The sequence below is a fragment of the Nicotiana tabacum genome, chromosome 23 (genome assembly GCF_000715075.1).
Source record: "Nicotiana tabacum cultivar K326 chromosome 23, ASM71507v2, whole genome shotgun sequence".
Lineage (NCBI taxonomy): Eukaryota > Viridiplantae > Streptophyta > Magnoliopsida > Solanales > Solanaceae > Nicotiana > Nicotiana tabacum.
In genome coordinates this window covers 65130711-65274889 of record NC_134102.1, presented here as the reverse complement: position 1 = coordinate 65274889, position 144179 = coordinate 65130711, and the positions used below count along the sequence as shown (strand labels likewise).

Sequence of the window (144179 nt, the reverse complement as noted above, 5' to 3'; positions counted from 1 at the left end):
ATGAGAGGTTGAGCCCATGTGTGTGCACCTAGTTATTATGCATGCACGGGTGTCACGACCCAAAATCTCACCTTCAGGATCATGATAGAAATTACTCTCTAAGACTAGGTAAACCGAACACATAATGATATCAACAAAATAAAACAACTTAATTATTAATTAAGAACTGAAAAATGTCATAACATAATTGAAAAATGAATCAAACAGTCATACATACCAAAACCCAGTAATACAGAGTCATAAACTCTACAAGAGGTACATTATGAGTCTCAAAATACAGCACTGTTTGGGATACAATAAACAGTAATAGGAGAACAAGAGAAGGTGACTCGAGACCTGCGAGCGAAATGGCAGGTATACCTTGAAGTCTCCACAGCAACCCGAAATCGGCTCACTAACAATGGCACGCTCTAAGGTACCTTGATCTGCACAAAACTGTGCAGAAGCATAGTATGAGTCCACCATAATCGGTACTCAGTAAGTATCAAGACTAACCTCGATAGAGTAGTGATGAAGTTCAAGTCAAGATACTCACTAGACAATAACTTGTGCAGAATATCAATATAAAACTAACAACGGAAAGTATAACCAATTAAAACACGACAAAATTAACCAGAATATGTAAAACACAAAGTGAAATCATTTAAGGAAAACAATGACATGTTCAAATCGTCAATACGTTCCAACACAAGAATAACAACAAGAATCACCACGAAGTACCACACAACACAATCATAAATCACCCTTATGATGCCGCGTGAGCTTCAAATTTAAAACATTTTCCCTATATAGCTTCACGCACATAAGCCCCCTTATCTCGCCGAGTGTGCATCACAATGAAGTATTTTCTCTTACTTGCAACACGCGCATAAGCCCCCTTATCTTTCCGCATACGCATCAATTTACGACATCCTTATGTCGCCGCATGCGTATCTCATTCACAACACAACAGTCAAATCCCACCTCACGCGCACATATGCCACAACATCGCCCAAACAACAATTCCAAAGTCCCAACAATACATAGCCCACAGCTCAACAATAATGTGTACAAGAATTACAACAATAACATAAGGTACGGAGAGTGAATCAACAATAACACGTGCCTAACAAACAACTCTAAATCAAGGCATATTAATAGCCTAAGGTCTAATCCGGTCAATTACCATACATACGCCCGTGTACACACTCGTCACCTCATGTACCCGTAGTTCTACATAGTACAAATAATGAAATTAGACCAAATCCTAAGGGGTAATTCCCCCACACAAAGTTAGGCACGATACTTATCTCAATTAGGCATTTTCAATACTCTAAAAATGCTTTTCCTTTAAAATTCACCTCCACTGGGCTCAAATCTAGCAAAAAATAACTTAATAATATCAAACAATATAAGAAAAATTAATTTTAATTAATAAAGTTATGGTTATTAAACAATTCCCCAAATGTCGACAAAAGTCAACCCCCGGGCCTGCCCGATCAAAACATGAGTCAAAGGGTAGATCTCGACTACCTATAACCCCATGAGTCCATATATGTGTTGGGTTTTCAAATTCGAGTCCAATTCGACTCTCAAATCTCAAATTTTCATTTTTTTCAAAACATAATCAAAATCCCCCAAAGATCTCTTCAAACCTCATGATTTAAATGTAAAAATCCATAAACAATCATTCTATATAATCAAAATTGAGTCAAAATCACTTACCCAATAGTTTTGTATGAAATTCTTCTCCTAAAATCGCCTCCCACCGAGTTTAGGGCTCCAAAATATTACAAAATGAAACTAAGCCTCGAAATATCAATCTTTTGTTCAACTGCGTATGTCGCAAATGCATCCTGGTGTTCGCAAATGCGAACCCTGCAAATGAGACAAGTGCATCGCAAACGCGATGCCTGCAGAACATAGGGGATGTCGCAAATGCAACCCAGACTTCGCATCTGCGAAGTCAATACCCTCCGCAAAAGCGATCCCATGATCGCAATTACAATTACCCCTTCCTAGATGACCCATCGCGAATGCGATCAAACAGTTCGCAAAAGCGAACATTTTAGCCCCCAGCCCACCTCGCAAATGCGATGCCCTCCTCGCAAATGCGAACAGTGTCTCGCATTTGTGTGACCTGCAGCATCAACTCAGCGCCATCAAAACTGAAACTCTTTCAAACCACTCAAAAACGCGCCTGAAACTCACCTGAGCCCCTGGGGCTCCACCCCAAACATCCACACAAGTCTTAAAACATCATATAAACTCGCTCGCAGGCTCAAAATACTAAAATTACATTCGGAACCACGAATCGGACACCAAAACACATAGAATTCACAATGAAACTCAAGAATCGCTAAAATCACAACTAAAGTGTCCAATTCCTAACAAACCAACTCAGAATGATACCAAACTTTGCGGAAAATTTTCAAATGGAAAAACGGACCTATTCTAAGTCCCAAAATAAAAATCCGAACCCGATTGCCATAAAGTCAAACCATGGTCACATTCAAATTGATAACTTTTGGCCAAATGAGTCAATTCAACCTAGGAACCTCCAAATTCAATTCCGAGCACACGCCTAAGACCAAAATCACTATACGAACCTATTGGAGCCATCCAAATACCATTTCAGAGTCATTTTCAGAAAAGTCAAACCTCAGTCAACTTTTCCAATTTAAGCTTCCAACTAAGAACCAATTGTTCCAAATCAATCCAAAACCTCCCCAAAACGAAACTAACCGTCCCCGCAAGTCATAAGACCACAAACACATACGGCAAGCTTCAAAAGGGGAAACGGGGTGCAAACACACAAAACAACTGGTTAGGTCATTAAATTCTCCCCCTCTTAACAAACGTTCATCCTCGAACAAGTATAGAGACATACCTGAAGTGCCAAAAAGGTGAGGATAACGTCTATGCATGTCATGCTCGGTCTCCCAGGTCGCCTCCTTGACTGGTTGACCTCTCCATTGGACCTTCAATGATGCAATATTCTTTGACTTCAACTTTCGAACCTTCCTGTCCAATTAGCCATTGGCTCCTCAACATAGGTCAAATCCTTGTCTAATTACACTGAGCTAAAATCTAACACATGAGACAGATCACCATGATACTTCAGGAGCATGGAAACATGGAACACTAGGTGAACTCCAGATAAGCTAGGTGGCTATGCAAGTCTGTAGGCCACCTCACCTACTATCTCAAGAATCTGAAAAGGGCCAATATACCAAGGGCTCAATTTTCCCTTCTTCCTGCACCTCATCACATCCTTTATGGACGAAACTCTGAGTAAAACCCTCTCACCCACCATGAATGCCACATCACAATCTCGCCGATTAGCATAACTATTTTTCTTGGACTGCGCTGTACGAAGCCGATCCTGAATCAACTTCACCTTTTCCAAGGCATCCCGAAACAAATCAGTGCCCAACAACCTAGCTTCCCCCGGCTCAGACCAACCAACTAGAGAATGATATCGCCTCCCATATAAGGCCTCGTATGGAGCCATCTCGATGCTCGACAGGTAGTTGTTGTTATAGGCGAACACTACTAGTGGTACGAACTGATCCCATGAACCCTCGAAATCAATAACACAGGCATGTAACATGTCCTCTAATATCTGAATAGTGCGCTCGGACTGCCTATTCGTCTATGGATGAAATGATGTACTGATCTTGACCTGTGTGCCCAACTCATGCTGCACAACTCTCCAAAAATGCGATGTGAAATGCAAGCCTCGATCTGAGATAATATACACTGGCACACCATGAAGGCGAATAATCTCACGAAGGTAAATTCGAGCCAGCTACTCTGAAAAGTAGGTAGTCATGACTGGAATGAAGTGTGCAAACTTGGTCAGTCTATCCACACTGCATCGAAGTTCCTCAAGGTCTGTGGAAGTCTTACTACAAAATCCATAGTGATGTGCTCCCACTTTCACTCCGTAATATCAAGCCTCTTAAGTAAACCACCCAGTCTCTGATGCTCGTACTTAACCTACTTACAGCTCAAACACCGAGCCACATACTCCATAATATCTTTCTTCATTCTTCTCCACCAGTAGTGCTGCTTCAAATCATGGTACATCATCCTGGCACCCGGATGAATTACGTACTGCAAAGTATGGGCTTCCCCAAGAGTCAGCTCCTGTAACCCATGAACATAGGACACACAAATCCGGACCTAAAGTCTCAATACCCCATCATCATCAATAGTCACCTCCTTGGCATCATTGTGTCCTTAAGGACAAGTAAGTGGGGATCATCATACTGACGTTCCTTGATGCGCTCAAACAAGGAAGATCGTGAAACCACGCAAGCAAGAACCTAGCTAAGCTCTGAAATATCCAACCTTACGAACTTGTTGGCCAAAGCCTGAACATCCAAAGCTAACGGTCTCTTCCCAACTAGAATAAAAGCAAGACTCCCCATGCACTCAGCCTTCCTACTGAAAGCATCAGCCACCACATTGGCCTTCCTCGGATGATAAAGAATGTTAATATCATTTTCCTTTAGTAGCTCTAACCACCTCCATTTCCTCAACTTCAGATCCTTTTGCTTAATAGGTGTTGTAGGCTCTTGTGATCCATGAACACCTCACAAGACACTCCGTAGAGATAGTGCCTCCAAATCTTAAGCGCATGAACAATGGATGCCAACTCCAAATCATGCGCTAGGTAATTCTTTTCATGGGGCTTCAACTAACGTGAAGCATAAGAAATCACTCTACCCACCTGTATCAACACACATTAAATGCCAATCTGTGAAGCATCATAATAAACTGTATAAGAACCCATTGCTGAAGGCAAAACCATAACTGGAGTTGTAGTTAAGGCAATCTTGAGCTTCTGAAAGCTCTCCTCACACTCGTCAAACCACGTGATTGGGGCACCATTCTGACTCAATATAGTCAAAGGAGCTACGATTGATAAAAAACCCTCCATGAAACGACGATAATACCCAGTCAGACCAAGAAAACTCTGGATCTCAGTAGTGGAAGAAGGCCTGGGCCAACTCTAAGCTGCCTCAACCTTCTTCGGATCCACGTTAATCCCCTCATTGGATACCATGTGTCCCAAGAATGCCACTGAATCAAGCCAAAACTCACACTTGGAGAATTTAGCATATAGCCTCTTCTCCCCCAAAATCTGGAGCACGATCCTCAAGTGTTGCTCATGGTCCTCCCGGCTGCGAGAATAAACCAATATATCATCAATGAACATGATGACGAAGGAATCAAGATATGGCTGGAACATGTTGTTCATCAAGTGCATAAAGGCTGTTGGGGTAGAGGTCAGCCTGAAAGACATCACCAAAAACTCATAGTGACCATAGCGAGTCCGAAAAGCTGTCTTCGGAATATCTGAAGCCTGAATCTTCAACTAATGTTACCCCGACCTCAAATCAATCTTCGAGAATACCCTAACACCCTAAAGTTGATCGAACAAATCATCAATATGCGGTAGTGGGTACTTGTTCTTGACAGTAACCTTGTTCAACTACCTTATAGTCAATAAACATCCTCATAGAGCCGTCTTGTTTCTTCACAAATAGAACTGGGGCATCCTAAGGTGACACACTAGGCCTGATGAAGCCCTTATCAAGCAACTCTTGAAGTTATTCCTTTAATTCCTTCAACTCCACTAGTGCCATGCGATATGGTGGACTATAGATGGGCTGAGTTCCCGGCACCAAATCAATACCAAAATAAATATCTCTATCGGGTGGCATGCCCGGTAGGTCTGTTGGAAACTCTCTCACTACCGGAACTGACTCAACGGTAGGAGTATCAGCACTAACATTCCTCAGAAAGGCTAAGTATGCCAAGCACCCCTTCTCAACCATTCATTATGCCTTCAGAAAAAACACCACTCTACTAGGAACATAACCCAATGTACCTCTCCGCTCCAACATTGGCAACCCCGGCATAGCCAATGTCACCATCTTAGCGTGACAATCAAGAATAGCATGATATGGTGACAACCGATCCATGCCCAGAATCACATCAAAATCCACCATATTGAATAACAAAAGGTCGACCCTAGTCTCATAACCCCTGATAGTGACCAAACATAAAAAATAAACACGGTTTACCACAATAGAATCCCCAACAGGCGTAGACACATAAACAGGAGTATTCAAAGAATCACGAGGCATATCCAAATATGAAGCAAAATAGGATGACACATACAAATATGTGGAACCCGGATCAAATAAAATTGATACATCTCTATGACAGACCAGAACAATACCTGTGATGACAGTGTCTGATGCAACAGCCTCAGTCATACCAGGGAAAGCATAACAACGGGCCTGACCTCCCCTTCTAGGACATCCTCTACCCGCCTATCCTCTACCCCTAGATGGCTGTGTTGGTGGAGTAGCAACTGGAGCAAGAAACATAGCCTGAGTACCTTGCGGAGGTCCATCCCTCCGAAGCCTGGAACAAACCCTCACCATGTGCTTGGTATCACCACACTCAAAATAACCTCTCTGAGAGCATGACTGTTGGTACTGAGTCTGACCCAGACGGCTAGAATAACTATTGTAGAAACCCCATGTAGGAGGTGCACTGGAAGATGGTTGTCCAAAATAAGAATGCTGAGGTCCCAGAATAACTAGAGCACTGCGAGTAATCTGAAGTGTAGATTGAACTAGTAGACTGATACAACCTCTGCCATTACAAGCTGAAACTACAGAGCGGGAACCACTAAATCCTCCAAAATCTTGAGGCCTCTTAGCCTCCCTATCCTCTCTCTTCTGGTCGCGGATACGCTCCCATCTCCAAGCGATCTCCATAACTTGATAGAACAGAGTATCAGTCTCCAACTCCCATGCCATCCAAATCTGAGATCATAACCGATCCACTCAATAAATCTATGGACCCTCTCTCTAATAGTGAAAACGAAAGCGGGTACATGACGAGATAACTCCCTAAACCTCATGGCATACTCGGACACAGTCATAGTTCCCTAGCATAACTAGTCGAACTTGGTGTGTAGCGCATCCTTGAGGGTCTATGGAATGAAATCCCTCAAAAATATATCAGTGAACTGAGCCTAAGTAAGTAGCGGTGCGCCAGCTGGCCTACTCTCCTAATAAGCCTTCCACCATCTATATACCGGCCACGTCAGCTGGAAAATAGTAAGGTTGACCTCGCTCAACTCCACTATGACTATAGTGCGTAGAATACGGTGACACTGGTCTAGAAAAAACCCTATGCATCCTTAGAAACTATGCATCTGAAAGTAGGAGGATGATACTTCTTGAACCATCTAACCTCTTCTACTCCTCCTCTAATGCCACTGGCATGACCTCAGGCTGAACCGCAATTATGGGTTGCATCGGCATAACATCCAAAACCTGATCAACATGAGCCTGCTACTCTGGAGTACGGGCAGCGGGAGCCTGAGCTCCCCTCCCCCCCCTCCCCAGCCTGAGAAGTAGCTGGTGTAACTAGGACCAATCCTTCCTGAGACTAGATACCAAACATGATCAGAAAATGTGCCAAGGTCTCCTGAAGTCCAGGGGTAGTAAAAGGTGCCTTAGGTTCCTGCTCTCCAATCGGAGCTACTAGTGACTCCTTAGTCGCGGCCCTAGCACGGCCCCTCGCTGCAGCACATGCTCTGCCTCTGTCTTTGCCCTGTCTCTAGCAACACCGGCACCGGGGACCGTATCATCAGTAACTAAAGCTCGTGTCCTCACCATCTATGAGAGAATAGAAAGACAAAGGCTCAAATTCTGAAATCAACAAATCCGCACAATAAGGAATGAAAGAAATGGAATATCCTAATAGTTTTGTAGCCTCTCGAAGATAAGTACAGATGTCTCTGTATCGATCTGCAAGACTCTACTAAATTTAGTTATGACTCGTAGAACCTATGAATCTAGAGCTCTGATACCAACTTATCACGACCCAAAATCTCTAATACATGATGATATCAACAGGAAAAAAAACTTAATTATTAAATAAGAACTGGAAAATGTCATAACATAACTGAAAAGTGAATCCATCAATCATACATCCCAAAACCCGGTAATAAAAAGTCATAAGCTATACAAGAGGTACATAATGAGTCTCAAAATACAACACTGTTTGGGATACAATAAATAGTAATAGCATAAAAAAGAAGATGACTCCGAGGCATGCGAGTGAAATGGCAGGTATACCTTGAGTCTCCACAGCAACTTGAAATCACCTCATGAATGATCGGCACGCGTTGAGGTACCTGGATCTGCACAAAAATATGCAAAAGCGTAGTGTGAGTACACCATAATCGATACCCAGTAAGTATTAAACTAACCTCGGTGGAGTAGTGACGAGGTTCAAGTAAAGATACTCCCTAGACAATAACCTGTGCAGAATATCAATATAAAACTAACGATGGAAAGCATAACCAATTAAATACCAGTAAAGAAAATTCATGGGATAACACGACAAAGTTAACCAAAACACATAAAACACAAAGTGAAATCATTTAAGGAAAATAATGACATGTTCAAATTATCAAGCCATTCCAACACAAGAATAACAACAAGAGCCACCCCGAAGTACCACATAACACAATCACAAATCACCCTTATGACACCACGTGAGCTTCACATTTACAATATTTTTCCCTATATAGCTTCACGTGCATAACCCCCCTTATCTTGACGTGTGTGCATCACAATGAAGTATTTTCCCTTACTTGCAAAATGCGTATAAGCCCCCTTATCTCGCCGCATGCGCATCAATTTACACCACCCTTATGTCACCGCATGCGCATCTCATTCACAACACAGCAATCAAACAGCACCTCACATGCACATATGCCAAAACATCGCCCAAACAACAATACCGAAGTCACAGTAATACATAGCACATGACTCAATAACAATGTGTACAAGAATTACAATAATAACACAAGGTACGGGGAGTGAATCAACAATAACACGTGCCTCATATAACAAACAATTCCAAATCAATGCATATTAACAAACCTAAGGTCAAAAACAGTCAAATTCTCACAAATAAGCCTGAGTACATACTCGTCACCTCGCGTACACGGCCTTCACATAACACAATTAGCACAAATAACTCAAATCCTACGGGGTAGTTCCCCCACACAAAGTTAGGCAAGATACTTACCTCAAAGAAGCTAGACCGAGACTCTAAATTAACCTTGGGCCCGCATCTCACAACGTGGCAAAAATTACAAAATCCGAATACACATTCGATAACGAGTCCAACCATACAAGTTATGATCTTTACACAATTCTCCAAAAGTCAACAAACATCAACCCCGGGCCCGCTCGATCAAAACCCGAGTCAAAGGGTAGATCTCGACTACCCATAATCCCACGAGTCCATATATGTGATAGATTTTCAAATCCGAGTCCAATTCGACTCTCAAATCTCAAATTTTTATTTTTTTCAAAACATAGTCAAAATTCCCAAAAGTTCTCTTTAAATCTCATGATTTAAATGTTAAAATCCATAAACAATCATGTTATATAATTAAAATTGAGTCAAAATCACTTACCCAATAGTTTTGTATGAAATTCTCCTCCTTAAATCGCATCCACCCAGTCTAGGGCTTCCAAAATATGATAAAATGAGACTAAGTCCCGAAATTCCAACCTTTTGTTCAGCTGCGGATGTCGCAATGCGACCTGGGGTTCGCACAAATGAGACAAGTGCATCGCAAATGCGATTCCTGTTAAGCAAAGGGGGTGTCGTAAATGCGACCTAGACTTTGCATTTGCGGAGTCAACCCCCTTCGCAAAAGCGATCCCATGATCCCAATTGCGATTACCCCTGCCTAGAGGACCCATCGCAAATGCGATCAAACAGTTCGCAAAAGTAAACATTTCAGCCCCTAGCCAACCTCGCATTTGCGAGACCTGCAACATCATCCCTGCACCGAAACTCATCTGAGCCCCCAGAGCTCTACACCAAACATCCACACATGTATAAAAATATCATAAGAACTCGCTCGCAAGCTCAAAACTCCAAAATAACATCCGAAACCATGAATCATACACCAAAACATATAGAATTCACAATAAAACTCAAGAACAGCTAAAATCACAACCAAGATTCTGATTCCTATCAAATCAACTCGGAATGAGATCAAACTTTGAATACAAGTTTCAAATGGAAAAACGGACCTATTCTAAGTCTCGAAACTAAAATCTGAACCCGATAGACATAAAGCCAAACCATGGTCAAACTTAGAAAATTTCTAAATCTTAAAATTGCCAACTTTCGGCAAAAAGAGTAGATTCAACCTAGGAACATCCAAATTCAATTTTGGGCATATGCCTAAGTCCAAAGTCACCGTACAAACCTATTGAATCCATCCAAACACCATTTCGGAATCGTTTTCACAAAAGTCAAACCTCGATCTACATTTCTAACTTAAACTTCCAACTAAGAACCAATTGTTCCAAATCAATCCAAAACTTTCCCAAAACGAAACCAACCGTCCCCGCAAGTCATAAAACCACACACATACGAAAAGCTTTAAAACGGGAAACGGGGCTCAAATGCACAAAATAACCAGTCGGATTGTTACATTGGGTAGTGCTTAGACTACGATATACCTTGAATTGAATGCTAAGTCTCATGCTATTATGTTTCTTAAATTTGTACCCCTTTGTGATCTAATTGGATCATATTAGAGGTTACATATAGGTTAATCCCTTGATTGAACATGATAACTGCAATTTTGAGATGAAATTGCTTAATTTGAGCTATGGTAATACACTTCGCACAGGTATACACCTTAGCATGTCACTTGTATCAGTCCATGAGTATGTAATTTGATATCCATTGTTCATGTACATATATTCTTGTATATATTCTTTTTGTGTGATATGGACTGGATTGATAGCATGTGAGTTTTCCGTGCAGTGGTTATTTTTGACATGTGAGTTGTTCATGCGGTTGTTATTATTGGCACGTGAGTTATCTGTGTGGTGGTTATTATTGGCACGTGCGTTGTCCATGCAGTTATAATTATTGGCACATGAGATGTCCGTGCAGAATATGAGTTGTCCGTGCAGCATGTGAATAAGGATCCATCCCCCTAGGGTCACCCTCTCATGTTTCTCTCTTGATGGTGTACACGCAGGTTATGAGAAACTGACGGGTTTCTGGTTGATGTGGATTTTGGTAAAGTTGATCATTGGTTGGACCTTGCATCTCTTCTCTTTTTGCAAACTCCTTAGATGTATACATGATTTTTTTGCATATCTTCCCTATATGCTACCTTACTTGATGAGATGAGACATTGTACATATCTTCTCTATTTGTGAACCTATGTTAGTTGACTTGTTTAATCATGCATATCTTCTCTATATTCACTTGTTGAAGGATTAATTGCTATTTCATGTTTATCTTCTGTATATGTAACTATGGAAGAATTATTCGATACTCTAGCAAATCTTCTCTATATGCAAGTTTGATGATTTAATGATATTTGACGCATATATTCTCTATATGCTAGATTGTTAACTGATTTAGGACTTAGTACATTATCTCTTTGTGCACCGATGTGGTTTTATTTGTGTTATATGATTAGATGGCATCATTGATGTGTACTTGTGGAATTCAGGAATTGAACAGGTTATTAGCAAGTGTCATTAATAATTTTTCCCACTATTACCTTGCCGAGGTTAGTTATGATACTTGTTGAGTACACGGGGTCGGTTGTACTCATACTATCCTTTTGCACCTTGCGTGCAAATATTAGAGCCGAGTTGCAGTGGATGAAGGAAGCTGGCATTGATGATGTACCTGCTTCTCTGGATATAGCTACCACTTGTCCTTGGTAGTTTTGGATTCGTACTCTGTTTATGTATATTCCAAAAAGATGTTGTATTTATTTTCATACCAGCTTTGTAATCTAAATCTTAGTGGTTCATGACTTGTACTATCAATTCTTGGGATATTGTATGGAAATTTAACTATTTCATTTATTGATTACTTATATTTTCATTAGCTTGTGTAACCGTTGTTTGGCTTACCTAGTGGGCTGGGTTAGGTGCCATCACGACTAGGTGAATTTTGAATCGTAACATAGGCCAACATATTAAACGTCATGAGATCTGTAATTTCATAATGAGAATACTAGATATAGAGTTTAGTGTTTTTTCCATATGGAAAGCGTGTAGTTGTTTTTATTTTTATTTTATCCTCCTTGTGGTTTATGTATAGTTTTTTCTTTTTCTTTCTTGAACTATGGAGGAAACGGGACACGCCACACCATGAGGGTAAAGCAGTGGCAGAGTCACATGTATTTAAGGGGTGTCATTGACACTCATTCACTAAATAGGTAAAAGAATACTTTATTATGTATATATAGTCGATATTGACACCCTTCTTCATAAATTTACTTCTTTATATTTTGACCCCTCTTAGTAAAAATTCTTGCTCCGCCAGTAGGGTAAAGGTTATCAATATTTATTCCTCTCATATTACAGGGATCGCCTATATTAAGACTAGTATAAGAGTAGCCGATAATTGATGGAGTATTATTAAGATCACTTGTAGTTCTTCTCTCCTTGGCCTTGCAAGGGATTCTTCCAGGATTAAAAGACAACTCATTTTGTAGGTTATTCTAAGTTTCTCTAACCATATTGGCGATATAACATACAACAACAAACTAAATGGTAAGATCTACGAGATATAAGTTTTGGGAGAACAGAGAATTCTTAAAACTTTATCCACATGTGTTGTAAGAAAGTTATAATCCCCCTCCTGTAATTGTCTATTTATTTGATGTTTTTACATCCATTTACATACTATTTTATTTTCTTTTCATAGTGTTTGGCCTTCTAATATTCTCTATTCTTTTTTGGGGTAAACCTATTTATCAAGCCCAACTCTAATCCTAAAAAGGATAAGTGGTCGCTGCAAATATAATCCAGTTTAAGAATCCGGAGTCAAATCCCACAGAGAACTAAGGTTTAGCTACAACTGTTCACTATCACTAAGAAGACAAGCTCGAACAATTTCTAAGTTATAAATATTAATATTCTTATGTCTAACTAATTAAGTAATAAATTAAAGTAGTAAATTAACAACTAGGGATACCAAGGGTTGGAGACAAGATTAAGGAGACGTAGAGTTATGATTTTCTCAAATGTCGGAATACTTCCCACTACATATCTTATATTTCGCCTAAGTATTCTCTACTGATCGTGAGCACTTCATGTGTCGTAATTCTTCCCCGAGCAACTATAACATTTTACTAGATATATTCTCCCGAACAATTCTAGATGGCTTTATCTTACCGCTCACTATGACCACGTCAAGGCTTTGTTATTCCTAAACTTACCTTTAAACCCGTTGTATTATTTCTGCACCTACGTTAGGAGTGACATTTTTTAACAACCACCTAAATATGTATCTTTTCCCAAGCAATACATAATAAATAGGGACAGCCAATCGATGGTCATTCAATCAACTGAAATAAGCACGTAGTTAAATAAGTAGAGAAATTCAAAAACTAAATTATATTAAAATGCAACAAGAATTCATCCTCCAAAAGGTTCCATCAAAACTCTAGATAATAAATTAACTACTCATAATATTATGTGAAATTACAATACACCAACTATGAAAAACAGGAAGAAGAAAGGAAAAACTCGTGGTTGAATCTTCCTCCTTGCTCCTAGCGTATTCTTTCCTCCTTAGATATTGTCTTACCCTAACGTAGTGTCTCTCCCTTCAAAAGGACATTTATGATGTATTTATATCAATTAGTGTTTGTATGGGGCGGCCTTGAGCACTCCTATCTCGAAAAGGAGAAGTTGAGTCGCGTGCCTAGGGTTCATGCAACGCGTGACCCCTAGGCACCCTCCCAATTTTTTTTCTTCTTACTTTCTTTCGCGTGCTGGGGGTTGGTGTCAACGTGCCATACTTCACTGGTTTAGATTTACTTTTTAGGCCATTTTCGTGCCTACCTTTCATGCAGTGCACCAATTGTGGCACGCTCCCAACTCTTGCCTCTCAACTTCTTTTTGCATTAAATCATCAGATTTTAGCCAACTTCCATCCAAACTCATTCGTACACACAATAAACATGTAATGAGCATATATTATGTTTATAAACATGTGATCTCTTGCAAATCACATAAGAAATAATATGCAAACATACTCAAAAACATGCATTTTTCATCATTTATCACCACCCCTGTCACGACCCAAATCTCATCCGTCATGATGGCGCCTATCTCAATACTAGGCAAGCCGATAATCTCAATAAACCATAATTTCTTTTAAGTTTGAAAATATAATATCTAAATTTAGCGGAAGAAAAACTCACCAATACATATATATATATATATATACTCCCAAAACCTGGTGTCACTAAGTACATGAGCATATAATATGAATACAAGTCTAGAAAATACGGTCTATAATAGTCTAAGACCAAATACAGTAAACAAGGAGATATGGAAGGAGAGACTAGGTCTGCGAAACACGGCAGCTACCTCTGAATCTCCGAAAAATCAACTGTGCGAGAGAATCAACACCCGCTATGTCCGAAAATACCCGGATCTGCACACGAAGTGCAGGGTGTAGTATGAATACAACCAACTCAACAAGTAACAATAATAAATAAGGAACTGAAGATAGTGACGAGCTACACAGTCATAGTTCACTTTCAGTAATTCCAGCAAAGAATAGACATGCTCTCAAATCCAGCAGTTTAAGTCAAATCAGTTTTATACAGTTCAAGTTCATGTAATCCGAATATAAAATCTTTCAGAGTATTTCACAACAATGACAGATAGCAACTAAATGCAACAACAATTGAAAAGCAAGTACAGCCTCTCAGGGCAACAGTTACTCAACTCGTCACAACAGCTCAACCACTCAGCTCTCAGCCCTCAGCACTCACACTCAATGGGTACCCGCGCTCACTAGGGGTGTTCAGACTCATGAGGGGCTCCTACAGCCCAAGCGCTATAATCTGCACGGACAACTCACGTGCCATAGTATAAATATCTGGATCCGCACGGACAACTCACGTGCTATAGTATAATATAAGGATCCGCACGGACAACTCACATGCTGCACGGACAACTCATATGCTAAAGTATAATATCTCACAATCAGGCCCTCGGCCTCGCTCAGTCATAAATCTCTCCAGTCTCTCGGGCTCTAAATAATCATGAAAACAGCCCAAACAACAATGATATGATGCATCAATCATGAACAATAGAGACTAGGATAAAAAAATCAAGTAAGTTGTGACTGAGTACAAAACAACAAAAGCATATAGTTCAACATATACACAACCTATGTGGGTCCCAACAATACCAACATATAGCCTAAACATGGTTTCTAACATGACTTATAGTCAAATTTCCACAACACATAGAGAGCACATAGCTAACAACACGTTATTCAACTTTACAGTTTCCACGGGACAGACCAAGTCATAATCCCCTCGATGCACGCCCACACGCCCGTCACCTAGCATGTGCATCACCTCCAAAGTAATCACATGATACCAAAATTCGGGGTTTCATACCCTCAGGACCAGATTTATAACTGTTACTTGCCTCAAACCGTGAAATTCTTATTCCGCTAAGCCTTTGCCTCGTGAATTGGCCTCCAAACGCCTCGAATCTAGCCACAAGCAGTACAATACCATTAATATATGCTAAAGGAATCAATCCCACAAGAAAACTACTAATTAGACTCAAAACCCGAAATTGACTCAAATCTGACCCCCGGGCCCACATCTCAAAATCCGACAAAAGTCACAAAACCCAAAAGCATATTCACTCACGAGTCTAACCATACAAAATTCATCAAAATCCGACATCATTTGGTCCCTCAAATCCTCAAATTACACTCTCCAAAATCCCAAGCCCTAACCCCTTATTTCTCTTCAAAAATGGAAATCAATGGGAAAATACCATGGCTAATGATAAAATAGCTCTAGCAACTTACCTCAGTGAATATCCTTGAATCCTCTTCAAAACTCCCCCAAAGCTCCAAAGTCCGAGTTAAAAATGGTGAAAATGAGCAAAAATCACGAAGTCCTCCATTTATACATTCTGCCCAGTGAAACCGCATATGCGGTCACCTTATCCGCTTCTATGACGCCGCACCTGCTGAAAATCCCATCGCAGGTGCGGAACTCACTTAAAATCCCAGGTTCCGCATCTGCACTTGCGCACCTGCGCATCTCCCTCCGCTTCTGCGGAGCCAGCCAATTTCCTCCTTTCCACATCTGCGCCCCAGGTCTTGCACCTGCGGGCTCGCATATGCGACAGCCTTCTCGCACCTGTGGTTCCAGTCCAACTCAACACTACCCGCATCTGCGACCTCCCATGCGCTTCTGTGGTCTCGCACCTGCGGCTCCCTCTCCACAGGTGCGAAAAACACCAACGCAGCAGTTCTGCTGCATTTTCCAAGTTCCAAACCTTCCGTTAACCACCCGGAACCACCCCGAGGCCCTTGGGACCTCAACCAAACATACCAACACATCCCATGACATCATACAAACTTAGTCGAGCCTTTGAATCACTCAAAACAACATCAAAACACCATATTACCCTCGGATTCAATCCTAAGAACTTCTAAATTTCCAAATTCCACCAACGATGCCGAAACCTACCAAACCACGTCCGAATGACCTCAAATTTTACACACACGTCTTAAATGACACCACGAACCTACTCCAATTTCCGGAAATCCATTCTAACTCTGATATCAAATTTTCCACTGCCGACCAAAAATTGCCAAATTTCCAACTTCCGCTAATTCAAGCCTAATTCCACTACGGACCTCCAAATAACATTCTGGGCGTACTACTAAGTACAAAATCACCTAACGGAGACAACTGACCAACAAAGTTCAAATCCGAGATCGTTTACACATAAGTCAATATCCGGTTGACTTTTCCAACTTAAGCTTCTACTTTAGAGACTACGTGTCTCAATTCACTTCGAAACCACTCCGAACCCGAACCAACTAACCCGGTATAACACAATATAGCTAAAGGACACAAAAAGAAGCAGAAATGGGAGAAAAAGGGGCTATAACTCTCGAAACGACCGGTCGGGTCGTTACATCCTCCCCCACTTAAACATACGTTCGTTCTCAAACGTGCCAGGAGTTGTTTCCAGGCCATCAAATCACTATTCCATCTTACCATGCACGTACCCGGGGTGATCTCACGTCACTCTACTCTATATAGGCCTCACCACACAACATAACTGAAAATCATTAATTTAACCTTAGCCCAAAAACCTTGGAGCCAAACTTCTAACATCTAGAATTCTTTTCAAGACCCGAATCTCACATCCACACACTGTATAAGACAAAACGAGTTGCATTGAGCCATAACTATAACCACGGATATAATCAACTAATATTTTACACAACTCGCATGCTCGTGACACCATTCCTGATCACAGTAACTACTCCAAAACCAACCAAGTACTAGTATTAAACCCCATATCGAACCAAACATCACCCCAAAACTTCGTACACTGTCGATAATAAAAGAAACACGCAGAATCTCATAATCTCTTATCAGATCAGCACGTCATTGAGCTCTCTCGCCCCACCCAGAACCATAATCCCTTTCTTGCCGACTTTCAATGTCATCTTCCCAAATATACCGTAATCAAACCCGACAGTACCCATTATGGGTCCAATGACCTGACATTATTAAACACAACTATCCCACAAACATGTCATACCAATATAACTCGGAGCCACAAACCGTGCCATCCGTGCGCCAATACACAACAATTCAAATGTATTCAGTCATGGAAAATGACTCAAATGAGATAACTGCCCCGCCAGATTAACAAGTACCGCCACAAAGAAATTCTGAAAATCCATCACACACCGAAGAACCATCACACGATTCTAACACAAGGTACATACCTTAACATAACTCTGCTGCAATGCGTGCCCCGTCCAAATGCTGGTCCATATTATCTACCTCGAGCCACCCTGCTCCAAATCAATAATGACGGAGAGGCAAATGACAAAAATGCCACACAAAACCTGAAAGAACATAACCAATACGCAATCGATCATGCAATACCCAAATACTCATCTCGCTCAAATTCTGCCATAAGGTCCCCAATAGATCCGCACCATGTGTGCATATAACCAATGAAACACAACTTCTCGTAGCATAGAAGAGTAACTCACAAATCATTTCAGACCACGAATAAGTTCAACATCAACTGAATGGCACATCACTCAATAATAGCAGTAGGGAGCCAACCAGTCAGACTCGGTGTAGAATACACATCCTGATTGGGCCTACCAATGGACCCCAAATCAATTCTGGTCACCCACAAATAGATAAATAATCCCCCGAAAGTCAACACTGACTGAATCATAACACATACTATTATCTGGCTAGCTTCGGCCATGACTTCACAGTCCACAACCATGAAACAATCTGCTCCTGAGGACTCCCAGTCTCCAAATCCATAGAACACACGAATCACCATATCTGATCCCAACTCCACTGCTGAATATCTAACACATCTTTCATACACGATCATCCTACGAGAAATACTTCTATAATTCTCCCGTGCCATATAGCAAAATTTGAATATCAGCAGTCGATCAACCAGGAGAGTGTCGCAATACCAATGAAGTATCGATGAATCAAAACATATTGCCCCTTCTGAAATGTATGCTCTCATCAGGCCATACGATTAATAATATCATTTACCTAGTCATCTGAAACCATCCATGTTGCCTACGAATTTATGTCCTTCCCTTCAAAACTGAACTGTGACCTTGCACCTGCAAATCTCAATCCCACACAATACACTGCGTCTACCATGCCATCCTGTGAAGAATACAAGATTCTCATAATCACTCTAAGTCACAAGCAGAATACATACCCGATCAATCAGAAACCTTCCATTTGATCTCCTCCCAGAGAAAATCCCAATACACAACATATTCCTCATGCCGGCAGGAAATATACTCCTCGAACCGTGGTAAAAACCATTGAAAACTCTTCGAAACCCATTTGCACACAACCAAGCTATTAGAACCGAATCTCTCTAACTCAACCCAGCCACGCAGGTCGCCAAATCTAAGAGTATTTCCACAAAGCACCTGTAGAAAACCCCCACATCATAAGCACCCAAAAGAACCGATCATATCTATTACCATGCTGTCCTATTTCTCCGAGTCCCTTCCGAATTTGTCTTCAGATTGATACTTCTCCTTGCTAAATCACCACGATCTTTAGCCACAACTCACCCCACAAACCTTATCATAGAACCACAATGCCCTACGGCCCTTAAGCAGTTGTATTCTTCCTAAGCACCTTCATAAATACCCCAACTGTAACACTCACTCTGAAAATACCTTATGTGAATTTAAAATTGTTCTCCTTACCTTCCTTATACTAAAGTGTAGAATCCATAGTCATACAGAATTTTCGTAAGTCCAGGCACCATCAAATGCAAATCTCAGATTTTATCCATGCACAAGTCCGGAGAAATTCTCAATTGCTATATATAATTTTTGAACCCATTAGAACCTTCTAGAGAGTCCTCCACTCTGCTCAAATCTAAATTGCACCGCCCGAACGGGCCGAAAAACACGTGCTCCCTTAGCTTGACCACACTTAAAGAAGTAACCCTGCCTTAACGTCACCAATCAAATTCATATTTCGTGCGTACTACATCCAACAATAACAACTCGATCATCCCAAGATTTTCATATACTCATAAAGTGCAATATAACCTGCATTCAGGAATTTCTTTACTCGAGTCATCCTCGATCTCAACCACTACAAGTTATAACTAATCCACAAGTATGCCTCGTACCAAAACTAAATTTTAACACATAACCATGAAATCAAATTGTCAATAGCAAGCTCCCCCACTTAGCTTTAAGCTACAATTATAAAAAATTAGAACCCGCAAGGATTTCTCCTACTCAATTACCAAGATCTCGCACTGTTAACCCACCAGACTTCTCGAAGTCTTTTGTTAAGATTTTCATGAACATTCTGAATCACCAGCCACAGTCACACAAATGACTTCTTACTGGGTAGCAAGCAATATTCCTCGCAAAAGCTTCATCAACATCACGCCACCTCTAACTCGCCACGATCTTCTTACCTTCCTTATACTAAAGTGTAGAATCCATAGTCATACAGAATTTTCGTAAGTCCAGGCACCATCAAATGCAAATCTCAGATTTTATCCATGCACAAGTCCGGAGAAATTCTCAATTGCTATATATAATTTTTGAACCCATTAGAACCTTCTAGAGAGTCCTCCACTCTGCTCAAATCTAAATTGCACCGCCCGAATGGGCCGAAAAACACGTGCTCCCTTAGCTTGACCACACTTAAAGAAGTAACCCTGCCTTAACGTCACCAATCAAATTCATATTTCGTGCGTACTACATCCAACAATAACAACTCGATCATCCCAAGATTTTCATATACTCATAAAGTGCAATATAACCTGCATTCAGGAATTTCTTTACTCGAGTCATCCTCGATCTCAACCTCTGCAAGTTATAACTAATTCACAAGTATGCCTCGTACCAAAACTAAAATTTAACACATAACCATGAAATCAAATTGTCAATAGCAAGCTCCCCCACTTAGCTTTAAGCTGCAATTATATAAAATTAGAACCCGCAAGTATTTCTCCTACTCAATTACCAAGATCTCGCACTGTTAACCCGCCAGACTTCTCGAAGTCTTTTGTTAAGCTTTTCATGAACATTCCGAATCACCAGCCACAGTCACACAAACGACCTCTTACTGGGTAGCAAGCAATATTCCTCGCAAAAGCTTCATCAACATCACGCCACCGCTAACTCGCCACGATCTTCTTACCTTCCTTATACTAAAGTGTAGAATCCATAGTCATACAGAATTTTAGTAAGTACAGGCACCATCAAATGCAAATCTCAGATTTTATCCATGCACAAGTCCGGAGAAATTCTCAATTGCTATATATAATTTTTGAACCCATTAGAACCTTCTAGAGAGTCCTCCACTCTGCTCAAATCTAAATTGCACCGCCCGAACGGGCCGAAAAACACGTGCTCCCTTAGCTTGACCACACTTAAAGAAGTAACCCTGCCTTAACGTCACCAATCAAATTCATATTTCATGCGTACTACATCCAACAATAACAACTCAATCATCCCAAGATTTTCATATACTCATAAAGTGCAATATAACCTGCATTCAGGAATTTCTTTACTCGAGTCATCCTCGATCTCAACCTCTGCAAGTTATAACTAATTCACAAGTATGCCTCGTACCAAAACTAAAATTTAACACATAACCATGAAATCAAATTGTCAATAGCAAGCTCCCCCACTTAGCTTTAAGCTGCAATTATATAAAATTAGAACCCGCAAGTATTTCTCCTACTCAATTACCAAGATCTCGCACTGTTAACCCGCCAGACTTCTCGAAGTCTTTTGTTAAGCTTTTCATGAACATTCCGAATCACCAGCCACAGTCACACAAACGACCTCTTACTGGGTAGCAAGCAATATTCCTCGCAAAAGCTTCATCAACATCACGCCACCGCTAACTCGCCACGATCTTCTTACCTTCCTTATACTAAAGTGTAGAATCCATAGTCATACAGAATTTTAGTAAGTACAGGCACCATCAAATGCAAATCTCAGATTTTATCCATGCACAAGTCCGGAGAAATTCTCAATTGCTATATATAATTTTTGAACCCATTAGAACCTTCTAGAGAGTCCTCCACTCTGTTCAAATCTAAATTGCACTGCCCGAACGGGCCAAAAAACACGTGCTCCCTTAGCTTGACCACACTTAAAGAAGTAACCCTGCCTTAACGTCACCAATCAAATTCATATTTCGTGCGTACTACATCCAACAATAACAACTCGATCATCCCAAGATTTTCATATACTCATAAAGTGCAATATAACCTGCATTCAGGAATTTCTTTACTCGAGTCATCCTCGATCTCAACCTCTGCAAGTTATAACTAATCCACAAGTATGCCTCGTACCAAAACTAAAATTTAACACATAACCATGAAATCAAATTGTCAATAGCAAGCTCCCCCACTTAGCTTTAAGCTGTAATTATATAAAAATTGAACCCGCAAGTATTTCTCCTTCTCAATTACCAAGATCTCGCACTGTTAATTTGCCAGACTTCTCGAAGTCTTTTGTTAAGCTTTTCATGAACATTCCGAATCACCAGCCACAGTCACACAAACGACCTCTTACTGGGTAGCAAGCAATATTCCTCGCAAAAGCTTCATCAACATCACGCCACCGCTAACTCGCCACGATCTTCTTACCTTCCTTATACTAAAGTGTAGAATCCATAGTCATACAGAATTTTAGTAAGTACAGGCACCATCAAATGCAAATCTCAAATTTTATCCATGCACAAGTCCGGAGAAATTCTCAATTGCTATATATAATTTTTGAACCCATTAGAACATTCTAGAGAGTCCTCCACTCTGCTCAAATCTAAATTGCACCGCCCGAACGGGCCAAAAGACACGTGCTCCTTTAGCTTGAACACACTTAAAGAAGTAACCCTGCCTTAACGTCACCAATCAAATTCATACTTCATGCGTACTACATCCAACAATAACAACTCGATCATCCCATGATTTTCATATACTCATAAAGTGCAATATAACCTGCATTCTGGAATTTCTTTACTCGAGTCATCCTCAATCTCAACCTCTGCAAGTTATAACTAATCCACAAGTATGCCTCATACCAAAACTAAAATTTAACACATAACCATGAAATCAAATTGTCAATAGCAAGCTCCCCCACTTAGCTTTAAGCTGTAATTATATAAAAATTGAACCCGCAAGGATTTCTCCTTCTCAATTACCAAGATCTCGCACTGTTAATTCGCCAGACTTCTCGAAGTCTTTTGTTAAGCTTTTCATAAACATTCTGAATCACCAGCCACAGTCACACACTCGACCTCTTACCGGGTAGCAAGTAATATTCCTCGCAAAATCTTCACCAACATCACGCCACCGCTAACTGCTCACAGGAGATAACCTACCTGTGGAATTCCTTACCGACATCTTCTGACGACGCTGCACTGGGTGCAACGACTACGTAATCAGTAAATTCTCCTTAGCTCATGCTCGCCCACCATTTGTATATGTTTGCACTTTCCCTATTGACATCAACTGAAAGTTCAGCAATACCTTCCGAACTCAAGTCATATTGCACCTGAAACGATAATCAGATCTTTACATCTCTCTTCATTTCAAACAAACTTCTTTCTGCCATATTCAATCTTTCTTTGTACAGTAACCATCACTCCAAATAAAGTCTGTAGGCCAAATCACATTCTAATTGTCTTAACACATCCCGCAGTTACGTCACACTCATCACCAAGCCATTCCACCGCTCATCGAGCTACAAATTCCACTCGTAGGGACATTACCGGACATATGAGTCCAAATGTACAAATTACAACTGAAGCTACCGAGCCTAAGTTGTGGTCTAAACCTGGCCTCAAGTCCTCCAGACTGGCCCATCACCAAAACACATAATACACCTCTTGAACCTCGTTCATAGAATCACAAGTTGGCGATGCACAACTGATACCGAGCGCTCATATGCGCATACGAAATGCGTGGAAGGAATTCAAAGAGTTATGTTTCAAGCTGAATCAATTATGCACGATAGAATACAAGAAAGTGAAATTTTCCTAAGGGTTTGGCAGCTCTCAAAGATAAGTACAGACGTCTCCGGACCGATCCACATGACTCTACTAAACCTGTTCATGACTCGTGAGACCTATGTCACCGAGAGCTCTGATACCAACTTGTCACGATCCAAAATCTCAACAATCGTGATGGCGCCTATCTCGATACTAGACAAGCTGATAATATCAATAAACCACAATTTCTTTTAAGTTTGAAAATACAATATCTAAATTTGGCGGAAGAAAAACTCACCAATACATATATATACACTCCCAAAACCTGGTGTCACTAAGTACATGAGCATCTAATATGAATACAAGTCTGGAAAATACGGTCTATAATAGTCTAAGACAAAATATAGTAAACAAGGAGATATGGAAGGAGAGACAAGGTCTGCGAAACACGGCAGCTACCTCTGAATCTCTAGAAAATCAACTGTGCGAGAGAATCAACACCCGCTATGTCCGGAAATACCTGGATCTGCACACGAAGTGCAGGGTGCAGTATGAGTACAACAAACTCAACAAGTAATAATAACAAATAAGGAACTGAACATTGTGATGAGCTACACAATCATAGTTCACTTTCAGTAATTCCAGCAAAGAATAGACATGCTCTCAAGTCCAGCAGTTTAAGTCAAATCAGTTTTATACAGTTCAAGTTCATATAATCCGGATATAAAATCTTTCAGAGTATTTCACAATAATGACAGATAGCAACTAAGTGCAACAACAAATGAAAAGCAAGTACAGCCTCTCAGGGCAATAGTTACTCAACTCGTCACAACAGTTCAACCACTCGGCTCTCAACACTCACACTCAATGGGTACCCGCGCTCACTGGGGGTGTTCATACTCATGAAGAGCTCCTACAATCCAAGCGCTATAATCTGCACGGACAACTCACGTGCCATAGTATAAATATCTGGATCCGCACAGACAACTCACGTGCTATAGTATAATATAAGGATCTGCACGAATAACTCACGTGTTGCATGGACAACTCACGTGCTATAGTATAATATCTCACAATCAGGCCCTCGGCCTCGCTCAGTCATAAATCTCTCCAGTCTCTCGGGCTCTCAACAATCATGAAAATAGCCTAAACAGTTACTCAACTCGTCACAATAGATCAACCATTCGGCTCTCAGCACTCACACTCAATGGGTACCCACACTCACTAGGGGTGTTCATACTCATGAAGAGCTCCTACAACCCAAGCGTTATAATCTGTATGGACAACTCACGTGTTGCGCGGACAACTCACGTGCTATAGTATAAATATCTGGATTCGTACAGACAACTCACGTGCTATAGTATAATATAAGGATCCGCACGGATAATTCACTAAGTACATAAGCATCTAATATGAATACAAGTCTAGAAAACACGGTCTATAATAGTCTAAGACAAAATACAGTAAACAAGGAGATATGGAAGGAGAGACAAGGTCTGCGAAACACGGCAGCTACCTCTGAATCTCTAGAAAATCAACTGTGCGAGATAATTAACACTCGCTATGTCTGGAAACACCTGGATTTGTACACCAAGTGCAGGGTGTAGTATGAGCACAACCAACTCAGGAAGCAACAATAATAAATAAGGAACTGAAGATAGTGACGAGCTACACAGTCATAGTTCACTTTTAGTAATTCCAGCAAAGAATAGACATGCTCTCAAATTCAGCAGTTTAAGTCAAATCAGTTTTATACAGTTCAAGTTCATGTAATCCGGATATAAAATCTTTTAGAGTATTTCACAACAATGACAGATAGCAATTAAGTGCAACAACAAATGGAAAGCAAGTACAGCCTCTCGGTGCACGCCCACACGCATGTTACCTAGCAAGTGCATCACCTCCAAAGTAATCACATGATACCAAAATCCGGGGTTTCATACCCTCAGGACCAGATTTTTAACTGTTACTTACCTCAAACCATGAAATTCTTATTCATCTAAGCCTTTGCCTTGTGAATTGGCTTCCAAACACCTCAAATCTAGCCACAAGCAGTACAATACCATTAATATATGCTAAAGGAATCAATTCCACAAGAAAACTACTAAATTAGACTCAAAACCCGAAATCGACTCAAATCCGACCCCCGGGCCCACGTCTTGAAATCTGACAAAAGTTGCAAAACCCAAAAGCTCATTCACTCACGAGTCTAACCATACAAAATTCATCAAAATCCGACATCATTTGATCCCTCAAATCCTCAAATTACATTCTCCAAAATCCCAAGCCCTAACCCCTTATTTCTCTTCAAAAATCCTACTAATTAGGTGGGAAATCAACGGGAAAATACCATGGCTAATGATAATATAGCTCAAACAACTTAACTAAGTGAATATCCTTGAATCCCCTTCAAAAATCCCCCAAAAGCTCCAAAGTCCGAGTTAAAAAATGGTAAAAATGAGCAAAAATCACGAAGTCCTCCATTTATACATTCTACAAGTGAAATCGCATATGCGATCACCTTATCCGCTTCTGCGCCGCCGCACCTGCGGAAAATCCCATCGCAGGTGCGGAACTCACTTAAAATCCCAGGTTCCGCATCTCCCTCCGCTTCTGCGGAGCCAGCCAATTTCCTCATTTTCGCATTTGCGCCCCAAGTCTCGCACATGCGGGCTCGTAGATGCGACAGCCTTCTCGCACTTGAGGTTCCAGTCCAACTCAACACTGCCCGCATCTGCGACCTCCCATGCGCTTCTGCAGTCTCGCACCTGCGGCTTCCTCTCCGCAGGTGCGAAAAACACCAGCAGCAGCAGTTCTACTGCATTTTCCAAGTTCCAAACCTTCCGTTAACCACCCGGAACCACCCCGAGGCCCTCGGGACCTCAAACAAACATACCAACACATCCCATGACACCATATGAACTTATTCGAGCCTTTGAATCACTCAAAACAACATCAAAATACCAAATTACCCTCGGATTCGAGTCTAAGAACTTCTAAATTTCTAAATTCCACCAACGATGCCGAAACCTACCAAATCATGTCCGAATGAGCTCAAATTTTACACACACGTCACAAATAACACCACGAACCTACTCCAATTTCCGGAAATCCATTCCGACCCCGATATCAAATTTTCCACTACCGATTAAAAATCGCCAAATTTTCAACTTCCGCCAATTCAAGCCTAATTCCACTACGGATCTCCAAATCACATTCCGGACGCACTCCTAAGTCCAAAATTACCTAACGGAGCTAACGGAACCATCAAAGTTCAAATCCGAGATCGTTTATATATAAGTCAACATCCAGTTGACTTTCCCAACTTAAGCTTCTACTTTAGAGACTAAGTGTCTCAATTCACTCCGAAATCACTCCGGACCCGAACCAACTAACCTGGTATAACACAATATAGTTGAAGGATACAAAAAGAAGTAGAAATAGGGGGAACGGGGCTATAACTCTTGAAACGACCGGTCGGGTCGTTACAACCCCACACTTAAACTCTTGCTCGTCCTTGAGCAACTTAAAATTAAGCACATCAAAAAGTAACACAATTCCAATACATACTTAAGTATCATATCAAGGACAATGGTTTATATCAACGCCTAGAACATAACATATGCACCCTTCATACTTTCTCATTTTTAGACCAATACCAAGACTATTTAAAATACCTGTATGACCCTTCTAATATCCTAGCCTCAAAAGTTGACTCCAATACGTTCCAAGACTATGATTTGTTTCTTGTGCCAACTCAAAAACCAAGGAATTTACAAATCCTTTACAAATCATGTGCCCTCACCAACAAACCACATAGAGAAAATAGTCCACATGCTCAAAGTCCATAACATATCACTATGTATGTATGTATAGTGACTAACCTTTCAAAGTACTTCAATACACCACACTTCACTTTTAACCACCTTCTTGTCATGACCAATTTGATGTTTTGCTATGAAATCATACACATTTAAGCCCTTCTTCATTAAGCACATTAACATATACATATAGAGAAATATACATGGCTGAGAACTTTTTAAAAAATATTTAAGAAAATATTAGAAATCTTTATTTATTACATAAACGGAAGATGTTTTTACATTTAGAGCATATCTTAAAGATAAGTAAATAATTAATGACTATGTAAAAAGGCACAAATCATGGGATCTTTGGAATTTCACACTCTCTCTCTCTCTCTTCGTCAAAAGAATTCAGATCTCCTCTCTCTTCGTATTATCTCCTTCTCTCATCTTATTTTCTCCAATCACTCATCTATCACAATATGCAATCAATAAGGCATGTATATTCCTCTCAATCATTGCACAATATTAAAACATATGAATTTTTGAAATTCGCTCAAATATTCAAAAAAATCACGGAGATTTTGCTCAATCATTCCGAAAATTCACAGAGATTTCGCTCCCTTCTTCTTATCCTATTAGTTGCTTCCTATTAGTTGCTTCTCATCTCTTTATATAATAATAGATGGCATATGGAATATATGGAATACGGCAGTTACAAATATGAAGATTGTCGGACACTAAGGACTAATTATCTTAATTAAGGAGAAGTAGGTAACTGAAACTATGAATGATGTGTGATTTAAGGTACAATATTTAAAGGATTTGGCTAGGAATATAAATATTTTCTTGCCTTATGTGTAAAAGACCTAATGCTGCTACATCAGCGAACATTTTCCTATAATTTTGCCTAGTTATTTTTTTTGCTCTACATATACTCACTAGCCCAAACAAAGATATGGGAGGTGTCATTCATTGTTCCTTTTTTTTGTTTATTTTGTGTGTTTTTTCTCTTTTTTTCACTCTCCTTAATTTGGTATTTCTGACTAGTAAGGTTTTTGTCACGACCCAAAATCCATTATAGGTCGTGATGACGCCTAACACCGCTGTCAGGCAAGCCAACAATAATTAATTAACTTAATTACTCATTTTAGTATTTGAAATCATGATTTACTTCAATTTAATAATAAAAGATGGACATTACAGAGTAAATAAAAATATTTTCACAATTTCAATACCAAACAACCCATAATCACCCCAAAATCCGGTGTCACAAGTGCATGAGCATCAACTGGGAAGTAAAATAAAATACAGTATTTATCCGGAATACAAATTGGACAGGGAAAATATAAATACTTTGAAGGAGACTCTGCTGGCTGCGGATCGTAGTATAGAATGCAGCTCACCTAAGTCCCCGCAATAACCGCGCCTCTGCGCCCACAAGGCCACTAGACATATATGTACCTGCACAAAAATGTGCAGCAAGTATAGTATGAGTACGTAAATCAATGCGTACCCAGTAAGTATCCAGTCTAACCTCGAAGAAGTAGTGACGAGAGGTCGACTCCGACACTTACTATGGGCTAACAATAAATACCGATATTATACTTAAGCATGGATTGTATGAAATAGCTGTAAACTCAATAACAAGAAGTGAATGGACAATTCTTTTATTAATAGGGAATTTTTCCAAACTTATTCTCGTCATTTAATAATTTATATCTCAAGCCAAAGAAGCAATATCAATTATAATTGGTTCCAAAAATTTATCATGTGCAAATTATGCTGAGGTTGTACGGCCGATCTAACATAATATTTAAACTGTGTACTGCCGAGGGTCGAACGGCACGAACCATAGATGCATCTATCTGCTACCGAGGCGTTCGGCCCGCTCCACAAAAGAGAAAACATATTAAACAACTAATTCAAGATTTATTATGGGGCAAATATTCCAAGAATTACAAATTCTCATTTAACGGTCAAGTAAATGAAGTTTAACATTTTTACAATTCCTTTATCGAGTTTCTAAATGTTTTAAACAATTAAATTAACAAGTAGGGCGCAAACATCGCAAGTACAATATGATATGGATCCTAGACTACTCTGACATAAGCATAATAATAGCTACGCACGGACTCTCGTCACCTCGTGCGTATATAGCCCCCACAGATATAAGCACATAATAATTTGATTCACCTATGGGATTAACTCCCTCTTACAAGGTTAGAAAGGAGACTTACCTCGCTCCGAAATTCCATAACCGGCTCCAAAGCATTTCTAACAACTCAAACCAATGCCCATCACTCCACCAGGCCTATTTCCAACATACGAACACCGTATCAATCACTACACGATGCACCAATACATGATTGCATACCTTTGCTGAAATCACACCATGCACCGCATAATTCACATGACCATAATAACATCCTCTGACAATAATAGCCACAATTCCACGAATCTGATGCCCACAACACACTCCATGACACATATAAGTCATGTTCCAACTCTTGCAATACTGCCACGATGGAAGAGATGTGTAGAAATTCATAACCAACTTCCGAGTCAACGAATCATTGAGTCTCTCCTCCCGACAAGAACCATTACCTCAATATCAACCAAATAACGATATTTGCTCTTAAATATGCCTCATATAAATCCGATCGCACTGATCTCAGGTCCAAAAATCTAGTCTCACATAGTACAAGTCGTTCCGGCAATAAGCCACCACAAACACTACCAAAGGTCTCATATGATGCCACCATGTGCCAACAATCCACAAACTCGAATGTGGTACATAAGGAAAATGAACTCTGGAAAGAACTACTCAACCCACATAACCAATTAAACAACCGAAAAGGTGTCATGAATCTTTCTCAGAAAATGCGGGACAAAACACACAGGAATAGATATAGGGAATTGTGCTCAACATCACACTGTTGCGGCATGCAACCCGATCCACACATGATATCGTTGCGGTGTGCAACCCGATCCAACCATGATACATGTGGAGGCGTGCCACCCGATCCAAACAACATCTCTGTGGCGGCGTGCCACCCGATCCACACATAATAATAAATAGGGAAATACCCATCAAGCCAGAAATGTTTATACCTACGAAATACCTGAATATCAACCACAAGCACGCGAAGTGCATAATACAAATCCTGGGGAGACGGGTAGCGTCATACGCTATAAAGCTCAAGCACAACTAAGGTACGATATATGATCTGTATCTCGAGAGCCATCCTGCTCACATAACACCACCGCTACGCGGGACCTCAACACATTGTACAAATAATCAAGCCGTCTCACGACCCACATGGCACAATAGAGTATTACATGAAATAGCTGGTGACGAAATTAACATCCCACGCCCAAATACTCCTCCATAAGGAATGCTATGCCGAATGAACACACCCATGCTGGTGTAGAATACACATCTACATCTGGACCCATCAACGGACCTCAAACCGATTCTCATCATACCATGCTTGGGAAAATACCCTCTCAAGGATCCACAATGACCTTTTTCCCATGACACACAAGAACAGCCGTCGAATCCGGAACAAACTTCCACAATTCACAACCAACTTAATAGAGTGCCTTTTCAGGCCTAAACTCTCACATTAGCGATTGTACCAAATCTCCATACTTGGTTTCAATCTTTAATCAATCAAGTGACTACACATCACACTTATACAAGATTCCCGTGGGATACGCTCCCACGACCTTCCGCACCAGGTAATAAGTCTGCACATCCATACCACCGGCCACACTAATGTTGTAAAGCAAATCAAGAAGCCGCAAATAAGTACACAAAGCCTCTTACACAGGACACCGATCTCATGTGACGCTAAAGACAATACCAGCTTACTCTAAACATCAGAATTCTTCCCTGCTCATCCGAGCTCGTGACATTCTTGTCAACACCAAATCGCAACCTTGATCCTCAGCTTCCAATTTCCCATGCCGCTCATTGCACCTAACATGCCAATACGTGAGAGTACTAGAATTCCATAATAAACCCTAATCCACTAATAGAATAAACACTTTATCATATAGAAACCTTTTACTTAGCTCATTTCAGAAGAACCAATGCAACACGCAACTAAATTCCCAAACCACAGAAAATACAACCTCATGTCGTGATCTAAATTCCCATAACTCTTCCGAAAATCCCTTTACACAACAAAGCCATACGAACCGAATACCTCCTAAATAAACCAAGTTGTGGTGGCGCTCAAGCCCAAGTGTACAACCACAAACTACATGTATAACTTCACGCTAAAGAAACTGGTCACTGCCATAACCGTGTTAATTCAACCATTACCAACCGAGCCACTTCTTCTAATTTACTCGGGACTTGCCCTAGAAATAATAATAGATCCATTCAAAACATCATGAACCCAAATCTGCACTCATCCTAAGTGACCTTATTTCACGAGACCACGTTGTCTCCAAAACCCACGAACCATCTCATACCCTCCTTATGTGCATATTCGCATCTTCAACTAGTACACCCATTCTGAAAATCCCTCTATGAATCCGAAGTTATTTTCTCCCATTCCTCCAATGCCACACCGTAGACCGGAGATAACGTAGAACACTCCAAGCCACTTTTCATAATCCACTGCAAAAAAGCTCAATACTTAACCATACTACTGGCTCGAAATCCTTAGGCACCGCACTTTGAATTTTTGAACACACTAGAAACATTATTGAGAGTCACCCACTCTGACTTGTTCCCAATTATGATCAAACTCCAAGGCCCTACTAGCACATGAACACCTTCTCAAAGAAGTACTCGGTTGACTCACTTTCCTTATACATCACATCTACACAAAGCATAAACTTTGAGTCTTCCCAAAGCCTGAACATGAATCGATAAGGCCAATTGTAGCACACATTCCTCAAATACTTGGCTCAAATCACCACTGATGTTCTCTTTCCTTAGTCATAACAACCCATCAATATGCTGATAACCAGAAACCTCACAAGTAGACAACCATGCAATCCAATCGTAGACGGTGGGGCTCCCCCACTTAACTTGAAGCTACCATTACATGACCCTGGAACCTACCAAGATTCCTTCTTCCTTACTGACATGACCTCGCGCAATCGACCCGCCAAATTCCTCGAAATCTTCCTGTTAACCATTTCATGAATGCTCTGAATCACTAGCTACATTTACATATTCGACTTTTATCGGATAGCCAGTAAAATTCTTTGTAGAAGCTTCATCAACACCACGCAACCACTAACCTGCTCACAGGAGATATCCCACCTGTGGAAATTTCATGCCGACCTCTTTCAACGATGCTGCACCGAGTACAATTACTACGAAACCAATAAACCGTCCTGAGCCCGTGCTCGTTCACCAGCTGTACAAGTCCGTTCACTCCCCATTGACATCAACTAAAGGTGCGATGATACATTCCAATCCAAGTCATATTGCCTCCCTCTTTATATTAAGCAACTCCCTCATGTCGTATCCAACTTCCTCAGTAGTAGCCAATATTCCAAATTAGTCTATAGTTCTAGTCGATGTCCACCATGAATCCCAAATCACTCTAAACTTTCCCCAAGGCGTGTAGTTATCCTACCACATAACCTATATGCTACTCTGTCACTCTCCCACTTTGGTCAAACCCTTTCCTTTAAGCAACTACTCGACTTCTGTTTCTCACACTTGGCCTTCTAGAATTTTAACCACCGCAAGACACCTCCCACATGTCCTTCCTCATCCTTTGCTGCCCAGTTGTTGCCTTAAATCAAAATCTATCTCTATATCACTTGAACCAATCGATCGCTACCAACTTTAAACCTTTCCGAAAATCATCTTTCTCAAGCCATAAACACTAGAAACACCGATTCGATTCCGAAATCGCTACACCCCATTATTTCTGACAACCGCTTCTCCGGCAGCATATCACAATATCCCGCCCCGAAGGAGAATTGAAGAATACCACAACACCGGAGAACTTAATGCATCCAATCTAGGACGATGACACCACATCACAGATGAAAATTCCACCGCGCTCGAAATACCCAGTCTCGTTACTCCATCAACCCAAACCTGAACGTTCGTAGTCCGATTGCCTCTCCTCTGCCGAAACTAAATGCCGAACCTCTAAGCCGTGAAATAAGATGTCCTTCTATCAAGTCATTTACTGCCGCGATCCATAGATAAGCACCCTACCATTACACCATGCGATAGCAATGCACGAATTATCATAACAATCAGTGCCAAATCTCAAACCATAGGCAATACTGATACTGAGCTGAAATGACAGAACGGCCTTCCGCAAGGCGATGACAATAGCCCAATCAAATACGCAGGGAGAAACATCTCGCACCACATCTACAGTACCATTAAAATTGCTCGATTCCAAATTTATAACAAGTGCTTCACGTCGCACAAGATTGAATAGGAAGTAAATGAAGGCATATGCCTCAAAGGAATCAAATTGCACGATGAGGAATCAAGAAGGGGAGTGCTTCTAACAGTCTTGTAGCCTCTCGAAGATAAGTACAGACGTCTCCGTACCGATCCGCAAGACTTTACTAGACTCGCTCATGACTCGTGAGACCTAAGTGAACCTAGTGCTCTGATACCATGTTGTCACGACCCAAAATCCATTATAGGTTATGATGGCGCCTAACACCGCTGTCAGGCAAGCCAACAATAATTAATTATCTTAATTACTCATTTTAGTATTTGAAATCACGATTTCCTTCAATTTAATAATAAAAGATGGACTTTATAGAGTAAATAAAAATATTTTCACAATTTCAATACCAAACAACCCATAATCACCCCAAAACCCGGTGTCACAAGTGCATGAGCATCAACTAGAAAGTAAAATAAAATACAGCATCTGTCCGGAATACAAATTAGACAGGAAAAATATAAATACTTTGAAGGAGACTCTGATGGCTGTGGATCATAGTATAGAATGCAGCTCACCTAAATCCCCGCAATAACCGCGCTTCTGCACCCACAAGGCCACTAGACATATATGTGCCTGCATAAAAATATGCAGCAAGTGTAGTATGAGTACGTAAATTAACACGTACCCAGTAAGTATCCCGTCTAACTTCGAAGAAATAGTGACGAGGGGTCGACTCTGACACTTACTATGGGCTAACAATAAATACTGATATTATACTTCAGCATGGATTGTATGAAATAGTTGTAAACTCAATAACAAGAAGTGAGTGGACAATTCTTTTATTAATAGAAAATTTTTCCAAACGTATTCTCGTCATTTAACAATTTATATCTCAAGCCAAAGAAGAACTATCAATTATAATAGGTTCCAAAGATTTATCATGCGCAAATTATGACGAGGTCGTATGGCCCGATCCAACATAATATTTAAACTGTTCACTGCCGAGGGTCGAACGGCACGAACCATAGATACATCTATCTACTACCGAGGTGTTCGGCCCGCTCCACAAAAGAGAAAACACATTAAACAACCAATTCAAGATTTATTAAGGGGCAAATATTCCAAGAATTACAAATTCTCATTTAACAGTCAAGTAAATGAAGTTTAACCTTTTTACAATTCCTTTATCGAGTTTCTAAGTGTTTTAAACAACTAAATTAAGAAGTAGGGCGCAAAAATCGCAAGTACAACATGATTTAGGTCCTAGACTACCCGGACATAAGCATAATAGTAGCTACGCATGGACTCTCATCACCTCGTGCATACGTAGCCCCCACAAATAGAAGCACATAATAATTTGATTCACCTATGGGGTTAATTCCCTCTTACAAAGTTAGAAAGGAGACTTACCTCGCTCCGAAATTCCATAACTGGCTCCAAAGCCTTTCCAACAACTCAAACCAATGCACATCGCTCCAAAACTAGTCAATAAAGGTACAAATCCATAAATATATACTCTAATACTCATTATAATTTAATATATAACAATTTCCAACTCCGCTTGAAAAGTCGATAAAAAACACCATCGGGCCCATATGCCCTGATTCCGAAAATTTTCAAAGATAAACATTACCCATAACCCCACGAACTCAAATATATAATTCATTCCAAATTCCATGTCTAATTTCGTGGTCAAAATTCAAAAATATCAATTTCTAGGTTTTTCTTCAAAATCCCAAATTTCTACAAATTTTCATGCTTGAATCCATATAAATATCATGTATTTAACTCACAATGTGAAGAAATCACTTACCCCATAATAGCTTATGAAGATGGCACTCCAAAAGAGCTCCAAAATCGGCTCCCATGGACGAAATGAAGTGGAATTGATCCAACCCCATCGTTTAAAAAGAACACTTCCCAGCCCGACTACCGCCCCAATGGCCGCTTCACCGCATCAGCGGTCTCGCACATGCGGAGACCTTCCGCTTCTGCGACTCCAGCTGCCAGCTCGCATTCCGCTTCTGCGGAGCTTTCCTCGCATCTGCGAGCTCGCAGATGCGGAAACACCCTCGCATCTGAGGCCATCCCAGCTCCGTCCAAATGTCGCTTCTGCGACCACATCGCCGCACCTGCGGGCTCACACCTGCGGCCTTTTTCACGCAGGTGCGATTGCACCAGATTTCCTTCAATTTAATAATAAAAGATGGACTTTATTGAGTAAATAAAAATATTTTCACAATTTCAATACCAAACAACCCATAATCACCCCAAAACCCGATGTCACAAGTGCATGAGCATCAACTAGGAAGTAAAATAAAATACAGCATCTGTCCGAAATACAAATTGGAAAGAAAAAATATAAATACTCTAAAGGAGACTCTGATGGTTGCAGATCATAGTATAAAATGCAGCTCACCTAAGTCCCCACAATAATTATGCCTCTGCGCCCGCAAGGCCACTAGACATATATGTACCTGCACAAAAATGTGCAGCAAGTGTAGTATGAGTACGTAAATGAACGCGTACCCAGTAAGTATCCCATCTAACCTCGAAGAAGTAGTGACGAGGAGTCGATTCCAACACTTATTATGGGCTAACAATAAATACCGATATTATACTTAAGTATGGATTGTATGAAATAGCTGTAAACTCAATAACAAGAAGTGAGTGGACAATTCTTTTATTAATAGAAAATTTTTCCAAACTTATTCTCGTCATTTAACAATTTATATCTCAAGCCAAAGAAGCAATATAAATTATAATTGGTTCCAAAGATTTATCATGCGCAAATTATGTCGAGGTCGTACAGCCCGATCCAACATAATATTTAAATTATGCACTACCAAGGGTCGAACGGCACAAACCATAGATGCATCTATCTGCTACCGAGGCGTTCGGCCCGCTCCATAAAAGAGAAAACACATTAAACAACCAATTCAAGATTTATTAAGGGAAAATTATTCCAAGAATTATAAATTCTCATTTAACGGTCAAGTAAATGAAGTTTAACTTTTTTACAATTCCTTTATCGAGTTTCTAAGTGTTTTAAACAACTAAATTAAGAAGCAGGTCGCAAAAATTGCAAGTACAACATGATTTAGGTCCTAGACTACCCGGACATAAGCATAATAGTAGCTACGCACGGACTCTCATCACCTCGTGCGTACGTATCCCCCTCAAATAGAAGCACATAATAATTTGATTCACCTATGGGGTTAATTCCCTCTTACAAGGTTAGAAAGGAGACTTACTTCGCTCCGAAATTCCATAACTGGCTCCAAAGCCTTTCCAACAACTCAAACCAATGCACATCGCTCCAAAACTAGTCAATAAAGGTACAAATCCATAAATATATACTCTAATACTCATTATAATTTAATTTATAATAATTTCCAACTCCGCTCGAAAAGTCGATAAAAAATCACCATCGGGCCCACATGCCCGGATTCCGAAAATTTTTGAAGATAAACATTACCCATAACCCCACGAACTCAAATATATAATTCATTCCAAATTCCATGTCATATTTTGTGGTCAAAATTCAAAAATACCAATTTCTAGGTTTTTCTTCAAAATCCCAAATTTTGAAGAATTTTCATGCTTGAATCCATATAAATATCATGTATTTAACTCACAATGTGAAGAAATCACTTGCCCCATAATAGCTTATGAAGATGGCACTCCAAAAGAACTCCAAAATCGGCTCACATGGACGAAATGAAGTGGAATTGATCCAACCCCTTCGTTTAAAAAGAATACTTCCCAGCCCGACTACCGCACATGTGGCCGCTTCACTGCATCTGCGGTCTCGCACATGCAGAGACCTTCCGCTTCTGCGACTCCAGCTGCCAGCTCGCATTCCGCTTCTGCGGAGCTTTCCTCGCATCAGCGAGCTCGCAGATGCGGAAACATCCTCGTATCTGCGGCCATCCCAGCTCCGTCCAAATGTCGCTTCTGCGACCACATCACCGCACCTGCGGGCTCGCACCTGTGGCCTTTTTCACGCAGGTGCGATTGCACCAGATATCAGCTGCCTTAGCACTTCTTCCAAGTCCAAACTCGATCCGTTAACCATCCGAAATCCACCCGAGGCCCTCGGGACCTCAACCAAATATACCAACACGTCCCAAAACACATTACGAACTTAGTCGAGGCCTCAAATCACGCCGAACAACATCGAAACTACGAATCACCCTCTAATTCAAACCTAATGAACTTTGAAGCTTCAAACATCTACAATCGATGCCGAAACCTATCAAATCACGTACGATTGACCTAAAATTTTGCACACAAGTCACATTTGATATTACGGACCTACTCCAACTTTCGGAATCGGAATCCGACCCCGATATCAAAAAGTCCACTCCCGGTTAAACTTCTCAAAAACCTTCAAATTTCCAACTTTCGTCAAATGACCCCGTAATGACCTACGGACCTCCAAATCCACATCCGGACACGCTCCCAATACCAGAATCACCATACGGAGCTATTCCCAGAGTCGAAATCCCAAACGGACATCGATGACATTAAAATAAACTTCAACCCAAATTTATGAAATCCTTCCAACATACCAACTTTCCACAACAAGTGCTGAAACGCTCCCGGTTCATCCAAAACCCGATCCGGATATACGCCCAAGTCCAAAATCATCATACGAACCTGTTGAAACCTTCAAATCCCGATTCCGTGGTTTTTTACTAGAAATCAACCTTTAGTCAATTCTTCTAACTTAAAGCTTCCGAAATGAGAGTTTCTTTCCAAATCAACTCTGAACTTCCTGAAATTCAATTCCGACCACACGCGCAAGTCATAATACCTGAAGTGAAACTACTCAAGGCCTCAAACCTCCGAACGACGCGCTAAAGCTCAAAACGACCGGTCGGGTCATAACAGATTTTACCCGCATATGCACCTTGTCGGACTTTCTATAGTTCCACTCAAAACTACTCAATCTCTTTCTTTACTCTTTCAGGGACTTAAGTGCTTTCGAAGGTAAAGGGTGAACAAGATACGATTTAGAAGAAAATAGGGGTTGGCTCGTAATATGGGTGCCAAAGAAAAAAGTCAATAGGCTCAAAAGAGCTGACTACGGATAATGTTATCACTGGTAGGTAAATAGACTCAAGGGTCAGTCAAAGAAGTGCTTATATTATTTTCTAGACTCGAAAGACTTAATCATTTCACTTCCACTCACATACGGGGCAAGTTCTAGACTAACAGGCGATGATACAAAGTACAACAAAAATCTCACCTCACATAATGCACATGACTCACTCGGGACGGTTCAGACCCAACTCTCAAGTTAAATCAACTAGCACAGTCAACATATAATTCAAACATTAGGAAGAAACAACAGGAGTCAATAGACGTGGCCAAACATCAAAAGAAAGTCATATATATTCTCAAGGCATATAGTCATGAGAATCAAGAAGAAAGTACTCAGCGCAACTGCTCCACCTCTAAGCCCCATTAAAAACATGTCAAAAAGCATAGATACTCAAGTTCTCCCCATTCTATTACCAATTCAAAAATAAAACATAAATTTTTATTTTTCTTTACACTTTAATACCCTCACGAAAACTATCTAGGAAGTCCATCGTCGGAAAAAGTCCAAAACATTTTGAAAATTCTACGTACAAAACAACTACTACCCGATTCAAAGATTCATCCCTTGGAAAAGAACCGCGGCCATAAGAAAAACCAAGAGGGATTATTTTCACCTAATTATTTTTTTATTTTTGATTTTTGTTTCAATACACATAAAATAGCACAACTAAAATAGCATAGAAAATCACAGTCTCTTTACCCCAAATTTAAAATTGTGCATTATCCTTAATGCATACCCATAAATACAAGAGGGTAAAAGAAACTCCCTGGTAGGCCAAAGGTCGAAGCATTAGCAGCTCATGGGGTACTCAGACTTCACCCATATTTGGTTCTTTGTACGGATATCCTACACTTAGTTCTAACCATCTCGCTTGGTATTACTTTCTTCCAATGGTTTTGTTTCCCATGCTCCTACAACAACAATAACAACAAACCCAGTTTGATCCCAACAGGTGGGGTCTGGAGAGGGTAGTTTGTACGCAGATCTTACCCCTACCTAATGTAGGTAGAGAGGCTGTTTCCAATAGACCCTCGGCTCAGGAAGGGCAAGAAGAAGAAGAAGAGGAAAGCAAGGAAGGAAGAAAGATGGAAGAGAAAATAAAAAGGGAGAGATAAAGGATAAGTAGTAACAAACAATAGCAACAGGGAATGCAATACCTGAGGCGAACAAAACCACATAACGTAATAAAAATCTAAGAATATGAAGGGACATGCATGCTACTAAGACTACCGGTGAACAACTATAAACTACCTACTAACTTTCTACCTTAATCTTCGACCTCCACACCCTCCCATGCTCCTAGAAAATAAAAAAAATAGCACTACAAAAATAATACAATAAAGAAAATAATTAAAAAATTAAAAATAAAATAAAGCAGTAAAGTTTGGTTGCCTCCCAATAAGCTCCTGATTTAACGTCGCGGCACGAGATGAATCACTTTTTGCCTCCACCTCGAGCTTATAAATTGGACCCCCAATTTTGCTTCAAGTATTCTACTATGCTCCAGGGGTGGTGGAAAAATCCTTGCGAGCCAAAAACTAAATATTCCCTTATACACCTTTTCGCTTTCAAATGAGGAGTATCGTTTTGCTCAGACGACCTTATAAATTACATAATATAAGGCTCATCTACTTCTTCCTTGGATTCCTTTTTATGCTCGTGAGGATCCATGCCCATTTCACCATCTGACCATAATGTAGAGAAATATTTGGAATGAAGTCCAACACGCTCAAATACATGAACTTTAAGATTTTCGACATCCTCAACATCAATCACGCTAGAGTCAACTAAATTTGTATCCTCAATGTCCTTGGTTGACTCTATTATTACTTCTTCAACATCGGCATCCTCAAATTCTAGTTGGATAGATTGTTGGTGTTCTACTCTGACCTCCTCCATTAGCACCTCATTTTATGCATCTAATTCACACTCTTTTTGGCTACTATCCACAATATTAGCTTGTTGAACACTAAATGCTTCAACTTAAGCCACTTGGGCATCCAAGTTGCCAATAGTTGCCTCTTGTCTTTGGATAGTAGCCTCTTGACTTTGTATTTGCGGTTCTTTCTTATTATTTTGTTCCAAGATGCACATTAACATATCATTGATCCCTTTTAAATCAGCATCCCCATGTTTTATGTTCCTATTAACTTCACAAGAAAACGTAGAACCATCATAATAAGGGGTTAGGGGAAGATAAGAAGTATAAGCACAACCATAAAAGTGACCATCTTTATCACCACACACATCACACATATTCCACATATAAGATTGCATTGGTGTACATAACTCGCTCTCAGGAATATTTTAATAATTTTTTCACGGATGGTTTTCTCCAAAATATGCATAAGGACGATCAATATTACAATTACCAACATCTAAACTATCATAATTCAAATATGCCATGTTTCTCAAATTAAAAATAAAAATAAAATAAAAGTTCAAACTTGAAACCAAGCAATATATAAAGCTACAACTACACCGTTAGTTCTCCAACAATGGTGCCAAAATTGGTTCACGCCCAACTCTAGTCCTAAAAAGAATAAGCGGTCGCTGCAAATATAATCTAGTCTAAGAGTCAGAGTCAAATCCCACAGAGAACTAAGATTTAGCTACAATTGTTCACTATCACTAAGAAGACAGGCTTGAACAATTTCTAAGTTATAAATATTAAGATTCTTATGTCTAACTAACTAACTAGCTAACTAATTAAATTAGCAAATTAATAACTAGGGATACTAAGGGTCGGAGACAAGATTAAGGAAGCCTAGAGTTATGATTTCCCTAAATGTCGGAATCTTTCCCGCTACATCTCCTATACTTTCGCCTAAGTATTCTCTACTGATTGTGAGCACTTCATGTGACGTAATTCTTTTCTTAGCAACTACAACAATTTACTAAATATATTCTCCTGAACTACGCTAGTTGGCTTTTTCTTACCGCTCACTATGACCACATCAAGGCTTTGTTATTCCTAAACCCACCTTTAAACATGTTGTATTGATTCCTCACATATGTTAGGAATGACATTGTTTAATAACCACCTAAATATGTACCCTTTTCCAAGCAATACATAATAAATAGCCACAGTCAATCGATGGTGTCACGACCCAAAATCCCACCAATGTTGTGATGGCACTTAATCCAACCCGCTAGGTAAGACAAACAACATAAGCTATAATTGTAATGAGAAATCATCACTATTATAAATAAAAACTGCAAAAGAATACAGTACAATTATCCCAAGGACTAGTAGTACAAGTCATGAGTCACTATGATCTAGATTTACAAAGCTGGTAAAAGAAATAAATACTATATCTGTTTGAAGGTTACATAAACAGAAATAAGGTCCTAGTCTACCATGAATAAATGGTAGCTTGAACCAGAAACACTGGTGCGTCTTCTATGCAAAGCTCTGTCATCCACAACTACACAACTCCATAATCTGCACGCAAGGTGCAGAAGTGTAGTATGAGTACAACCGACCACATATACTCAATAGTATCTTGACTAACCTCAGAGAAGTAGTGACGAGATTTTTAAGTCGAAAGATACTCACTAGTCAAATAACTTGTGCAATATATCAAAGACTAGCAACAATAAGTACAGTAGAAAACAATAACTATAATCTCATCAGAACAACTGATAACAATTTAATACTAGTAAAGGCTCAGCTTCAACAAGAAGTTATTAAATAGAATCGCATATATATATGGCACCTCGAACCCACATTATAAATCACCCTCGCACGACAAAGACCTCGTACCAAAACATATGTCACACCCGTACGGCAAGGACCTCGTACTACAATATAAATCACACTTGCACGGAAAAAACCTTGTTCCACATTATAAATCACACTTGCACGGCAAAAGCCTTGTGACGGTAATATCCGATTGCGTATCAGTTGCCACATAACACGTTCAAGATAACTTTTCAAGAATCAAATATATTAATACGCGACCTTGCTGCTCGCGCTAAAGCAATTGTAGCAACTAGGTGAAGAATTTCGACCCACTTTTCATTTCATTTGTGAGAATTTGATGATCTATAAACTGTCCCTAACGAGTGATCGGCTCATGTTTGAGCATGACGAATCACTTTGTGCCAACCTGATGCCAATCGTTCCACTGGGCCCCTAACAGGATAGGTGATGAATCACTCTGGATTATATTTTTTTGGGCTACAACTTTGTCGCACCGACTAGCATCCCTTTCCACTGTGTATTTTTTGAACAAAAAAGACAACTATAGGATCGTATTCACTCTTCAAGAAACTGCTCGTCCCATACCTTCTTCCTGTCACATATGTGTGGAACCTGGTCTTTTTTGGTTCCAGCCTCTCCCTCTAATACATAACGTAGGTAGGGCTGGGTGAGAAATGGTTCCCTCTTACCAATAAACTTTCCCCAGCCTTCAATTAACCTTACTCATAAAGGGTCTTACGGTGAGGAGAGCTACCTAACTAAAGAAAAATAATGTTCTTTCTAAGAGTAGGTGTGGAGAGCTTTTTGCAGTTGAAACTTGCAAGTACAGTTTGGGAGATCTAATTAGACGTTAAAAATTTATTACTGCCTGATGGAGGAAGGGTTTCTTGTTCCATGAGTGGATTCTCAATTTTTTTAATGAATCCTAACTATTACAATTTTATATTGACAACTTTCTCACCTCATCAATCTGATATGCTACCAACAAGCCAACAAAATACGAGATAGCAACTCCACATAGGTAAATCCATCATGGCAACCAAATCATCAAGTAATAACAGAGGCATACATTAGCATGTTAGAAACCACACAACAAATCATGAAAAGAAAAACACACATAAAGAAGTCATAAGCACAAACACGAATGTCCCTCTAGTACCACCAAACAAACATAATCAATAACATCACCCCAGGCTATCACATAACATCCCTACAAAGCAACCTTTATTTCACTGCCTGTGCTAAATAAAGTAACTGCCTGCCTTGTCTCTCCACACGCTTATTAATAAATCATCCCACCTTGTCTCGCCACATGTGCAAACCCGATATAGCCCACCTTATCTCGCCACATGTGCAATATCAACAATAATAATAGCACGACAAAAACCTCGTGCCAACACCCAACAATTCGCCAAATATGTCCACATGTTCCACAATCACAAAATACAAATTAACACATCATCAAGAAGCATACCTTCATAACTCATCAATAAAATGCACAAGGATATAATAAATAAAAGTGCGGATGGGGTTCAACATATAAAGCACGATTACAACAAAATCAGATATAGCAACCAAATTCAAGTACTCATACAAAGGATCACATATGTGTCACAGAGTGCACCTATCCCAATCAAAGTTCAACGCAAGAACAAGTACAAATGTGTGTTCGTAACATACGAGTATCCGCCTCTGAGGCAATCTTAACATAACTCTCAAGATTTATTCATCATGTTCAACATAAGGTACCAATAGCCTCAACATTTCTCTACCATGGTTTATTGTGCTCATGTAGTCAATTAATAGAATAATACATAGAATCAAGTAGATTATATAATCAAATAAGGCATAGAGTAAGCTAGAATCTACCCCCAAGCATGAATACCCATGGCACATGTATATATTCTTGTCACCTCATATATACATCACCCTCGCATGTAGCAAACAATCAATTAGTAGGAAAAATTCTCTCAACCAAAATTAGGCAAGACACTTACCTCAAACAAGCCAAACCAATACTCTAAAAATAGTCTTTCCCTTAGAAATCACCTCTTCCCAGCTCAAATCTAGCCAAAAATGATTCAATAACATCAAACAATACAAAAGGATCAATTTCAATTAATAAAGTTATAATCTTTATCCAAATTTCCAAAAGTCAGCCCCAGGCCCTCCCGATCACAGCCCGTATCGAGGGGTAAATCTCGACTACCCATAACCCCACGAGTCCAAACATATGATTAGTTTTCAAAATCGAGTCCTAATCGACTCTCAAATCTCAAATTTTTATTTTTCAAAACATAGTCAAAATCCCCAAAACTTCCTTTCCATTTCTATGATTTTGATGTAAAAAGTCATAAAAAATCAAAATAAAATATAAAAATTAGGTGAAAATCACTTAGCCAATAGCTAAGTGTGGAAGTCTCCCTAAATATTGCCTCAAACCGAGCTCCCAATCTCAAAATGTGATAAAATAAGCCTAAGCCCCGAAATACACAACATATAACCAACTACAAATGTCGCATTTGCGACCACAGGTTCGCAAAAGTGACCTCTGCAAAAGCGAACAAAGGCTAACAAAAGCGTACCCTTACTGTTACAACCCAAAATCCCACCTTAAGGATCGTGATGGGGCACCGAGTCCCTAAGACTAGGTAAACCTATCACATAACGAGATCAATAGAGAAATACCAACTTAAAGATTAAATAAAAGCTAAAGAATTTCCATATCATAACTAAAATCGGAATACGATAGTCATAAATCCCAATACAGAGTCATAAGCTATACAAAGAGTACACAAAAAATCTAAAAAATACAACACTGTTTTGGAATTACATAAACAGTAGTAAGGAAAAGAATAGAAGGTGACTACCAGGCTTGCGAGTAGAATGACAGGTATACCTTGAAGTCTCCACAATAATTCGAAATCATCTCACTAACGACTATCACGCTCTACAGTACCTGGATCTGCACAAAAATATGCAGAAGCATAGTATGAGTACGCCACAGTCGGTACACAGTAAGTATCAAGACTAACTTCGGTGGAGTAGTGACGAGGTTCAAGTCAAGACACTCACTAGTCAAATAACATGTGCAAAATATCAAAGACCGGCAACAGAACGATAACAGAAGGCAATAACTGTAATCTCATCAATACAAGTTATAACAATTTAGAACAAATAAAAGTCCAGTTTCGACAATAAGTCATCTAATAGAATTACACACATATGGTACCTTGTGCCCGCATTATCAATCACTCTCACCCGGCAAAGACCTCGTGCCAAAACATAAGTCACACTCGCATGGCAAATACCTCGTACCACAATGTAAGTCACACTCGCACGTCAATGATCTCGTGCCTCAACATAAGCCATACTCACACGGTGAGGACCACGTGCCACAATATAAGCCACACTCGCACGGCAAAGACCTCGTGCCCACACGTATATCATACCCGTGTCAATAAAATAACATGTTCAAGAGGAATTTATCAAGAATCAAATAAAGTAATGCATGATAACAACTTTCTTTTTACTTCAATCTGTTATATTACCAAAAAATCAACAGAATATGAGATAACAACTTCACGTAGGTAAATCCATCTTGGAAACTAAATCATCAAGTAATGACAGAGACACATATTAGCACATTGGAAACAACGCAACAAATCACGTAAAATGCATGACACATACAAAGAAGTCATACGCACAACCAAGAACACCCTTATTTTACCACCACACAAACATCATCAATAAAACGCCCCAGGAAATCACATATCATCCCCACATAGCCACTTTATCTCACCGCGTGCACAACAGTAAAGTAAATGCCCGCCTTTTCTCACCACACGTGCATTAACAAATCATCCCACCTTGTCTCTCCACATGCACAAACCCGATATATAAAGCCCATATTGTCTTTCCGCATGTGCAATATCAATAATAATAATAATAATAGCACGCATAAACCTCGTGCCAACACCGACAATTCACCCAACAAGTCCACATGTGCCATAATTATCACAACACAACATGCCAACAATTGTCATCATCACATAAACTCTTAATTTATCAACACCGTGCACAAGGACAAACCAAAAAGAGAAATGCGGATGAGTATTTAACACATAAGCATGAATTCAGCTAACTCAAATTAGCAACAAGCTCACAAGCGCCCAACTAGGCCAATTTGAGAAACTGCAATCCTAAAACATGATCTCTAACATTGAACATAAACTCAAGTAGTCATCCAAAGTGAATACACGTAGGGCAGAGACCACTCAATCAAAACAAAGTGATAGAAGCAACCTCGGGTCAAATCCGATCATAATTCACACATACAATCGTGTACACACTCGTCAACTCATGTACACGTCATCCACACATATCACAAATAAGCAATAAAGCCAAATCCTAAGGGTTAGCTCCCCCACACAAGGTAAGGCAAGATATTTACATCAAAATCCCTCAATCAGTACTCTAAAAAAAGCTTTTCCTTTAAAATTCACCTCTGTTTAGCCTAAATCTAGCAAAAAAAGACTTAATAATATCAAACAATGTAAGAGAATTCAATTTCAATTAATAAAGTTAAGATCTTTACACATTTTTCAAAAAATCAACAAAAGTCAATCCGGGGTCCGCCTGGTCAAAAACCGAGTCGAATGGTAGATCTCGACTACCCATATTCCCATGAGTCCATATATGTATTTGGTATTCAAATATGAGTCCAATTCGACTCCCAACCCTCCGATTTGCATTTTATAAAATATACTAGTCAAATTTCCCAAAGTTTTTCTTCAAATCTCATAATTTATATGTTAAAATCCATAAAGAATCATGTTATATAATCAAGATTGAGTCAAAATCACTTACCCAATAGTTTGGTATGAAAATCCCTTCCTAAAATTGCCTCCAACCGAGTCAAGGGTTGAAAATGTGACAAAATGAGACTACATCCCGAAACCCCAACCTTTTGTTCAGCTGCAGATGTCGCAAATGCGACTCGAAGTTCGCAAAATGTGAACGCTCGCAAATGTGAAAAAGTCATCGCAAAAGAGATGCATGAGCAGCACGGAGAATGTCGCAAAAGAGACATACTCTTCGCAAATGCGAACAAAGGCTCCTTCGAAAATGCGACTGCCTACAAATGCAGTCACTCTTACCCAGATGCCCGTCGCAAATGCGATCAAGGAGTTTGCAAAAAAGAATTCTCCAGCCCCCAGCCCACCACGCAAAAGAGATTCCTACCTCGCAAAAGCGAGGTCCGCAAATGCGAATAGGATCTCGCATTTGCGAGACCTGCAGCATCAGCCCAACACCAGCAAAATTGAACCCTACTCAAACCACTCCAAAATACATCCGAAACTCACCCGAGGCCTCGGGGCTCCACACCAAACATCCACATAAGTTTAAAAGTATCATAAAGCTCGCTCGTGAACTCAAAACACCAAAATAAAATCCGGAACCACGAATTTGACACCAAAACACATGAAAATTACAATGAAACTCAAGAATCGCTAAAATCACAACCAAGCGTCCGATTTCTACCAAACCAACTCGATATAACACCAAACTTTATACACAAGTCACAAATGAAAAAATGGACCTATTACAAGTCCCCAAACCAAAATTCGAACATGATAGCCATAAAGTCAAACCACGGTCAAACTTAAAAAATTTCTAAACTTCCAAATTGCCAACCTTCGGTAAAAAGAGCAAAATCAACCTAGGGACCTCCGAATCCAATTCTGGACATATGCCTAAGTCCTAAATCACCATACAACCTATTGAAACCACCAAAATACCATTTTGGGGTGGTTTTCAAAAAAGTCAAACTTCGATCAATATTTCCTACTTAAACTTCCAAACTAAGGATCAATTGTTCCAAATCAATCCAAAACCTCCCCGGAATGAAACCAACCATTCCTGCAAGTCAAAAAACCACAAATACATATACGAGAAGCTTCAATAGAGGAAACAGGCTCAAATATACAAAATGACCGTTCGGGTCGTTACATTCTCCCCCTCTTAAACAAATGTTCGTCCTCGAACGTACCAAGAGTCGTTCTATAGCCCTCAAATCACTGCATATATTCATCATACACATACCCACGGGCGATCCCACATCACCTCAATCCACATAATTTCATCACCACCGTCTCGACTGAAGATTAACCTTAACCAATAAGCCTTAGAACCAAATTTCAACATCAAGGCCTCCTTCTAAGACCTGTTTCTCACATATACACATTGTATCGACCCCAACCAGATGCAACAGATCACAATACATTCGCAATGTATAGCCACACGACGTAACCCATTGCTCAAAAGCCCATAACAGCATCTCCGACCATAATAACTACCCATTACCAAACCCGGTACCGGTAAATAACCTCATATAAACTAGAACCTTGTTCCAAACCATCCCAACACTTCTAATGATATAAGAAACATGTGGAAACGCATAACCACTAACCTCACCACAAGTCGTGGAGTTCTCTCACCGTACAAGAACCAACGCCACGCATTAAACCAATCAATGACATTCGTATCTAGACATACCTTATCCAAGTCCGATCGCACTAATTCTAGTTCCAATGATCTCATCTCATCCAGTACAAGCTATTCGACTGTTAAGCCACACCAACCGCCACCTAGTCACATACATCTCAATTTGTGCCCATCAAGCACAACTCGAATATAACTGAAGATGGAAAGAGAAACACATGAGAGAACTATCCAACAAGTCCAATAGGTACAACTCCCCATAGGTACCATACTATGAACCCATCCTACAAGGGAGAAGCAAAACACACAAAATAATCGCAAAGAATCTCATCCTAACATAACCCCACCGCGGCATGTGTCCCAATCCAAACATATCGATCCACATGAACACACGAGGATCCCATCCTCAACTCAAAATCACAAGTAGAATAAACATCACATCAATCGAAAATCTTTCACTAACTCAATCTCGTAGAACAAATCCATAAGACGCAACAGACTCTCCATGCCTGTAGAGCACCTCAATCGCAAGTCGTGGTCAACCCATCCCAAACTCACATCCAAAATCCACCATATTATGTACAAAAGGTCAACCATAGTCTCAAGACCCCCAATAATGACCCAGCAAGAACGATAGACACGGTCTACCATAATAGAATCTTGAATGGGTGTAGACACATAAACAAGGGTACTCATGAATCACAAGTCATAACCAAACATCAAGCAGAACAGGATGACACATATAAATAAATAGGACCCAGATCAAATAAAATTGATGCATCTCTATGAAAAATTGGAACAATACCTGTAATAACATCATCTGGTGCGGTGGCGTCAGTCCTACCAGGGAAAGCATAACAACGAGCCTGGCCTCCCTCTCTAGGACACCCTCTACCCGCATGTCCCCTATCTCTAGTTGGTTATGTAGGTTTAGAAGCAACTAGAACAAAAACCATAGCTTGAGTACTCTACTGAGGTATACCTGTCCGGAGTATAGGACAATCCCTCACCATATGACTGATATCCACACATTCAAAGCAATTTCTCTGCTAACGTGGCTGTGAAAGCTATCCGGAATGAGTACTCTGGGACCCATGGATAATTGGAGCACCACGTGAAACCTGAAGTGCGGACTAAACTGGCTAACCAATAAAACCTCTATCATGGCGAGCCCTGCCCGCAAAATAGGGACCAACCGACCCTCCAGGTCCACGAGGCTTCTTAACCTCCCTATCCTCCCTTTCTAGACCGCGGATACGCTCCAAACTCCTAGCAATCTCCACCACTTGATAGAATGGAGTATTAGTCTCCAACTCTCGTGCCATCCTAAATTTTAGACCATAACCGAGTCTCTTAATAAATCTACGTACCCTCTCTCTAACAGTGAAAACCAAAGCAGGTGCATGACGAGATAACTCAGCAAATCTCATAGAATACTCGGACATAGTCATAGTCCCCTAGCATAACTGCTCGAACTTAGTGCGCAACACATCCCTGAAGGTTTGTGGAATGAACTCCCTCAATTAATAAAGTTAAGATCTTTACACATTTTTCAAAAAGTCAACAAAAGTCAATCCGGGGTCCGCCTGGTCAAAAACCGAGTCGAATGGTAGATCTCGACTACCCATATTCCCATGAGTCCATATATGTATTTGGTATTCAAATATGAGTCCAATTCGACTCCCAACCCTCCGATTTGCATTTTATAAAATATACTAGTCAAATTTCCCAAAGTTTTTCTTCAAATCTCATAATTTATATGTTAAAATCCATAAAGAATCATGTTATATAATCAAGATTGAGTCAAAATCACTTACCCAATAGTTTGGTATGAAAATCCCTTCCTAAAATTGCCTCCAACCGAGTCTAGGGTTGAAAATGTGACAAAATGAGACTACATCCCGAAACCCCAACCTTTTGTTCAGCTGCAGATGTCGCAAATGCGACTCGAAGTTCGCAAAATGTGAACGCTCGCAAATGTGAAAAAGTCATCGCAAAAGAGATGCATGAGCAGCACGGAGAATGTCGCAAAAGAGACATACTCTTCGCAAATGCGAACAAAGGCTCCTTCGAAAATGCGACTGCCTACAAATGCAGTCACTCTTACCCAGATGCCCGTCGCAAATGCGATCAAGGAGTTTGCAAAAAAGAATTCTCCAGCCCCCAGCCCACCACGCAAAAGAGATTCCTACCTCGCAAAAGCGAGGTCCGCAAATGCGAATAGGATCTCGCATTTGCGAGACCTGCAGCATCAGCCCAACACCAGCAAAATTGAACCCTACTCAAACCACTCCAAAATACATCCGAAACTCACCCGAGGCCTCGGGGCTCCACACCAAACATCCACATAAGTTTAAAAGTATCATAAAGCTCGCTCGTGAACTCAAAACACCAAAATAAAATCCGGAACCACGAATTTGACACCAAAACACATGAAAATTACAATGAAACTCAAGAATCGCTAAAATCACAACCAAGCGTCCGATTTCTACCAAACCAACTCGATATAACACCAAACTTTATACACAAGTCACAAATGAAAAAATGGACCTATTACAAGTCCCCAAACCAAAATTCGAACATGATAGCCATAAAGTCAAACCACGGTCAAACTTAAAAAATTTCTAAACTTCCAAATTGCCAACCTTCGGTAAAAAGAGCAAAATCAACCTAGGGACCTCCGAATCCAATTCTGGACATATGCCTAAGTCCTAAATCACCATACAACCTATTGAAACCACCAAAATACCATTTTGGGGTGGTTTTCAAAAAAGTCAAACTTCGATCAATATTTCCTACTTAAACTTCCAAACTAAGGATCAATTGTTCCAAATCAATCCAAAACCTCCCCGGAATGAAACCAACCATTCCTGCAAGTCAAAAAACCACAAATACATATACGAGAAGCTTCAATAGAGGAAACAGGCTCAAATATACAAAATGACCGTTCGGGTCGTTACATTCTCCCCCTCTTAAACAAATGTTCGTCCTCGAACGTACCAAGAGTCGTTCTATAGCCCTCAAATCACTGCATATATTCATCATACACATACCCACGGGCGATCCCACATCACCTCAATCCACATAATTTCATCACCACCGTCTCGACTGAAGATTAACCTTAACCAATAAGCCTTAGAACCAAATTTCAACATCAAGGCCTCCTTCTAAGACCTGTTTCTCACATATACACATTGTATCGACCCCAACCAGATGCAACAGATCACAATACATTCGCAATGTATAGCCACACGACGTAACCCATTGCTCAAAAGCCCATAACAGCATCTCCGACCATAATAACTACCCATTACCAAACCCGGTACCGGTAAATAACCTCATATAAACTAGAACCTTGTTCCAAACCATCCCAACACTTCTAATGATATAAGAAACATGTGGAAACGCATAACCACTAACCTCACCACAAGTCGTGGAGTTCTCTCACCGTACAAGAACGAACGCCACGCATTAAACCAATCAATGACATTCGTATCTAGACATACCTTATCCAAGTCCGATCGCACTAATTCTAGTTCCAATGATCTCATCTCATCCAGTACAAGCTATTCGACTGTTAAGCCACACCAACTGCCACCTAGTCACATACATCTCAATTTGTGCCCATCAAGCACAACTCGAATATAACTGAAGATGGAAAGAGAAACACATGAGAGAACTATCCAACAAGTCCAATAGGTACAACTCCCCATAGGTACCATACTATGAACCCATCCTACAAGGGAGAAGCAAAACACACAAAATAATCGCAAAGAATCTCATCCTAACATAACCCCACCGCGGCATGTGTCCCAATCCAAACATATCGATCCACATGAACACACGAGGATCCCATCCTCAACTCAAAATCACAAGTAGAATAAACATCACATCAATCGAAAATCTTTCACTAACTCAATCTCGTAGAACAAATCCATAAGACGCAACAGACTCTCCATGCCTGTAGAGCACCTCAATCGCAAGTCGTGGTCAACCCATCCCAAACTCACATCCAAAATCCACCATATTATGTACAAAAGGTCAACCATAGTCTCAAGACCCCCAATAATGACCCAGCAAGAACGATAGACACGGTCTACCATAATAGAATCTTGAATGGGTGTAGACACATAAACAAGGGTACTCATGAATCACAAGTCATAACCAAACATCAAGCAGAACAGGATGACACATATAAATAAATAGGACCCAGATCAAATAAAATTGATGCATCTCTATGAAAAATTGGAACAATACCTGTAATAACATCATCTGGTGCGGTGGCGTCAGTCCTACCAGGGAAAGCATAACAACGAGCCTGGCCTCCCTCTCTAGGACACCCTCTACCCGCATGTCCCCTATCTCTAGTTGGTTATGTAGGTTTAGAAGCAACTAGAACAAAAACCATAGCTTGAGTACTCTACTGAGGTATACCTGTCCGGAGTATAGGACAATCCCTCACCATATGACTGATATCCACACATTCAAAGCAACTTCTCTGCTAACGTGGCTGTGAAAGCTATCCGGAATGAGTACTCTGGGACCCATGGATAATTGGAGCACCACGTGAAACCTGAAGTGCGGACTAAACTGGCTAACCAATAAAACCTCTATCATGGCGAGTCCTGCCCGCAAAATAGGGACCAACCGACCCTCCAGGTCCACGAGGCTTCTTAACCTCCCTATCCTCCCTTTCTAGACCGCGGATATGCTCCAAACTCCTAGCAATCTCCACCACTTGATAGAATGGAGTATTAGTCTCCAACTCTCGTGCCATCCTAAATTTTAGACCATAACCGAGTCTCTTAATAAATCTACGTACCCTCTCTCTAACAGTGAAAACCAAAGCAGGTGCATGACGAGATAACTCAGCAAATCTCATAGAATACTCGGACATAGTCATAGTCCCCTAGCATAACTGCTCGAACTTAGTGCACAACACATCCCTGAAGGTTTGTGGAATGAACTCCCTCAAAAATAAATCAGTGAACTGAGCCCAAGTAAGTGGCGCTGGCCAGCCGGCCTACTCTCCTCATAAGTCTGCAACTATCTATATGTCGGCCCCGTCAACTGGAAAGTAGTAATGTCGACCCCACTCAACTATATTGTGTCCATGGTGCGCAGAATACGGTAACATTGGTCTAGGAAACCCTGTGTATCCTCAGAAATTGCGCCATTAAAAGTAGGAGGATGATACTTCTTGAACCTCTCCAACCTCTTCTGCTCCTCCTTTGATGCCACTGGCCTGGCCTCAGGCTGAACCGTAATCACGGGTTGCACTAGCATGACTCTCGGAGCCTGATCAATATGAGCCCGCTGCTCTAGAGTATGGGTGGTGGGGGTCTGAGCTCCTCCCCCAGCCAGAGAAGTAGCTGGTGCCACTGGGATCAATCCCGCCTGAGCAAAGGTACCAAACATGCTAAGGAAGTGCGCTAAAGTCTAATGAAGTGCAGGGGTAGCAACAGGTGCCTCGAGTGCCTGCCCCCTAACCGGAGCTACTGGTGGCTCCTCAGCGGCTTCTCTAGCAGGTGCTCTAGCTGGAGCACGTGCCCTTTCTCGGTCTCTACCTCTTCCCCGACCCCTAGCAACACCGGCCCTGAGGGTCGCATCATCAGTAACTGCAGCTCGTGTCCTCACAATCTGTGAGGGAATAGAAAGACAAGGGCTCAAACTACGAAATCAAAAAATCTGCACAATAGGAATGGAAGAAGTGGAATTTTCTAATAGCTCCATAGCCTCTTGAAGATAAGTACAGACATCTCTGTATCGATCTGCAAGATTCTGCTAAACTTGCTTATGACTCATAAAACATATGAACCTAGAGTTGTGATACAAACTTGTCACGACCCAAAATCCTACTTTAAGGATCATGATGGCACCTATTCCCTAAGACTAGGTAACCATATTACATAATGAGATCAACAGAGAAATACCAACTTAAAGATTAAATAAAAGATGAAGAATTGCCATATCAAAACTAAAAGCGGAATACGATAGTCATAAATCCCAAAACCCGATAATACATAGTCATAAGCTCTACAGAGAGTACACAAAAAATCTCAAAATACAATATTGTTTTGGAATTACATAAACAGTAGTAAGGAAAACAATATAAGAGGACTTTGACACCTGCAAGCGGAATGACAGGTATACCTTGAAGTCTCCACAGCAACTTAGAATCAGTTCACTAACGACCAGCACACTCTGCGGTACCTGGTTCTACACAAACTGTGCAGAAGCGTAGTATGAGTACACAAAGTCGGTACCCAGTAATTATCAAGACTAACTTCGGTGGAGTAGTGACGAGGTTCAAGTCAAGACACTCACTACTCAAATAACCTGTGCAAAATATCAAAGACCGGCGACAGGAAGAATAACAGAAGGCAATAACTGTAACCTCATCAGTACAAATGATAACAATTTGGAACAAATAAAAGTCCAGTTTCAACAATAAGTCATCAAATAGAATCACACACATATGGCACCTTGTGCCCGCATTATCAATCATCCTCACACGGCAAAAACCTCAAGCCACAATATGATTCACTCGCACGGCAAAGACCTCGTGCCACAATGTAAGTCACACTCGCACGGCAATGACCTCGTGCCTCAACATAAGTCTTACTCGCACGGTGAGGACCACGTGCCACAATATAAGCCACACTCGCACGGCAAAGACCTCGTGCCCACACGTATATCATACCCGTGTCAATAAAATAACATGTTCAAGAGGAATTTATCAAGAATCAAATAAAGTAATGCATGATAACAACTTTCTTTTTACTTCAATCCATTATGTTACCAACAACTTAACAGAATATGAGATAACAACTCCACGTAGGTAAATCCATCTTGGCAACCAAATCATTAAGTAATGACAGACACAGATTAACATATTGGAAACAACGTAACAAATCACATAAAATGCATGACACACACAAAGAAGCCATACGCACAACCAAGCATACCCCTTTTTCACAACCACACAAACATCATCAATAAAATGCCCCCAGGCCATCACATACCATCCCCACATAGCCACCTTTATTTCACCGCGTATGCAACAGTAAAGTAAATGTCCGGCTTGTCTATCCACACGCGCATTAACAAATCATCTCACTTTGTCTCACCACATGCGCAAACCCGATATATATAGCCCGCCTTGTCTCGCCGCATGTGCAATATCAATTATTATTATTATTATTATTATTATTATTATTATTATTATTATTATTATTATTATTATTATTATTATTAAAAGGTAGTAATAAGAATAATAATAATAATAATAATAATAATAATAATAATAATAATAATAATAATAATAATAATAATAATAATAATAATAATATGATTTGAACCTCGTGCCAACACCTGACAATCTGCTCAACAAATCCACATGTGCCATAATTATCACAACACAACATGCCAATAATTGTCATCAAGACATAAACTCACAATTTATCAACACGGTGCACAAGGACAAAGCAATAAGAGAAATGCAGATGGGTGATCAACACATAAGCATGAATTCAGCTAACTCAAATTAGCAACAAGCTCACAAACGCCCAACTAGGCCAATTTAGGAAAATACAATCCTAAAACATAATCTCTAACATGTAACATAAACTCGAGTAGTCATCCAAAGTGAATACACGTAGAGCAGAGACCTCTTAATCGATACAAAGCGATAGAAGCAACCTCGGATCAAATTCGGTCATAATTCACACAAATAACCGTGTACACACTCATCACCTTGTGTATACATCATCCACACATATCACAAATAAGCAATTAAACCAAATCCTGAGGGGTAGTTCTCCCACACAAGGTTAAGCAAGATACTTATCTCAAAAGCCCTCAGTCAATACTCTAAAGATGCTTTTCCTTTAAAATTCACCTCCGTTCGGTCCAAATCTAGCCAAAATAACTTAATAACATCAAACAATGCAAGATAATTCAATTTTAGTTAATAAAGTTCAGATCTTTACACATTTCCCAAAAAGTCAACAAAACTCAAACCCGGTCCCGCCCGGTCAAAACCCGAGTGGAAGGGTAGATCTTGACTACCCATAACCCACGATTCTATATATGTGTTTGGTTTTCAAATCCGAGTCCAATTCGACTCTCATAAAACCTTAGGCTCTGATACCAAGTTTGTCACGCCCCAAACTCGAGGAGCGCAACCGGTGCTCAACCGAGTGAACCTGGCCGAGCAAGCCTATTAGAATTCCTTCTACCCAAACTCATCCATGAATAAAAAGGAGATGCACTCCATTAATCAAACACTGAAAATATTTTATTAATAACTCCTATTTCATTTCCATTAACTGCATCATTCAATATTTCCAAAATAGTACGAGTTTATAGATTTAATGAAAAACATGTTTCCAAATACCAACAGTTCTAATCCAATTCCCAACATCAAAGACAACCCACAACCTGTCTACGGAGCCTCTAAGTACAACTGAAGAGTAATATGGAAATGCCGGCAACAAGGCTCCGGCTATACCTTAACCACAAAGTACATGAGAAACAAAAGATACATGACCCCGAAATGAAGTGGGGCTCATCAAATCAGCTGAAAAGAGTGTACTGCTATCACCGATCAATGCCGCCTGTTGTAAAACCACTTGCATCCATTAAAGATGCAGCGCCCCGGCAAAAGGGATGTTAGTACTGTCGAATAGCACTAGTATGTATAGCTAGAAATCCTCTTTCAAAATAGAATGCCCATATGATATATATGTGGAACACATAATATAATGTAATTGAAACAACCTGTACAAACAAGGACAACAAAAGGGGCACCTATTGTCTGCATTAATAATGTGTCTCATTAGACCATCCTTAGTGTTCACATATCATATTATACACTTATGCGTTTCATAGACCGTCCATAGTGTTTATTCATACCATACATCTATACTTCTTATACACAATGCACCTATGCATTTCATAGACCGTGTCACGACCCAAACTAACCTCTGTCGTGATGGCGTCTATCGTGGAACTAGGCAAGCCGACTCATTTCCAAAACAAACCGATATTTTCATTTCAAAGATAATTTCAAGTTTATTTAACATAAAACCTCCATTAAAAGAGTTCAAATCAAAGAAAAAAAGCACAACGCTCCTTTCGGCAACAGTTTTCTTATAATGTACGGACCTTTCTAATTTGGAGCAAATTTTCCTTTTGCTTCCTCATGATGCGAGAGAATACGTCTCAGAACGAGTTGCCCCACTTCGAATTTCCTGGGTCGTACTTTCTTGTTGTAGGCACGAGCCATTCTTTGTTGGTATAACTGCCCATGGCAAACTGCGGCCATTCGCTTTTCATCAATCATAGTTAATTTTTCCAATCGGGCCTTGACCCATTCATCATCCTCGATCTCAGCTTCAACAATGATTCGAAGAGAGGGAATTTCAACTTCTGCAGGTATTGCGGCTTCAGTGCCATAAACCAATAAGTAAGGCGTAGCCCCAACTGATGTGCGCACGGTTGTGCGATATCCCAATAATGCGAAAGGCAGCTTTTCATGCCACTGTCTAAAACTTTGAATCATTATCCTGAGAATCTTCTTGATATTCTTGCTTGCAGCTTCAACAGCGCCATTAGCTTTGGGCCGATAAGGGGTAGAATTACGATGCGTAATCTTAAATTGTTCGCATACCTCCCTTATCAAGTGGTTGTTCAGATTTGCAGCATTGTCGGTAATGATAGTTTTAGGAATACGAAAACGACAAATAATGTTGGAATGCACGAAGTCCACCACCGCTTTCTTGGTGACGGCTTTGAAAGTGACTACTTCAACCCACTTTGTGAAATAATCAATGCCAACCAAGATGAATATGTGCCCATTTGAAGCTTTCAGCTCGATGAAACTCAAGAATCACTAAAATCACAACCAAGCGTATGGTTCCTACCAAACCAACTTGGAATGACACCAACTTTGCACACAAGTCGCAAATAAAAAAACGGACCTATTCCAAGTTCCGAAATAAAAATCTGAACCTGATAGCCATAAAGTCAAACCATGGTCAAACTTAAAAAATTTCTAAACTTCCAAATTGCCAACCTTCGGCAAAAAGAGCCAAATAACCTAGGGACCTCCGAATTCAATTTTGGACATACATCTAGGTCCAAAATCACCATACAAACCTATTTGAACCACCAAAATACTAGTCCGGGATCGTTTTCACAAAAGTCAAATCTCGGTCAATATTTCTAACTTAAGCTTCCAAACTAAGAACCAATTGTTCCAAATCAATCAAAAACCTCCCTGAAACGAAACAAACCATCCCCGTAAATCACAAAATCACAAATACACATAATGAAAGTTTCAAAAGGGGAAACAGGGCTCAAATACACAAAACGACCGGTCAGGTCGTTACACTTACAGACCCAACAAATGTCACAAATACGACCCAAAAACTTGCAAATGTGATGTGCCCCAAGATGTTTGTCCTAAAAGCGGTCAAGTGCTTCGCAAATGTGAAGACTCCCTCAGCAGACCTCCTGTCGCAAATGCGACACTAAGCTCGCAAATACGGACCTCCACAGTTTGCAAATGCGGCCCAAATATCGCAAATGCGAAATTTTCCATCTTTCCCAGATTTGCAAAAACGAAAGGATACTCGCAAATGCGAGAACAATAGTACCGGCAACCTGAAGCAAGGATCAAAACTCTCCGAAATCATTCTGAAACTCACTTGAGCCCCTCGGTCCCCACACCAACCATCTACACAATTACATAAACCTCATACGAACTCGCTCGCATGCTCGGATCATCAAAATAACATATAAACCCATAAATCGAATACCAAAACGCATCAAAAATCACAATGAAACTCTAGAACTTAAAAAATCACAACCAAGCGTCTGATTTCCATCAAACTAATAGTAATGAGACCAAACTTTGCACACAAGTTCCAAATGACGTAACAAACATATTCCAACTTCTAAAATAATAATTTGAACCCGTTATCATCAAAGTCAACTCCCGGTCCAATTTGTGAAATTTCTAAACCTTCAAATTGCCAACTTTTGCCAAATAGAGCCAAATCAACCTAGGAATCTCCAAATCAAAATCCAAACATACGCCTAAGTCCAAAAATACCATTCGAACCTGTTGGAATTATCAAAATACGAATTCTAGATCGTTTACACAAAAGTCAAACCTTGGTTAACTCTTCAATTTAAAGCTTCCAAATAGAGAATTACTTTTTCGAATCATTCCCAAACTTCCGAAAAATCAAAATCAACCATGCACGCAAGTCGAAATACATCATATGAAGCTACTTAAGACTCCAAACCACCGAATAAAATGTCAATGCTCAAAATGGCCGGTCGGGTCGTTACATTCTGCCTCACTTAAATATACATTCGTCCTCGAACGTGCCAAAAGTCATTCTAAAGCCATCAAATCACTGTACAAACTCACCATATACAGACCCATGGGTGATTCCACGTCACCTCAATCCATATAAGTCTGCCAACTCAACCTAACTGAAGGTTCCTTATTCAACCTTAGTCCATAAGCCTTAGAACCAAATCCCACCATCCGAAATTCATTATAAGACCCGAAACTTGTATTCTTACACTGTATAAGTCTAAGTTGCATCAAGCCATAACCATGTTCTCCAAGATATAATCACACGATATACCACATAACCAACGTACTCATAGTAATATCTTGCAACCACAATATCTGCTCATTACTAAACCTGGTACTGGTAACAAACCCCATATCAAATAAAACCTTGTTCCAAACCTTTGTACTCTGCCAATAATGAAAGAAACATGTAGAGACTCATAACCACTCGTCAGATCAACAAGTCATGGAGCTCTCTCGCTCGACAAGAACCATTATTGAATTCTGAGCTGACTAATGACATTCATATAAACAAACCTTATCTAAGTCTGACTGCACTAATTCCAGGTCCAATGATCTCATCTCATCTAGTACAAGTTATTCTATCGACAAGCCACACCAAGTGCCAATTAGTCACATGCGACGCAATTCTCACCCAACAAGCAACAACTCGAATATAATCAAAGACAGAAAGAGAGCGTAATAAGAGGACCACCCAACAAGTTCAACAAATACCACCACAAGGCACAACGTTATGAACTCATACCATAAGAGAGAAGTAAAACACACAAAGCAAGCACAACGATCATATCCCAACATAACTCCGCTGCGATGCATGGCCCAATCCAAATATGTCGATCCACATGAAATACTCATCGAGCCATGATGCTCACAATCAACAACCACATGTGAACCAACAGTAAACTCGCGACATGCATAACTATACCTATAGATAAAAGGATAGCACAATATGCCCCAGACAGGGAAACTATAACCAAGGTGCAATAAAAAATTCAACACCCCAAGAGCAATCTCACTCAAGTCTCACCGCAAGGCCCAAACAGGACTACATCATGTGTGTGAATAGTCAAGAGTCTCACAATCCTTCGTAACATAAGAGAGCAACATATGGAACAAACCAGGGCATGAATATTATATGTTCCGCTCGATGACATACTCATAGTATATGCTACTGAAGTGTAAACAAACCCGATCTGATGTAATAATACATAGAATCAAGTTGAACACACATACAAATAAAGCATAGAGTAAGCTAGAATCTACCCCGAGTATGAATACCCATGGCACGTGTATATACGATTGTCACATCATATATACATCACCCCCGCATGTAGCAAACAACATCAATTAGTAGGAAAATTCTCCCAACCAAAGCAAGGCAAAACACTTACCTAAAACCAGCCAAACCAATACTTTAAAAATATCCTTTTCCTTAGAAATCACCTCCGCCTGGCTCAAATCTAGCCAAAAATGATTCGATGACATCAAACTATGCAAAAGGAATCAATTTTAATTAATAAAATTATAATCTTTACCTAAATTTTTTAAAGTCAACCCCGAACTCGCCCGATCAAAACCCGAGTCGAGGGGTAGATATGATCTCGATTACTCATAACCTCACGAGTCCAAATGTATGATTAGTTTTTAAAATCGAATCCAAATCGATTCTCAAATCTCAAATTTTTATTTTTCAAAATATAGTCAAAATCCCCAAAAATTCCTTTCCCTTTTATGATTTTAGTGTAAAATTCATAAGAAATCAAAATAAAGTATCAAAATTAGGTAAGAATCACTTACCCTAAGTCCCGATATACACAACATGTAACCAGCTGCAGATGTCGCATTTGCGATCAAAGGTTCGCAAATACGACTTCCGCAAAAGCGAAAAAAGGCTCGCAAGAGCGTACCCTTACAGACCCAGCAAATGTCACAAATGCGACCCAAAAACTAGCAAATGCGATGTGCCCTAAGCCGTCTGTCACAAAAATGGTCAAGTGCTTCGCATATGCGAAGACTCCCTCAGCATACTCCGCAAATGCGACATTAAGCTCGTAAATGCGGACCTCTATAGTTTGCAAATGCAGCCTCAAATCTCGCAAATGCGAAATTGCCCATCTCGCCCAGATTCGCAAAAGTGAAAGGATACATGCAAATGCGATGGTCGCAAATGCCACATGTATCTCACAAATGCAAGAACAATAGTACCAGCAACATGAAGCAAGAATCAAAACTCTTCGAAATTATTCTGAAACTCACCTGATCCCCACACCAACCATCCACACAAGTACATAAACCTCATGAACACGCTCACATGCTCAGATTATCAAAATAACATATAAAATCATGAATCGAATACCAAACGCATCAAAAATCAAAATAAAACTCAAGAACTTCCAAAATCACAACCAAGCGTCTGATTCCCATCAAACCAACTCGTAATAAGACCAAACTTTGCACACAAGTTTCAAATGATATAACGAACCTATTTCAACTTCCGGATCAATAATCTGAACCCGTAATCATCAAAGTCAACTCCCGATCAAATTTGTAAAATTTCTAAAACTTCAAATTGCCAACTTTTGTCAAATAGAGCCAAATCAACCTAGGAATCTCCAAATCAAAATTCAAACATATGCCTAAGTCCAAAAATACCATACGAACATGTTAAAATTGTCAAAATACAAATCCGAGACCGTTTACACAAAAGTCAAACCTTGACCAACTCTTTAACTAAAAGCTTCCAAATAGATAATTACTTTTTCGAAACACTCCCGAACTTTTCGAACATCAAAATCAACCATGCATGCAAGCCGTAATACATCATATGAAGCTACTCAAAACTCCAAACTATCGAACGGAATGCCAATGCTCAAAATGACCGGTCGGGTCGTTACAACGTCCATTCAATCAACTGAAATAAGCACATAGTTAAACAAGTAGAGAAATTCAAAAGCTAAATTATATAAAAACGTAACAAGAATTCATCTTCCAAAAGATTTTATCAAAACTCTAGATAATAAATTAGCTACTCATAATAGTATGTAAAATTACAATACTAAAAGACATAACCAACAATGAAAAATAGGAAGAAGAAAGAAAATACTCGTTGTTGAATCTTCCTCATTACTCCTTGTGTATTCGTGCCTCCTTAGATGTTGTCTTACTCTAAAGTAGCATCTCTCCCTTCAAAAGGACGTTTTATGATGTATTTATATCAATTAGAGTTTGTATGGGGCGACCTTGAGCGAGTTATCTCGAAAAGGAGAAGTTGATTCGCGTGCCTAGGGTTCATGCAACGCGCGACCCCTAGGCACCCTCCCAGTTTTTTTTCTTCTTTCTTTCTTTTGCGTGTTGGGGGTTGGTGTCAAAGTGACATACTTCACTGGTTTAGATTCACTTTCTAGGCCATTTTCGTGCGTATCTTTCATGTAATGCACCAATTGTGGCGCGCTCCCAACTTTTGCCTCTCAACTTCTTTTTGCATCAAATCATCTGATTTTCTCCAACTTCTATCCAACTCATTCCTACACACAATAAACATGTGAAGAGCATATTTTATATTTATAAACAGGTTATCTTTCGCAACTTACATAAAAAATAATATGCAAACATACTCAAAAGCATACATTTTTCATCATTTATCACCTATAAATCCCTCATTTTGGAACTTCATGTTTATCATTTTCTTTTTGTAATTTCTCCTTACTTTTTCCAATCAACACAAGCATTTTTATTCACGGAAGGAAAAAGAAGCCTAAAGAAAGTTGGCTTATAATACTTTAGAGTATTAATTTAGGGGACAACTTTCATGGTGATTTGATCGCTCAATTAACTATGAATAGAATATATATATATATATATATATATATATATATATATATATATATATATATATATATATATGCAATTTACTCAAAATTTTGATCATTTATGTAATTAACTATATGTATCAAAATCTCTTTGGTTTCACCCTTTATATTATTTTTTCCTTGCCAAACTAAAAATTAAATAGAAATATGAGTTTATTAAATAGGAAGTTTTAGTATGAAAACCTTATAGACGGTTTATACATCTTATTCTCTGTCCATGCACTTAAAAATATACAATTGATAATTTTGATAATTAATAAATACTATCTTCCAAAAATATTAATTAAGTAGTGACAAGTGTAGTGCTTTTATTTGCGAGAAATGAGATCTCTTATTTTCACTTATAATTTCAATATTAAAACATGACCTTACAAAAATCTCTTGATCGATCTTTTATGTTATTTTTTATTGATCTCATGTGAAAAAGGTCATATAACCAATGTTTTAAAAGGCGTGGGCGTAAGGCGAGGCGTTTTACATATGTCTCAGTGAGGCGTAAGTCCCGAGGCACGGGGCGTAAGCCCCATAGGTATTTAATTTTTAATATTTTATAAAATAATATAATTACAGTAAATATTTACAAACCTGTAAAATTGCATAAAAATTAAAGAACACACACACACACACACACATATATATTTGCTTTTATATATATATATATATATATATATATATGTGTGTGTGTGTGTGTGTGTGTGTGCGCGCGCGCGCGCGCGTGCTCCATCCCCACAAAAAACTAGTCAAAACAATCTATTATACGCTACTTATAGAAGCACAAGTAACTTGAGTCGAAAAGAATGAAATTTTCTACATGGAGGAACAAAAAGGATGACTAACCTGCAATTTGAACTTTGAACTTGCTGCTATGAAAGAGAATAGAGTTCTATTTATATTTGTAAAAAAAATTAAATATTCGTTGCTTTTATGAGATATTAGCAGACTAGCGGACAAGATAAAGAATTGGGAAAGACCATGAATTAAGGCTTCAATCAATAAAAAAAAGGTCTTTACTTTTAAATTTAATACATTTCAGTTCCTTTTTAAAACTTTTGAGTACCAAGCTGACTTTTGAGAATTTGATTATTATATGAAGGATTTATTCAACAAATTTTATTTTAATTTGAAAAAGTCTCTGGGGCTTACGCCTCACTAAAAAAAACGCGTCTCAAACGCCCGGGCGTATGCCCCGCACGCCCGGGCATACGACTCGAATTGTTAGGCGTACGCCTCTTGAGACTTTCGCCCCACACCATCCCATCGGGGCGTTTTTGGTGCGCATCGCCCCAGGGCTCGCCCCGAAAATGCCTTTTAAAACACTGCATATAACTAAAACAATATTTGTTAGACTACAAAGCCAAATCTAACTACGTAAATTAAAATAGTGCTTTTATAACTTTTATTTGCACAACTGTAGTAGTATTATGAACAATTAAACAAGAATTTGAAATCGGCAGCAATGGTTTAATAATCCTTTACAATTTGAATAGAAGAATATAATATTGCAAATCTAGTGCATTTTATTTTCAGATCTCATGTGTATGTAAGATCTCATGGGAGATTTAACATAAGATTTAAAAAAATTGCAATGACCACAAAACCAATTTATCCCACGAGGAACCAAAGGGAAGACGACTTACACTACACAATTTTTTTCTCCGTAAAATAAGCACTAACATCTCTTCCCCAATTGAGATTTGAGAGGATTATTCATCGGGAACTCTTTCTTTGTAAAAAGTAAAAGAAGATGGACAATTTATTTGTATTATTTTCTAATTAATTTTATCCTTATATTTGATTTTTATGTATTTTAGTATACCTTCCTCAGATTAAATATTGTCTTTTTTCTGAAAATTTTCGTACTAAAAGAAATTTGTTTCTTCAGTATTAATTAAAATTGAAAGAAGAAATGTATGATCACGCGAAGCGCGAGTTAATTTACTAATTTATTAAAATCGTAAAAAATAGTAAATATGAACCCATAACTTTGAAAATATGATGGGTTTATAAAATTTAAATTTTCGACCTACATCTGATAATATTACGTGGCAATGCAACAAAATATAATTCACGCCTTCTCTAATGTCTACACAAGAAGTATAGGCAAACATATGTTATCTTCATTTTCTTCAGGTTTCGATAGTCATAATGCGTGAATTGTATCACATAAAGCAATATGTTTGTCCTTATGATTTGTCATGACATTATATATTGTAAACTGGCGATGAAACAATTTATAGATTTTTTTTTCAAGCTTATAAAGATATTATATTTTAGACAAATGCCAAACATTAGTAAACTTTTTCAAAATATGTCCTTTTGTTGCACATTCTACAACGTTATGTTATGTTATGTTATAGGAAGTCGTTTCATTTGCAAACAAGTTATGCATGATTTTTAAGACAAAGATTAATACTCAACGAATTATTTAGTGCAAATATGTTATTAATAATACTCAACGAATGTTTGTTGGTTGCATTAAAAAATGAGCGATATGGTGTATAATATAAAAAAATATACAATTTAACCGTAGTTTTGCCATGAATAAAAGATAAGAAGATAAATTCAAGGTTATTTATGATACTTTAAGTGTTTTATTCATGTGCGAATTATTCAAAATATGAACTAAATGCAATATAAAAAGGGATTATGTTTTATTTCCAATTTTAATATAAAATGATAATAAAATTAGATATCAGGATTATCTATACTATATTAAAAGCACGAAGGCCCTTAGCGAAATGTCATTCGTTTTTTTTACCCTTTAAAACAACTTTTACAATAGACAAAATTGTAATTTAAGTCACTCTCCAAATATTAGGAATTAGTATATATATAGATCTTACCTTATATAAATTGTACTAATTAAAAATGCATACTTGGTGTAATACTTATAAACCAAGACTAGAACGAGATTATATATGCCTTCATTTGATTTATAATTAAACTGAAATATGAGACATCAACTCACATATTAAATTAACATTATTTAATACAAGAACGTCTAAATAAAAATGATTTCTTTCTTTTATAATATAATATGCATTAAAAATTCTTATTTTAATCATACAAATAATTAACCCATGTTCAATTAAGTACCTAAAATAATTATTTGATAGTATATTTAATCATACTAAATTGTACAAGCCTAAATGTATATTATAAAAACACGAAATTTCTACGAAAAAATGTTAATTGACATTTATCCTATAAAGATAAATTTTATATTGAATAAAATATAATTTAAATATTTTATTAATATTTAGGACTTCAAATTAATTAAAACTTTACTTATTAAATCTTTTCTTATTTGAACTATGTAGAAAGTACAAGTATTTAGATCTTCAAAATGGATGATATATATAAAAAAAAAATATCTAAATTGATATGTACATACACAATCAATGGATTCATTAACTTTTCACTATAATTTGTTCACCCTATTAAATTTCATGTTTTTTTCATCTATTAAATTTCATGTTTGGTAATGCTTTTTTTGCCCACATATTTCGACAAAGTTATGTAACTCATAAATTCTTTTTTCTTCTTATCTTATAAATTAGAACCTCACTTCTTGGGTAACATTGAAACCTTCGAAGGGATACAAAGAAGACATAAGATTCAAGTTTTAAATTTATGTTATTTGAATATATTTAAAGAAACATAGTAAGAGTCCAACTAATTAATTAATCATGCCTTTTTCTTCTTGAATGAACTTGAGAATAACTTATGAAAAATATTTTCAGAAAACTTTTTAAATCTTCAAGAGTTATGTGCTTTATTGAAACTAAAAAGGAAGCACAATAACTTGTGAAATTCAACGGATAAAATTATAAAATTAGAACAAATTTTAAGGTGAATATATTGAATAATGATTGAGGACTTCTATGAATACAGTTTTTTTCCTTTATTGAGGTAGCTATATTATCAATATTCATCGATTGCAGAAGCTTACAATTAATTTTATAATTCAAATATAATTTAAAAATATATGTAATTTTCTTACAAACAATGATTTATTAAGATAAGAAACACGCGCAATGTTTGAATATTCTGATTAATCAAATTATTGATACTTATCAAAGATTGTGGCGGAAAGAAACAAAAAAAAAAAAGCAAAAACATTTTACAAATACAAGTATTATTAATAAGAAAATAAAAAAGACTGCCTCAGGTTTGGTCATATTGTAGTCAATTCCAGTTTGTTGGGGTCACAGCCTTAGAACAAAGTTAAACCCTTTGCAGCTTAAACCCTCTTTTTCTGCAACTTTAACCGGAGCAGAGTAGAAAGCGAAAATGGGGAAAGGAGAAGATCTATGGGATGATTCTGCCCTCATCAACGCCTTCAACGATGCCGTTTCCAAGTACAAGGTTATCCATGAATTTCATACCCTACCCTCTTTTCTATGTCTAACTAATGTGAGCTGTATTTTCAATCTTTGCTTTCAACGCAGTTTAATTTTCTGAACTCGAACTCTTCACATTACTCTCATTTTTAGGTGTATCATTAATCTAATCATTCATCTTCTTTCTCTACTTGACCATAATATTAGAATTTAGCGCTATAACTTTGGTAAATGAAGCCCAAATGGTGTATGATTGACTTCACTTATCACAAGTACTTATTTTTTAAAAGCCCAATAATTCCTTTTTTCTGGCTACGAGGATTATACTGAAGGATGTTTAAAAGAATTGCCATTTGGTTCATGGGGCAATCCTGTATGCACCTCGACTATTTCACCTAGTAACTCTGGCATGTGCCAAGTAACTTTCGATGGCTGCTCGGGGCTGAAACATAGTAGAAATGTGAATATGATCGATCCCGGCTCATAAGAAGTACGGAGGTTCTTGTAAGTTGGGTCAGCGGTTCCAGTGGTTCAAAGAATAGGGCTTAACTCTGTCCATTAAGGCTTAGGCAGATGAGAAGAACTCTCCTAGCATTTTTTGGGTTAGGTTTGTGTTGTTCGCGATGTGGTTAATTTATTTCAGGTTGGGTTTTGACAAATTTTTGGTGTTGGCTTTTAGTCTTGCACAAATTTCTATGCAGTTGGATATTATGAAGTGATTGGAAGCATTAAGTTGGATACAAGAAAATGATATTTGCATGAGTACCCATCATGCTCGTCATATCTAACTTCAATCGTGCTATCATTTATTTGACTTTGTATCAAGGAGATGATTTATGGTGCTCTTTGCTGCCTATGTTTCTGAAATTGTCTTTATCAAGTGGTCAGCTGGTGATGTATGAGCAGTGTGGAAAAGAATAGAAGCGATGCGGCTTCCGTTATATTGTGTTGTTGGAGTAGCACTAGAGAATTTTGTGGTGCCGGAGTATGGAAAGGAAGAAAGGAGGGATGATGAGGGGGAAAATGCAGCTTTCTGTAACCAAAGTGGAGAAAGCATTTCCTGCAATATATTTACAAGAGAGCAGTGCTTAGTGCTAAAGTTCTTTTAAAGTACATTTTAGAGAATAGGGAACCTACTCCGACAAATTGTGCCGTTTAAAAGAAACTTTCAATGAATTGGATGAAAAAAATCTTGGAGACCGGGGTCCAAATCCCTACAAAGACAAACTTCTAGGTGATTTCTTCCTATTTGCCTAAGCATTGGTGAGCGGAATTACTCGGTATCTGTGCTAGTATGAAATAGTCAACGTGCGTGCAAACTGGCCCACACCACCATTATATGTTTATAAAAAAAACTATCAAGGATATAGTTCATCCTAGGTACTATGTCCTGTGACTGAAGATGTTTTGTGAGATGCTTTCGTCTTTATCTGACGGTAAGTAAAATTTCCTGGGTGCATCTTCTGTTTTGCAGGCTGTGTCACATGCAAATAATTTCTTTTCTGTCATTCTTAGTTAAAATCTTGTTGAGCACGACTTTAGTTTGTTTTATCTCTGGCATGCTGGATGCCACAGTTGAACAAATTATCTGAGCTCCCCTTTCTCTCCCCCTCCCCCCCCCCCCACAACACCCTTTTTTCTGTTCCTTCTCCTTCATGATCTTCATCCTCTCGACATCATTACTGTTTTGCGTCGACCATAATCTTTTGAATCCTCCTAACTTCCATAAAGCATGCCTTTCTCTCAATCTCTCCAAATTAATCCTCATCCCTACCCCTTCCACAAAGAGAAGGCCAAATTTAAGCCACATCTGTTATTGGGCAGAGCCTACAGGCAAACTCAATACTTATATATTTAATGTTTTCATTTCTCACTCCTTTTTTAGGATTAAGAAAGTTTTGTATATTTCTGTTTATGTTCTTCCTTTTAATTTCCAGATTATGCATGGAAAAGGAGCTAAACTTAGCAGCAAGGAGGAGAATTTGGCAGCTCTTGATGACGGAAGCAATGAGCTTAAAAGGTCCATCCATGACTCGAATTGAGTAGTATCTCTTTTTATTTCTTCTTCAAGATTTTATTAGTGATTAAAAAATATTATAAAGGAAATGCTATCAGCCATGAAGACCAGATCCCGCTTGTGGGATTACACTGGGTATATTGTTGTTGTTGTTGTATCAGCTATGAAGACTTGGACATATTTAGCCAATTGGAAAAGCTTGTTGTTTTCTAACTCTTAAAAGGCCCATTCATGATTGAAACGAGTGATATTAGATGAGCTTAGAAGGTCTATTCATGACTCGAATTTAGTGATATTTATCTCTTCTCCGAGCTCTTTTAGTGTCAAAATATTAATATAAAGGAAAAGCTACCAGCTGCGAAGACTTGGACATATTTAGCCAATTGGAAAAATATTGTTGTTTTCTAACTCTTATTATTTTGTAGTTCTTTTTAGAACTGATGCATCTTGAGATGTCTGCTAGGAGTTAATGCTTTCTGCTAGGATGTCAACGTGGAGCCTTTACTCTGCCTACCTGATAGGTAGCTGATTAAAATTCTTACATGTATTGGTTGGTAGACTTATAGGTCAGGTATTGATTTTTCTTATGATTTATTGTTGTAATAAGTTGCTTCATATGCCACAACTTCCTCTATGTATTAGTACTTTATTGTTTAACTTTATCATTCTCCCCTATAACCTCTTTGTTTCTATTTGTTTGCTTTCTTGTGCCAAGCTGGATAAATATACAGAGCTACTTCCTTTCAAGTTGCATAGGGAAAAAGGCCATTTAATGGTTTGGAGGCTGACATTCTCTTTGATTCCTTTTTGTTTTGTTCTCACATGTGTGGATGAAGCAATGGGGAGGGAGATGATAACGGCAAAGTTGCAACAGATACCACTATAGAAATGGGAGATGCAAGCAACCTGCCATCAGTCAAAGAAAATTCCTCTTCTGAGGCAGTTCTCCCTGAAAACCATACTGGTCAGCTGAATGCGCAAAACACCCAGGATAAGGCCATAGAGAGCATCAGTTCACAGAGTGTAGAAGATTACAATCAGTTACTCAATACATATTACGAACTTGAGGATCAAAGGCAAAAGATTTTGCAGCAACTTAACCAGTTTGGCATATGGAGTTACCAAAATTCTGCTTCTACTTCACAAGAACATCACACTTATGCAGCACATACTTCACATCCAACAGAATCTTCTTTCTACTGCCCATATGGATGCCAAAGTTGGGTGTCTCCATGCACACTATCACCTTGTTGTTTGGATGCTTCTGTACAAGGTGTTCAACAAAAGAACTCATCTCTTCAAAATTCTAATTTGGTTAATATAGCAAAGGAAGCTGCAGAAAAAGTACTATCCTCTTTAAAGCAAGCTTCTAACACGACTTCACCGAATTCATTTGCAAGTGAAGGTGAGCAGCTGTCTAGATACTTGACTGCATGTCTGTTTATTTTTATGTCTAGAGTGTGATGTGGTAGTGACTGGAAGATCCTTGCATTTTCTATAACATATTGAGATGAACTGGAATACGGACAAGAAAAAGAGTTAGGTGGAGAAGGGGGGGGGGGGGGCAGGTTTTGACTCGATTGATTGCTTATTACATAGTAACAGTTTTTGCTTTAGGAAGTTTGCAACGAAAAATCTTCTTCGAGTAGAAGCCAATATCTCAGTATCTGAAGGTAGCAGGGCAATCGTGCAACTTTAAGTCGAATGATGTTAGGTCCTGCTTGTTAGTTGGGCCTGCGTTCTGATGACTTTGGAAAAAAGATGACATTTGATTGGTGTGCCAACAATTATTGGGGAGGAGATATTGTTGAGTTGTTTTACTATGGGTACATTGCTATCTTCCACTTCCAACTAATGTGGTTTGCCCTTATTAGTAGTAACCAAAGCCTCCTTATTCCACACGCCTGTCTTTACCTATCCAAAATCTAAAGCTAGTTACGAAAAGAGTTCTAAATGAGCTTCAGATATTTAGATTTGGATAGGCTTTTGTAGGAGCTGGCCTATCAAAAATGCAGGCTGCATCCTCAAGCTCAAACTAAGCTCAACATCAAACGACGAATTGGGTTCAAGCTCATTAAAAGTTTGATTACTAGCTTCATTTGCTCTAGATTTTACTTTCTTATACTTTGGAAGTGACTACTGTGTGTTGAGACATAATTAAACAAATGAAAGTGTGCTCTATCTAACTGCTCAAGGTAAGGCGAAAAACTCTTAAAGAAATATGCTTTAAGTTCTTCTCCTGCTCTGTTCCTGTTCTGGGCTATTTAAATAAATAAAAAATTTGATGTTCTGGGCTGTAATTAGCTGGCGTGATAGATCTCTTATTTGCTTACACTTTTAAAAATCACCTCGATCATTTGCATAGGAAATACGAGTATGACATCTACCTATTCAACAAACTTTATTTTATTTGAATAAGTAAAACGTTTATTAATGACCAAAAAAGAAACCCTCAGGGGTTGGCCTGGTGGCAATTGACTTGAGCCTTGGGGTTTACTCCCTTTCAAGGTCTCAAGTTCGAAACCCACTGGGTGCAAACAATTTCTGAGGGCCATCGGACTGGGTAAAACCTGAATTAACCGTGGTGCACTTGCGGGAAATTCCTTGCCGAGGGCCTGTGCACCCCCGGGATTAGTCGGGGCTCAAAGAGACTTGGACACCCGGTGCAAATCAAAAAAAAAAAAAAATGACCAAAAAAGAAAAAGGGAAAACACCCTGTATATAAGAGAGAGAGAGATGAGGCAAAAATATGATTACTGCTAAGAGCATCAGCGTCATATAATAATACATTGAGGATCTCAAATGTGCCACAGAAATTTAGAAAACGACAAAAGTCCCATATGATGTGAGAGAGACCTTTCAATTTCTCAGATGTCCTTCTATTCCTTCACAAACTTCCATATAACTTTTTCTAATTTCAGGAAAACAAATAGAGATGAACCCTGTTACTGCAGAGAAAGCTGCTGGCGTGGAGACAGATCTAACGGAAGTGCTGAATGCATGGTACTCTGCAGGCTTTTACACTGGAAAGTAAGTTTATGTGAAGTGTGATTCTTCAAAGAATGATCTGATGATTTGCTCCAGTATTGTTTTCTGTCAGAACTGGTGCTTAGTACTGAGCTCTTGCAAATGTGGTAACTTAACGAAAAAACTTGGAAACAAGTTGTGTCAGAATGACACCATGCAGAATATTTGCTTGAAAACCTACATTTTCTGGTTGAAGTTGGAAAAGGATCCATATCAGCCCCTTCAGTTTAGTCTAATAAATACTAGGTACATGAAGTGTGCCCTATGTTACCGCTGTAAAAAAGGGAAAAAAAAACAGGTGTTCGCTCGAAGGAACTTTTAAACACACCAATGTAAGAATTCCAGGTGGAGGTCAAAGGTAGACGACAGTTAATATTTTGAAGGCTTGCAATACTATATCTTTATTATACTGCTAGTTTGGTGTGAGTTTTGAAGTGTACACGTCACTACTCATAGCAGGATTGGGTTAGTAATCATTAGAAGACAGCAATAGCTTCAAGTTTCCCTTTTGTTAATCTTATAGCTTAACCCTGAAATTTTGGATGTGATGCAGGTATCTTTCCGAGCAATCATATTGGAAGAAGAGCCATGGTTAACTTTGTTCTGATCGGATTTGGAAATCAAATGTTGCTGCTCTATGAAATATTTCACTTTGTCACTGGCTCTAGTAACTGGGAGCGGTACCTAATGTGGTCCTGTCAAATTGACAAAAGAGGATATCAACAACTTAATGTATTGATGTTATCAAAACCTTTGCACACTGGATTTGGAAGTTGTGATGTAAGTTATAGATACAAATAGATGTTGTATAGCCCTTCTGGTTGGTTGATATTTCGAAATATTGACAAAACTGCTTCTTGATGATAATTTCCAGTGGTTATGAACTCCAGCCTTTTCTCTTTTGCTCATCGACTGTACACAAGTACATATATAGTTCTATGATCTTAAAACTGCATGATTTTCAAAAAATAATATAGTAAAGATACTTTACCAAGTAGACATACTTTGATCAATGACGACTATTTGACAGACACTTTTATAGCTGTCTGGAAGATAAAAGACATACTTTGATCACTGATCGTAGTACTACTCTCGCAAAGCAGTATTATAAAAGACGAAACTCTCTAAGGTCTATTGGGGTTTTAAGCGTAAAGCACGGGCTTTAATGAAGAAAGGCATAAATGAAGAAAATGATACAAAAATGTATTGTTTTCCAAGAAAACATTGTCTTGGAAAACATTTTCCATTATACCAAACACACCCTATAAATGTGGTCATATTCATTGTCTGAAAGCTTTGCTTTAGTTCCATGCCTCTCAGTTACAAACACTATGTCTTTCTCACTTCATAATTAGGCCCGACACTGAATTTCCACCACTTATCCCTGTCCATGGCCACTCTTTCCCCTTTGTCCTCTCCCTTTCCACACCCAAATACTAGTTCAAAGCTTCAGTCTCCAATGCTGCAGCCTTCTTTAGAGCAACTAGAAGCACAACAACATCAGCTGAAGCCACAACAAGCTGCTGTTGAACAGGTTGATGATAAGCCTCTTCGTGGTTCGTCTATCCAAAGCCCCGAATTAGGTGTTAGTTCAAATCATTCATCTGTCAATCATTCGACAACCGCATACCGCATTTCGTTCAATCAAGACTGCAGCTGTTTTGCTATCGGCACTGATCGTGGTTTTGGAGTATTTACCTGTGACCCTTTCTGTGAGTCCTTTTGTCGATACTTCGAAAATATAGGTGGCATTGGAATTAATGAAATGCTCTTTCGCAGCAATATATTAACCTTTGTTGGATGTGGAGACCATCCACAGTATCCTCGAAACAAGGTCATGGTTTGGGATGATAACCAAAGCCGCTGCATCAGTGAGCTATGTTTCCGGTCGGAAGTGCGCAGCATCCGGCTTCGGCAGGACTACATTGTGGTAGTGCTTGAGCAGAAGATATTTGTCTACCACATTTCTAATCTGAAGTTGTTTCAAATTGAAACAATTGCGAACCCAAAGGGTTTCTGTGAGGTTTCACAAGCTGCTAGTCCACTTGTATTGGTATGCCCTGGTCTGCAAAAGGGTCAAGTTCGGGTTGAACATTATGCATCAAAAAGCACAACAGTTATTGTAGCACATGACTCAGTGCTTGCATGTTTTGCTCTTACGAGGGAAGGCCGGGGTACACTAATCCGGATTTTCAGCACGCTAGAAGGTACATTGTTGCAGGAGGTAAGGGATTATTCTCATCATTGTTTCAGTTTATTCTATATTACACATTCTTTTGTTACAAAACCTGAAGTAATAGCAGCATTTCTGTTATTATGTTTCCCTTTTTGGGCCAAAGTAGAATAATTAATGGAGGGGATAGTGACATTCTTACATGGGTTTGAATTTTTTTATTTTGCTGTTTTTCGGGAAGTAGTGTTCTCCGGTTGATGTTAGTATATGTACCTAACCTATTGTCAGTCTTCCTTTATCCTGTTCTTATGATCATTCAGAATGACGCCTGATTGGCAGGGGCCTTATGGTAAGCGGTGTCACGGCTTGGTCGGAAAATTTTACCAAGTATGTGTATATAGTATAAGCAAAACCAAGTTATTTTGCATATAACTAAATAAATGACACTACCCTGAAACAAAGACGCCCAGTGATCTGCTGGTTAGCGCTACAATTTCTGACTACATTTTATCAATTTGGAGATTTTCTTTAATAAAAAATAATTACATTTTATGAGACTTGAAGCATTAACCTCTAACAAACTATGTCGTTATAAAACTGCTTGAGCTAGAATTCATTTTCTTTGTCAAACTAACAATAAGGACCAGTTTGGACATGAGTTTTGCCAAAATAAATTTGGAATTTATTTGGTAAACACATGTTTGGGCATAGATTTTGTCCACATTTTGGCAAAATCCTAAATCCCAAAATCACCTCAATTGCTGATTTTGGGCCAAAACATGACACGGTCATTTTTTAAATATTACCCCAAACTTTTATAGTTTGTAAAAGAGCCCACATTTATTACGACCAACTAAACCATATCTGCTCACTTGCCTCTCATTAAACTTATTTATATTCAGGACTATGGTTTGTGATAATGATAATGAATGGTATTGATGAAGGTTCTGTATATACAAGATAGCAAGTTTGTTTGTTTGGTACTATTGGGTATTTGTGATAATTTTTAGAACTTGTGGGTATAAGTCATGTTTCATATTTTTTCAAATAAAAAGTGAAATATATTTTGAAAAATCATGTCCAAACACATTTTCATCTTCAAACCAAACTTCACCCAAATCAGATTTTTCAAAATAAATTTGGGAATCTATTGCCAAACGCTAGCTAAGTATAATGAAATTATGTAAACTAAGACATATTTAGTGCATTATTTTTAAGGGGAAAAAACAAAACTAGGCAATATTTAAAGAAAATTTGCAAAACGATAGCAACATTAGTTAATTACCTTTAAGGCACCTAAATATTAACATATCATAATACCTTTCAAATAAATGTTCCTAAAATTCAGTCGGACAAGAATCAACCCCATTGCTGTTATAAGAAAAATCAAATTATGGTGGATGTCTACTCTTCCTCCATGATTTTCTCAAATGCTTAATGACATATTCAATGACATATTTCTATGCTTAATGATATATTCAATGACATATTTTTCTTCACTTTTCATGCCTATATAAAAGCCTTGTAATAGATAGGAAAATACACACAATGAAGAAGAAAATCTCTTCCTTCTCTCTATCTCCATTTCTTGTTCATGTTTTACTAAATTGCTTTTATTTCATAACAACATGTCTTGTTCATGTTTTACTAAGTTACTTTTATTTTATAACACGTTATCAGCACGAATTGCTCATTTCATAATCTTCTATGTCAAGACTATGTAAGTTATAAGCAAGCAATGAGATCAAGTACAATGAAAAATGTCTTGGATGATAATACAAAGATAAGTTTTACATCCATCTAAACCCATTCATATTTTCATATCTTTGCATTAACTTTATGTGCAGTGTTTAGTAAAAATATTTTTTTCAATTGTATCCAGTGAAATAAAAAACTGGAAAGGTATGTCTTTATTTGCTACATCTCTTATAGGACAAAGATAATATTCTAACGTATATATATGTTCTGACCTTTTACATACTATGATAGATAATTATTAAGGTAATTTAGTAATAATATTTTTACCATCACATGATGTATTTCATTGAAAGCAAAATTATCAAATATGTAGGCGATTTTACAGTACCTTACAAATTTGGCATTCGAATATACAATCAATATAAACTCAATATAGTTATAATTTATAATAGTCACAGTTATGCATTAAGCCTTAAATATTTTTGCTGGAAATATAAGTCTCATTCCTCCGTATTGGATTTTTTTGGTGAAGTTCTTATAATCTTTGAAATATAAGTGGTTATAGGTTATCTGCACCTTTCCCCTAATTAATTTATTAAAATATAAAAGTGATTGTATCATTTGAAAACAAAATGACATATATCCTAACTAGCATTTTTGTTGCAGAGGAATTATTTCAAGATTGAAATAGTTATATATGTCTTCTTGAAAGTTAATTTACTTATGCCTATAATTATGAAGTAATAATATTTTAAAGGCTCGAGTGCGAGTCCTAGTGAATTTTGGCCCATTATGCCAAAGTTTGAGGGTAAGACAATGGGTTCAAGTCCCAACGCACTATGTTGATGAAAAGATGTTGGATTCAAGTTCCAACGCATTATGGCCTAGCATGCCTTTATATGGGTAAGGCATTGGGTTTGAGTCCTAATGCACCATATTGATAATAATAATAACTAAAGAAAAAATAATATAATTTTCATAAAAAAGCATGAAGCTTGTCCCACTTGATTTGCTCCATTCTTGAAGTGAATGTGATAGCAGTGCATGATAAGTCTAAATAAAGACAAGTGGTTGACCAATGAATGTGGGCGTGCGAAAGGCCAAAATAATAATAATTATCACTATGGTAATTATAAAAAGGGAGAAATTCTTTGAAGAGAATGTGACTTGTGATAAATATTGAGATTGCATACTCATTCCTGAAAGTGAATGTGAAAATATATATATGATAAAGATTATGCATAATAATGTACTTGTGCATAGTTGGATAAATACTACAACTCACCTCTAAGGGAGGTTTAAGACAAAGAAAGATAATGAATATTATTGTGTAGTTACATAAATATATCATTGGTCACATGCATATGATACGCCAAAATATATTTTGTCATGCCTTATGAAAGTTATTAAAAGCAAAATTAAAGCAAAAAAATTATTTTGCTTGTGATGATTTTGAACATTACAATTATTATGATATGATTCTCTTTGTGAAGGAGACATTCATTATATGGATGGTGTGACAAAAGATCTTGTAGTACAAAAACAGTTAAGAGTTCTGAAAGAACTAATTTGTTACTACCCGGATGAATGAAATTGTTCATAACATTAATATTGTAGTAAGTCTAAAAAGAAATATTTTGATTTACAAATATATTAGCCAAAGTGGTTGGCATATTGAGACTATAAATGAAAAGAAGATTGAATATCTTTATATTACTATAATCATACCGGGTAAATATGAAAGGTTACCTGACTTTTCTTTTATTTGTACTATACAAGTATAAGCATGATGATGCAATCACAAGCCACAAGTAAACTAGAGGTTTACTGAAATAAATATTAGTTGGCATGACCGGTTGACCATCTCGGTTCAATTATGATGCGAAAAAATTAATTGAGAATTACATTGGCATATATTGAAGAAATATAAGATTCTTCAAGAATTCTCTTGTGTTGCTTATTCTCATGATATACCAGTTAAGGTTAGGGATTGAATCCCTTGATTTCTGGAACGAATAAAAGGTGATAAATATATGGGCTCAGTTACCTTCCATGTGGACCGTTTACTATTATATGATTTTTATAGATGCATCTATTTTATGGTCACATGCGCATTTATTATCAACTTGTAGTTTGGCTTTTGCAAGATTGATTGCTCAAATTATTAGAGCACAGTTCCAGAATATAAATTATGATGATTTATCTTGATAATACTGGTTTAAATCCAAGTTGGTTTAGTAGAAATTGTATGCCTCCAATTATATCTAAACCATTGGTTATGAGAACAAAATTGCCAAAATAAAATTTGGTATTTGATGTATTATTTAATATACAACAGCACTTGTAAGCATCTAGCCAAGTTATGATAAGTTCTCCCTATCACAATCGGTTCAGGGTCAGGAACCAAATAATTTCCATCTAGAAATATGAATGTGCTATATGATTTAATTGTTCCATCACAGTGCACAAAGATAGATCCCCAAATAAGGCTAGGGATATGTGTTGGTGATCCCAACAATAGGGGAAGAAAATGGGCAGCTGAAAAAGTAATGCGTGTAATGAATTATTATGAGTACATCGAGATCCTCGTACGAGAAAATATGAACTTGAAGTTCAAGTGATAATTCATTTGCAAAATATTGCCGGGCGTATTTGCTGACCCAAATCTAAATATCATATTCAGCTGCTAATGCTCCAAATAAAATAAAGTCCATAATGAATAGAGTCCATGGCATGCATAAAGCATAATAGACTAATCGGTTCTAAAGATAAAACTCCTTGAAGAAGGAGAGGAGCAAATGTTCAAGATGGTCATAATAAGGAGGCAAGTGCTCTAGAAGAGCACCACGACATAACACTTCATAAGACCTCATGGGAGAGGCTCAGGTACCTGAAAATAATAAGATAAAGAGATCTCAATAAGTTATGTCTTTATTGAATAATAGTAGAACCGATATAAAATGATCGTCGACGATATTGTTAATATAATGTAGCGCTCAATATTATTAATATTGACGAGGATCTTGAGCTCAAATCTGTCATAAAATTTGGACAGATAAATAATTGGCCAAATGAAAAATACGCAATGAAAATTGATTTCACATGAAAAATATGAAGTTGGACGGATAGTCCCAACACCTGAAAGTATAAAGCCAGTTGAGGTATAAATGTGTTCTTGTGCGGAAAAAAAAGAAGAAGGTCAAGTCGATAGACATAAAGACGACTTGTGTCACAAGAAGATTTGCAAATGTCCTGGCATTGATTATATAGAGACATGTTCTCCTGTGGTGGATGCCGCCATTTCAGGTTTTAATCTGGCAATACAAGAAAAACGTGATATGCGTATAATGGAAATCATTGAAGGATTTAAATTGTTCTGAAGCATATTAAGGTTTCTAAGTAATTTATTAAATAAAGCTTCAAAAATCCTTATACGGATTGAAACAATTAGGGCACATGTAGTATAATCGCCTGAGTGAGTACCTGTTGAAAGAAGGGTACAAGAATGATTCAATTTGTCCTTGTGTCTTTATAAAAAGATCTGGATCTAAATTTGTTATAATCACCGTGTATGTTGATGATTTAAATATCATTGGAACTCCTAGGGAGCTTCCTAAAGCAGTAGAGCTTCCTAAAGTAGTAGACTATCTAAAGAAAGAATTTGGAATGAAATCTTGGAAAGACAAAATTTTGTCTTGGTCTACAAATTGAGTATATGAAAGATGGAATTTTTGTCCATCAATCAACATACACTAAAATGATTTTAAAGCGATTTTATATGGATAAAGCACATCCATTCCGACCTCATGAAAATAATGAAGAGCTTCTTGGTCCCGACGTACCATATCTTAGTGCAATTGGTGCACTAATGTATCTTTCTAACATTACAAGGTCTGACATAACTTTTTCAGTTAATGTCTTAACAAGATATAGCTCTGCTCCTACAAGGAGACATTGGAATGGAATCAAACACATATTGCGGTATCTAAAAGGGACTATCGGTATGGGATTATTTTATGGAAATGATTGCAGTCCCGATCTTGTTGGTTATGCCGATATTGGGTATTTATATAACCCACAAAAGGTTCGATCTCAAACAGGCTATGTGTTTACATATGGAGGCACTGCCATATATTGGAGATCGACTAAGCAATCAATCGTGACTACTTCATTTAATCATGATGAGATAATTGCTATTCATGAAGCAAGTCGAGAATGTGTATGGTTGAGGTCTATAATACACCTTATTCGAGACAAATATGGTTTGAAGTGTGACAAACCATCCACAATTTTGTATGAAGACAATGCAACATGCATATCCCAGTTGAAGGGAGGATTCATAAAATGGGATAGGACAAAGCACATTTTACCAAAGTTATTTTTTACACATGATCTTCAAAAGAATGGTGATATCAATGTGCAATAGATCCGTTCAAGTGATAATATGGCTGATTTGTTCACCAAATCTCTACCGACGTCAACCTTCAAGAAACTAGTGTACAAGATTGGGATGCGAAGGCTCAAGGATGTGAATTGATACTCTCGTCAGGGGGAGTTAATACGCGTTGTACTCTTTTTTCCTTACAAGGTTTTGTCCCACTGGGTTTTCCTTGCAAGGTTTTTAACGAGGCAACCAAAAGGCGTATTTCTAAATATGTGTACTCTTTTTCCCTCACTAGGATTTTTTTTTCCCATAGGATTTTTTTTTCTAATAAGGTTTAGTGATGCACATTATCTATGGACATCTAAGGGGGAGTGTTATAAGAAAAATCAAATTATGGTGGATGTCTACTCTTCCTCCATGATCTTCTCAAATGCTTAATGACATATTCAATGACATATTTCTATGCTTAATGACATATTCAATGACATATTTTTCTTCACTTTTCATGCCTATATAAAGGCCTTGTAAAAGATAGAAAAATACACACAATTGAAGAAGAAAATCTCTTCCTTCTCTCTATCTCCATTTCTTGTTCATGTTTTACTAAATTGCTTTTATTTCATAACAACATGTCTTGTTCATGTTTTACTAAATTGCTTTTATTTTATAACAATTACAAAACTATAGCAATTGTTCCTATTTTTTCGCTCAGATTTTTTATCTTCTATAACTGATGCAATCCTTCCATTCTTTTTTGTCTTCCCTTTTCTAATGCCTTTCTTCTTATTTTCTTTTTGTATATGCAAAATTCTTCTTTTCGTTTCCTTCTTTGGAGTTTAAATTTGGATAATAACATATTATTTTAACATGTTATAACTTCGACCGGTGGTTCTTATATATTTTCTATTACAATGGTATATGTGATAAATTATTTAATAGTGGTATATATAAAGATTATGTATGGTATATTTTGTTTGTTTATATGTATTATGGTGTATATATATAATTTATATATGTGGTATAAAATACATATAAAATATATATATGTCATATTGATGGAGTATTTACATTATAAATTATCACACATATAGTATACTTGAAATTTATTAAAATATATTAAAGATATATTTTGAGTAAAAATAAAATTATACAATAAAAAAGTTTAAAACTTAAATAAAATAAAATACTAAAATTCCCATTGTGCAACTTCATTAAAGAGGGACTTATTTTTGAGATATTCTTCTTTCAGAATCTTTGATATATTTGGATAAGTATTATTTATGGAACAAAAAAAATATATATGGCATATTGATGGAATATTTACATTATAAGTTATCACACATATAGCATACTTAAAATATATTAAAGGTATATTTTGAGTAAAAATAAAATTATACAATAAAAAAGTTTAAAACTTAAAGAAAATAAAATACTAAAATTCCCATTGTGCAACCTCATTAAAGAGGGACCTATTTTTGAGATATTCTTCTTTCAGAATCTTTGATATATTTGGGTAAGTATTATTTATGGAACAGAAAAAAAAAATTATGGAAGAGAGAGGGAAAATAAAATGTAGTAGAAGTATATTGATGTAGGAGAAAATCCCTTAGTTAATGTACTTACCAAAGTGAAAGTGCTAAAAAAGTAAAAAAAATGTGCCATTTTTTGAATAAATAAAGATTGCTATCATTTATGAGAATAATGTTTAAAAAGAGAGCAACCATGTAAAAATCTTTATTTTTAATGAGGTTATTATGAATATATTTTAAAAATAAAAACTCGTTATTGAGAGTTGTAGTTCTATTTTAAATTGTGTGTGTTTTAATATGATGTTATTATAGTAATTTATTTATTTGTTCACCATTTTTTTTTAATTATAAAAAAATGTCACACCACTTATAAATTATCTGTGTACGCCACTGCTGATTGGCTAATCATCCATATCACGTTGTACAGTTGTTCACCAACTCACTGGACCTTGTTTCACGTGCTCCATAATTTCCTCATTAATTTTTACCTTCGGTTTGCAGCATTGTGATATTTTCAACCTACCATTTAGTTTCTCACCTTTATAACCCCTTGAAACAAAAACTAATTTGATAGACATGGTTTGTTAGTTCTTGTTTTTCTATCTTGAATGAGTTTTTCTCCCATAATTACAAGAGCAATTTCTACATTTTGTAATCCGTAGTATGGTGCTGGACATTTTGATAAAGAGTGTACGGTTGAACTGTTTTGATGGCTTTCTATTTCTTCTTGGCCTGCCTAGATTTATTCTAATTTCCAACTAATTGCGTCTTTTTACTTTCTTTTCGACCAACTAACTGCATTTTACATGCTTGTCTTGTGCTAAATTACACATGATTCAGGCAAGGAGAGGCTTGGATAGAGCAGAAATATATAGTGTTTCATTCTCTCCAACTGCTCAGTGGCTAGCCGTCTCCAGCGACAAAGGCACTGTTCATGTCTTCAGCCTCAAGGTCAATCTAGTGTACTTGAGTACTAACAACTCAAATAGTTCACCCCACTCCCGTGTTCCTGTGGTGGCCTCTAGTTCGCTCTCCTTCATCGGAGGTATTTCCAAAGCAGATTTAAGGTTTCTAGTTATATTTTTAAATCTTAGATGGGTATCCGTTCATACTCAATAAAATTATTTGGCATTTTAACTAGATATTTATAAATCCTGTTAAGCAATAAAAAATGTTGTTTGTAAGTTGTTACTCTGTCCCTAAGAACATGACCTTTAATTCCTAATTTTCAGGCATCTTTTTAAAAAGTGAGTATATTCTACAACATGCACTTCATATATCGGAATTGCAATCACTACCATTGAGAGCAAACTTTTGTTTCTTGCAAGGACACTTTACCTCTACACCATACATTTTTCTTATTTGTCTATTCATCACATCCTCTTATTCCAGTCATCCATGGAGTATAATAGTATAATATTACTTACCTTCTCATTTATAGTGATGAATCATAAGGTGCTGAGTTGTGAATGCTGTTTACCCGAAAAACGGATAGAGTTGAATTTATTCGTAGTTCTAAGGATATGTAATATAGTTCAATACAAATTGTAAGAATAAAAGAAAATATCAAATATGGACCGTAGAGAAGACAAAATAAATACAGTTGTAACGAAAGCGATTTTTTGGGACTAAGCAAGATGAATCAGTTTATGAGGCTTAAAAGAATAAACTCTCGAGTATAAGAGAATATGGTGCTTGAATTACAATGTGAGCTCTAAAAAACTGCCCTTCCAGAAATGATAAAACCTCCTCTTTATAGTAGAGGGATCTTACTTTAAATATAATTAAAAAAATACTCAGTGGGAGATTCATGATAAATCAGCTTTTCCACAATTCCTGCCATGATTCTCTAATCTTAGTGGGATTGCAACGGCTTTGGTCTGTGAGTCCGATCTGAATCGGGCTCTTGATCTCGGCTTGAGCCTGATTCTAACTCGAGCTCTCAATCTTTGGCTTAAGCTCGATTTTGACTCGGCCCCTTGAATTGATTCGGGGTCAATATTGGTTGGTCTCTAGATCATGAGCCTGATAGCTTTACTCTGCATCATAGTTCGATTTGGATTCGAGCTCGATAACAATATCGAACTCGACATTGATCGGCCCCTCGGGTTCGAAGCTTGACGTTCACCCTCGACCATCTTATCCGATTGTACCGGCCTCAACTTTTTTGAGGAGGGTTAATAAAATTTCAGCGTCGGGCTACCAAGGCTCTGTTCTCGAGCATTGACGAGGACATGGATCGGGGGCTGGATGGGCAGGTTCGTTTGAGTGAGGACTTCGGACCTGATTCCGACCGAAAAGATGCCATTTCCCGAGGAGTGGAATATGAAACGTAAGTGTGTTCCTACTATTACTTCTATTCTGTTCTTTCATTTCTTTTCTCATCGACACTCTTCTTTTTGTGATGTAGCGGTTCCCTGGATGCCCGGAGCAGTTCTCGATCTCAAGAACTGGGTACGAGCTCTTGTTGCGACCTCCACATATGCCGAGCGCTCATGGCGTGATTTGTCAAAGGGTTGGTGGGAGGCCAAAAATCATGGTAAGCCCCTTTCTCATACTCTTTGATAATTCGAACGAGATGATTTCCAAATATTTTAATAAAATTTTAGGTTTGGGCAAAGATGAGATTTTGAGGCCCTTGTCCAACGAGGAAGAAACTTTGGCCTCTTTCCCAAAGCCGGTGAAGGGAAATAAAAGGAAAAGAGCCTATGTTCCCGACGATCCAAAACCGAAGAAGAGGACGGCTCGTAAGCCGAACAAGAATGTCATTCCTTTGACCGTGGAATCAGTTATGCGTCTAAGGTACGAAGATGAAGAAGAAGAAGAAAAAGAAAATGATGGGTCCGCGCTGGCGGCCCGAACGAAGAGAACCACCGATGCCCCATCGGCAGCTGGATCGATGATGCTTCATGAGGCTCCGCCTCGAACTGAGGATATACCGGGGAATGATTCAAGTGGAATCCCTAAATTATCGAAGATCAAAGACGCATCTCATCGGAGCCAACAGATGGGGGATATGTTTGAAGGGGCTCTTGAATCCCTTCGAACCGAAGAGAACGCTCCAAGTGATTCATTTGGGGCAGCAACAATCGAAGATTCGCCCACCTTTCTCGTTTTTTCTGCAAGGGTGATTCCGGAAGCCCAAGCTTTGGGGGCCCTCGATCTAGACAGGCCTCACGATGGAGAGGATCCTTTCGTGACCTGTTTACCGGTATCGAGGATGTCGCTGGTACTAGTGAATCAGATCTTTTTCACGGGGTGAGGCAGGCTTTGAATCAGGTAAGCCTTAAAATTATTTTTTCGGTACTACCTTTATGTTTACTTTTTGTTAACTTCGTTTCTTGTTTCTTTGTAGGTAGCGGCAGTTCATCGAGAAGCATGTTCTCGGTCCTAAAATGAGTTGCGTCGATACGAGGCCGACCTTCAACGGGTTACTGATGAGAGGAACTCCCTAAAACTTCTCTTAGGGCAGAGGGAAGAGGAAATAAAAGACCTCCAAGTTGAGTTGGCCAAGGCTTATCGAGATCATACCGATTTGTCTGAGCAGTTAATGATACTTTTAAAATCCTATGGGCTTGATACCGGAATGATGGCTAATTTTTCGGTCTCACAGTTGCAGCAAAAAATTGAGATGATCGGGAAGCTTCGTGAGGAGGTCGACGTGATAAAAGCGGAGTCTTTGCAGTGGAAAGAAGGTATGGACCGCTTTGCTGCAGAGAAAGAAACTGCTCGAGCCCAGTTATCATCGGCCGAAACCCAACTTCAGAGAATGAAGAAAAAAGGCATGGTTCAAGCAAGAAGAATAGAGGAGCTCGAGGCTCGGTTGGCCTTTGTACTTGCCAAGGCCGAATTCGATGCCGAAAAGGCAAAGGCCGATGCGGATGCACTCGTGGCCATCTATCAGGCCGATGCTGAAGCTGCCCAGGTCCAAGCAAGAGAGGCAGCCGAGACCGCCGATACTCGAGCACATTGGGTCGCTGAACTTGCTAAGTGCCGATCTCGGAGGGAAACCCTCGAGGAGATCCATGCTCGTGATTTCGATCTCGCTGAAGAGATAAAAAGGGCCAAAGAACTCGAAGCCGATGTTGAAGCCCTGGTTTCTGATAACGATGATGATGACAATGATGATGGCAATGGGAGTAAGAGTGGATCCGAGAACGGGGGGTAGCCTGATAGAGAAGGGACCGCTCTTGAGGATGACCAGGAAGCTTAGCCCTTAATTTTTACATTGTAATCAATCATGTAGACAATTTTGTATATAGACATTTTTGCCGACTTGCTTTTGTTTTGTGAAGACTTTATTCACGCCTTATGAATGTTTTCACAAGGATTTAAACAACTTAATCAAATTTGGACTTCGTAGAATCGAGCGAGCGCTTACTCAAACTTGAAGTGATGTAGCCCTTAGGCTTATTAGTTGAGTCAATGATTCGAGCTCGAAGAAATATAGCCCGTAGGCATAATGGTTGAGTGAGTGCTTGCTTAAACTCAAAATAAAAGTAGCACGCAGGCTTAGTAGTCGAGTGAATGATTCGAACTCGAAGTAATGTAGTCCGTAGGCGTAATAGTCGAGTGAGTGCTTGCTCGAACTCGAAATAAAAGTAGCATGTAGTCTTAGTAATCGTGTGAATGATTCGAACTCGAAATAAAAGTAGCCCGTAGGCTTAATGGTCGAGTGAGTGTTTGCTCGAACTCGAAAATAAAAGTAGCATGTAGGCTTAGTAGTCGAGTGAATGATTCGAACTCGAAGTAATGTAGCCCGTAAGCATAATGGTCGAGTGAGTTATTTGCTCGAACTTGAAATAAAAATAGCCCGTAGGCTTAGTAGTCGAGTGAATGATTCGAACTCGAAGTAATGTAGCCCGTAGGCGCAATGGTCGAGTGAGTGCTTGCTCGAACTCGAAATAAAAGTAGCATATAGTCTTAGTAATCGTGTGAATGATTCGAACTCGAAATAAAAGTAGCCCGTAGGCTTAATGGTCGAGTGAGTGTTTGCTCGAACTCGAAAATAAAAGTAGCATGTAGGCTTAGTAGTCGAGTGAATGATTCGAACTCGAAGTAATGTAGCCCGTAGGCATAATGGTCGAGTGAGTTATTTGCTCGAACTTGAAATAAAAGTAGCCCGTAGGCTTAGTAGTCGAGTGAATGATTCGAACTCGAAGTAATGTAGCCCGTAGGCGCAATGGTCGAGTGAGTGCTTGCTCGAACTCAAAATAAAAGTAGGCCGTAGGCTTAATGGTCGAGTGAGTGATTCGAACTCGAAGTAATGTAGCCCGTAGGCGCAATGCTCGAGTGAGTGTTTGCTCGAACTCGAAATAAAAGTAGCATGTAGGCTTAATGGTCGAGTGAGTGATTCGAACTCGAAGTAATGTAGCCCATAGGCGTAATGGTCGAGTGAGTGCTTGCTCGAACTCGAAATGAAAGTAGCCCGTAGGCTTAGCAGTCGAGTGAATGATTCGAACTCGAAGTAATGTAGCTCGTAGGAGCAATAGTCGAGTGAGTGCTTGCTCGAACTCGAAATAAAAGTAGCCCGTAGGCTTAATGGTCGAGTGAGTGCTTGCTCGAACTCAAAATAAAAGTAGCCCATAGGCTTAATGGTCGAGTGAGTGATTTGAACTCGAAGTAATGTAGCCCGTAGGCGTAATGGTCGAGTGAGTGCTTGCTCGAACTCGAAATAAAAGTAGCCCATAGGCTTAGTGGTCGAGTTTATCTTAATTCTGTTTGCATAATAAATCTCCAAATAAAGGAATGTTTCTTGGATATAAGATGTTGGTAAAGAGGAGAACTTTCTTTGCAAGTCACTATACATGTGTTCATGTTTCGTGTCTGGGTTCGGTCCAACTACATGAGCATGGTTCGTTTTGACCATTTGGCTCTTACAACTTTTTCTATTGGAAACCCGTTGTTGCGAAATAACTTTCTTGCATCAGAACTTGATATATTTGAGGGCTAATGCCCCCCCAGTATTCAAGGTCGATTGTAAAAAGGCCTCGAATATTGTTGTAAGTGCAGCACGATCATTGGTTGCCTCATTAAAAACCTTGCCGAAAAACCTATTTGAGATAAAAATCGATCTAAGAGAAAAAGAGTGCAACTCGTGCTTTCAGATCTTAAAGCTTCGTATTGAAGGATCCATCCTAGCTCCAGATCGGACTTCTGCAAGGGTCAGTTTTGAAATATAAATGAATATGGGAGGGTTGTATCTTAGCAGTAGTATCGTTTTAGATGTGACACATTCCAATTGCTTGATAATTATTTGCCGTTTATAATGTCGAGCTTGTATGATCTATTTCCGACGTTCTCGAGAACCTGATATGGTCCTTCCCAGTTTTCCTTCGTTCGGATTTCGGGAATTGAGGGTGACTTTCCTTAGCACTAAGTCCCCGGGCTTAAAATGGCGAAGCTTGGTTCTTCGATTATAGTATCTTTTGATTAGTTGCTTTTGGGCGGCCAATTGGACGAGAGCAGCTTCTCGTTTTTCGTCTGATAATTCGAGGCTAGTATTCATAGCCTCGTTATTTGATTCTTCTGTCGTGTATTGAAATCTAGTACTGGGTTCGCCGACTTCGACTGGTATCAATGCCTCGAACCCATATACTAAGGATAACGGGGTTACCCCCGTACTGGATTTTGACGTCGTTCGATATGCCCAAAGGACTTCGGGTAGGATTTCTCTCCACTTTCCTTTAGCGTCGTTCAGTCTCTTCTTTAGGTGTTGAATGATAGTTTTGTTCGTTGATTCGGCCTATCCGCTCCCACTGGGGTGATACGGTGTTGATAATATCCTTCTTATTTTGTGACCTTCGAAGAATTTCGTCACTTTGCTGCCAATAAATTGTTTCCCATTGTCACATACTATTTCGGCGGGTATCCCGAATCGACATACGATATGATCCTAGATAAAGTCTATAACTTCTCTCTCTCTTACTTTCTCGAACGCATGTGCTTCAACCCATTTAGAGAAATAGTCAGTCATAAATAAAATGAATTTAGCTTTACCTAGGGTCGATGGCAGAGGGCCGACGATATCCATTCCCCATTTCATGAACGACCATGGGGATAGGACTGAGTGAAGTTACTCTCCGGGTTGATGGATCATTGGTGCAAACCTTTGACATTTGTCACATTTTCGAACAAATTCCTTCGCATCTTTGCCCATATCGATCCAATAATACCCTGCCCTAATTATTTTTCGGACTAATGGATCTGCATCGGAGTGATTCCCACAAGTGCCCTTGTGCACCTCATGTAGGATATAATCGGTATCTCCTGGACCCAAGCATATTGCCAATGGTCCATCGAATGTCCTTCGGTATAGCGTTCCATCTGAAGCCAACGTGAATCGAGTAGCTTTAGTCCGTAGGGCCCTTGAATCTTTAGGGTCCGATGGGAGCTTTCCATTCTTTAAGTATTCAATATACTTATTTCTCCAATCCCAGGTTAAACTAGTGGAATTTATCTCGGCATGACCTTCTTCGATTACAGATCTCGAGAGTTGAACGATAGTCCCCGAGCTCAAGTCACCTTCCTCGACCGATGATCCCAAATTCGCAAGTGCATCAGCCTCATTGTTTTGCTCTCGTGGAACATGCTGTAAAGTCCATTGTTTGAAGTGGTGCAAAGTGACATGTAGTTTGTCCAAATACCTTTGCATTCTATCTTCTCGAACTTCGAAAGTTTTGTTTACTTGACTTACCACCAACAAAGAGTCACATTTGGCTTCAATGACTTCTGCTCCCAAGTTTTTAGCTAGCTCGAGACCTGCAATCATGGCCTCATACTCGGCCTCATTGTTAGTCAACCTGGTAGTTTTAATAGATTGCCTAATAATGCTACCCGTGGGTGGCTTTAAACTATGCCTAGCCCGGACCCTTTCACGTTCGAAGCCTCGTCTGTAAAAAGGGTCCATACCCTCGATGACGTACCCGATTTCAACAGGAGTTCTTTTTCGACTTCGGGTACGAGGGTTGGCGTGAAATTGGCCACGAAGTCTGCTAAAATTTGAGACTTGATGGCCGTACGGGGTTGATATTCGATATCGTACCCACTGAGTTCGACGGCCCATTTGGCCAATCGGCCTGATAGTTTGGGCTTGTGCAAAATATTACAAAGTAGGTAAGTCGTTAATACGCATATGGAGTGACATTAAAAGTACGTTCGTAACTTTCTAAAGGCGCTTATCAGTGCAAGTGCCAACTTTTCTAGGTGCAGATATCTAGTTTCTGTTTCTCCTAAGGTTCGACTTATATAATAAATGGGAAATTGCGTACCTTGCTCTTCCCGAACTAGGACACCGCTTACTGCGATTTCTGATACTGCCAAGTACAAGCAAAGTTTTTTGTCTGTTTTTGGAGTATGAAGTAGTGGTGGGCTCGACAGATATTGTTTTTGTTCCTTTAATGCTTGTTGGCATTCCGGGGTCCAAGCAAAATCGTTCTTCTTTTTGAGTAGAGAGAAAAATTTGTGATTTCGATCTGATGATCTCGAAATGAATTGGCCTAAGGCTGTAATCCGTCCCGTTAGCCTTTGTACAGCTTTCACGCTGTCCACGATGGTGATGTCTTCGATGGCCTTGATTTTATCGGGGTTAATCTCGATTCCCCGATTTAACACCATGAAGCCGAGGAACTTGCCCGAACCGACTCCGAAAGCACATTTTTCGGGCTTGAGCTTCATGTTGTATTTCCTCAAAAACTCGAACGTTTCATGCAAATGGGTCAGATGGTCCTCTGCGCGCAGGGACATAACCAGCATGTCATCAATATAAACTTCCATTGCTTTACCTATTTGTTCTTCGAACATTTTATTTACTAGGCGTTGGTAAGTAGCCCCTACATTTTTTAGCCCGAAGGACATCATATTATAACAATATGTTCCATATTTGGTGACAAATGAAGTCTTTTCCTGGTCCTACGGGTTCATTTGGATTTGATTATACCCGGAATAGGCATCGAGAAAAGTGAGGATCTCGTGACCGGCCGTGGCATCGATCATGCGATCGATGTTGGGCAGCGGAAAAGAATCTTTGGAGCATGCTTTGTTCAAATCCTTATAGTCCACACACATTCTAAGTTTGTTCTCTTTTTTAGGCACTACAACTATATTGGCTAACCATTCGGGATATTTCACCTCCCGAATGGACCCTATCTTGAGAAGTTTGGTTACCTCGTCTTTTATGAATGCGTGTTTTACCTCGGACTGGGGTCTTCTCTTTTGCTTCACCGGTCTGAACTTAGGGTCCAAGCTTAGCCGGTGCGTCGTTATGTCCGGAGGGATCCCTGTTATATCTAAATGGGACCAGCCAAAGCAATCAATGTTATCGATAAGAAATTGAATAAGTTTCTTCCTGAGTTCGGGGATCAACCCCGTTCCCAGGTATACCTTTCGTTCGGGCCAGTGCTCGATTAGTGTGACTTGCTCCAGTTCCTCAATTGTCGATTTGGTGGCATCGGAGTCATAGGGAATCATGAAGGATCGAGGGATCCTCTTATCATCATCTTCTTCGATCTTCTAGTTATCTGGTTGGGTCGAAGCCGATGTCTGTGGTTGCTATTTGGTATCTCGTTCCCCTTCTGAGCCCGATCTCTTTACTGGCGAAGGCGAGGATATTGGTTTCGCTTCCTCGACGACGAACATTTCTCTTGCGGCTGGTTGTTCTCCGTACATTGTTTTGACTCCTCTCGATGTTAGGAATTTGAGGACCTGGTGTAGGGGCGAAGGTACAACTCTCATGTTGTGGATCTATGGCCTTCCGAAAAGGGCGTTGTATCTCATGTCGCCTTCGATCACGTAGAACTTCGTTTCCTGGATGGTTCCGGCCACGTTTATTGGTAGAATTATTTCGCCTTTGGTGGTTTCACATGCCATATTGAATCCGTTTAGAACCAGGGTTGCGGGTACGATCTGGTCCTGCAAGCCGAGCTGTTCTACGATCTTCAATCTGATGATATTGGCCGAGCTACCTGGATCAATCAACACACGCTTAACTTTAGTTTTATTCATGAGTACAGATATTACCAGTGCATCGTTATGAGGTTGTATGACTCCTTCTGCATCTTCATCATTGAAGGGCAAAGTTCCTATGGGTGTGTAATCTTGAGTTCGAGATCGCTTTTCTCTCACAATCGATGTTTTAGTGCATTTAAGCATTGGTCCCTGAGGGGTATCGGCACTGCCGATGATCATGTAAATGACGTACTGTGGTTCTTCTTGTTCGTTTTGCTTGCCGAAATCCCTATTTTTAAAATGGTTCTTCGCCCTATCGCTCAAAAATTCCCGAAGGTGCCCTTTGTTAAATAACCGGGTTACTTCCTCTCTTAGTTGCCTGTAATCTTTCGTTCTGTGGCCATGAGTGCCATGATATTCACACATTTGATTGGGATTCCTCTGGGCAGGATCAGCCTGCATGGGTCGAGGCCATTTAGTGTCTTTGATACGTCTGATAGCCGATACGATGGCGGATGCATCAACGCTGAAGTTATATTCCGATAACCGAGGTGCTTCCTTAGATCCGGCAGGCCTATAGAACCTGCTTCTGTTCGTCAGCCCCCGGGACCCTTGACCTCGATCACTTCTTTTGTTATTTTGCTTGAGGTTATGTCTCGATTCACGGACTCTGTGGCTTCCGTTGTACGGTTGGTATCGATCCCCGATCGGACCTCATTCTCGATTAGTATCCCTTCGAACCGCGGGTTCAGACCCCAATTGATCACCTTTGACCTTTAATTTTCGATTGGTACCGATTGTGCACGTCGACCCATGTGATGGCTGAGTATTCGATCAGATTATGCTTTAATCGCCATGAAGCCATTGAACTTCGCTCGTTCAAACCTTGAGTGAAAGCCTGAACAGCCCAATCGTATGTGATTGGTGGCACGTCCATTCGTTCTATTTGAAAACGAGATACGAACTCCCTCAGCATCTCGTTATCCTTTGTCTTACCTTGAAGATGTCTAATTTCCTTGTTGCGACTTTTATGGCGCCGGCATGTGCTTTCACAAAAGAATCTGCTAACATGGCGAACGAGTCGATGGAATTTGGTGGTAGGTTGTGATACCAAATCATCACCCCCTTCGAGAGGATCTCTCAGAATTTTTTTAACAACACAGATTCGATTTAATCGTCTTCTAAATCATTGCCCTTGATGGCACATGTGTAAGAAGTGACGTGCTCGTTGGGATCGGTCATTCCGTTATATTTGGGAATTTCGGGCATACGGAATTTTTTGGGGATTGGTTTCGGGGCTGCGCTCGTGGAAAAAGGTTTTTGCATGAATTTTTTCGAATCCAACCCTTTTATCATTGGTGGATCTCCCGGGATCTGATCGACCCTAGAGTTATAAGTTTTTACTTTTTTATCGTTAGTTTCGACTCGCTTTGTGAGTTCCTCGAGCAATTTAGTAATTTCGGGAGTAGTCCCCGATTCTTGCTCATTTGACTTTACTATGGCTGGTTCCGTTCTGTGAGTGATTTTTCGGGGTGGATTGGGCTCTGGCCTGCTTTGTAGCTGGGTTTGGCTCTGCAACTGAGTTATTGCTGCCTGTTGGGCTTGCAACATTTCGAAAATCATACGCAAGCTAACGCCGTTGTCCTCGACGTTATGAGTATCTCGAGCCGCAGACCGAGTGTCACCATGGATGCTATTCTCGGGTTCAGCATGTAGGTTCGCCTCGATGGCTACATGCGAATTGATATCAATTGGCCCTCCGATTCTAGCTCCAACGGCATTTACAAGTGGTCTTTCAGTACTGGGTGTCAAGTTGTTATTTTCGTCTTGAAGACCGGCCCCGTTATCGATCGGTGAAGCCATTTGATTGATGGTTAGTCGTAGCTAATCCGAAATTCAAGATATTTTCGGAAACAAGCGCAAAACACAATGGCGTATTTTTTCAGATTCGTATCAAATAATCACTGTTATCCTTAGCCCCATGGTGGGCGCCAAACTGTTTACCCAAAAAACGGATAGAATTGAATTTATTCGTAGTTCTAAGGATATGTGATATAGTTTAATACAAACTGTAAGGATAAAAGGAAATATCAAATATGGACCGTAGAGAAGACAAAATAAACACAGTTGTAACGAAAGCGATTTTTTGGGACTAAGCAAGATGAATCAGTTTATGAGGCTTAAAAGAATAAACTCTCGAGTATAAGAGAATATGGTGCTTGAATTACAATGTGAGCTCTAAAAAACTGCCCTTCCAGAAATGATAAATCCTCCTCTTTATAGTAGAGGGATCTTACTTTAAATATAATTAAAAAATACTCAGTGGGAGATCCATGATAAATCAGCTTTTCCACAATTCCTGCCAAGATTCTCTTATCTTAGTGGGATTGCAACGGCTTTTGTTTGTGAGTCCGATCTGACTCGAGCTCTTGATCTCGGCTTGAGCCCGATTCTAACTCGAGCTCTCGATCTTTGGCTTAAGCTCGATTCTGACTCGGACCCTTGAATTGATTCGGGGTCAATATTGGTTGGTCTCTGGATCATGATCCTGATAGCTTTACTCTGCATCATAGTTCGATTTGGATTCAAACTCGATAACAATATCGAACTCGACATCTCTGTTTTAAAAGGCGTTTCTGGGGCGAGCCCCGGGGCGATGGTGTGGGGCGAAAGTCTCAAAAGGCGTTCGCCCCGCAATTTGGGGCGTACGCCCGGGCGTTCGGGGCGCGTTGTTTTTAGTAAGGAGTAAGCCCTAGAGACTTTTTCAAATTAAAACAAAATTTGTTGAATTAGTCCTTCATATAATACCCAAATTCTCAAAAGTGAGTTTGGTAATTACTCAAAAGGTTTAAAAAGGAACTCAAAAGTATTAAATTTAAAAGTAAAGATCTTTTTTATTGATTTAAGCCCTAATTCATGGTTTTCCCAAAATTTTATCTTGTCCGCTAGTCTGCTGATATCTCTCCCAAAAGCAACGAATATTTAATTTTTTTTACAAATACAAAGAGAACTACATTTTTCTTCATAGCAGCAAATTCAAAGTTCAAATTACAGGTTAATCATCCTTTTTGTTCTTCCATATATAAAATTTTATTCTTTTAGACTCAAATTATTTGTGCTTGTAAGTAACGTATAATAGATTGTTTTGATTAGTTTTTTGTGGGGATGGAGCACACATATATATAGTTTTCTTCAATTCTTATGCAATTTTACCTGTTTATAAATATTAATTATCATTATATTATTTCATAAAATATTAAAAATTAAATATCTATGGGGCTTACGCCCCGCTGAGGCATATGTAAAACGCCCCGCCTTACGCCCACGCCTTTTAAAACACTGCTCGATATTGATCGGCTCCTCGGGTTCGAAGCTTGTTTGTTCCATCTTCGCAACCCATCTCGAAGTCTCACTTCGATCGATTATCATTCGAACTCGATCAGACGTGCGAAGGCCGAAATCTATTTCGACCGTATACAAATGACACATTTTTTACTTCTGTTCAGGCTCTTGAGTTCCTGCTTAATTTTTTCAGCAATTCCGACTGCCTGGAGTGTCTCAATACATTGTTACGTTTGGTAACGAAAAGAATACGCTGATAATTCTTCGCTGGGACGGAAGGTTAGTTAACTCTTGCAAGAACTTATGCCTACTATAATATAATCTTCTTTGCTGTGTTTGCCACCTAAACATTTGGTTTCTGTTTTTGTCATTGAGTATAATTATTTTTGTTTTGCTTTTGAAATACAGTTATTTCAATTTGGATTTGACTGGTTATGGGTTGGTCTCTTGGATAAACATTTCATTAATTTGTCATTGAGTATAATTATTTTTGTTTTGCTTTTGAAATACAGTTATTTCAATTTGGATTTGACTGGTGTTGGGTTGGTCTCTTGGATAAACATTTCATTAATTTGTCATTGAGTATAATTATTTTTGTTTTGCTTTTGAAATACAGTTATTTCAATTTGGATTTGACTGGTGTTGGGTTGGTCCCTTGGATAAACATTTCATTAAAACCCTCAAAAGTCTTAAAGCTTTCATAAAACTAACTAAACATGTTTAAATACTAATAATGTCTTTTCGAACAAAATAGTTTTGGTAGAAGATGTTGAAAACATGATTAAGTAAACAAAAGTGTTGTAAGTTACTCTCCTTTTGGCTATGAAAAAAATTAAATTTATAAAAGTGTACTCTCTCGATAAGACGATTATACAACTCAACAAGGTCGCAAAGCAGATAAAGTTCGTAAGTTCAAATATCATCGCTAGCGTTCATCCAAAAAAAAGCTAATGTTTTTTGCGCATGAAAAAATATCAGGCATACACACTAACAACGTATTGGAGATATAATTAAGTAAATATCCTATCTTTGACAATTTAAAATTTTAGATGATATGGTTATACAATTCAGAAAAAAAATCACATGCTATTTAAATTTTGGCGCCAATTGTTAAATAAAAGGACAAGGCTGGCAGGGTAGGATTGTGAGAAGAAAACAAAATGTTTTTTCTCTTGTTGTTTTTGAAACCAAAGAGACTTCTCATTTGGGTTCGAGAGCAAGAATAATACGTAATATGTTTGTTCCCAAATCCATAATGAGAGAGAGAGAGGGAGAGAGAGTAAAGTTTATATCTTTCATTAGCTCTGTTATGCGTACTCTTCGTTAGGGATAATTTGGAAAACGCTGTGCAATGTGTCATATGTTAAACATTTAACCTTCATGTGTATAGACAATCACAAATACCTTTTTTTTTCCGCCCGGTGTCCGGTATCCGTATTGGAGCGCGACTATATTCGGATTCTCGCCGCGTAAGGCCCCATTCGGGGAGAAGCGCTCTCTACCAAGGATTTTTCCATACCCAGGACTCGAACCCGAGACCTCTGGTTAACGGAAGAGCAACCCCATCAGCTGCATCGCATCCTTTGCTGGTGACAAATACCTTGTATAGTAATAACAATGCTTGTATAGAAATAGTTCAGACCGAAGAAAGTGGAAAACAAATAACTGACATTATCTGGTCATAAATTCATCAGGGATCTCTCTTTAAGCGAATGAGGGGAAAGGCGGATATGATGTTTGCTCCCTCCCTCTCTCTCTCATTTAAATTTGCTCGAGTGAAGAAAGATAAATTTCAATTTATTTACATAGAATTACAAAGACCAACGGAATTGAAACATTAGAGAAGTTGGTTATAAATATTGAAACCAACAACTGAGTGCAGGATTTTAACTGATTGAACTAGGGACTGACATGGTCTTCTTCACCCATCTTATAGCCCATTTGGTGAAACTTCTAGGAAGCCAAAAGTTTTTTTTTTTAATGTGTTAATTTTAGAGAGTAGAAGTGCTTGACAAAGATTTTAGGAAAAAAATAAGTGCTTGAGTAGGAGCAAAAACTGTTTTCAGAAGCTAGCTTTTCCACCGAAGCACTTTGGAAATTTGGCCTAGCACAACTTGCTACTCTAATATTGGCAAAAACACATTTCAAATTGATTAGTCAAAAAGTACCTTTTTGAAAAACACTTCCAACATAAAAGACTTTTTAAAATAAGCAGATTTTTGAAATTTGACAAAACTTAAAGACGAAACAGGTTAATAGTCTACGTACTAATTTGGTCCCCTTCCTATGTGATTCCCATCATGAATCAACTTTGACTTCAGCTGGGTCTGTCATGTGCTCAATCATCAGCAATGACATATCACAAATTCTTATTATAGATAGCTGCCATTAATTATTGACATGTCAATGTGTCATGCAGCTTTATTAGATGCAAGTTTGACCCAGCATCTGCCAAAGAGATCTCTCAGTTGGAATATCACAATTTTCTGAAGCCTCAAGAACCTTGTAATGTAAAGGATGGATAATGTCTATGCCCAAGAAGGATGCTATGGCTTCCCCTAGTTTAACCCTCTTTGCAAATAGTAGTAAATGGCGTTTTAAGTTCTGTATATAGCTTGAGATAACATAACAAGTTAGTATAGACAACCAACGGTTTTCAACTAGTTAATGCCAAAAAAAAAAAATGATTTTGTAGTCGTAAATGAAAATATATATGCAGAGCTTAGAACAACAGACAATTACTAGTAGTAAAAGATGCATGAGTTTTTCCCTTCCTTCTTTTACTGCTCCATTTTTCCTTACATCTTATCTTTTCCTATTTCTACCTGCTGCAATGGTATTTGATGAACCTTTTGCACCTTGTAACCCCCATTTTTTGGGCTAATTTTGAGTCCATGTATTACACTTTTTTGAAACTGCATCTTTAACATAAGCGCGTTGCGCGTGTGCTTCGTGTTAATGAAAATAAATTTTTAAAAATAATATAAAAATATTCAAAAGACATATTTATGTTATAATATAATTTTTTTTAAAAAAATTGCAAGTTTCTAAATGATAGATATTATCATATTTAGGAGTTTGATCCAGGCTATTCTATTGATACCTCTGTAATCGCACAGGCATCCAAACTCAATCATTACTAACAGTTCTTATAAAGTTTTAGCTCGATCGTTATCTTATATTACCTACGATTTCTTTCTAAAATACTTCTTTTACTCGGGACCAATTACATATATACGTCATTTTCCTATTCATATTCCTTTGTACAAAATGTTAACCAATCTTTTTACCGTTTAAAATAGATTTCACATTTAAAAAAGATTTTTATTTGATGATTTTTTAATATTTAGACAATAAAAGTGGACAAAAAATTTGAGTATGTTCAAAGCAAAAAGAACATCCTAATTGCTCTTTAAAGTTTAAAAAAAATATGTGCCCCTTTAACATTCTATTATACCACAAAGTCGTCATCTTGATATATTTTGCTTTTTGAAAAAATAAATAGCATTTATAGTTATTCTCTGAAATAACACAATTTTTAGAGGAGGCACTTTAATTTTTTATTTATTTAAATATTATTTTTAATATTATTTTAATATAATTAAATGCCTAAATAAAACTATTAATTTAGAAGAGTATTTTAGTAATTTAACTTTTAACTTTTGGGTTTTCTACCTTTATAATAATTAGTTTCTCGAAACGGGTGGCACACATGTATACCAAATTCACACAGTACACTTGTTAGTTAATATTCATAAGGCCATACAAAGCTTTGAATAGATAATTATAAATGAAAAAATAAAATACAAGTCAATAATTAGAATAAAATACAAGTCTATGTGAGTATTGATCAATATGAAACATCGAATGCTAACTTGTTTGTCAAAATCAAAATGATTGAATGTCGTCTAAATCTATGGAAATAAACAATCAAAGTTTAATTAGATACATGTTGTGAGCATCTAATTTTTGCCCCACATAGAAAATTACTCCTAAAAATAGTCCAAAAATAATTTTAATTGCTTTTATAGAATTTTAGAAATTTTTCTTTATTTGTTTTGTATTTATCCACGTTGTTCATGCATATTTAGAAATGTTTTATATTATGAAAATTATCAAAAATATTTTTATCTTTCATTAAGTGTGTTAATTGCATTTAAGAATTAATCATAAGTTAGAAGCATGGTTAAAACAAAAATCACAAAAATATACATTAGCTTTAATCAATTAGTTTAATTAATTAGTTAAAATGCTAATTAGATATTTTTGCAAAATAAATTCAATTAGAAGTAATGTGGCTATTTTTGAAAAGTCTAATAAAGAAGGAAAAAAAAAAGAAAAGGGTTGCTAAGCTAAAATCGGACTGGGCTATTGTTTCAAGCCCAATGTTTGCCACATTCCGCCCCAGCCCAATCCCAATACCTGGTCCAGAAATTTGCCTAGTCCAAACGACGTAGTTTGGTATCAAAACTACGTCGTCTATACCTCCTCTCTAACAAAAGGAACCCTAATCCCCTTCCCTCTCCTTCGAGAAAAATCCTAGACGCCGCCTCTCCCTCCTCACTCTCTCATCTGATCACACACACGCATACACTCTGTCCTCACACTCACTTACCATCACACTCACACAAAGAGGAAGGCTCACCCACTCACATTTTGAACACACATAACTGAAACGAAAGCTGGGAAAATCCAAATGAAGATCTGAAAATCACAAAAGCTCGAAAAACAAAAGAAAACTAGGATTTCGAAGAAGATTTGGGGAGTAATTGATTGCTGAATTTTTGAACTCTTCCCTGGATCTATAAAAGGCTGTTGAATCTCGAATTTATGGCTGTTTGTTGCGGTTCTGTACTGGAATTTGTTCCTTTTGCTTTGTTTGGCTAAGAGCTGAGCTCCTAATTCTAGTTACTGCTTCTCCTTCAAAGTCAGAGATCCATTTTCTCCCATTTGTTTGTTGTGGCCAGGTACCATTTTTAATCGAATGATATAAACCTTTGATTTATTTGAATGAGAATAATGCAAATCTGTTCATACTTTGTATTGTTTCAAATCTGCCAAATTGGTTGATATTCACCATGCTACTCTTGTTTGGTTACTGTATTGAAACGTAAATCGAGTTGCAATTCAAATTTACTGCACTTGTTATGTCAGAAAATGATTTTAAATCTGTTTGTTTTTACATTGAGTAATGTGGTTTTAGAAGATGGGAATTGGGTGAAAACATGTGGAGAACAGATCTGGACACCAATTGGCTTGATTTCTTATAGTATGAACCGGTAACTCAAGTGTTTTATGAGTTTGATTCCGGTAGCCTGATTTCGTGTTGTTAAACTTTGGTCATTAATTAAGATGGTTTCTGTTTATATTCCATTTTTAAAAGGTTTCTTTTGTGTTAGCTGATGTTGATTGAGAAATTACTCCAGCAAATGTGCAATAGTCATCTTTAATTAGTAAAAAAGGCATTTGATCCTTTTCTGGATGGAAACTGTAGCTAATACTAAATTGCGAAACAAATGAAGAGATGCTGTCTGTGGCTTTTATGGATTTGCCTGTATGAGCCAGCAATTTTAACTTGTACTTTACATGCTCTTGCCTACCAAAAATAAAAATTCCTTAAGTCCTGGACCTCCGCAACAGCATTTTTAAGAGCGAGAAGTGCAAACAAGCGATAAGGGCTTGCCTGGCTTCAAAAGCGAAGCGCAAAGCGAAGCGCACGCTTTATTAAAGTGAAGTGCAATTCTTAAAAAATATAATGTAAACCTTGCAAAGACACAATATAAAATTATAAATAATCAAAAAGTTCAATTTAAAAACTTAAAAGTAGGTACTATGTACCACCAAGTCCTCCACAAACCATAGGACAAGCAAAATCAAAGCTACTAAATTACTAGAATCAACATCTTATTCTTCTACTCTTCTTGTTCTTCTTCAAGATTGTCAAAATCTTGAATTCCTCTATCATATTCATATTGCTCGTCATCTTTTTCTTCCCCCTCCTCTTCCTCTTTATGATCACTTTCATCTTCATCAATTAGGGATAGGGATTGACTTGTAGTAGCCACACTTTTTCCCTTCCTAATCGAGCTTGCACTTGAAGTATTCCCCCTTAAACTATAAGGATTCTCCCCAACTCCACTAGCAACCGCAACATCACCCCAAGTGAAATTAGAGTCGCCTTCAAATACTTCTTCATCTTCACAATTTTCGGGGACTCCGGTTAGCCACTCATTAGCCTCATCAATATTGTCCAAAAGAATTGGATCAATTAGATTGCGGTGGTTGTAGCGACGCCTCAATGCTCTATTGTATTTTATGAACACAAGATTATGGAGGCGCTTCAAAGTTAGTCGATTCCTCTTCTTTGTATGAATCTACAAACAAGATGTGTCAACTAATTAGTAGGAGTTGGGACAATTGAGATATAATTTACTTTATCTCAAAATACGAAATAATTCTTTTTATTTCTCACGTGTTCAAAAATGCTCCAGTTCCTTTCACATCCGGATGAGCTACAGGTTAAACTTAGAACTCTGATGGCGAAAGTCTGTAAATCCGGAGTCTCTACACCATATTGGTCCCACCACTCAACTATAGAAGTGAAAAAAAATATTCAAGAGTTAATAAGTATAAAAAATACATTAAAGCTAGAGCTATAAAATATAGAAGCACTTGGTCATCTGGCGACTTTGTCTTTCTTTGTTTAATAGCAAGTCGGAGCTTAAAAAGTCCCTCAGCTGCCTTGTAAATAGCAAGTTGATCTACTATCTTTTCTTGCAAGTCTTCATCTGGGGTCAACTTGATAACAACCTCATGGAGTCCTGTCCACACTTCTCTAGCCAATGAATTATTCTCATGCTGATCATAAAAGAGTGAGGGTTCAGAATAAGTCCAGCTGCATGCAAAGATCTATGAAGTTGCTCACTCCATCTTGCATCAATGATCTGAAAGACCTTTGCATATTTCTGCTCATCAGTGAATGATGCTTGAATAGCCTTCTTGGCCCTATCCATAGCTTCATAGAGGTAGCCCATTGGTGGTTTTTGCTCCCCATCCACCAAACGGAGTACTTTAACCAAAGGGCCACCAATTTTAAGAGCATGAAGGATATTATTCCAAAAAGAATAAGAAAGAATAATGCGTGCAACATCTTTCCCCGCACTTTCCTTTGCAAATTTACTCTTGCTCCATTCCTCTGAAGTGAACAACTTTCTCAAATTGGATTTTTGCAAGTGGATACTATGCAAAGTCAAGAAAGCAGTGGCGAACCTTGTCTTGCCCGGTTTCATCAATTTTTTTTGTCTGGTGAATCTTCTCATCATATTCAACAACAAGGCCGCTGAGAAATATAAGAATGTACCCAAACGCCCTGGCCAAAAACTGTAGATAAGGGTTTTTCCTTGAAAATGTCCCCGAATATTAAGTTGATACAATGAGCCGCACATGGAGTCCAATAGACATTCTTGTACGCTCCTTCCACCATGCCACCCACTTTCACATTTTCACTCGCATTATCAGTGACCACTTGAACAACTTTGCTTGGGCCAATCTTTTCAATGGTGTTCTGAAACAAGGTGAACATTTTGATGTGGTTCAGTGGATGAGTCGCTAGCATCAATGGACTCAAGAAACAAACTTCCCTTGGGAGAATTCACCAACACGTTAATAATCATTTTCCCAGTTCTTGCCGTCCACTTATCCATCATAATGGAGCAGCCATACTTGTTCCACGCAACTTTATGTTCCTCCACAATTTTATTAGTCTCCTCCACTTCCTTATTTAGATAAGGACCTCTGATTTCATGATAAGTGGGAGGCTTCATTCCAGGTCCGTATTGACCAACGGCCTCAATAAAGTCTCCAAAAGTGTCAGTATAGTTGACACAATTGAAGGGGATCCCAGCATCATAGACCCATCGTGCAAAAGCTCTAACTGCACGATCCTTCAAAATATCTGTCCTTAGCAATTTTTTGTACATCTTTTCCACCGCTCTTTCCTTCCGTCTTCTTTGGGAAATAGCAATCTATAGGACCTTTAGTCCTACTCGTACTCGTCGATCCATGGCTTGAAGAGATTGCATCTCTTCCTCGTTTTGTTGGAAGTGACAATTCTTCAATATCATCATCATCATCATCATCAAGATTGGTCACCAATGGTTGATGACTCATTTGATTTTTTTGCTCCTTCTTCTTCTCAACAAAATTCTTTATTTCATCCCTCACCTCCGGTGGGCATTTCGGACAACTTGTGACGTTTCTATCGCCACCAATAAGATGGAATTTAAAGCGATAAATTCTACCCGTTGTAATCTTGTTACAAAACTTGCATACAACATTTGTATTCTTCTCATTAACTCTATCGCCATATCGCCAAGTCGGGTCTTTATCTTTCGATCTTTGAGACATTTTGAAATCCCTATTAAGATATAAGAAAATACATAATCAAATAAACTGAAAATTTCATATAATATATATAATAATTAATTTTATAAACCGAAATACACATTAAAAAAATCAAATAAACTAAAATATAACATAAAATTTTCTAAAATGAAATACATATAAAATTAATCAAATAAACTGAAAATATAACATATATATAATAATTAATTTTATATACTGAAATATACATTAAAAAAATCAAATAAACTGAAAAATATAACATATATAAATAATAATTAATTTTATATACTGAAATATACATTAAAAAATCAAATAAACTAAAATATAACATATATATATAATAATTAATTTTCTAAAATGAAATACATATAAAATTAATCAAATAAACTGAAAATATAACATATATATAATAATTAATTTTATATACTGAAATATACATTAAAAAAATCAAATAAACTGAAAAATATAACATATATAAATAATAAATAATCAAAAAATTCAATTTAAAAACTTTGGGACATTTTTAAATCCCTATTAATATAAGAAAATACATAATCAAATAAACTGAAAATACATATAAAATTAATCAAATAAACTGAAAATATAACATATATATAATAATTAATTTTATAAACTGAAATGTACATTAAAAAATCAAATAAACTGAAAAATATAACATATATAAATAATAATTAATTTTATATACTGAAATATACATTAAAAAAATCAAATAAACTAAAAAATATAACATATATAAATAATAATTAATTTTATAAACTAAAATACATATTAAAATTAATAAATAAGAAGAATAAAAGGGGAAAAAAACAGAATCTGGACGAGTTAGAGATAAAAGGAAGAAGAAGGAGAAGACGCTGAAGTCTGAACAGTCAACAGTGTGCAAACTGGGCTGTCAGAGATAAACGAAGAAGAAGGAAGAAAGAAGGAAAAAGAAAGAAAAAAAAAGCAGAATCTGGACGGGAACAAGAAGAAAGAAAGAAGAAAGATAAAAAAAGAGAAGAAGAAAATTACCTGGACTGGTCAGCAATGTCGATGAAGTTGAACCCTAGCTTTGGTCGACGTCGATCGAAGAAGAAAGAAGAAGAAATGGTCAGTTTTTGTCGATTTAGGGTATGTTTTGTATAATAAAAAAACATACCCAAAGTTTTTTTTAAAAAAGGGCCCTCTGCGCTTTTTTAATAGAAGCGATCGCTTCATCGCTTTCCTCGCTTCGTCGCTTTGTCGTTTCCTCCATTGAAGCGTGCGCTTCCCTCGGTTGAGTCGCCTCAGGCAGCTAGAAGCGACACTGGGTCGCGTCGCGTCGCTTCGTCGCTTTAAGAAAGCGACGAAGCGATCGCTTTTCTAATCACTGCTCCGCAATAATCCCAGACTCTAAGAAATAGTTATTGATGAACATCATAGTTTGCTTTAGGCGCGATTAAATAAATCGTCGTGACTATGGGTACGGTTTCCGTGGCATGGTCACGATACGTAAATCCCAACTCAAGTGCGCGTTTCACGCGACTTGACCATAACTTCAAATAATAATTAAAATAAACATGTTGTGAATCACGGGTACGTTTCACGTGGCGTGATTTGCGATGTGTACAAAAACATTAAGTGTGCGACATCGCGACTTGTTTAAATAAATTCCATAATTGTTTAAAATAATTAAAAGCGATATAAAAGCGATAACACATAAAAGGTTTTAAACATGTATTGAATCAGATAATTAGGCCAGCTATTAATTGTTAAGTGACCGTGCTAAAATCACGGAACTCGTGAGTGCCTCACACCTTCTCCCGGGTTAACAGAATTCCTTACCCGATCTTCTGTGTTCGCAGACCATAAATAGAGTCAATTTCCTCGATTTGGGATTCTAAAATAGACCGGTAATTTGGGACACCATAATAATTATCCCAAGTGGCGACTCTAATTAAATAAATAATTTTATTTTGAATAATATCACTTTAATTGGAAAAACTCCCTCTATCCCTCGGGAAAAAGGTGTGACACATGTAATTGAAATTTTGTAAGGTAATAGCATAACAAAGTACACATACTAACTTTTTTAATTTAACAACTTAGTGCTTAATACATGTCAATATTATCATTCATTATATTTTTATTATTGTAATGGCAGAATATTAAATAATTCATGAGTTTCCACAAATTTTAAGACGAATCACTCTAAAGCATAAATCAAACAAGAAATATATTAAAAGTTTTTATTCTATGTTTATCAATGAAACTGGAAATTGGAAGTATCTTAACTCTGTCAATCTAAAAAGAATCTCAATAAGGTAGTATGTACAGAGAAAGACATAAAGTTCATCAACAAATACTTTATAAGTAAAAAAAATATAAATATAGGAAAGGTCCTTTTTCATTAGAGAAAGTTAATTAAAACTACAAGGACATTATGTGAATGAGAAAACCAAAATACCATTGTAAATAATGAAACATGTCGAAACTTCTAATGGTACTGACACATATAAATTTTTTCCTTGAAAACTAATTAAATCTCCTTTAACTAAACACATTGAAACTCCATCGTAAAATGTCTCACGACGTTGTTTGTCGAGGATGGTGTGAAGATCATTGTTAACTTCCATTTTTCGGCTCAAAATTAAAGAACTTTTACGAACTAATGTATGGCTATGGGCTTGTCATTTTTTTTTTCCACTATGGATCTCATTTGTATATGGTGTGTAGTTTTTCATCTCCATTTCGTAAATGGAATACAAAAAGGAACGGTTGTGACTTTTAACAAAGAACATGAAACTTTGGCTTGGTTCTTTTTTAGAATATTATTTAGATTAGTTAGGTTTTTAAAAAGAGCATTTTGGTAATTCAACTTTTAGGTTAAAGGGTTCTCACTTTTATAATAATATAGATAGATAGATATAGATTGGACTTAATTGTTCTAATAGTAGATATAAAGAAAGCATACATTTGGCAGGCGTGGGTTTTGGCAATAAACGGAGATGATCCCAAAGTGGCTTAAGACAATGGAATCATTTGTCTCCTTTCTTACTCATCCTGTACGTCGATCACTTATAATCTTTGAGGGGCTAAGTTACCCCAAAATATACAAGAAAACTTGTTACATACTAAGTTACAAAAGCTTTCAGCAAATTATTTCGAACTCCCATTAGGTGCAAAACATAAATTTTGACAAAGTCATATGGAATGGGATGATTGGAAAACGTGGAAAGAAAAAAACCAATACTACCTTTTTCACTATATTCACTACCTTATAGTTACATAACCTGAAAAGGTTAAAATAAATGTTAAGCTCTACCGGTACTGCTACAGAGGCAACTAAAATGTAGTTGAACCCCACCCTTCCTATCATTCTCTCCCCACAATTCACATCATCTCAAAGTTTAAACTTTACACAACAAAGTTTATGCCACAATTCATATCAGTTAGTCGAAGCTCACATTATTGCCCAAGTAAGTATATTATAGGATAATTGAAGCAACAGAAAATGAGACGAATAAAACGCTCGCACAAGTAAATGTATAAACTCATAGAATTCATTCGCTTTGTCTTGATATTCTACAACAAATGTGAATTGTAATGTACAAGTTTATGTCAATAACCTCGTTCAAATATCCACTAGCTTGTACCAGAGGTAGGTTTCCTCCCTCGTGCTTGAGTGAGAGTGTGTGCATTTATGTTCGTGCTTAATTACGCAAGATATCAGATACAAAGAAAATGAAATATGAACTCTTTACCTCTTTATTGGGGCTGTTCTCTTCATCTCCGAGTGCTCTTTATTCTCTTTTCTAGGAGTACTAAGAGCTTGATTGGCCAAGCTTCTAGGAGGCCAAAATTACTTTTTTTTAAATCAATTTTTTTTTTTGGAAATTTAAGGTGCTTGGCCATTGTGAGCACGTAATTTTTGCTCTAATGTCAAATTACTCCTAAAAAATATTTCAAAATAGTTTTTATTTAGTTAATAGAATTTTAGGATTTTTTCTATTTGATTTGTTTTGTGTTTAGTTGTGTTTTGCATATTAGTAGCATTTTAAATCCTAAAAATAACAAAAATATTTTATATTTTAATCTTTACATTTTTAGGCCCTAATTACATGTTAATTGCATTACTAGATACAACAATCACAAAAAATAATAATACACTAGTTATTTTCCTTGCATTTTAGTGTGATTAATTAATTGGTTTAATTTGCTAATTCACACTTTAATTAGTGTGAATATTAAGGAAAATGGTTTAGTTATGCAAAATTGGATTTAATTAGGTTTGGGATTTAAAGTGGTTAATTTTGAAGAGATAAAGGAAGGGAAGAGGGCCATAATCTGAAAGAGAAGGGATTAAAAGAGAATAGAAAAATCTGAAGGATGCCCTATTTTTTTGTTATAAAAGGACACATTCTCACTCACTTTTGGACATTTTCACACGCCTAAGAGAGAGCATCAGTTGAAAACCCTAGAATTTCAAATCCGAGCTTCAAAATTTCTTAAGAAAAACAACAAAAAATTTAAGTAAAAATCACAAAGCTGATTCAAAATTCAGTTCCTTTTCTTCATATTCCCTGGGTTTTGAGGTTAAATCAAGCTGTTGAATTATTTAATTAGTAGTTTTAGGTGATGATGAAATGCTTGGATATGTGGTAATTTTTTAAATTTAGACTGAAATTATACAACTCTTAAATTCATTTTTCGTAGACATTTAAAAAATTTATTCTTTCAATTGCTGAGTTTGTGATTTTATTGTGAAGCATTCCATTATCTCATCAATTTAAATATAACATTCGAAGTATACATGGAAGCATTTTTAATGGTTGCCAAAATTTTATGAGATGGAATAGTTCTTACCAAAGTTCGAAAGTACCTTTTTTCCTAAAATAATGATACGAGTAATATTTACCTATTAAACCATGGTTAAAACTACTAGTGGAAGTAAATAAATTTGGGCCTTTAATAAATAAATAAGACAAATGTCATAAATCTATAAAGGAACTTGGGGAAATGGAGAGGATGAGAAACGGAGAAGAGTTTTATCCATTTTTGACCACTAAGGTTAAATTATTTGGTTTGATGTAAATATCGAGTGCAGATAAGTATTTTACATAATATGTGCATAATTTTCTTGTTTTGAAAATAACTTTTTCATTTTAAGTATAAATTGCTCTTTTTAAATCGACGAACCGGCCAACGTCCCTTTTCGGCAGTAGCTTAGGAGCCTGGTATCTTATCAACCCGTTCTTGGTGTTCTTTCATCTGATCTCAGAGCGCATTGTTTTCATTTTCCATTTCTTCCATCCTTTTAAGAATCCGTTCTTGGTGTTTAATGCGTTGTCACCTGCACTATCAATAATATTATGAGTTATACCTGTCGTTGGAGGTAGGGGTTGGTTGTACTGCTCGTCTGTTTGCTGTATCGTGCAAGTCCTTGCGATTTCTGCAGTCGTGCCTGGAGCGGGTTTGTTGAGGACGCTTGTTATGCTGCAGTGTGGGGGCGGTGACCCACCTCACTGTCGTTTCACAGCTTTCGTTGATGACATTCATGAGGTTGGTTGGGAGGTCACTTGTTATCCTCGTCCTTTCTTCTCGGTTACCTGCCATGTAGAATTTTGTATACACAAAGAAAGGAGGTCTTGGTTTTTTTTTTTTGACGTTAGTGACCCGTGCTAGTTGTAGATCTAGAGGAAACTAAAAGTTTAACTAAGAAATCCCCACAGACGGCGCCAAATTGTTTGACCAAAAAATATAGATCTTGGTTCAAATAATTAAATTTTTATGAGCAAAGGTTAATCTTAGTTAATAATATTAGGTGGATTTTTTAAAGAAACAATAAATGTCGTATGGATCTGGACGAATAGTGGCAATAATACGTAGTAACTGTTCTATAAATCAGGAGCAACAATATAGCATTTAATAGTAATGAACAGTAATAAATGACATTTAAGTAAATAGGAGGAGTGATTCACCCAATAAAGGATGGAATAGGTGGATGTTCCTCCTGACAATGATGAATGATAGACAAATCCTTGAATATTCGAGTTATTCTCAGATCTGATGGAAAAGTATGGACAAGAATCTTAGTGAAAAAGTGGTGTTTATATCTTAGCAAGAGAGACGAATCTTTTAGTCAAAATGTCTTCTTTACAAAGTGAATATCACATGCTCCTATCATTGTCTCTTTTTCTATTTATATGGGACATGTTCCTATGCCCCTATCATTGTCTCTTTTTCTATTTATACGGGATATGTTCCTAAGAAACCCTAATATTACAAGTGCAGAGAATATCCATTAGAATATCCTCTTTAATATCCTATCTTGAAAACTAGCTGTTACAGCTCTGTCAACGATACGCGACCTCGATCTCGTCCCTTGTTGACACCTTGACTACGGCTCTTGTTGACTACTGTTCTTGTTGAGAACGACTCTTGTCGACTACGGCCCTTGCTGCTCCTTGGGCCTTCTCGACAAACGATGAATTGGGAACTCTTTCCTTAGTATTATATTGGCTTAAATATTTTAAAGGCAGATTTTGACCCATACAATATTATCATTATTCTAGGAAAAAAGGTACTCTCTAGCTTTGATAAGAAAATTTATCTTCTAATTTCCAAATATTAGTATAAGGTTTATTTAAGTGCATCTGTTTTAGGTTTCGAATTACCTTTCATGTCAATAAAGTATTCTAAATTTTATAACTATTGTTTTATATTAATAAAGATCTAATGGTTGAAAAAAGGGTGGGGGTTACAATTATTTAATTAGTATTTTCAGGTGATGGTGAAATGCTTGGATATGTGGTAATTTTTTAAATTTAGGCTAAAGTTATACAACTCTTAAATTCTTTTTCCGTAGACATTTAAAAAATTTATTCTTTCTATTGCTGAGTTTGTGATTTTATTGTGAAGCATTCCATGATCTCATCAATTTAAATATAACATTCGAAGTATACATGAAAGCATTTTTAATGGTTGCCAAAATTTTATGAGATGAATAGTTCTTACCAAAGTTCGAAAGTACCTTTTTTCCTAAAATAATGATAGGTGTAATATTTTCCTATTAAACCATGGTTAAAACTAGTGGTGGAAGTAAATAAATTTGGGCCTTTAATATATAAATAAGACAAATGTCATAAATCTATAAAGGAACTTGGGAAATGGAGAGGATGAGAAACGAAGAAGAGTTTCATCCATTTTTCACAATTAAGGTTAAATTATTTGGCTTGATGTAAATATCGAGCGCAGATAAGTATTTATCACATAATATGTGCATAATTTTCTTGTTTTGAAAATAACTTTTTCATTTTTAAGGATAAATTGCTCTTTTTTTTTTAAAAGCGAGAAATTCATTTAGTTTTAGGGATTGCAATTTTATATATAAGTAGTTCTATGAAAAGACAATTCGGTGACGAAGAGATCAAAATTGAAACTACAAACCTAGTTGTATAATCTCTAGTTCCCTTCGGGGTCGTTTGGTAGGATGCATTAAATAAAATAATGCATGCATTAGCTTTGTGTGTTAACAATGCCTTGTTTGGTACACATTTTAAACCTATGCATTAGTTATGCAAGCATTAGTTATACACATACACCCTATTTGGTATTATCCTATGCATAACTAATGCATAGAAAAGCATGGTATTAACAATGTAATGGGTTTTAATGCATGCATTAGCTTAGTTAAAGACAAAATTGCCCTTCAAAATTTATGCTTAAATAAAATATGCTATTATATTAATGCAAGGTTGATTTTATGAATAAATATTCAGTTCTATACTACAATATAGGTAGACAAATCAAATAATTTTTTAAAACTTTTTTCATATAAAAATATTTCTCAACATATGTTTCCTCAATATATGTTTCTTTTAAAAAAATAGAGTGATGGATTGGTTTTGAGGGTATTTTTGTAAACAATCAATTCTTATAGAAATTGTGCAATGCTTTAATACATCAAACGAAAAAATGAATAAGAAATATGTCAACATAACTATTGCCAACATAACTATTGCCAACATAATTAATGCAAGCATAACTAATACCAGCATTACTAATACACCTTATTCAACATTATTCTTATGAACCCTACCAAATGACCCCGAAGTGTTAACTGCATGTATCGAAGAAAGTATTAGGAGTACTAAAGTGGGTTAACGACATAAGCTGGTTCAGTGCCAACCAATTATTTGTTGGGCCAATTTCCACGACTATTTAAGCCCAAACTCAAACGAGGTTTATGTCTTTGCCTCTTCAACCCTTCTTCTGCTCTTGCTGTTTTCTGTTTCAGCTTTTAACTTTGAACACACTGTTAAAAAAAGAAACAGGTATTTAATTCAGGTACTTTTTCCTCTTTATATGAACTGGTTCTCTGTTAAAAAGTGATGTACTTTTCCTTCTTGTTAGTTTCCCAGTTGGTTCTTCAATTTTTAATCTTGTTTCTACCATTTTTACATGAATTGCGTCTCCGTAGAAAAATGAATCTTGGTGGTGGATTTTTAGTATTATGCTTGAACATAACATGAGGTGTTTCTCTTTGTTTTGTTTATATTTTGTGGGGGTTGTGAATTTTTTCTGATACATTTAATTTATTAAATCATCAGTGACCATAGTTTAGGCGAAAATGGATGAAGAAATTAATGCTACAAAAAGCATGAGGAGTTTGCAAATTACTCTTCTTGATGAGGAAGATGAAATTGATGATAGTGGAGAAGTTAATTCATATGATGATGATGATGAGGAGGAGGATGAAGAGAAAGAACCTGTGGGATTAGGGGTTCTTGAAATGCCCGAGAATTCATGGTCACTGCGACGTGAGCTATTTCCAAGCAAAGCTGGGGGTATTCCTGTATGTTTAGAAAAGTTTTTGTGTTAATTCCTTTATGCTATTTTCCATATTTACTAGTGTGAAAGGCGCTTCTGATGTTTTTTGAGTTGTAGTTTTTGTTTTTGCAAGTATAGGCTTGGTTGGATCCAGTTAACTTGCCAACAGGGAGATCATGTCTTTGCGATTTCTGTGGCGAGCCTTTGCAGTTCATGCTTCAGGTATATTTCTTTCCTTTCCATGTAGAGGAGAACAATAAGGTAAAGTAGGCCAAGTTTAGAATTGACACTGGTAGTTTGTTGCTAGGTCCTACATCTGACTTCCTTAGACAAGAGCTATTGGCTTTATATTTTTCACCCCGTTCTTATTTTCCGTTGCTGTCTACTTTTCAATTGTGTACTAGTTTTTCCATCTACTTATGCAGTGGTTCTTTTTTTTTTTTTTGATAAGGTAAAGGTTTCATTAATAAGGTACCAAAATGGTACAAAAAGTTGCAAAAAACACCCCAAAACAACCATATCCTACAGGCCTCCTAGTAGATCCAGAAACTCTAAAAACTGTTGTTGTTCCACTGATACAATGCTTTTACACCAATAAAACAAGTTGTGAATACATTTGTTTCTAATTCTAAAAATGTGCTCCCTGTGTCCTTCAAAACAAGCCCGGTTCCTTTCCAGCCATAAAGTCCAGAAGATGCATAATGGGATGGTTCTCCATATTTGCTTCAGTCTTCTAGGTACTCTTTGATTATGCCACTCTTCCAACAAGCTCCTAACAGTCTGTGGCATTACCCAAGAGATTCCACAGATGTTTAAGAATAAATCCCAGCATTGTCTAGCAATTCTACAATGAAGCAGAATATGATTCACTGATTCTAAATCTCCTTCACACAGATAGCATCTATTACTACGATTAAAACCTCTTTTTTTGCAAATTGTCTTGTGTCAAACATGCTTCCCAAGTTGCTATCCAGCCAAAGCATGCCACCTTGTCTGGAGCTTTTGTCTTCCATATCATCTTCCATGGCCAATTATTAACCCTGTGACTTGACTTCTTAATCAGCATATTATAACAGCTTCTGACTGAAAACTTTTTATCCTTATCCTCTGCCCAGATCAGTGCATCCACCTTACTATGATTAATTGAGACTGAGTCAAGCTGCTGAATTAAGAAACAATAGTCATCTACCTCCCAGTCGTTCAAGTTTCTTCTGAGCTCCACTTGCCATCCTGTCTCTGTGTAAAAATCAGCAATCACAACCCTTATTAACAGAGTAATTGAATAGAGTAGGATACTTAGATTTCAAGCATTCCTCCCCTATCCATAAATCTGTCCAGAATTTAATTCTTTGCCCATTCCCAACTTCCAGCTTAGTAAATTTCAGAAATTCTTCCCAAAGTTTACTAATACACTTCCAAATGCCTCCTTTTGCGTTCAAGTGTAAAGAGGAAGGTCTCCAATCAGTCTTGATTCCATAAATAGCATTGATCAGCTTCTTCCATACCTTATCCCCTTCATGAGTAAATCTCCATAACCATTTAAAAAGTAAGCTCTTATTGTGGGCTTTCAAATTCCTTATCCCCAAGCCACCCCCTTCTTTATCATTCAACACCACTTGCCATTTGACTAAATGCATTTTCTTTTTAGTAGCATTGCCATCCCATAAAAAATTATTCCTTATGGTGTTTATCGTTTTCTCCACTGCAACAGGCATAGCAAAGAGGGACATCAGGTAGGTTGGCATTCCATCTAACACACTTTTTTATCAATGTCTCTACCTCCCATAGATAAATATTGTTTCTTCCCGGGAACCAGTTTATTTGCACATCTATCCAAGACCCCTTGCCACATGTTCTGATCATTTTTTCTAGCACCCAGAGGAAGCCCAAGATATACTGTTGGAAATTTCTCAACCTTACAACCCAAAATAGCAGCCAACTCCTCAACTGTATTATCAGCATTAATGCTAAATATGCTACTTTTGGCCAGGTTAGTTCTTAATCCAGTCACTGCTTCAAAAACATGCAGAACTCCTTTGAGGTATAGTATTTGCTCTTTCTCTCCTTCACAAAAAAGGAGGGTGCCATCAGCATATAAAACATGAGAAACTGTGACTCTATTATCACCAAATCTGCCAAAGTGCATCCCTTTAATCCATCCCAATTTCTCTACCTTCATTAACATCCTACTAAAAACTTCCATCATCAAAGTAAACAAATATGGGGACAAAGAGTCCCCTTGTCTCAAGCCCCTTTGAGATCTAAAATAGCCCTGGGGATTTCCATTTATTAACACAGAAAAACTAGCAGTAGATACACAGTACTTGATCCATTCAATCCATCTGTCGCCAAAGTTCATTTGTCTTAGAATACTTAACAGACAAGACCAATTCACATGGTCATAAGCTTTCTCAAGATCCAATTTGCAAGCAACACCTCTTTTCTTCATTCTCAACAGATAATCAACACTCTCATTGGCAATCATAGCAGCATCTATTATTTGCCTACCCTTAATAAATGCATTCTGACTATTTGATACTACTTTATCAACTACCAATTTAAGTCTTTCTGCCAGCAGCTTTACAATGATCTTATAAACACTTCCCAACAGACTTATAGGTCTAAAGTCTTTCACCTCTATGGCTCCTTTTTTCTTGGGGATCAATGCAATTAAAGTAGAATTCATACTTCTGATAAAGGAACCTTTTTTATAAAAAGCCTCCACAGTTTGCCACACATCATTCTTAACTGTATTCCAGCACTTTTGGAAGAAATAAAGATTGAAGCCATCAGGTCCTGGTGCTTTATGTCTCTGAATGATTTAATAACATTTTCCAACTCTTCCATAGAAAAAGGTCTCTGCAGCCACTCCTTTTCCTCATCAGAAAGTGTCATCAAAGTATCATCTTCCCAACTTGGCCTCCATTCTTCAGTTTCACTGAACAATTTCTCATAGAAATTCTGAATGTGTTTTGATTCTGTTATCATCATCTACCAACTTTCCATCAATTTCTATCTTGTCAATACAATTGAATCTCTTATGGGCATTGGCTCAAGCCAAATGCATTTGGACTTTTGTCTCCATGAGATCTCCTCAGCTTTTACCAATTCCTCCAGCTCCATCATGATAGAATTTCTTTCTGAGTCTAAATTTTCATAATCCTGATCAAATACCATACCATGATTAATTTCTTCCAGTCTGGCCCAAGCCTTACTTTTCCTATCCTACAATTTACCAAAAACCTCTTTATTCCATTTTTTTTAAATCACCTTTCAAAAGTCTAAGTTTCTTTGCAAGAACAACGTCAGGATCACCTTGTAGATTGTAGGATTTCCACCCGTTGTCAATTAGTTCTAAGAAACCTTTATGCTCCATCCACATATTTTCAAAATTAAAGTACCCTTTTCCTTTTCTCCAATCTCCACATTCTAATAAGATTGGGCAATGATCTGAAGTAGTTCTAGGAAGAATCCTCTCTGTTTTAAAAATTTAAAATGTTCATCCCAATCTTCTAATAATAAGAATCTGTCAATCATGGATGCACTCTGACTATTTCTCCCCCTAAACCAAGTATAAGAACCTCCATGAAGTGAGAGATCAATCAAAGAGAGCTCATGAATAAATTTTGAGAACTCTCTCATAGCTCGTGTTCTTGGCTCTTCTCCTCTTCAAACCTAATTACATTAAAATCTCCCCCCACCGTCCATGGTTGTGACATAATTCCGTTGATTGCAGCCAGTTCCTTCCATAAACCTTTCCTTTCTTTCCTATCACAAGGACCATAAACTCCCGTAAAAGCATATTGATATCCAGATTTTTCTTCTTCTAGCAAGATTGTGACTGAATGTTGACCCATAATTTTCTCCAAACAGTTCCATCTTCTTTTCTCCCAGAATATAACAATCCCACCGCCGTTACCCTGTGCTTCCAATTCAACCCACTCAGTCCACCTAGATCCACCAAGCTGTCTGATGCAATCTAGATTTATCTTTTTCATTTTTGTTTCTGTCAAGCACACAATATCAGCCTTCCATTTTCCTAACACTAATTTAACCAACTCCCTTTTTTCTACCTTGTTAACACCCCTCACATTCCAACATATAATTTTCAAATTCATTGATCAACTGGCAATGCTCTCCTTCCCTTTCCTCTCCCCCCTTTACTTGTATCACCTCCAAAGCCCATTCCAAATTCTAGTAATTTCAGTTCCCTTTCACATTTTTTGCTTGGAGAAATAGTACTCACTGAAGCAGACGTAGAAGATTTTTTTGGTCTTTCACTATCGATCCTCATAAGAAGCTCCATAAGCTTTTCCCCAATGTCTTCTGTCTTTATCCCCAATTGCTTGCTAATTTTTGTCATGTTTCTTTTTACCCAAACTGATGCTTGCAGATGCATTAACTTCTGCTCAATATTCAGCGCCTGATTCTCATACCATAGCAGCATCAAAATATCCTGGGCTTCATCAACTTCTAATACTTCTTCAACTTCCAGTCTCTCCTCATAGTTAAGCAGAGATTCATCAATGTCTTGTTCGCTATTGGAAATGTTATTCATCAGCTTCTCCACCATCTCTCCATTGATGCTTGGGGTATCTTCCTCAGGTAGAAGATTCTCCAGATTCTTCTCTTCTTTCCTCTCTGAGTTGCTTACCATTTCAATTGCCCAAAATCTCTCGTTTGGGTCGTTTTGTTGCTAAATATCTTCCATGTCCTTCCCCTCCGGAGAAAAGGTTTTTTCTTTTATCGCCTCAACTTCAACAGCTAAAGGGTCGAAAGAGTTGGATAATTCTAGATCTCCAGCATTAAAAGGGGACTTTTGGATACATGGGTCGACCACTTTTACTCTATAACGAACTTTCTGGCCCATCTTTCTCTGATTAAAACCCTCTTTTGGGCCTGCATTCTGTTTTGAATAATAAGTGCCCTTCAGCCCATTATAGTTACCCGACTTGTTTGCATTAGAGTTATTTGAGGGCCCACATATATTAAAGGACACCTGATCCTTTCCTTTAATCGACGCATGGCTCATCCCCAAACTCAATTTTAACTTCTTAAAAATTTTTGGCACACGTATATCACGTATCTCCGTTCCCAGTATTTCTGTTGTCTTGGAACTCGAGGGTGCCGACTGTCTCTCATTAATGTGACTCTTCGAGTTTTGAGAAACTCTCCGATGATCTTCTCCTCTTTTCCGGTCACCTTCTCGGTCACTTTTCCGGCCAATTTCCTCCACCCAAGAAATTGGTTCAATCCATAAAGGTACTTTGAAGATAAGGTTCTCTACAATCAGTTCTATTGATGCCGGAAAAAGATGTGTCAGAATATTTTACGCATATCCTCGCCCATCTCAGATGACTTCTATTTTTTGTGTCTTCATCAATACCCGGAAAGCCACCATACCGGTCACCAACCATCTCGAAGATATTCTCTGACCATAGGTGAGAAGGAAAACCTATTAACTTGATCCAAACCTTTTCGGGTTTAGAGTTTCTGTGATTACAAGTTAAAACCTGGGACCACCAATCCAAGAATAATTCTTGATTTTCAAACATCCATTTTCCCATTTTGATTCTCTCTGCTTCCACTCTCGAAGGGAATTCAAAAAGGAAATATTCATCATTCAGCTCCTTAACTACCACCCCTGCCGGAATCTTCCACTTTTTGTTTGCCCAAGCTTGTAACTCTTTGCAGTTTGGAAACTTATGAGGATAATAACTAAAGGAGCCCAACAGACACTTTCGATGAAAATCCGCTCTGCTCCTTAACGAACTAGATTCAATCCGAAGCTGATTTGGTTCCAAGGACTCATCGTTCATCACTTTGATTTCATCTTTAGGCCATTGTTCCATCCGCGCCACCTGAATAAAACTCTCCGCTTTTAGAATTTAGAGGTTCATACCTCGTCTTCTCCTTCTCCAGAACAAATCTCTTGATCTTTTCTGCAAAATCAGACCACCCAACATTCTCGCTGATCTCAGGAACTATGATGGATACTTTACTGCTGCCTTTCACTGCCACGACTCCGATGAATCTGCCCATCCTGTTAAAATTCTGGAAAATACGATATGAATATACTTGGCTCTGAAAATCCCAGCTTCTACATATGTTACCCCGTCGCTCTGTTGATAATTCCATGCATTTACATAAGCCCAGGATGTTAAGCCTGTCAAGAGTAACTCTGTTCATTAGAAATCTTCTCCTTTCTACAATTTCAAACTAATTATCACTGAGTTCCACTACTTCAAAAGATTTGTTGCCGGAGGAGAAAAAGCAAGCTCTACCCATTTTAATTTATTAACTGGCCACCTTCACTTTTCTCGTCGCCGTAAAGTAGGCTTAAGTTACTCAGTGAAAAGTGATCAATTAACAAAAGGATAGGGTAGAGACAAGAACAGAGGGGAAGAAATAAATTGATTGAGGAATCACTGATGAAGAAAGAGTAGAGGAAAAGGTAAAGGAAAGGATAAAGAAGAAGATCTGAATTATCGGAAAGAAGTAATCGGCGGCAACGAAAGCTATCGGAAAAGGTGATTAGGAAGAGAATTTGGAAAGGTTGCACATGTCCCAAGAGAGCATTTTGTATTTGGACTTCACACTTTGTAGTCTTCGTTCATTGATTCCTCAAATTGCTCCCATATAACTTTTTCTGAGCATCCTATTTGTTTCTCAAGTCTGTGCGTTTCTACCATTTGTGCTTTCTTTTGTTTTTGTCTAAGGAGAGGGAAAGGAGGAAACTGAATTGTTTTTTTTTTCTTTTTGTTAAAATTCACTCATTTTACAGGTTTATGCACCACTCACTGAGAAGGATTCTACTTTTCATCGCACCTTATTTCTCTTCATGTGCACATCAATGGCCTGTCTCCTTAAAGACCAACACGAGCAGTGGAAAAGGAACCAAGTCAAGCCATCCAGGAGGTACTTCTTCCTAATTGAATTTTTTTTCTTTTTAATGTATTTTTTCCTTCTAACTCTGATCACCGAATGTATTTTTTTAAGTGTCAAGGTCTTCCGTTGCCAATTGCCCCGTAATAACTCTTTTTACTCCAGTGAGCCCCCAAGAAACAATGGGAAAGATAAACCTTCTAGAGCTGGAGGTAATGACTGAAGTTGACAATTGATTTCAAAAAGTATTTGGAATAGACCTTTCCTTTTCTTTTAACTCCAATATTAATTGATCTCCCAAAAATATTACTAACACATACATCTTGTCTTGCATTTTTCAGCTGTTCTTTGTGGTTGGTGTGGTACCTGGAAAGGAGATAAAGTTTGTGGTGGTTGCAGAAGAGCACATTACTGCTCTGAAAAACACCAGGTTAGCTATGCTTCCTTTCCTCCTCTTTGTTAGGCTGAGAATTTTCCTAAAATGAATCCAATTTGCAGGCCGTTCATTGGAAATCAGGTCATAAAAGACGCTGTTTACCATTGGAAGCATCTGAATCTAGCAATAATTGGACTGTTGGGGAGATGCAAGAAGGTAAGGGTAATAGATGTGATGTTCATAAATCTATCTTAATTTATATGATACTAGAAAAAAAAGGGCAAGAATGTTGTATATTTAAAATGTCACTGCATGCGAAGTTCATGGAGATTTTAATCCTCAATCAGTTGCAAGCAAGAGTCTGTGGCCTGAGTATGAGATTGCAATTACTGATGAATGTGAGGATAAGATCTTCGATGATAACGGACAACTGAACTCATTGATTTCTTCAAGCCGAGTGGATGAATCAATTGAATCACTTATAGACAGCTTTGAGGTATGTAAGGCTCTTCTAATTTTTGATGGATATATGGAAGACTAATTTCAACTTTACGTAATTGTTTCTATACAGGGGGAAGATGACAAGAAGAGTTGGGCATCTTTCCAGGAGAGGATATCCCGTACGCCTGAGCAAGTATTAAGGTGATTGAAGTTCTTGTTGCTATTTTTATTGTGACAACACTTTGCATAAGCTGCCTTCTTTGCTATCCCCTAAGAATTACGATCACATGACTTGCCATTGAGATTCGATCACTATCTTGGAAAATAGGTATTACAGAGACGCTGGAGCAAAACCATTATGGCCAATGTCAAGTGGCCAGCCATCAAAGGCTGAGATTCCTAAATGCAGCTATTGTGGTGGTCGTAGGGTATTTGAGTTTCAGGTAAAATGAAGCTTTTGCTCTGCTTGCAAGTAATAGCTGATGGCCATTTTAAACTAGTAATTAAATTAGTTGTATGTCTCTGGTCTTGGAAAACGCGTGGCCAAAAAATTGTGGGTTGCCTAGAAGGTGTTGTGAATTAGCTTTTGATTTATGCTCTTCTTGTCTGCTGCTTGCAGGTTTTACCACAAATACTCTATTATTTTGGTGTGGAAAATGATGTTAGTTCTCTTGACTGGGCTGCTATTGCTGTTTACGCCTGTGAAGCCTCGTGTGATGGAAGTGTGGCTTACAAAGAGGAGTTTGTTTGGGTTCAAATTGCATCTCAATCAAGTACAACGCACAGATAAAGGCATTGTTATATGTTTTCTTCTCTTTATAACCGAAAAATCTCCAAGGACTAGGCTCATGGTTTGAGACTCGATGGACATAGGAGCCGCTCCTTTATCTTTCTCCACTTACATTCCATACTTTTGGTTCGCGGCAAGATTCGGAGTCGTGACACGAGCCTAACCTACAGGTGTTGAGCTAAAATTTTGTTTTCCTTAAATCCTTGTAAATTTGCAGACATTTTGCTTTTCTGAACGGCGTGTTGTGATGGAACTTTTATCATCAATCAAGGGTGTTCAGCGTGATATTGAATTTTATGATTTCAAATATTCACTTGCAATAGGAGTAAAACCTCCTTTTGCGGAGAAAAACATTTGGAATTTTATGCAGGTATTAGGTCGAGAAATATCTAAACGAGACAGCATGTAAAGATGCTCATATTCAGATTAATTAGGTCAAATTCCAAGGTGCGGACACTTAAAAACCAAACCAACTAAACAATTGAAAGTTAAATTCTGCTAGTTCATTTGGTATACTACAACCAACGGAATGCACACTTGGTAGCCTTAAGAGGTCTCACTTCGACAGACGACAAGGATTCATGATTCTATCCATGAATAATATACAATTAGCCATCTATTGATTGCGTAATATTCGATTATGCTATTAGCCATCTATTGATAGTTTTAGATGGTGTTGCCTTGCTCCTCTTACAGTCTATAGAATTACATAAGAAAAGAAAGTGAAATAGGATCATAGGGATGAAAGCAAGGTAATGCTAACTTTGTATACGTGGCTATTTTGGCATCAAAAGGTCCAATATATGCATTATCTTTACTTCGGAAAAGGTATCGTTTGCTAAATAGTTTGCAAATACCCTCCATCCATCTATTCGTTCAAAAAAACACATCACGTTAATTCTATTAATAATAATTTAATGACATGGCAATTTTTTATTGGGCCATGTGGCAATCTTGGGCTGAAACAAAAAATGAGTCTTATTTCGACCCACTATCTGATCCGACCCTAGGTTTTCTTACCTGGGTCATAATCCTTTTAGCTTATGATTTTCTTTGGGGTGTAGTAAACAATAAATAGTGGTTTTACTAAATTTTGAACTTATAATTTAAAATGGTCACATCAAACAATACAATGCCCAACTTCTGTTGATATCCCGAACACAATTCTTTCCTTCTAATGAATAACACAAAAAAAAGTTCAAAAAATAATGAAAAAATTATGTATAGAACATACTGTGTTGTATTTCATTAAGTTATGAGAATAATGAGGTATAGTAATTAGTAACAGAAACACACAAAATCATTTCTTACTCTTATTATCTTTTCCATTGCAAAACAGAGACCCAAATCCAAATAAGACATTTAGAATTGGACTAATCCGAATAACATTACCATAATTAGGCCCTGGTCCATAATTCTTTCTCAATGGTGGTTTTTGCGATGTGTAAAAACTAGCTGCTGCTGATGAATTCTTCATTTGCTTCCATTGCACACTACTCTATTTTTGTACTGATTGCTTTGAATTAGGCACTGAACCAGTAGAATTGTTGTGGGATAATAAGAGTAATGACCAAATGAGCTTTTCTTGTATGTATTAACACAATGAACACTACTGCTTCTCTAAACACCCCAAAAGGAATTGGAATTAGACTGATTCTTTTGCTGCTGCTCTGATTTGGTCTCTTGCTTTAAAATTTCATTTTCTGATGAGGAAAGAAAACCTAGGGTCAGATGGGTTAATGTAATTTTTTAACCCAGGTAAGAAAACTTAGGGTCGGATAAGGTAAATGGGTCGAAATAAGACCTATTTTTTGTTTCAACCCGAGATTGCCACGTGGCCTAGTAAAAAACCGCCACGTCATTAAATTATAGGCTCACAGGATCTGCCGTTAGACGCAAGGGTAATTTTATTAATAGAATTAACGTCGTGTGCTTTTTTAAACGGATAGATGGACGGAGGGTATTTGCAAACCATTTAGCAAACGACAAGGGTAATTTAGGCCCTTTTCCGTCGGTACTTTACACCGCTCTGCATAGCATAAGTAATAGATACATTTTCTATATAAATAAGTTTGTTACAAGATGTATATCATTTATCTTCAAAAAAGGTGTATATGATTTTTCTTTTAATTGTGAACCTTTTACACCTTAACTCCTGCTGCTGCTTCTTTGATTTGGTCAATGGTAAAAATGCCAAAACAGTCATCATCCTTGACAGCGTTTATCACAGCATAGGCAACATCGTCCACGCTAACAGGAGGGGCTAAAAGTAAATCAGATGCTGGCAGCGAGCTCAATGGTTTAGTGAAGCTTTCCGTTGCACGTAAAATTTTCTCAAGAGGTTCTCCAATCAAATCTAGAGGGATCTCGAAACCATCAACCTTCCTCTTCCCATATATAAAGGCAGGTCTAAGAACAACACCTGAGAAATGTAAACACAAAATTGAGGCAGAACTAGTTTAGAGTCAGCAACAATTTTTTTCAGGTCAGCAACTAGTAACACTTGAAGGCACGTAAATAACTTTGTTATGATACATAGGAGTGGTACCTGCAACCTCCCACCATCGCAGGTACCGGTAATTCTTCCCATCAAAGTTTAGGGAGATGGGAAGAAATCACCTAGCGTTTTTTGTCTCCAAGGTTTTCCCCCACTTCAGTGACCGCTAGGCCACACCCTTGGGTGCCATATGGCACATAGGTTTAATCACATCCTCAAAGTGTAACTGATTTTCGTCCCATTTTATTGACGAGCTTTTTGCAGGCATGGTGTTGTACTCAATAATTTCAATGAACTACACTAGGTTCGGTTTCGGCAATTTAGAACAACTTTTAGAACTGTAAGCTTCAGGCTGCCATAGTGCCACCAATGACAAATCTTATTGTGTACCTGAGTTAGGGTATTTGGAAAGAACTTCTGATTCTGCTTTCCTTTTCCCTGTGAAGTAGCCTGATTGAAGGAGGAATGATGGTAGATTGTACTCATGTACAGAAATCAATATGAACTTAGGAATCCCTGCAAGAATAACAAAAGTTTTCATGTAATTTACATTGAACAACTATAAACCCTAGATTTGACATGAATAATATGGAGAAATAAGAAGGGAACAATGAGAAGGATGAGGAAATGTGCAAAAAGATTAGTTACATCTGCCATAAAAGTTGCTCCTGAACACATCAAAGAGGCACCATACTGTTAATGGCAAAACGATTAACAAATTATGCACACAAAATTAGGTGTAAGATGAAGTGGCAAAACGATGAAGTGGCAAAACCTTGAGTATGAGAGATGATAATAACCCCATCCCAAACCCTAGGGTGATGGGACCATTTACCTTGAGATTACTTCTTTCACATCCACCCTAAGTCTCTTAAGGCACTAACAAGAATTTACTTATCTCAATTACATGAATGTGCTTTCTGATAAGGACTCTAAACAATGCCCTTCTGTCAGTCCATATCACGAAATACCAGAGTAATCAACCTCAAGATGCTTCTCAAAAGGTACAACTAATCGAAGTAAAATAGCTTCTGAGGTAATATTTTTTCAAAGATTTCTTGGGATTAGCACCAACATAGGTGAATCGATTATGAAAGATTGATATACCATTGTAAGAGTACGAAAGAAACTCAAAACTCAAAGGATCGAAAAGATTTCCAACTTAACCTCTCTATCTAATAGCAGCAGACCCAATTGCAGAGGTGACATCATAAAAAACCCTACTTTCTTTTCCTCTTTTGACATCCTTATTTTTGTGGAACTCATGTTGGCCTTTCCCCCCCCTCTACATCTGCATCAGTGTGCAGTTATATAAGATTAGAAAAAATTTGAAATACTTACAGAAAAGGTCTATTTGGTTTGATCATGTTTTATGTAACCAAATGCATCGTCATACATGTGAAACATAATCATTGAAGGTGTTAACAGGGGACAAAGAAGACCTAAAATCACATGAAAAAGGTTGTCTCAAAAGACCTACAACCTCTTGAAATCAATGTAGACTTGGTGAAAAATAGAGCAAGATGGAAGCATAAGATCCATATAGGAGATATTAACTAGTAGGGACTGATGCTTAGTCATGTTGATAAGCTTACATTAGGTCCATTTTTTTGCTGGGAGTCTTTTCAATCTTTTTAGACATTTGTACATCAACACAAAATATAGAGAACCTCTGTGTTAAATAATCCCAAATTATTGAATAGTGAGGTCTCATATAGCCAACCCCGATTAGCTTAAGATCAAGGCGTAGTAATAGTCGTTTGATAGATAAGGTAAGTTTTATTAATTGACAAACCAGCACCAAGACAGTGCAAGAGAAATAAAAAATCATGTATTTCAATCTATCATTTATCATAGCATACATATCCTACAATTTACACCAAAAAGCTAGTAAACTCAAGCAATTTATTTCAATCTATGGATGGCTTCAGCTTGTAAATGTCATCAACAACTTAGAAGTGACATGAGCGGAAAGTATTTCATCAAAAAGTGACATGAGCGGAATTTTGCTTAAGAAACAGGTAAATTTTTTAGCATCAGTTTTTTGCAATCATTAGCTCTGAGCTAAAGTAAATAGTGGATCCAACCATGCCTCACACTTCATCACAGTGATGCATCCCTATCTGATTCATTAGACATTTTGTAAGTTAAAGCCAAATGAAATTGAGAAGATAGGCCTAGGAAAAAATATCAGCCAAAAGTGTTCTCACTTGACATAAGAAAACACAAAGCATATCTTTTTAAGCTCGGTTTTATGGATTTTTCATAGGAATAAATCAAAAGCTACTAACCATAATCTTTAGCAGCATTCACAGCCACAACGTTAGCTTCACCATTGATCCTCTGCATTTGTTCATCGGAACCAAAACCTCCCAAAGTTGAAATAACTGCGGTAGCACCAACAAGTACTTCATCCCAGTTTGCATAGAAAACATCTCCTACAGGATACGAAAATCATATGAATAATCTGAATTGGGTGAAAACTATTCCATGCAAAGGATTTTAGCCAAAAGCGGTAATTACACCATAATCTATACAGACAAAATCTCTTTTCCAGGTTGATTGGATTAAACATAAACACTGACTACGCGGGTACATGTCATTTTCATGAGATGAGGTAAAGCAGCAGGATGCCACATGGCTTCCCACTTTTGGACTTGCAAACTCATGAGGAGCTTTAGTAGATTAATTTTTTCCTTATTAAGTGTAGCAAGAGAGTCTTCGATTATCTTCAGTAGGTACTTATTAGTCAGGAAGAAATAAACTACTATGGCTTTCATCAGGCGAGGGCCTAAAAACCAACTTTCGCATAGTGTTCACCAATGTAAAATTTTCACTTGCACTCATCATCATCCTACTTAAGATATGATCAAGAAATGAACCTGCCTGCCATCCAAGTGACTTGATCTACCCATGGGTCTGAGTAGGAAGGACGTCCCGATCTGTGTAGGAAATACTACAAATTAAGAACCCACAACAGATAACAACAAAATAAGAGGATAAAGCAATTGTATGAATCAACAGAAAATGTTTAAGATCTACCAGCACACCTGCTCAGACTTATGGCCTCTATACCCTTAGATACTGCAGCCTTGCATATCGCAGAGCCAACAAAGCCGCTGCCTCCTATAACTACAATCTGTCAAAAAAGAAAGTGAATGACATCTAGTAGCTGAAATTGACAGTTGTAAATGGTCTTTGATCTAGACAGGAGAAAAAGAAAATGTTAATACTCGTTCAGATTTCACATCCGCGACAACATCAATTGCACCCGAGCTAGGATCCTCTCTAACAGCTTCAGCATAACTGCATCTGATACCAAGTCTGCAAGAACTAAAATGAAGGGAAACATCTCACCATATCAAGTTAGATGTCAGATCAGCCGAAAGAAAATTTCAACAGTTAAAATCGCCAGAAATGTGGGAAAAATCCCAAATACAGATAACCAATAAAGTTTTCGTGAAAACCTTAATCCAGTACTCAGAAAACTAGTTTAGTCAAGGCTCAATTCAAATAATGTAGTTTTTGTGCATATCTAGATTATGCTGTGACAAAAAGTCAATCATGGTTAACAAGGAAAACTCTCTTGGTAAAGTATGAAACAGTAAATTTCATTCTGAAAATGATATGCATACAGTTTTCAATGTTAAATAATCACAACATGAATGATTACTCTTTTACAATTCTTTTAAAGATGTAATTCTAATGGTGTTATTATTTGCTTTATCTAATTTTGCTAAAGATTTGAAATTGCACCAACCTCACGTTCGTGAGCTTTGCAACCCTTGAGCCCCGAGAAAGGGGGTTGGTTGCTATATGTTGGACTAAAGATAACTAACTAATTAATAACCATGATGAATCCTCAGAAATAGAGCGAAATGGATATAAAGGATTCACATAGTCGACCCCAACTTATTTGAAATTTGAGGGGTTAACTGATTGAGATTCAGAACTGCAACGTCATTGCATTTTAACAGTCCTTTATAACTCCGGAAAAGAACAATATTTTGGTCAAGATGTAAATCAATGGTGTGATATGTGTATTAGATTAGGTGTAGAACAGTACTTTCATTCTCTTTCCGTGAAGCAGCATGAATGCCCGACTTTTCGATTTAGTCATATTAATTAAGCATCAAGTTCTTTTTAAGTATCAAATAATTATACTTCAACATGTTCAACAAACAAATTACAAAAGAAAAAAATGAATAAAAGAACATTAGAAGATGAATGTTAAATCAAGGAATACTGACCGAGAGCGAGAGATTTGTGAAATAACTGTAACTGCGGAAAGTAGGAAAGAGAGCTCTACTACTACTAGTGCTACTACGAGGAGGAGGAGAGGTAATTCTGCAAATGGCGCCCATGTTTGAGAAAGACGCCATAATTTTCTCTTCTACAGTTCAAAAAGATTATGAGATTAAGAAGTTGTTTATATCAGAGCTTTGAAAAGCAAAAAGTTCAGCAAAATGATTTCTTAAGTTTGGTGAGTTTTGCCAGATTTAGTGCTGAACTCTGGGTACTGGAGTGGGTGTTGGGGTGGGGGTGCGGGGGTGGGGGGCTTATGGGGACATGGTTGAGTGGAGGATGTGTCACACTTCTTGACTTGGTGCCTATTTCTGAGGCCTGAAATTTTACTAAAGGGGAAAAGGGACTAATTTCTGTTAATTGAAATAAAATGTGGAAACAGAAAAAATCAAAGAAAAAATGTCAGATACAAATAGGCTATCTTTGGGGAAAAAACAAGAGTTCTTTTGGTAGGTCTGGAAAGATCTCATGGCTATTGGCATAATAACATGCGGTCAATTCTAGTTAGTACAATCTTGAAAGTTTTGTTTTATTTATAATAAAAGAAAAAAGAATTTTTGCTCTTTTTCTTCCATTTGCTAACTTGTTTTTTTTTTTTTTTGTGTGTGTGTGTGTATATTGCCTCTTTTCGTTTTCTTGAGCCGAGAGTCTTTCGGAAACAGCCTCTCTACCCTTCGGATAGGGATAAGGTCTGCGTACACATTACCCTCCCCAAACTCCACTGATGAGATTTCACTAGGTCGTCGTCGTCGTTGTTGTATTTTTTTGTGTGTAATATTTGTTTAAAGCAAAATTTGTCAATAAAGTTAGTAATTTATAACCGAGCAATTAGCAAAAAATTTGAATATTTTGTTAGTTGTTCGCAATATCTATGATATTGGGTGTGACAACAAAGTCCCAAATTGGTAGTTGAAAAGATTGAGAGCCTACATATAAGGTGTATTGGTCTCTTAATGATGTGAAGCCTTTTTGGGGAAAAGAGTAAGCGGACAATATTATATTATGTTAAGAGTATCATTGGGTCGTCTTAAACAACAATTGGTATCGAAGCCCATGTTCAGCAGGACGAGTATGACGATGGCAGAGTGATGGAACTAGGCTCAGTTTGCTTACCTTTACGAGCTGGGAGACCTGCACACAAAAAGAAGCTAGTTGCGAGCTTTGGTTGCCATAAATATTCTAATGATGTAGTGAATCTCGAAATTGACCCGTGGATCATGATAACGGTCACATGGAACTGGTTCGAGTGGGAAACTTGTGGATTATAGTAGATGTCATAAATACTCTAATGATGTGGGTGATGCACAATGAATCTCGAACATTGATCAGTGGATCGTGGTAATGGTCACGTGGAACTGGTTCGAGGGGGAGACCCGTGGATTGTGGTAGTGGGCTACGTGAAACTTAGTTCGAAGGAAAAATTGTTGGATGTGCAAACAAAACTCTATATTGGTAGCTGAAAAGATTGGAAGCCTACATATAAGGATCTCTTAATGGTGTAAAACCTTTTGAAAGTTTAAAGCGAACAATATCGCACACCACGTTAAGTGTATTATTGAGCCGTTTTAGTCAAACATATGATAAATTGTATCATAGAAAAAGTGTGAAAGAATATTAGAATAATAAGTTAAAATATAATTGCTTTGAAACATGAAAAGTGTAACTTATTTTATTTCATTTCTCTTATCAAAAGTTATTTTCTAAAAATAAAAATTGAAGCAATGTTTTCCCTTTTTCCTCTCTTTTTATCCTTTATTTTGTAGGAGTGGGATCTGATTATGAGACACCAATTAGACAGATAAGGCTAGTTAGCGAATGCCGTCTCAACTCTCACGAGAATACTTGGAAAGATGGGTGAAGACGCAATTACATATTAGACAATCCCAACAAACTTGTATGAGCAACAGAGACTAGAGACTGAGGGAAAAAAGTAATCATATGTCATTATTCATTGATTTTGTAACCTTACGTATGGCACAAAATAAGAAACTAAGTGTAGCAAGTGATTCATTATTTAGCTAGACTCGCTAGGTGGTGGCTTCTACTCAACGCTAATTTTTGTGGTAGCTCATTATATATTGAGCAAACTTCATTTATGGTCAGCCGCTAGAAACTAATATCAACCGCTAGCCATAAAATTACAGTATGTATTTTATAGCCCAAAACTAATTAAAAGACTAGTCACCGATCCAACTATCACGGAAACACAGTTCCGTCTTTCATCAAAAAACCTCTCTTCTCTAATTCCAACTCAAGTTCCAAAATAGAAAAATGAAATCTAAGATAAGAAGCAGGAATTTGAGATCTTCAATGCCGTCGTATTATACATACCTAAAGCCAGGAGCGTTGGCACAACTCAGGAACTCCAAAATCACTGCTAAATCATGACCAAACGATGCTCAATCTCCAATTGCAATGTGCCAGCAAATACCCAATTCAGGACAGACCTATTAGCACCAACCACAGAGGGGTTAATTCCTTGTTTCAATTTGAAGATTGCGAACCACCTAATTCCTTGTTTCAATTTGAAGATTGCGAACCACCGTCACTATATAAATTGTATCACTTCTTGTGGTTTCTTCTTCTCTTCCTATGACCAAAAAAAAAAAAATCAGAAATCCCAAACAAAAAAACCAAAAAAAAAAAAAAAAAAGGGGTAAAGAGCAAAGTATACCTCGCCCATTGATGTTCTTGGATATAGATAGAGGTAGCTGATAAGCTTAAAGAGAGAAAGAGAGAGAGAGACTGAATTGTTTCTCTCTTTTTAAGTTTTTTTATTTTTGTGAGTGTGTGTACTGTTTTGTGTTATTCTCAAGAAAGTTCAAAAGAGAAGTGGTGAGCATGGGCTACATAGAAATCAACGAGGCACTCACTAATTTTCGTCATCTAAAAAAGCACAGCTGGCATGACTTTTATATAGGTGGCACGTGTGACGGACATATACTTTGCTATTTTAGGTGAATTTTTAGTTTATGTGGCTTTAGGATTAATGTAAGTAGTACAGTTACGTTAAATTGGTGCAACGAAGAAATTAATGTGCTTAGTAGATTGTATTTACGTCAATGAAGTATTCTGTTTTGCTTTATTTATGCTTATTTGTCTTGCCTGTAAATTAATTTCAGTTTTAATGAAGTAACATGTTGTTTGACGATTATTTCAATTACACAATTGTGTTTACTAATTGTGTTCAATCACTATACAATATATATATACAAAATAGACTGTCACTATACAAAAAATATATATAAAAATAGACTGTCATTATACAAAAAATATACAAAATAGACTGTCACTATACAAAAATATACAAAATAGACTGTCATTGTACAATTTATATACAATAGGCTGTCACTATACAAAAAATATACAAAATAGACTGTCACTATACAAAATATATACTAAATAGACTGTCACTATACAAAAAATATATAAAATTGATTGTCATTATACAAAATAGACTGTCACTATACAATAAATATACAAAATAGACTGTCACTATACAAAAAATATACAAAATAGATATTTCGGGCTATTAGATGTAATATATTTGGGTCGGAGGCCATTTTATATCAATGGGCAAAAATTTGGGCTATTAAAATTTTGAGGGGCTATAGAGGGTAGTTTTCTCATTATATATTACTAATTGACAACTCGATCTTCAAACTATTTCGCACAATCCTTCCAGCTGCCTTGAGTTGTTATGCCCCTGGTATTCCTTCTTTCACGATCCAATTTCCCCTTCGTTGGGTTTCGTGACGGGACCTAGGTCCAATTTCCCCTTCGTTGGGTTTCGTGACGGGACCTAGGTCCTATTCGGTACTCTCTCTCTTGATCTGTAAACTTGTATCGCCACTATTTCTCCAAATTATGAACTGACATTACCCCATTTTATATATATATTTTTTAATTTTTCACTCTGTTCATCTCTTCTCTCCAACCTTTTAAAGATATGGATCTTTTCTTAACATCTCTTTCAAAAAACTCACCCTGACCGCAGTTAAATATATTTGCCCATTTTAACTCCTTTCTAGCAATATTTTGGGCTCATCTTAACTGGTCTCTCCTAGGAATTTATAGGTTAATCCATCAGGGTTGTTAAGAAGTTGGAAAGATAACCATATACTTGGAGTAATTTTTTAGTTATTTACAAACTAGCAACTAAGAAATTAAAGATATAAGATATAATATAAAGCTCTTAAATAAATCGGGGTAATAAACGTAAATATAATTTATAAAAACAGTAACTTACATGTTTACAGGAGAGAGATTTCCCTTTCGGTAAACCCAAAAGAGTTTACTGGACTTGAAAATAAAAAACTTGCACACTAATGTGGATTAAAGGTTTGCCATTCAAGATATCCTTCTTCTTGTGGAGATTGTGGAGGCAGAAAATAGCCACCGATGACATGTGGAGGAGGCAAGAGCAAATGATGATGTCTAGGTGTTGGTATTGTCAGCAGCCCCAAGAGGAATCCATTGAGCATATATTTGTCACAAGTCCTACTGCCTCTAAGGTATGGAACTTGTTCATGGGGGCTGCTGGAATTTCTGTGCAATTGATTCAATTGAAGCAGATTATAAGGCATTGGTGGTATGCTCAGTGTTATCCAAAATTAAAGCCACTATTTCAAGCAGTACCAGCTATCATCACTTGGGAGCTTTGGAAGAGAAGAAATGCAGGTAAACATGGTGGTTCAGTGTCCACAAATAGGGTGATTCATGAGATAAATATGACATTGCATCAACTGGCAAGGGTGAGGTATACTTGGATACCTAATATTCCATTGTTATGGCCAGACATGATTCAATACTTTGAAGGATATAAACCTATATTGATCACTACAAGAGTAACATGGCAACTTCTCTTTCATGGTTGGTACAAATGTAATACTGATGGAGCTTCAAAAGGCAATCCTGGACCTAGCTCCCTAGGCTTTTGTGTGAGGGATGATGAAGGTGATGTGGTGTATGCTAGGGCAGTAGACCTGGGAGTGACAACTAATGTGGTGGCTGAAACTAAGGCTATTCTTCAAAGGTTGGAATATTGTGTGGAGCATGATCTTCACCCTTTCATACTGGAGACTGATTCATTGGTGATGAAGAAGGCGATAGAAGGGGAATGGGATCCTCCTTGGGTAATTGCACAAGATGTGAAGAAAATTATAGAGATGAAGGACAACTTCAATATGATCTTTTAACATGTGTTCAGAGAAGGCAACTCAGTGACGGATTTTATAGCTAACATTGCATTCTCTTTTGCAGGTACATCTGAGTTTCATTCATTCTCTGAACTGCCTAGTGCAGGAAGGAGGTTGATCAATCTAGACAAATCTCAATCACCTAACCTTAGGGTTAGGATAGCAAAGAGAAGAATACCAGACTGATGGCTTCACAGGATTGGACTCTGCACAAACTGATATGTCCAAATGCTAAGGAAAATGCTGAACCCATCGTATGGTATTTTTGGAGATTATTGAATCATTTCTCAGTGGTATTAGCATGCTTTCATGCTCAATCTGAGGATGGTTTAGCAATGTTTAGAATGATGTCTACATTAAAGGTTCTAGTAGGGAAGGATCTGAGCTTACAAGATTACAAAAAGGCACAATTTCAAAGCCTGGCCTTTGCCTTGCAAAGCCTACTTAATTCCTGGCTTTTACCTTGCAAAGCCAGCCTAAAGCCAGCTCATGCCTGGCTTTTGCCTTGTAAAGCCTATCTAAAACCAGCTCATGCCTGGATTTTGCCTTGTAAAGCCTGCCTAAAGCCAGCTCAAGCCCGGCTTTTGCCCTGCAAAGCCTGCCTAAAGCCAGCTCAAGCACGGCTTTTGACCTGCAAAGCTTGCCTAAAGCCAGCTCAAGCCTGGCTTTTGCCTTGCAAAGCCTGTCTAAAGCCAGCTCATGCCTGGCCTTTGCCTCGCAAAGCCTGCCTAAAGCCAGACTCCTCTTCTACACATTAATTTTGATGAGTGATCACATGATTAATACTTGAACAAAATCAGTCCACTGCATATGGAGATCATATAGTAGCTACACTTGGAAGACTATGCTGGCTTCAACTCTGTGGTGGAGATGTTTGGAATTCATTTTAGCCTATGGACAATATACCCTGGAGCCTGGTGAGAGCTTGATAGGTGATGCTTGGTATTTGCCAATGACAATTGGATTCACATACACTAATAGGAGAAGGAAGCATTCAACTTATCATGTTTTAATAGCTAGTTCATTAGATTTTAGCTTTTCTATCTTTTTAATAGCTAGTAGTTTCATGCAACTTCTATTTTGGTTTGGACATCTTGTAAGCTTTGGATCCATTTTGGGATTTTATTTATATATTAGCCACTAGGCAAGTGCTGCCGAGTGGTATAGTTGCTTAAAAAAAAACTTTATTTATTTTACAGGTTTGAGATAGAAAATACTAAAGCATACATAGGGGAATATTTTACAAAGAGAGGTGTGGAGGATGGTTTTTCTGGTGTATGTGAAGGGAATGTGGAAGAAAGTATGTTTTTCTTCAGATGGTTGCTGTAGTTGTTGTATCTTCTGTCTTCGTGAAACACTCAATTTATATGTGTTGTGGACTTCACTTCCGGATTTCATTTTGTTTGAAGAATCTTTCTTTTTTCTTGTTCACGTGAAGTCTTCAGAGTCTGTCCTGCATTATTATCCTTGCTTTACTGTAGAAGATGCCTTTCTTTATTGCATTATTGTACCTTTGCCAGAGTCATTCTCACTATCTTTGTCTTTTTCTTTACTGTAGAAGATGCCGTTTTTATTACATTATTGTACCTTTGCCAGAGTCTTTCTCACTATCTTTGTCTTTTTCTTTGTTTTATTCTTGCTGTTATGATGATGGTCCGCTTCTACGTGTCAAGATTATGCAAAGCTATTGAATCAAAACTCATTCCTGAATCATCATTTGAGTCTTGAACATCTTGATAATTTATTCCTAAGTCATCATTTGGGTCTTGAAAATCTTGATAATTTACTCCTAAGTCATCATTTGGGTCTTGAGAATCTTGATAATTTAGATTAGTATCTTCTCCTGAGCTCTGAGATATTTCTGGACTGGGATTTCTGATCATATGTTTGTCTTGCTTCTCCTTGTCTTGAAAGACTTTTTCTAATGTTTGTTTAACTATATCTTTTATTTTCTCATTTTTTTTCTTTTTTGAGATTATTCCTTTCTTTTTCAATGCTTCTCCTTGTACCAATGTTCTAGGTAGTCTTCGTCTTGTTTGGCTTGATGAACCTTCATCTTCACTTTTTGGCAAAGTGGCAGCCATAAACGGATTTGATGCGTCTTTACCGACTACCATTTGAACCGGACTAGTTGTATCTCTATCCAATACAGTAGATTTCATTGCATTCATTGGGGAATGCACACCCTTCTCATCCATTTTATTTTGAGATTAAGATGGAGAACTCAATTGTTGTGGACCATATCTTTGCTGAGAGACAACCTGAGTTTGGGATTGCGCTAACTCAAACTTTACTGCTTGGAGTCTGTGTTCTAATACTTTCACCTGCTCCACCAGTCTTGTTTTTTCTTGCACTAAAATCTCGTTCTTTTGGTTGTGTCTTTTAAAGGCTTCAGTCATTGAGGAACAATGATCACATAAATTATCTTGTCTGTATCTTTTTGAATGTTATATTGAGGGATTTTTTCTGGGTTTTGTTTGAGTTCAGGAGAGATATAGTAATTTAGTCCTAATATACCCCTTGCATAGTCTAATGCTTCAATAAAATTATTAAAACCTTTAAAAAGAGATTTTTCTAAATCTTTTATAGAGTCTAAAACTTCTAACCAAGTTTGAAAAATACCATTTGTCTTACCATGTATTACCACATAATATTTAAATTTTCTTTCTTGGTTTTTGTCTGTAAAATATTGGCATAAAGCAGTCTTGGGGGTTGTTGGTCTCATGTTGTCAATGTTATTATCTGCTATCCATATATTATCTATCAGGCATCTCTGTGGTCTATCTATTATACATTCTGCTAAAACTCTAAATGACATATTCAACGGCGAAAAGAATATTAAGTTATGTTTTCCGAACCATATTCTATCCATACTAGTCTGTTCTACTAATGATTGTGGCTTAAATTGAAGATTACCTAACATTGTCTGAAAACATGTGTCTGAGGGTGAGGCTTTGACACCTTTTCCCTTATCTTCAGTCTTGGGGGCTGTTGGTCTCATGCTGTCAATGCAAAATATGTCTATTAGTTAACAATAATTTTTAACCTACTTATCTTGTAACGACCCGGCCGGTTATTTTGGGTATTACAGCCCCATTCACACATTTACTGCTCATTTTGTGCTTTACAGTTGTTATGTGACTTGCCGGGGTAATTGGTTCGGGTCTGGTGAGGTTTCAGAATGAATTTAGATACTTAGTCTCAAGGATGAAAGCTTAAGTTGAAATAGTTGACCGGATGTTGACTTATGTGTAAACGACTCCGGAATAGAGTTTTGATAATTCCCATTTTCTAGCCTAACTTCCCACCTTTCACGTCCCTTTCCCTCACGGCTCCTCACAGCACACACCTCACTTTCCACCTCCCCACTCTTCCTCTCTAACAACTCACACACCTCACTTTCCACCTCCCCACTCTTCCTCTCTAACAACTCACACACCATACTATATTATATAATTGGCTTTTAACATTATGGGGGGGGGGGGGGGGGACAAAAAGGAAAAATAAACAATTGAGTAAGTAAAAAATGAAAAGAGAGAATTGAGAGCCGGACAATAAGAAAAGAGTGAGCAGCGTTTTCCACCCAAAGAACATTTTGTTTTCATCACCATTCTCATTCTTAACTCTTCATCATGTGAAGGCAATGATAGCTCATGTTTTTCAGCCATAGATCAGCTTTAAAACCTCACTATTTCGTCACTTAAAACCAGCTCCAAAACAATAAAAAAACACTACCAAAAACTCCTCCAAAGCAGCCACAAAAATCTGTTATGAAACAACCAAAATCAGTCACCAAACAGCCCCCAAAACAACACAAAACCACCACCCAAATCGACACAAAAACTGTCCAAAAAAAAAAACTAATGCCAAACAGATCCGAAAATCTGTTTAGAAACCATTTGAAAATTTGTCCGAACAGTCATAAAAATCAGCCGAGCTCCACCTGAACTTGAGGTAAGTCATTTGTGATCATTGTTAGTCAATAATATTGAATTATCATTGAGTATTTCAACTAGATTACGTGTTTTTGAGGTGAAATTCGAGGATTTGGGCCTAGGGATTTGAAAATAAGATTTTGAGGATTTGAAGGTCGAGTTGATGTCGGAATTTGATAAATTTGATATGGTTGGATTCGTGGTTGAATGGACGTTCATATTTTAGTAACTTTTGTCGGGTTCCGAGATGTGGGCCCCACTGATGATTTTTGAGTTAAATTTCGGATTTTGTTGGAAAATTTAGTAATTTCATATGGAATTTATTCATATAATTTGTGTTGATTGTATCGAATTATTGTGACTAGATTTGAGGCGTTCGAAGTCCGATTCGCGAGGCAAGGGCTTGCTAGCGGAGTGATTTGAGTTGCTTGAAGTAAGTATCGTATTTAAACTCGGTTAAGGCACTAGTTGCCTGAATTGTTGTGATAGACCCATACTTTTGGGTGCGCACATGTGTGGGGATGGTCCCATATGCAGGCATCGGGGATGTGTATTTATGTTTGGGTTGTGCTCGGGCTCCTATAAGCCCAGAAATGACTGTTAAGCCGGACAGTAAGAAAAGAGTGAGCAGCGTTTTCCACCCAAAGAACATTTTGTTTTCATCGCCATTCTCATTCTTAACTCTTCATCATGTGAAGGCAATGATAGCTCATGTTTTTCAGCCATAGATCAGCTTTAAAACCTCACTGTTTCATCACCTAAAACCAGCTCCAAAACAATAAAAAAACACTACCAAAAGCTCCTCCAAAGCAGCCACAAAAATCTGTTATGAAACAACCCAAATCAGTCACCAAACAAGACTCAAAAACTGTCCAAAAAAAAAAACTAATGCCAAACAGATCCGAAAATCTGTTTAGAAACCATTTGAAAATTTGTCCGAATAGTCATAAAAATCAGCCGAGCTCCACCTGAACTTGAGGTAAGTCATTTGTGATCATTGTTAGTCAATAATATTGAATTATCATTGAGTATTTCAACTAGATTATGTGTTTTTGAGGTGAAATTCGAGGATTTGGGCCTAGGGATTTGAAAATAAGATTTTGAGGATTTGAAGGTCGAGTTGATGTCGGAATTTGGTAAATTTGATATGGTTGGACTCGTGATTGAATGGGCGTTCATATTTTAGTAACTTTTGTCGGGTTCCGAGATGTGGGCCCCACTGATAATTTTTGAGTTAAATTTCAGATTTTGTTGGAAAATTTAGTAATTTCATATGAAATTTATTCATATAATTTATGTTGATTGTATCGAATTATTGTGACTAGATTCGAGGCGTTCGAAGGCCGATTCGCGAGGCAAGGGCTTGCTAGCGGAGTGATTTGAGTTGCTTGAAGTAAATATCGTATTTAAACTCTGTTAAGGCACTAGTTGCCAGAATTGTTGTGATAGCCCCATACTTTTAGGTGCGCACATGTGTGGGGATGGTCCCATATGCAGGCATCGGGGATGCGTATTTATGTTTGGGTTGTGCTCGGGCTCCTATAAGCCCAGAAATGACTGTTAAGCTTCAAGCTTCGATAACAATTATGTGGTAACATTTTATGCGATCTGATTAAACCATGATGTGTTTACTCAGAGGTTTAAATCCCATGACAAACTTGATAAATGCTTTTCATTGATGAAATTCCCAGATTAGTTACGATAGCACACTTTGCATAGGCCTACACTTTAGCATGTCATTTATACCAGTTCAGGGACATGAAAATCTTATTTCATTCATTATATACCTGTACCCTTGCTTTATTGCTACTGTATGATACTTTGGCACGTGAGTTATTCGTGCAGCACGTGAGTTATCCGTGCGGATCTATATATTATATTATTGACACTTGAGTTGTCCGTGTCACACGTGAGTTGTCTGTGCAGCACGTGAGTTGTCCGTGCAATATGTGAAACTTGTATTTTCTTGATCTTTATCTGATTTACTTGCTGTCTTTCCCCTACATGCCAAAATACTATTAAGAAGGATATAGTTGTACTGATTTAACTGGTGAATTCAATAAATTAAGCTTCTCTTACCTTGACCTGTTTATTTGCGATACTTATTGAGTTGGTTGTACTTACACTACACCCTGCACCTCGTGTGCAGATCCAGGTACTTCCAGATACGGTGGTTGCTAGATTCGGGGATTCATCTGTTGGAGACTATCGAGGTAGCTGCTTGGCATCCGCAGACCTTGACTCTCTTCCCTTTCAGTTATTTGTGCTGTTCTATATTTTTAGATAGTATTTTTATCAGTCAGACTGTGTTATCATTTAGATGCTCATGTACTCAGTGACACCGGGTTTTGAGAGTGTATTTATATCAGTATTTGGGGATTTTCTATTAAATTTAAATATTATGTTTTCAAATTTAAAGAAATTTGTGGTTTATTGAGGTTGTCGGCTTGCCTAGTATTAAGATAGGCGCCATCACGACAGGTGTGATTTTGGGTCGTGACATAACTGATCTGCTAGGTTATTATCTTTTTCTTTAATATGTTCAAATATTAAGTTATAGATTGGTATAATATCAACGGAATTCAACCATCTTCTTCTACTGCTATTCTTTTCATTTATCTTTTGGTGGAACTTTACTATAGCTTCGCAGTCAGTTCTAATTAATATTTCTGGTTTGTTTAATATATAGAGTATGAAACTGTTTAGTCCATAAATTACAGCTTATATCTCTGCATCTATACTGCTCATTGTAATGACCCGGCCGGTCATTTTTAGAATGTAAGTCCCGTCCAGCGACATAAGGCTCTGAGCAGCTTTATATTATGTGTATTGACATGCGTGTGTGGTTGGTTTTAGTTACCGGATAATTCAGAGTAATTTAGGACACTTAGTCTCTAAAACGGAAGCTTAAGTCTTAGGATTTTGACCGTAGTTGGAACTATGTGAAGATGACTCCGGAATGGAGTTCCGTCGGTTTCGTTAGCTCCGTTGGGTGATTTTGGACTTAGGAGCGTGTCCGGATTGTGAATTTGAGGTATGTAGCTAATTTAGGCTTGAAATGGCGAAAGTCAAATTTTTGGAGATTTGGATCGGAAGTGGACTTTTTGATATCGGGGTCGAAATGTGATTCCGAGAGTTGGAACAGCTCCGTTATGTTATTTGGGACTTGCCTTCAAAATTTGACGTCATTCCGGGTTGATTTGATAGGTTTCGGCATGGGTTTTAGAAGTTGGAAGATTTGAAAGTTCTTAAGTTCGATTCGTGGTGCGATTTGTATTTTTGGCGTTGTTTGATGTGATTTGAGACCCCGAGCGAGTCCGTGTTAGGTTATGGAACTTGTTTGTGTGTTTAGACGGGGTCCCGGGGGCCTCGGGTGTGTTTCAGATGGGCTACGGGTCATTTCCTCCTATTTTGAACTGCGGTTATCTGTCATCTGGTTTACTTCATCGCGTTCGCGTCCTTTCCTTCGCGTTCGCGTAGTGTTATTTTGGAGGGTGAAATATTTCTTCTTCGCGTTCGCAGTCACCCTCTCGCATTCGAAGTTCTGCCACCCCATTCTTCGCGTTTGCATTCCTTATCACGGGTTCGCGAAGTGCAAACCAGACCCTGGGCACTGGTGATCATTTTCCTCTTCGCATTCGCGTAGCTATGCCATTTAACTCTTCGTGTTGGTGTACTACTTCACGCGTTCACGAAGAGCAGTCGTTGGGCCATCAAATTTTTCCTCTCCCCGTTCGCGAACGTGTTGTCGCATTCGCAAAGCACAACTGGGCAGTTTCCATTTTCCTTCTTCGCGAACACGATTGCTTTTCCGCGTTCGCGATGCATAAACACCTGGGCAGAATGTAAGTTCTCTATTTCGAGGGTTAGGCCATTTTTATCATATCTTGACTTGTGGAGCTCGGTTTTGGGCGATTCTTCGTGGGTTTTTCAAGCAAATCGATTGGGTAAGTGTTCTTCACCTAGAATTTTATATATTCCATGATTTTATCTTTATTTTTATCATTTAATTTGTGTTTTGAGTTGAGGAAAATGGTGGTTTTTGAAGAAAATTTCCAAAATGAAATATCATGATTTGAGGGGCGAAATGGTATCGGAATTTGATAATTTTTGTATGGTTGGACTCATATCGGAATGTGTGTTCGGGTTTTGTAAAATTTGTAGGGTTCCGAGGTGCGGGCCCGGGGGTCGACTTTTGGATCGATTTTTAGATTTTGATAAAAAATTGAAGCTTTATGATCTGGAATAGTTTCTTATGAGTTTTATTGTGCTTTGAAGTTATTTTGATTAGATTTGAGCCGTCCGGAGGTCATTTCACCCGAGAAGTTCATTTTTGAGTATCAGTTTGTCTTCTTTGAGGTAAGTATGTTGCCTAACCTTGTGTGGGGGATTTTTCCCTTAGGATTTGAGTCTTCTATGTTGATTGTAGTCCATGTACGCGAGGTGACGAGTGCGTGCTCGAGCTTATTTGTGGAAAGTTGGCCGTTTTAGGATTCTTAGGTCCTTATATTCACCGAGTATGAAGTTGTTCTTGATATGATTAAGTTCCTATTTACTAGTTTCACCTCTACATACTTTAATTAGAATTAATTGCTTTCAGGATTCACTCTTATTGCCTATTTGACTCATATTTGACTTAACTGAAGATTTTACCTCCTCTATTGTCATGCTATATTTTCATAACTGCTTATCTTTATTTGGAATTATTATTATCTCATCCTATAATTTGTTCAGTCTTAATTGAGGTTATGATTATCTTTCCGCTGCTTATCCTTAATTGAATTGTTGAATATCCTTCGAAACTCCTCAACCTTAAAAGAAGTTTTAGATATCCTATATCTTAGTCGACTTGTTTTATTTGGAATTATTTGACTCGTGTTAGATTCCATGTTGCTGAAATGTATATTGTGGGATCGTTGCTACATATTAGTTTTCCCTTGTTGAGCTGTTCTCTTTACGCCTAGCATTCTTTACTGTGGTTATTCCTTGAGAATTGGTTCTACTGTTTCTTTGTGATTTAAAGTTCTTGAGTTGATTTACTTGTCGTACTTTGTATTATTGTCATTGTTGCTATTGTACTTGTTGTGGTAAAGCACGAGGTTTCTACCCTGCGGTTGTTATTATTATGATGCACGAGATTTCTGCCGTGCGGTTGTTGTATGGGGTTGCACGAGGTTTCTGCCATGCTATTGTTACTATTGATATTTGCACATGCGGCGTGACAAGGCGGGATATATATATATGTGTGTGGGTTGCGCATGTGGCGAGACAAGGTGGGAACATTGTTATGCACGTGTGGCGAGACAAGGCGGGCACTTGCTTTATTACTACACACGTGGTGAAACAAGGTGGGCTGTGTCAGGGATAGAATTGTGATGATTTATGGCCTGGGAGCATTCTTGTTGTTAATATTTGTGTAGTGGTATACGTACCTGTGTGAGCTTTATCTTGTGAAAGCTATGAGAAAATATTCTACGTGCTGTCCGTTCTTTTTCCTTATGCTTATTTGCTGATATGGACTATGGTAGGACACTTGCACAAACATACACGTAGTTAAGCACTCTTATCGGATAAGAGGTGTTCTTGATATTATTGAGCATAGATGATCACCCTTGTTTACTTGACTTCTATGTGAGAATGGCTCTATTGGCACG

General features: G+C 37.9%; 4 protein-coding genes, 1 long non-coding RNA gene and 1 other non-coding gene across 7 annotated transcripts; 5 read left to right on the top strand and 1 right to left on the bottom strand.

Annotated features, from left to right (window-relative positions):
• The first annotated feature begins 68614 nt into the window (after positions 1 to 68614).
• Positions 68615 to 74663, top strand: LOC107763669 (uncharacterized). The gene is made up of 5 exons (XM_075246062.1): positions 68615 to 68794; positions 70707 to 70789; positions 71623 to 72191; positions 73708 to 73816; positions 74367 to 74663. The coding sequence occupies exons 1-5, from the start codon at positions 68720 to 68722 to the stop codon at positions 74407 to 74409; spliced, it is 879 nt and encodes a 292-aa protein (XP_075102163.1). The 5' UTR covers positions 68615 to 68719; the 3' UTR covers positions 74410 to 74663.
• A 412-nt stretch (positions 74664 to 75075) lies between these two features.
• On the top strand, positions 75076 to 76187 carry LOC107761237 (autophagy-related protein 18a-like). Its single transcript, XM_016579439.2, has one exon. It carries the CDS (start codon positions 75204 to 75206, stop codon positions 76158 to 76160), a length of 957 nt encoding a protein of 318 aa, XP_016434925.2. The 5' UTR covers positions 75076 to 75203; the 3' UTR covers positions 76161 to 76187.
• An 8325-nt stretch (positions 76188 to 84512) lies between these two features.
• LOC142177436 (uncharacterized) lies at positions 84513 to 99582 on the top strand. The gene is made up of 3 exons (XR_012705860.1): positions 84513 to 84642; positions 97049 to 97163; positions 99304 to 99582. It is a non-coding gene; the product is annotated as an uncharacterized LOC142177436 (long non-coding RNA).
• On the top strand, positions 84637 to 87891 carry LOC107787900 (uncharacterized). The gene is made up of 4 exons (XM_016609513.2): positions 84637 to 85929; positions 86008 to 86136; positions 86207 to 86876; positions 86953 to 87891. The coding sequence occupies exons 1-3, from the start codon at positions 85899 to 85901 to the stop codon at positions 86857 to 86859; spliced, it is 813 nt and encodes a 270-aa protein (XP_016464999.2). The 5' UTR covers positions 84637 to 85898; the 3' UTR covers positions 86860 to 86876; positions 86953 to 87891.
• Positions 99583 to 101410: 1828 nt separating the features above from the next.
• On the top strand, positions 101411 to 122875 carry LOC107795259 (uncharacterized). Of its 2 annotated transcripts, XM_016617866.2 has the most exons (11): positions 101411 to 101851; positions 113879 to 114123; positions 114237 to 114320; positions 120883 to 121016; positions 121098 to 121195; positions 121325 to 121413; positions 121482 to 121575; positions 121707 to 121855; positions 121931 to 122001; positions 122129 to 122243; positions 122420 to 122875. In XM_016617866.2, exons 2-11 carry the CDS (start codon positions 113899 to 113901, stop codon positions 122588 to 122590), a joined length of 1230 nt encoding a protein of 409 aa, XP_016473352.1. In that variant the 5' UTR covers positions 101411 to 101851; positions 113879 to 113898; the 3' UTR covers positions 122591 to 122875. The 2 variants fall into 2 exon arrangements, with proteins under 2 accessions (XP_016473352.1, XP_016473359.1); XM_016617873.2 differs by lacking the exon at positions 121707 to 121855 and having other exon boundaries at positions 121105 to 121195.
• A 1749-nt stretch (positions 122876 to 124624) lies between these two features.
• Positions 124625 to 129604, bottom strand: LOC107795245 (uncharacterized protein At1g32220, chloroplastic). Its single transcript, XR_012705859.1, has 7 exons — positions 129338 to 129604; positions 128321 to 128420; positions 128138 to 128226; positions 127974 to 128029; positions 127379 to 127525; positions 125478 to 125603; positions 124625 to 125012 (listed from the first exon to the last, which is right to left on the bottom strand). It is a non-coding gene; the product is annotated as an uncharacterized protein At1g32220, chloroplastic (transcript).
• Between the last annotated feature and the right edge of the window lie 14575 nt (positions 129605 to 144179).

Bases quoted from the DNA above. Each gene is read 5' to 3' on its own strand.
- LOC107763669 (XM_075246062.1), top strand. From the start codon at position 68,720: ATGGGGAAAGGAGAAGATCTATGGGATGATTCTGCCCTCATCAACGCC. The intron at 68,795-70,706 runs GTTATCCATGAA...TTTAATTTCCAG, and splicing joins ATGCCGTTTCCAAGTACAAG to ATTATGCATGGAAAAGGAGC. The intron at 72,192-73,707 runs GTGAGCAGCTGT...TTCTAATTTCAG, and splicing joins GAATTCATTTGCAAGTGAAG to GAAAACAAATAGAGATGAAC.
- LOC107795259 (XM_016617866.2), top strand. From the start codon at position 113,899: ATGGATGAAGAAATTAATGCTACAAAAAGCATGAGGAGTTTGCAAATT. The intron at 121,856-121,930 runs GTATGTAAGGCT...GTTTCTATACAG, and splicing joins CACTTATAGACAGCTTTGAG to GGGGAAGATGACAAGAAGAG. The intron at 122,244-122,419 runs GTAAAATGAAGC...TGCTGCTTGCAG, and splicing joins GTAGGGTATTTGAGTTTCAG to GTTTTACCACAAATACTCTA.
- LOC107761237 (XM_016579439.2), top strand. From the start codon at position 75,204: ATGGCCACTCTTTCCCCTTTGTCCTCTCCCTTTCCACACCCAAATACT.
- LOC107787900 (XM_016609513.2), top strand. From the start codon at position 85,899: ATGCCATTTCCCGAGGAGTGGAATATGAAAC. The intron at 85,930-86,007 runs GTAAGTGTGTTC...TTTGTGATGTAG, and splicing joins CGAGGAGTGGAATATGAAAC to CGGTTCCCTGGATGCCCGGA. The intron at 86,137-86,206 runs GTAAGCCCCTTT...ATAAAATTTTAG, and splicing joins GTGGGAGGCCAAAAATCATG to GTTTGGGCAAAGATGAGATT.